This window comes from Salmo salar, chromosome 15, assembly GCF_965601325.2.
Source record: "Salmo salar chromosome 15, fSalSal1, whole genome shotgun sequence".
NCBI lineage: Eukaryota > Metazoa > Chordata > Actinopteri > Salmoniformes > Salmonidae > Salmo > Salmo salar.
Window position 1 is genome coordinate 110,009,629 of NC_138305.1, and position 144,179 is coordinate 110,153,807.

General features: G+C 43.6%; 1 protein-coding gene across 1 annotated transcript; it reads right to left on the reverse strand.

The window, feature by feature from the left end:
- Positions 1-58,530: 58,530 nt before the first annotated feature.
- On the reverse strand, positions 58,531-118,299 carry LOC106572940 (nociceptin receptor). Its single transcript, XM_014147532.3, has 4 exons — positions 117,839-118,299; positions 116,789-117,026; positions 79,909-80,264; positions 58,531-63,122 (listed from the first exon to the last, which is right to left on the reverse strand). Exons 2-4 carry the CDS (start codon positions 117,016-117,018, stop codon positions 62,596-62,598), a joined length of 1,113 nt encoding a protein of 370 aa, XP_014003007.1. The 5' UTR covers positions 117,019-117,026; positions 117,839-118,299; the 3' UTR covers positions 58,531-62,595.
- Positions 118,300-144,179: the final 25,880 nt, after the last annotated feature.

A 144,179-nucleotide genomic window follows, 5' to 3' on the forward strand; every position in this document is an offset into this window, starting at 1 on the left:
TGTGTGTGTGTGTGTGTGCGCGTGCCTCTGCTTCCTCCCTCCCCAGTCGATGCTACCGTGTTGCTGTGGCTATAATGCCCACTCCACCATTTTGTTTTCAGATATGGGTTTGGAATACAATTTTTGAAGTCATTTCAAACACTTTCTGTCCTTATTTGAATTTAACACACAAAAAAAAAAAACACAGTGTGAAGTGCAGTATAGGGGCTCTAACACTGTTGACGGTGTACACAAGGGCTCTCCAACCCTGTTCCTGGAGAGATACCCTCCTGTAGGTTTTAACTCCAACCCTGCTCCTGGAGAGATACCCTCCTGTAGGTTTTAACTCCAACCCTGTTCCTGGAGAGATACCCTCCTGTAGGTTTTAACTCCAACCCTGCTCCTGGAGAGATACCCTCCTGTAGGTTTTAACTCCAACCCTGCTCCTGGAGAGATACCCTCCTGTAGGTTTTAACTCCAACCCTGCTCCTGGTTTTAACTCCAACCCTAATCTAGCACACCTGATTCTAATAATTAGCTGGTTGATAAACTGAATCAGGTTAGTCATAACTGCGGTTAGAGTGAAAACCTACAGGAGGGTTGCTCTCCATGAACAGGGATAGAGAGCCCTGGTATAGAATCTTTAGTGTATCTGATATGGTAGACTGTACTGACCCTAGAACAGAGATAGAGAGCCCTGGTATAGTCTATAGTGTATCTGATATGGTAGACTGTACTGACCCTAGAACAGGGATAGAGAGCCCTGGTATATTCTATAGTGTATCTGATATGGTAGACTGTACTGACCCTAGAACAGGGATAGAGAGCCCTGGTATAGTCTATAGTGTATCTGATATGGTAGACTGTACTGACCCTAGAACAGAGATAGAGAGCCCTGGTATAGTCTATAGTGTATCTGATATGTTAGACTGTACTGACCCTAGAACAGGGATAGAGAGCCCTGGTATAGTCTATAGTGTATCTGATATGTTAGACTGTACTGACCCTAGAACAGGGATAGAGAGCCCTGGTATAGTCTATAGTGTATCTGATATGTTAGACTGTACTGACCCTAGAACAGGGATAGAGAGCCCTGTTATAGTCTATAGTGTATCTGATATGTTAGACTGTACTGACCCTAGAACAGGGATAGAGAGCCCTGGTATAGTCTATAGTGTATCTGATATGTTAGACTGTACTGACCCTAGAACAGGGATAGAGAGCCCTGGTATAGTCTATAGTGTATCTGATATGTTAGACTGTACTGACCCTAGAACAGAAACAAACCAGAATCAGACCATTAAACAAATAACTGCTCAATGAATCAAATCAAATCAAATCTGTTTATTTGTCACATGCGCTGAATACAACAGGTGTAGACCTTACAGTGAAATGCTGAATACAGCAGGTGTAGACCTTACAGTGAAATGCTTACTTATAGGCTCTAACCAATAGTGCAGAAAAGGTGTTAGGTGAACAATAGGTAAGTAAAGAAATAAAAACAACAGTAAAAAGACAGTGAAAAATAACATTAGCGAAGCTATATACAGTAGAGAGGCTATATACAGTAGAGAGGCTATATACAGACACCGGTTAGTCAGGCTGATTGAGGTAGTATGTACATGTAGATATGGTTAAAGTGACTATGCATATATGATGAACAGAGAGTAGCAGTAGCGTAAAAGAGGGGTTGGCGGGTGGTGGGTGGGACACAAGGCAGATAGTCTGGGTAACCATTTGATTACCTGTTTAGGAGTCTTATGGCTTGGGAGTAAAAACTGTTGAGAAGCCTTTTTGTCCTAGACTTGGCACTCCGGTACCGCTTGCCATGCGGTAGTAGATAGAACAGTCTATGACTGGGGTGGCTGGGGTCTTTGACAATTTTAAGGGCCTTCTTCTGACACCGCCTGGTGTAGAGGTCCTGGATGGCAGGCAGCTTAGCCCCAGTGATGTACTGGGCCGTACGCACTACCCTCTGAAGTGCCTTGCGGTCAGAGGCCGAGCAATTGCCGTACCAGGCAGTGATGCAACCAGTCAGGATGCTCTTGATGTTGCAGCTGTAGAACCTTTTGAGGATCTCAGGACCCATGCCAAATCTTTTTAGTTTCCTGAGGGGGAAAAGGCTTTGTCATGCACTCTTCACGACTGTCTTGGTGTGTTTGGACCATTCTAGTTTGTTGTTGATGTGGACACCAAGGAACTTGAAGCTCTCAACCTGCTCCACTACAGCCCCGTCGATGAGAATGGGGGCGTGCTCGGTCCTCCTTTTCCTGTAGTCCACAATCATCTCCTTAGTCTTGCTCACATTGAGGGAGAGGTTGTTATTCTGGCACCACCAGGCCAGGTCTCTGACCTCCTCACTATAGGCTGTCTCGTTGTTGTCGGTGATCAGGCCTACCACTGTTGTGTCGTCTGCAAACTTAAAGATGGTGTTGGAGTCGTGCCTGGCCGTGCAGTCGTGGGTGAACAGGGAGTACAGGAGGGGACTGAGACCCCAGTTTTGAGGATCAGCGTGGCAGATGTGTTGCTACCTTCCCTCACCACCTGGCCCATCAGCAAGTCCAGGATCCAGTTGCAGAGGGAGATGTTTAGTCCCAGGATCCTTAGTTTAGTGAGTTTTGAGGGTACTATGGTGTTGAACGCTGAGCTGTAGTCAATGAATAGCATTCTCATGTAAGTGTTTCTTTTTGTCCAGGCGGGAAAAGGCAGTTTGGAATGCAATAGAGATTGCATCATCAGTGGATCTGTTTGGGCGGTATGCAAACTGGAGTGGGTCTAGGGTTTCTGGGATAATGGTGTTGATGTGAGCCATTACCAACCTTTCAAAGCACTTCATGGCTACGGACGTGAGTGCTACGGGTCTGTAGTCATTTATGCAGGTTGCCTTTGTGTTCTTGGGCACAGGGACTATGGTGGTCTGCTTAAAACATGTTGGTATCTGAACTGGATGAAATGTTGCTTACCCCAAGGATTTTATCCACCTGTTGTTTTTGTTGTTGTGATTCTGTTTGTGATTTAGATTGTTGTATGTATTTATAAAGTCAAGCACTATGTGTGGTGATGCTGTGCTGTTGAGTTTGAGATGAGACAGATTTCCCGACACAATAAAACAGAAACGCTTTACTTGACACCCAGTGTGATAACATGGTCATAACCATGTCATAATGTGTCATAACCATGTCATAACGTGTCATAACCATGTCATAACGTGTCATAACCATGTCATAATGTGTCAACCATGATGTCATAATGTGTCATAACAATTTTATAATGTGTCATAACCATGTCATAATGTGTCATAACAGCTGACATAACTTGTCATAACATGGTCATAACACTGTCTTGACCCATATATTTACAGGGTGTCAAAACCCACATTTATTCAAATTCGTTTTTTCCCTGCCAAGAACTTTCCTTTTGTTTGAAAGTTTGTTTCTTAAATCCTTTGTTGTTGTTGTAATGAATTCTTTACATGTCACGGGCGTCGTAGTGATTGGACCAAAATGCAGCGGGGATGTGAATGCTCATTTTCTTCTTTATTAAATAAATGAACACTGAACAAAAAGAACGACGAAAACAGTCCTGTCAGGCACACAGCTAAACAAGGAACAACTACCCACAAAACCCATATAAAAGCACCCCTACTAAATAGGACCTTCAATTAGAGGCAACGAGGAACAGCTGCCTCCAATTGAAGGTCAAAACAATAAACTAAACATAGAAATATAATAACTAGAAAATAGAACATAGAAATACAAAACATAGAACACTACCCAAAAACCCCGACAACACAAAACAAACACACCCCTGCCACGTCCTGACCAAACTACAACAACATGTGACATTACAGTCATGTTTTTTAAGCATATTTTCAATAACTTGTAGAAAATACACTTTATGACACTGTCAAGAAGCATTATGACCGTCGTAATCATATAAGCCAGAGAGGCCAATCACGTACATGTTCTTATAACAGTCATCAGTCTAAAAGAGGGCATCTTTTCCCGCTCCTGAAATCTGCTCCTGCATTCATCCCAGTCATCAGCAACAGACCATTGGGGTAGGGGCAGGTGTCGGCCTAATTACAATGATAATTTAATATGGTCAATAAAAATAAAATGTACTGTGTATAACATAAATATACTGTTGACAAGTAGGCTATGGTGAACTGGAATGTTTTGCCTTGTGTGGTAGGATTTTGGGGGTTTTGACACTCTTATGTAGGTGTCATAACGAGCCATAAAATAACACAATATGTCACAACAGGTGTAAATATATGGGTCATGACAGTGTTATGATCATATTATGACATGGTTATGACAAGTTATGTCAGCTATTATGACAGGTTATGACAAGTTATGTCAGCTATTATGACGTGGTTATGACAAGTTATGTCTGCTATTATGACAGGTTAAGATAAGTTATGTCTGCTATTATGACACGGTTATTTTGACATGATCATTTTAGCAGACTCTCTTATCCAGAGCGACTTACAGTGCATTCATCTTAAGATAGCTATGTTGGACATACCACATATCACAGGCATTAACACAGCTAACAGTAAAGTCAGAGCTAGTGAAGTGTTACCCAATAAATAAATGATTTAAAACCCAGCGTGAACCACAGTGCAGGGATGCTAGCTAACTCTGTCTCTCTGTTGCAGTGCAGAGGAGACAGTACACAAGACAGGACACCTCCCCTCGTCTCCGTCCACTAAGGGACCTTACAGACCGAGACTCTGTTTGCTATAATAGTGTTTAACATGTTTTTTTTAATTTTTATGACTACCTCATCTCTGTACCCCACACATACAGATAATTGTAAGTTCCCTCAGTCAAGCAGTGAATTTCATACACAGGGTTCAACCACAAAGACCAGGGAGGGTTTCCAATGCCTTGAAAAGAAGGGCACCTATTGGGTAAAAAATATAAAAAGCAGACATTGAATATCCCCTTTGAGCATGGTGAAGTTATTAATTACACTTTGGCTGGTGTATCAAAACACCCAGTCACTACAAAGATACAGGCGTTCTTCCTAACTCAGTTGTCACGGTTGTCGTCTGGAATGGAGGACCAAAACGCAGCAGGAATGTGGATGCTCATCTTGATTTCTTTATAAAATAAAGTGAACACCAAAATAATAAACAACGAAGAACTCACGAACAACGAACAGTCTTGTAAGGCTCACACACGCAAAACAAGAAACAATCTCCCACAAACACTACACCAAACAATTACCCATATATAGGACTCTCAATCAGAGGCAACGAGAAAGCACCTGCCTCCAATTGAGAGTCCAACCCCCCATTAACCTAAACATAGAAATACAACAAACCAGAAAGAACATAGAAATACCAAAACATAGAACATAGACCAAAAACCCGGAAATAATAAATCAAACACCCTACTACATAAAACACCACCCCGAACCACATAAAACAAATACCCTCTGCCACGTCCTGACCAAACTACAATAACAAATAACCTTTATACTGGTCAGGACGTGACACGTTCTTCCTAACTCAGTTGCCGGAGAGGAAGGAAACCTCTCAGGGATTTCATCATGAGGCCAATGGTGACTTTAAAACAGTTACAGAGTTCAATGGCTGTGAAAGGAGAAAACTGAGGATGGATCAACAACATTTTATTTACGCAACAAAACTGACCTAATTGACAGAGTGAAAAGAAGGAAGCCTGTACAGAATAAAAATATTCCAAAACATCCATCCTGTTTGCAACAAAGCACTGTCAATGCCACTCCGACATTGCTCGATCTAGTATTTAAATATTAAATTAGTTCAATTTTTTTACTTTTAGATTTGTGTGTATTGTTGTGAATGAATTTTAGATACTACTGCACTGTTAGATACTACTGCACTGTTGGAGCTAGGAACTCAAGCATTTCGCTACACCTGCAATAAAAATCTGATAAATATGTGTATGTGACCAAGAATATTTGATTTTAAGTAATACTGTAAAAAAATGTGGTAAAGCAATTAACTTTTTGTCCAGAATACAATGTGTTTGGAACAAATCCAATGCAACACATTAGTGAGTACCACTCTCCATATTTTCAAGCATACTGGTGGCTGCATCTTGTTATGGGTATTCTTTTAATCATTAAGGACTGGGGAGTTTTTCGGGATAAAAAAAGAAAAAGAATACAGCTAAACACAGGCAAAATCCTGGAGGAAAATCTATTTCAGTCTGCTTTCCACCAGATACTGGGAGATGAATTCACCTTTCAGCAGGACAATAACCTAAAACACAAGGTCAAATCTACACTGGAGTTGCTCACCAAGAAGTCTGAATATTCCTGAGTGGCCGAGTTACAGTTTTGACTTAAATCTATGGCAAGACTTGAAAATGGTTGTCTAGCAATGATCAACAACCAATTTGACAGAGTTTTAAGAATTTTGAAAAGAATAATGGGCAAATGTTGCACAATACAGGTGTGAAAAACTCTTAGAGACTTACCCATAAAGACTCACAGCTGTAATCACTGCTAAATATGCTTCTACAAAGTATTGATATGTCTGTAATTAATTTTCAATACATTTGCAAACATTTCTAAAAACATGTTTTCATTGTGGTGTATTGTGTGTAGGATGGGTGAGATTAATATTTTTTTAATCCATTTTGAATTCAGGCTGTAAATGTAGAAAATGTAGAAAAAGTCAAAGGGTACGGAAAACTTTCTGAAGGCACTGTATATAACCATAGAAAGGTAACAAATGTGCGTATGTTGTGAATGTTGTGAATGTTGCGTATGTTGTGAATGTTGCGTATGTTGTGAATGTTGCGAATGTTGCGTATGTTGTGAATGTTGCGAATGTTGCGAATGTTGCGAATGTTGTGAATGTTGCGAATGTTGCATATGTTGTGAATGTTGTGAATGTTGTGAATGTTGCGTATGTTGTGAATGTTGCGATATGTTGTGAATGTTGCGTATGTTGTGAATGTTGCGAATGTTGTGAATGTTGTGAATGTTGCGTATGTTGTGAATGTTGCGTATGTTGCGAATGTTGTGAATGTTGTGAATGTTGCGTATGTTGTGAATGTTGCGAATGTTGTGAATGTTGTGAATGTTGTGAATTTTGTGAATGTTGTGAATGTTGTGTATGTTGCGAATGTTGTGAATGTTGTGAATGTTGCGTATGTTGCGAATGTTGCAAATGTTGCGAATGTTGCATATGTTGTGAATGTTGTGAGTGTTGCATATGTTGTGAATGTTGTGAATGTTGTGAATGTTGTGAATGTTGCATATGTTGTGAATGTTGTGAATGTTGTGAATGTTGCGTATGTTGTGAATGTTGCGTATGTTGTGAATGTTGCGTATGTTGCGAATGTTGCGAATGTTGCGAATGTTGTGAATGTTGTGAATGTTGCGTATGTTGTGAATGTTGTGAATGTTGCGTATGTTGTGAATGTTGCGTATGTTGTGAATGTTGCAAATGTTGCGAATGTTGCGAATGTTGTGAATGTTGTGAATGTTGCGAATGTTGTGAATGTTGCGAATGTTGTGAATGTTGTGTATGTTGTGAATGTTGTGAATGTTGTGAATGTTGCATATGTTGTGAATGTTGCGTATGTTGTGAATGTTGCGAATGTTGCGAATGTTGCGAATGTTGTGAATGTTGTGAATGTTGTGAATGTTGTGAATGTTGCGAATGTTGCGAATGTTGTGAATGTTGTGAATGTTGCGTATGTTGCGAATGTTGCGTATGTTGCGAATGTTGTGAATGTTGCGAATGTTGCATATGTTGTGAATGTTGTGAATGTGGTGAATGTTGCGTATGTTGTGAATGTTGCATATGTTGTGAATGTTGTGAATGTTGTGAATGTTGCATATGTTGTGAATGTTGTGAATGTTGTGTATGTTGTGTATGTTGTGAATGTTGCGAATGTTGCGTATGTTGCGAATGTTGCGAATGTTGTGAATGTTGTGAATGTTGCGAATGTTGCGTATGTTGCGTATGTTGCGAATGTTGCGAATGTTGCGAATGTTGCGAATGTTGCGAATGTTGCGAATGTTGTGAATGTTGTGAATGTTGTGTATGTTGCGAATGTTGTGAATGTTGCGAATGTTGCCCTCAATGAAAGAAGACTGAACAAGATGAAATGGAGGTCAAATAGAGGACCAGAGATATTGGATCAATGACCAATCTTTTCTCTATAAAACATCTGCAGTAGGTAGGCCGCGAGTCTCCTGCAACTGGCTGACTGAATCTGTACGTTCCCTTTATACTTTCTGCTCGTTCTCAGGAAGTGGCTTTCGGAAGCACAAAGAAAACATCAGGGGACCTCATTGTGTAGAAACTATTCTAAAATACTACGTACAAACAGAATTTAGAATGTTCATATGCATAGAAAAAGTGTGATTTATTAAACAATCCCACGAGCGTTATAGGAGATAACCATTGATATATACCAGTTGTTCTCATCCTCAGTGCTGGTGCACGAACTAGGTTATTCGTATTCTTGAAAACTCCCCTAGTTAACCATATACGGTCAAAATCATCCCTTTAAAGCCTGTGGAAAATATATATTTTATTTTATTTATTTCACCTTTATTTAACCAGGTAGGAAAGTTGAGAACAAGTTCTCATTTACAATTGCGACCTGGCCAAGATAAAGCAAAGCAGTTCGACAACATACGACAACACAAAGTTACACATGGAATAAAACAACATACAATCAATGATGTAGTAGAAAAATAAGACTATATACAATGTGAGCAAATTATGTGAGATAAGGGAGGTAAAGGCAAAAAAAGGGCCATGGTGGCAGAGTAAATACAGTATAGCAAGTAAAACACTGGAATGGTAGATTTGTTATTTGAAGAAAGTTCAAAGTTAAAATATAAATAATATGGTGCAAAGGAGCAAAATAAATAAAATAAATAAATACAGTAGGGGAAGAGGTAGTTGTTTGGGCTAAATTATAGATGGGCTATGTACAGGTGCAGTGATCTGTGAGCTGCTCTGACATATACAACTCTGTACCATGAAATACATCACGACACCCAAAGAATCAATCAAAAAAAAATCAAGGTTTTAATTTGGCTCGCTCAGTTGTGGTTTGACCAGTAATAATAAAAACATAGCTACAAAAAGATGAACATTAGGACCATTCAATCTGCTTCAGCGATGGTAAATAAACTTCAAATGAGTAGTCAATAGTCACCAATAAAGCCGTCCATCCTCAACAGCTTCCTCCTGTAGGTGTATAGGCCAACACTGCTGTTCTGCAGAATGAACGAGTCATGCGTTCCACCTGGACACCTGGCCAACACATTTGTCCATCACACAAACTACCTATCACCTGCACATTAAGGGGCAGTTTTCCCAGACACAAATTAAGCCTAACATGCTGACCACACCGCTCACGTCGCCATCCTCGAGCGTTGCAAAATCAATGTACACATACATGCTATTCCATGAAGTTATCCACACTGCTCACGCGCAACAGCGAGCGTCTGCATTGCCAGGCGCTAAAATAGAAATTGGTTCTATTTGTGACTCTCAACACGCTTCAAGTCTGGCCTTTCCCATCTCCTCATTGGTTTATAGGAGCATATACCCACATCCCATCTCCTCATTGGTTTATAGGAGCATATACCCACATCCCATCTCCTCATTGGTTTATAGGAGCGTATACCCACATCCCATCTCCTCATTGGTTTATAGGAGCATATACCCACATCCCATCTCCTCATTGGTTTATAGGAGCGTATACCCACATCCCATCTCCTCATTGGTTTATAGGAGCATATACCCACATCCCATCTCCTCATTGGTTTATAGGAGCATATACCCACATGGGTGATTGAAAGATGAACTGAGGTCCACACTCCAGTCGGTTGTAGTAACGCACCGTAAAGTCGGTTGTAGTAACGCACCGTAAAGTTGGTTGTAGTAACGCACCGTAAAGTTGGTTGTAGTAACGCACCGTAAAGTTGGTTTTAGTAACGCACCGTAAAGTTGGTTTTAGTAACGCACCGTAAAGTTGGTTTTAGTAACGCACCGTAAAGTTGGTTGTAGTAACGCACCGTAAAGTTGGTTTTAGTAACGCACCGTAAAGTTGGTTTTAGTAACGCACCGTAAAGTTGGTTGCCAACTGTCATATAAAGTCCAAAGAAGAAAAATAAGCCTGAAGGAAAGAGGAGAGATGATCTGAGAAACTAGTTTGGTTTAACGTTGTATCTGTGGATTAATTATCGGAGTTTGGACCTTGTGCATTTCAGGTAAAATAACAACCCAATGTTTAAATGCCAGGACAAATTAACTAGCAACAGCAAGCTAACTAGCTAAATTGCCATAAATGTTTAATGTTTTTTGGACCTGTTCCCAAATTAATATAATTGGTTGAGAGTTTGTTTTGATATTTCAACCTGCGTTTCAAAATAATTCAAATCAACGTGCGTCCGTTGGTATAAACCTATACTACAAATAATTTCCAATGGAGATTCTCCACTGCACATGCTTTTTTAGTCCAGGACTAGGATTAATCTACGTTTAACTGTTTTAAAGCCTTTTCTGTTGACAGAGTTGAACTCGTTTTGGGATGGTGCTTTCATGGCGATGTGGGTGCAGTCTATTTCGCCGTTCGCATTTGGGAACCCATTGATGACAAAGAAACCCGTGTTGACATCAACCTGTCGTGCGATGGTGTACGGATGTGCACCGAGAATGGCATGTGTTTGCCTTTCTAAAGTAGGTGTCAAATTTGAGCAAAAAATGATATAAGATTGGTTTTGGGAAACGATATCTGATGAGCCAACATGTACTTTTTGCAACAACAAAAAAAGTCCCAAATCTTCCAGCAGAGCAACATCAACGTCTCATTCGATTCCCCGTCATCTCTGTCTTTTATAGGATCTCAACAATGGTTTCCCTTTCACACGTGCCTCTAATTTAACAAATTACTGTAATTTATATGGATTATTATCATTACAAATACACTAATGTGGTCAAATTATATGCCTGTCAAGATATGTTGCAGGAATTCACAATGGAAATCAAAAAATGCTGTAATTATTTCTCACATTTTCCAGATATTTTCAACATATCTTTTCCCCATTCTACGCTTGACAAGCAGTTCCCTTATTCCACCACTTGGCACTGTGTGTATGCATGGTCATGGCTGTGCATAACTTTGCACACACTCTCAAATAAAACGTTAATATTGATAAATCACACTTTGTATGGAAATTATTCCACGCATGGTTTATGCACAGATTTGTGCCTGATTGATAAACGAGGCCCAGGTCTTGTGACATGTTTCTCAGGAGGTTTGAAATAGAGGAGAAAAAAAATACAGATTTTTTTTTTTGTGATCTGAAAATGTTGGATCTTAATTTGAGCCAGTTTGCTACAGCAGGAAAATAATCATACAGCTACAAGAAATGTAAATTATTATGTGGATTATAATAAATTAAACATTTTCGTAGGCATTGATACATCTTTCATTAGGGCAAATCAATTCCGACATTTAAAGTAGAAATTACAAACTTTAGAAGCCTTTATAAACCTTGAATAAACTACAAGTTTGCATTTTCATTTCTCAGCAACAAAAGAATGATCAAATTAAGATCCTACCTCCGCAATGCTATCACCTCTAAAAGGTTTGCAAAATTACTATAACTTTTAGGATGAAGGGAATAGGCAAGAAGGGATTAGGCAGGAAATCTGAACTCTTCCAACCAGGATTTCTGGAAATTCTGTTAATGGAAATTTGCCGCGCTAAACGGTCCTAACACGCTAATCACTAAAATAATCACCATGTCTTGTTTAATGTTCCAAGGTTGTGCTTTCGCATGCATCTTTTTATCAGCTGAGGAGGAAGAGGAGGAGGAAGAGGATGAGGAGGAGGAATGGGGGAGGAGGAGGAGAAAGAGAAGGGGGTGAGAGTTAGGAGTCGGGGTGAGGTGGAGGAGAGAAGGAAGAGGAGTGGCTGAGTTAGAAGAGTGGAGGAGGAGGAGGAAGAGGAGGAGTGTAGGGAAGCAGAAGGAGGGAGAGGAGGAGTGTGGGGAAGCAGAGGGAAGCTGAAGAGGAGTGTGGAGAAGCAGAGGGAAGTAGAAGAGGAGTGTGGGGAAACAGAGGGAAGGAGAAGCGGAGTGTGGGGAAGCAAAGTGAAGCAGAGGGAGTGTGGGGAAGCAGAGGGAAGGAGAAGAGGAGTGTGGGGAAGCAGAGGGAAGGAAAGGAGGAGTGTGGGGAAGCAGAGGGAAGGACAGTAGGAGTGTGGGGAAGCAGAGGGAGGGAGAGGAGGAGTGTGGGGAAGCAGAGGGGAGGACAGTAGGAGTGTGGGGAAGCAGAGGGAAGGAGAAAAGGAGTGTGGGCGAAGCAGAGGGAAGGAGAAGAGTAGTATGAGGAAGCAGAGAGAAGAAGAGGGAGTGTGGGGAAGCAGAGGGAAGGAGAGGAAGAGTGTGGGGAAGCAGAGGGAGGGAGAGGAGGAGTGTGGGGAAGCAGAGGGAAGGAGAAGAGGAGTGTGGGGAAGCAGAGGGAAGGAGAAGAGGAGTGTGGGGAAGCAGAGGGAAGGAGAAGAGGAGTGTGGGGAAGCAGAGGGAAGGAAAGGAGGAGTGTGGGGAAGCAGAGGGAAGGACAGTAGGAGTGTGGGGAAGCAGAGGGAGGGAGAGGAGGAGTGTGGGGAAGCAGAGGGGAGGACAGTAGGAGTGTGGGGAAGCAGAGGGAAGGAGAAAAGGAGTGTGGGGAAGCAGAGGGAAGGAGAAGAGTAGTATGAGGAAGCAGAGAGAAGAAGAGGGAGTGTGGGGAAGCAGAGGGAAGGAGAGGAAGAGTGTGGGGAAGCAGAGGGAGGGAGAGGAGGAGTGTGGGGAAGCAGAAGGAAGGAGAGGAGGAGTGTAGGGAAGCAGAGGGAAGGAGAAGAGGAGTGTGGGGAAGCAGAGGGAAGGAGAAGAGGAGTGTGAGGAAGCAGAGGGAAGGAGAAGAGGAATGTGGGGAATCAGAGGGAAGGAGAAGAGGAGTGTGCGGAAACAGAGGGAAGGAGAAGAGGAGTGTGGGGAAGCAGAGGGAAGGGGAGGAGGAGTGTGTGGAAGCAGAGAGAAGAAGAGGGAGTGTGGGGAAGCAGAGAGAAGAAGAGTGAGTGAGTGTGGGGAAGCAGAAAGAAGAAGAGGGAGTGTGCGGAAGCAGAGGGATGGAGAGGAAGAGTGTGGGAAAGCAGAGGGAAGGAGAGGAGTGTGGGGAAGCAGAGGGAAGGAGAGGAGTGTGGGAAAGCAGAGGGATGGAGAAGAAGAGTGTGGGAAAGCAGAGGGAAGGAGAGGAGGATATGGAAGGAGGCTGAGGAGATGAGGAGGAAGGAGGATAAGAAGGGTGTGGAGCGGGAAGGAGGGGGTTAGGAGAGTTAGGAGCGGGAAGAAGGGGTTGGAGGGTAAGGGGAATGAGAGTTAGGGAGGGAGGGGTTGACTGATTACCAATGCTAACTGACAAGCTGTGGGTGTGGAGGACTGGACCTCTGGCATCGTGACTGAAACGCTAATCAGACCAGCCAGCCGTTGTGTGTGTCTCAGGCCTGTCTGATGGGGTTCATTTAGAGCTGTTGAATGCAAAGTTGCAGCCCTGCTAGTGACGTGTGCTCTCTGCTCTCTCACATCCCTGGCAAGGCAAAGGTAGCAAGGCTTTCATTTAATGTATGGTTTGTTGCATAGCCTGGTAACTCTTTCGTTTAATGTATGGTTTGATGCTTAGCCTGGTAACTCTTCAGTTTAATGTATGGTTTGAAATCAAAATCAAATAGAATCCCCCAAAAAAGTATTTGTCACATGCGCCGAATACAACAGGTGTAGACCTTACAGTGAAATGCTTACTTACAAGCCGTTAACCAACAATGAAGTTAAAGAAATATACTTTTATTTACTAAATAAACTAAGGTAAAAAAATTCAATAAAAAGCAACACAATAAAATAACAATAATGAGGCTATATACAGGGGCTACTGGTACTTAGTCAGTGTGCGGGGGTACAGGTTAGTCGAGGGGTGACGTGACTATGCATAGATAATAAACAGCGAGTAGCAGCAGTGGAAAAACAAAGGAGCGGGAGTTATCAATGTAAATAGTCCCGGTGGCCATTTGATTAATTGTTCAGCTGTCTTATGGCTTGGGGGTAGAAGCTGTTATTAAGGAGCCTTTTGGACCTAGACTTGGCGCTACAGTACCGCTTGACGTGTGGTAGCAGAGAGAACAGTCTATGACTTGGGTGACTGGAGTCTTTGACAATGTTTTGGTCCTTCCTCTGACACAGCGTAGTATATAGGTCCTGGATGGCAGGAAGCTTGGCCTCTGGGATGTACTGGGCCATACGCACTACCCTCTGTAGCGCCTTACGGTCAGATGCCGAGCAGATGCCATACCAGGGGGTGATGTAACCGGTCAGGATGCTCTAGATGATCTGAGGACACATGCCAATTCTTTTCAGTCTCCTGAGGGGCAAAAGGCATTGTCGTGCCCTCTTCACGACTGTCTTGGTGTGTTTGGACCATTATAGTTTGTTGGTGATGTGTACACCAAGGAACTTGAAACTCTTGACCTGCTCCACTACAGCCCTGTCGATGTGAATGGGGGAGTGTTCGGCCCTCCTTTTCCAGTAGTTCACGATAATCTCCTTTGTCTTGCTCATGTTGAGGGAGAGGTTTTTGTCCTGGCACCACACTGCCAGGTCCCTGACCTCTTCCCTATAGGCTGTCTCATCATTGTCGGTGATCAGGCCTACCACTGTTTTGTCATCAGCAAACTTAATGATGGTGTTTGAGCCATGCTTGGCCATGCAGTCGTATGTGAACAGGGAGTACAGGAGGGCACTTAGCACGCACCCCTGAGGGGCCCCATGTTTTTATTTTAATTTTATTAACCTTTATTTAACTAGGCAAGTCAGTTAAGAACAAATTCTTATTTAAAATGATGGCCAAACCCGGACGACGTTGGGCCAATTGTGCGCCGGCAGTGTTGAGGATCAGCGTGGCAGATGTGTTGTTGCCTACATTTACCACATGGGGGGCGGCTCATCAGGAAGTCCAGGATCTAGTTTCAGAGGGAGGTGTTTAGTCCCAGGGTCTTCAGCTTAGTGATGAGCTTTGAGGGCACTATAGTGTTGAACGCTAAGCTATAGGCAATGAACAGAATTCTCATGTAGGTGTTCCTTTTGTCCAGGTGGGAAAGGGCAGTGTGGAGTGAGATTAAGATTGTGTTATCTGTGGATCTGTTGGGGCGGTATGTGAATTGGAGTGGGTATAGGGTTTCCGGGATGATGATGTTGATGTGAGCCATAACCAGCCTTTTAAAATACTTAATGGCTACAGGGTGGTGGTCATTTAGGCAGGTTACCTTCACTTTCTTGGGCACAGGGTCCATGACGGTTTGGAACATGTAGGTATTACAGACTCGGTCAGGGAGAGGTTGAAATTGTCAGTGAAGACACTTGCCTGTTGGTCTGTGCGTGCTCTGAGTACACCTCCTGGTAATCTGTCTGGCCCCACGGCTTTGTGAATGTTGACCTGTCTAAAGTTCTTGCTCACATTGGCTATGGAGAGCGGATCGAACAGTCGTCTGGAACAGCTGGTGCTCTCATGCATGCTTCAGTGTTGCTTACCTCGAAGCGAGCATGAAAGGCATTTAGCCCATCTGGTAGGCTCCTATCACTGGGCAGCTCGCGGCCCAGTGGCTGGGTTTCCCCAGCTCGCGGCTGGGTTTCCCTTTGTAGTCCGTAATATTTTGCAAGCCCTGCCACATCTGACGTGCGTCGGAGCCAGTGTGGTAGGATTCAAGCTTAGTCCTGTACTGATTCTTTTCCTGTTTGATTGTTCGTCTGACGGCATAGCATTTCTTATAAGCTTCCAGATTAGTGTTCCGCTCCTTTAAAGCGGCAGCTCTAGCCTGTAGCTCGGTGCAGATGTTGCCTGTAATCCATGGTTTCTGGTTGGGGTCATTGTGGGGACGACGTCTTCGATGCACTTATTGATGAAGCTTGTGACTGAGGTGGTATACTCCTCAATGCCATTGGGCGAATCCCGGAACATATTCCATTCTATTCCATTCCATATGGTGAAACTGAATCTCATGAGGACTGCCACAGGAAAGGAAGACCCAGAGTTAAGTTCATTAGAGTTAACTGCACCTCAGCTTGCAGCCAAAATTAATGCTTCTCAGAGTTCATGTAACAGACACATCTCAACATCAACTGTTCAGAGGAGACTGTGTGAATCAGGCCTTCATGGTCAAATTGCTGCAAAGAAACCCTTACTAAAGGACAATGGACATTAAACCGGTGGAAATCTGTCCTTTGGTCTGATGAGTCCAAATGTGAGATTTTTGATTCCAACCGCCCTGTTTTTGTGACTTGCGGAGTAGGTGAACGGATGATCTCCGCATGTGTGGTTCCCACCATGAAGCATGGAGGAAGAGGAGTGATGGTGTGGGGGTGCTTTGCTGGTGACACTGTCTGTGTTTTATTTTGAATTCAAGGCACACTTAACAAGCATGGCTACCACAGCATTCTGCAGCAATATACCATCGCATCTGGTTTGCGCTTTGTGGGACTATACTTTTTTCTTCAACAGGACAATGACCCAACACACCTCCAGTCTGTGTAAGGGCTATTTGAACAAGAAGGAGAGTGATGGAGTCTTGCATCTGATGACCTGGCCTCCACAATTATCCGACCTCAACCCAATTGAGTTGGTTTGGGATGAGTTGAACCTCAGAGTGAAGGAAAAGCAGCCAATAAGTGCTCAGCGTGTGTGGGAACTCCTTGAAGGCTGTTAGACAAGCATTCCAGGTGGTTGAGAGAATGTCAAGGGTGTGCAAAGCTGTCATCAAGGGAAAGGGTGGCTACTTTGAAGAATCTAAAACCTAAAATATATTTTGATTTGTTTAACACTTTTTGGGTTACTACATGATTCCATGTGTGTTATTTCATAGTTTTGATGTCTTCACTATAATTCTACAACGTAGAAAATAGTAAAAATAAAGAAAAACTCTTGAATGAGTAGGTGTGTCCAAGACACACACACACACACACACACACACACGCGCACAGACACACACAGCACATACGCACAGACACACACACACACACACTGGAACCAATTAGGAAAGGGTAATCAATGTTGTAAATATATAGTCCTATTTCTTTGCCTCAGGGGGTTTTACGATTGAGTTGTCAGCGCTTTAGACCACTATGACTGTGTTTAAACAGGCAGCCCAATTCTCATACAGTGTGTGTGTGAAGACACACACACGCACACGCCACACACACACCACACATATTTACAGGTTTCATCCCAAATAGCACCCTTTCCCCTTTGGGCCCTCATCCAAAGTAGTGCACTACATAGGGAATAGGTTACACACACACACAAACACACACACACCCAAACAACCTTCATCCTCCATGCGCGGCTCTATCGTTCAGTGGTCAGTACTCTGAAAACTAAGCCAGTGTTACGGTTACTAAGACGACGGTTACTAGGACGACGGTTACTAGGACGACGGTTACTAAGACGTCGGTTACTAAGACGTCGGTGACTAAGAAGTCGGTTGCTAAGACTGTCACTGAGACACATGAGTCCATCAAGATGAACACGGAAGACCTTGTGGATTGACACACATGGGTTGCATCCTAAATGGAACACTATTCGTTACATAGTGCACTACTTTTGCAGTGTTTCCCAGCCAATAGTAGTGGTTTATAAAGTAAATTGTTCATTATATAATGAGATGTTTTTTACATGATGAGGGTCACTCTGAAATTACAAAAACACAACAGTAATCTACGACGACGACCCCAGGTACATTACAGAGTCAGTCTGTATGGTCAGTTGGTGTCTTCGTGTGACTGATTGGCTGTGTGTATTGTCATTTTGCACGTTGTAGTGGTTTGGTCAGAGCCTGGAGACTCCTTCAATAGTCGAGTGAACTCAAGTCTTTTGGCCTCGTCTCTTGGGACCTCGTCTCTTGGGACCTCGTCTCTTGTGACCTCGTCTCTTGTGACCTCGTCTCTTGTGGCCTCCAGGCTGGGAACGGTCATAGGGTATTCAGATGATACGGTAGCATCTTCTACGAAGGCCTTCCATGTCTTTAATTAGGATGCCATTTGGGGAGCAGATATTGTCTCAGATTTCATCTGCCTTGCCTGAAATCTGAAAACCAATTGTCAACAGATGAAAATATGAAAGAAACCAATGTCATCCGCTACTTTGTCCTTAAATACCCAGAATGCCCTATAGCTTGTCTTGTCTTGTCTTCAGCTTTACATACTACATCAGTATCTCTCCTGGTCTAACTGTTCATATTCCTTCCTGCATCAGTATCTCTACTGGTCTAACTGTTCATATTCCTTCCTGCATCAGTATCTCTACTGGTCTAACTGTTCATATTCCTTCCTGCATCAGTATCTCTACTGGTCTAACTGTTCATATTCCTTCCTGCATCAGTATCTCTCCTGGTCTAACTGTTCATATTCCTTCCTGCATCAGTATCTCTCCTGGTCTAACTTCATATTCCTTCCTGCATCAGTATCTCTACTGGTCTAACTGTTCATATTCCTTCCTGCATCAGTATCTCTCCTGGTCTAACTTCATATTCCTTCCTGCATCAGTATCTCTACTGGTCTAACTGTTCATATTCCTTCCTGCATCAGTATCTCTACTCATCTAGCTGTTCATATTCCTTCCTGCATCAGTATCTCTACTGGTCTAACTGTTCATATTCCTTCCTGCATCAGTATCTCTACTGGTCTAGCTGTTCATATTCCTTCCTGCATCAGTATCTCTCCTGGTCTAACTGTTCATATTCCTTCCTGCATCAGTATCTCTACTGGTCTAGCTGTTCATATTCCTTCCTGCATCAGTATCTCTACTGGTCTAGCTGTTCATATTCCTTCCTGCATCAGTATCTCTACTGGTCTAGCTGTTCATATTCCTTCCTGCATCAGTATCTCTCCTGGTCTAACTTCATATTCCTTCCTGCATCAGTATCTCTACTGGTCTAGCTGTTCATATTCCTTCCTGCATCAGTATCTCTCCTGGTCTAACTTCATATTCCTTCCTGCATCAGTATCTCTACTGGTCTAACTTCATATTCCTTCCTGCATCAGTATCTCTCCTGGTCTAACTTCATATTCCTTCCTGCATCAGTATCTCTACTGGTCTAGCTGTTCATATTCCTTCCTGCATCAGTATCTCTCCTGGTCTAACTTCATATTCCTTCCTGCATCAGTATCTCTACTGGTCTAGCTGTTCATATTCCTTCCTGCATCAGTATCTCTACTGGTCTAACTTCATATTCCTTCCTGCATCAGTATCTCTACTGGTCTAACTTCATATTCCTTCCTGCATCAGTATCTCTACTGGTCTAGCTGTTCATATTCCTTCCTGCATCAGTATCTCTACTGGTCTAACTTCATATTCCTTCCTGCATCAGTATCTCTACTGGTCTAGCTGTTCATATTCCTTCCTGCATCAGTATCTCTACTGGTCTAACTGTTCATATTCCTTCCTGCATCAGTATCTCTACTCATCTAGCTGTTCATATTCCTTCCTGCATCAGTATCTCTACTGGTCTAACTGTTCATATTCCTTCCTGCATCAGTATCTCTACTGGTCTAACTTCATATTCCTTCCTGCATCAGTATCTCTCCTGGTCTAACTTCATATTCCTTCCTGCATCAGTATCTCTACTGGTCTAGCTGTTCATATTCCTTCCTGCATCAGTATCTCTCCTGGTCTAACTTCATATTCCTTCCTGCATCAGTATCTCTACTGGTCTAGCTGTTCATATTCCTTCCTGCATCAGTATCTCTCCTGGTCTAACTTCATATTCCTTCCTGCATCAGTATCTCTACTGGTCTAGCTGTTCATATTCCTTCCTGCATCAGTATCTCTCCTGGTCTAACTTCATATTCCTTCCTGCATCAGTATCTCTACTGGTCTAACTTCATATTCCTTCCTGCATCAGTATCTCTCCTGGTCTAACTTCATATTCCTTCCTGCATCAGTATCTCTACTGGTCTAGCTGTTCATATTCCTTCCTGCATCAGTATCTCTCCTGGTCTAACTTCATATTCCTTCCTGCATCAGTATCTCTACTGGTCTAGCTGTTCATATTCCTTCCTGCATCAGTATCTCTACTGGTCTAACTTCATATTCCTTCCTGCATCAGTATCTCTACTGGTCTAACTTCATATTCCTTCCTGCATCAGTATCTCTACTGGTCTAGCTGTTCATATTCCTTCCTGCATCAGTATCTCTACTGGTCTAGCTGTTCATATTCCTTCCTGCATCAGTATCTCTCCTGGTCTAACTGTTCATATTCCTTCCTGCATCAGTATCTCTACTGGTCTAACTTCATATTCCTTCCTGCATCAGTATCTCTACTGGTCTAACTTCATATTCCTTCCTGCATCAGTATCTCTACTGGTCTAGCTGTTCATATTCCTTCCTGCATCAGTATCTCTCCTGGTCTAACTTCATATTCCTTCCTGCATCAGTATCTCTACTGGTCTAACTGTTCATATTCCTTCCTGCATCAGTATCTCTACTGGTCTAGCTGTTCATATTCCTTCCTGCATCAGTATCTCTACTGGTCTAGCTGTTCATATTCCTTCCTGCATCAGTATCTCTACTGGTCTAACTGTTCATATTCCTTCCTGCATCAGTATCTCTACTGGTCTAACTTCATATTCCTTCCTGCATCAGTATCTCTCCTGGTCTAGCTGTTCATATTCCTTCCTGCATCAGTATCTCTACTGGTCTAACTGTTCATATTCCTTCCTGCATCAGTATCTCTACTGGTCTAACTGTTCATATTCCTTCCTGCATCAGTATCTCTACTGGTCTAACTTCATATTCCTTCCTGCATCAGTATCTCTACTGGTCTAGCTGTTCATATTCCTTCCTGCATCAGTATCTCTACTGGTCTAACTGTTCATATTCCTTCCTGCATCAGTATCTCTACTGGTCTAGCTGTTCATATTCCTTCCTGCATCAGTATCTCTACTGGTCTAGCTGTTCATATTCCTTCCTGCATCAGTATCTCTACTGGTCTAACTTCATATTCCTTCCTGCATCAGTATCTCTACTGGTCTAGCTGTTCATATTCCTTCCTGCATCAGTATCTCTACTGGTCTAACTGTTCATATTCCTTCCTGCATCAGTATCTCTACTGGTCTAACTGTTCATATTCCTTCCTGCATCAGTATCTCTACTGGTCTAACTGTTCATATTCCTTCCTGCATCAGTATCTCTACTGGTCTAACTGTTCATATTCCTTCCTGCATCAGTATCTCTACTGGTCTAGCTGTTCATATTCCTTCCTGCATCAGTATCTCTACTGGTCTAACTTCATATTCCTTCCTGCATCAGTATCTCTACTGGTCTAGCTGTTCATATTCCTTCCTGCATCAGTATCTCTACTGGTCTAACTTCATATTCCTTCCTGCATCAGTATCTCTACTGGTCTAACTTCATATTCCTTCCTGCATCAGTATCTCTACTGGTCTAACTTCATATTCCTTCCTGCATCAGTATCTCTACTGGTCTAGCTGTTCATATTCCTTCCTGCATCAGTATCTCTACTGGTCTAACTTCATATTCCTTCCTGCATCAGTATCTCTACTGGTCTAGCTGTTCATATTCCTTCCTGCATCAGTATCTCTCCTGGTCTAGCTGTTCATATTCCTTCCTGCATCAGTATCTCTACTGGTCTAACTTCATATTCCTTCCTGCATCAGTATCTCTACTCATCTAGCTGTTCATATTCCTTCCTGCATCAGTATCTCTCCTGGTCTAACTTCATATTCCTTCCTGCATAAGTATCTCTCCTGGTCTAGCTGTTCATATTCCTTCCTGCATCAGTATCTCTCCTGGTCTAGCTGTTCATATTCCTTCCTGCATCAGTATCTCTACTCATCTAGCTGTTCATATTCCTTCCTGCATCAGTATCTCTACTGGTCTAGCTGTTCATATTCCTTCCTGCATCAGTATCTCTACTGGTCTAACTGTTCATATTCCTTCCTGCATCAGTATCTCTACTGGTCTAACTGTTCATATTCCTTCCTGCATCAGTATCTCTACTGGTCTAACTGTTCATATTCCTTCCTGCATCAGTATCTCTCCTGGTCTAACTGTTCATATTCCTTCCTGCATCAGTATCTCTACTGGTCTAACTGTTCATATTCCTTCCTGCATCAGTATCTCTACTGGTCTAGCTGTTCATATTCCTTCCTGCATCAGTATCTCTACTGGTCTAGCTGTTCATATTCCTTCCTGCATCAGTATCTCTACTGGTCTAGCTGTTCATATTCCTTCCTGCATCAGTATCTCTACTGGTCTAGCTGTTCATATTCCTTCCTGCATCAGTATCTCTCCTGGTCTAACTGTTCATATTCCTTCCTGCATCAGTATCTCTACTGGTCTAACTTCATATTCCTTCCTGCATCAGTATCTCTACTGGTCTAGCTGTTCATATTCCTTCCTGCATCAGTATCTCTACTGGTCTAGCTGTTCATATTCCTTCCTGCATCAGTATCTCTACTGGTCTAACTTCATATTCCTTCCTGCATCAGTATCTCTACTGGTCTAACTTCATATTCCTTCCTGCATCAGTATCTCTCCTGGTCTAACTTCATATTCCTTCCTGCATCAGTATCTCTACTGGTCTAACTTCATATTCCTTCCTGCATCAGTATCTCTACTGGTCTAGCTGTTCATATTCCTTCCTGCATCAGTATCTCTCCTGGTCTAACTTCATATTCCTTCCTGCATCAGTATCTCTACTGGTCTAGCTGTTCATATTCCTTCCTGCATCAGTATCTCTCCTGGTCTAACTTCATATTCCTTCCTGCATCAGTATCTCTACTGGTCTAACTTCATATTCCTTCCTGCATCAGTATCTCTCCTGGTCTAACTTCATATTCCTTCCTGCATCAGTATCTCTACTGGTCTAGCTGTTCATATTCCTTCCTGCATCAGTATCTCTCCTGGTCTAACTTCATATTCCTTCCTGCATCAGTATCTCTACTGGTCTAGCTGTTCATATTCCTTCCTGCATCAGTATCTCTACTGGTCTAACTTCATATTCCTTCCTGCATCAGTATCTCTACTGGTCTAACTTCATATTCCTTCCTGCATCAGTATCTCTACTGGTCTAGCTTCATATTCCTTCCTGCATCAGTATCTCTCCTGGTCTAACTTCATATTCCTTCCTGCATCAGTATCTCTCCTGGTCTAACTGTTCATATTCCTTCCTGCATCAGTATCTCTCCTGGTCTAGCTGTTCATATTCCTTCCTGCATCAGTATCTCTACTGGTCTAACTGTTCATATTCCTTCCTGCATCAGTATCTCTACTGGTCTAACTTCATATTCCTTCCTGCATCAGTATCTCTACTGGTCTAACTTCATATTCCTTCCTGCATCAGTATCTCTACTGGTCTAGCTGTTCATATTCCTTCCTGCATCAGTATCTCTCCTGGTCTAGCTGTTCATATTCCTTCCTGCATCAGTATCTCTACTGGTCTAACTGTTCATATTCCTTCCTGCATCAGTATCTCTACTGGTCTAGCTGTTCATATTCCTTCCTGCATCAGTATCTCTACTGGTCTAGCTGTTCATATTCCTTCCTGCATCAGTATCTCTACTGGTCTAACTGTTCATATTCCTTCCTGCATCAGTATCTCTACTGGTCTAACTTCATATTCCTTCCTGCATCAGTATCTCTACTGGTCTAGCTGTTCATATTCCTTCCTGCATCAGTATCTCTCCTGGTCTAACTGTTCATATTCCTTCCTGCATCAGTATCTCTACTGGTCTAACTTCATATTCCTTCCTGCATCAGTATCTCTACTGGTCTAACTTCATATTCCTTCCTGCATCAGTATCTCTACTCGTCTAGCTGTTCATATTCCTTCCTGCATCAGTATCTCTACTGGTCTAACTGTTCATATTCCTTCCTGCATCAGTATCTCTACTGGTCTAGCTGTTCATATTCCTTCCTGCATCAGTATCTCTACTGGTCTAGCTGTTCATATTCCTTCCTGCATCAGTATCTCTCCTGGTCTAACTGTTCATATTCCTTCCTGCATCAGTATCTCTCCTGGTCTAACTGTTCATATTCCTTCCTGCATCAGTATCTCTACTGGTCTAGCTGTTCATATTCCTTCCTGCATCAGTATCTCTACTGGTCTAGCTGTTCATATTCCTTCCTGCATCCTTCCTAAACAGATGTCATTGTCTTCCTAAACAGATGTCATTGTCTCTGACAGCCTACCAGGGAATAGTGGGTTAGAATAGAGCAACAGATTTTTACCTTGTCAGCTCAGGGGCTCGATCCAGCAACCTTTTGGTTACTGGCCCAATGCTCTAACCGCTAGAATACCTGCCACCGGAATGGAAAATGTTCCAAAAGATGACCATATTCCATTCCTCCACCATGGCTTATGGGCTGCTGTGCCTGGGTGTTTGTGTTAAAATGTTTAAAAAGTGTGTCTTTCAATTTATCTTCTTAAAATATGATATTAAACCTAACCTTAACCCTAACAGTAACCACACTGCTAAACTGAATGCCTAACGTTAAACTTAAATTAAGACCAAAAAGCTCATTTTTTGTTTTCATAAATATTTACGACATGGATAATTTCGACTTTGTCGCTTGCTCATACTGTTTAGTGGCAGCCCAAGGATCAGGGAACGATAGATTGGCTATGGATGAAATGTTCTGACATAATGAAGCTTCACACTTGGTACTTGACCTCTGACCTATGACCCTATTTGACTTAAGATACAAACAGAACCTAAATACATGTAAGAAGATGACAAGATATGGGCAGATCTAGCTATCTGTCCTCACGTCCGTTTGTCTGTCTTACCGTCTGTCCGTTATTGGTTCCCTGTCCTGACCAATAGGATGAAGAAAAATATAAAGAATAAATATACATGAGGGGCGAAGTTAGTTACATTTATATTCTCCTTTAGAAGCTACTTATATAGGTCCAGAACCTTCTGTATTGTGAGAGATGATTGCTGTACTAACCAATGAATAACGCATGTAACTAACCTCTGTGTTGTCATGGAGGCACAACAAATGAGCCCAACAAAACGCTGACGCAAAGACAACAAAGTGTAAGACGGTGTGAGGCAGAAAAGGACCAGGCGGTGTGATGCAGAAAAGGACCAGGCGGTGTGAGGCAGAAAAGGACCAGGCGGTGTGATGCAGAAAAGGACCAGGCGGTGTGATGCAGAAAAGGACCAGGCGGTGTGATGCAGAAAAGGACCAGGCGGTGTGATGCAGAAAAGGACCAGGCGGTGTGATGCAGAAAAGGACCAGGCGGTGTGATGCAGAAAAGGACCAGACGGTGTGAGGCAGAAAAGGACCAGGCGGTGTGATGCAGAAAAGGACCAGACGGTGTGAGGCAGAAAAGGACCAGGCGGTGTGAGGAAGAAAAAGCCCGACGGTGTGAGGCAGAAAAGGACCAGGCGGTGTGAGGAAGAAAAAGCCCGACGGTGTGAGGCAGAAAAGGACCAGGCGGTGTGATGCAGAAAAGGACCAGGCGGTGTGAGGAAGAAAAGGACCCGACGGTGTGAGGCAGAAAAGGACCAGGCGGTGTGAGGCAGAAAAGGACCAGGCGGTGTGAGGCAGAAAAGGACCAGGCGGTGTGAGGCAGAAAAGGACCAGACGGTGTGAGGCAGAAAAGGGCCAGGCGGTGTGATGCAGAAAAGGACCAGACAGTGTGAGGCAGAAAAGGACCAGGCGGTGTGATGCAGAAAAGGACCAGACGGTGTGAGGCAGAAAAGGACCAGGCGGTGTGAGGCAGAAAAGGACCAGGCGGTGTGAGGCAGAAAAGGTCCAGGCGGTGTGAGGCAGAAAATGACTAGATTGTTAATCAACCTTTATGCTTTTTTAGTTGAGTTAATCATCATTTTAATCTATGTATGTTAAGTAATGCATGTGGAGCTGCTTTATACAGTACCAGTCAAAAGCTTGGACACACATACTCATTCAAGGGTTTTTCTTTATTTTTCTCCAGCCATGTGGGCTGCCTGGGCTTCATGGTAGTAGTCATAGGCAGAAGAGGAGGCAGTCTTTCCATAGCCTCCATGAAGGCTGAGGCTGGGAGATGAAGACTTGGGGGACAAGAGTTTAGCTGAGGGAGCAGAGAAACATAGATATATAATCTTGTCCTGTTGTGTGTCTGTATGTATGTACAGTAACAGTCAAAAGTTTGGACACACCTACTCATTCAAGGGTTTTTCTTTATTTGACTATTTTCTACATTGTAGAATAATAGTGAAGACATCAAAACTATGAAATAACACACATGGAATCATGTAGTAAGCAAAAAAGTGTTAAACAAAATAGATTTTAGATTTTAGAATCTTCAAAGTAGTCACCCTTTGCTTTGATGACAGCTTTGCACACTCTTGGCATTCTCTCAACCAGCTTCAACTGGAATACTTCTCCAACAGTCTTGAAGGACTTCCCACATATGATGAGCACTTGTTGGCTGCTTTTCCTTCACTCTGCAGTCCAACTTATCCCAAACCATCTCAATTGGGTTGAGGTCAGATAATTGTGGAGGCCAGGTCATCAGATGCAAGACTCCATCACTCTCCTTCAAATAGCCCTTACACAGACTGGAGGTGTGTTGGGTCATTGTCCTGTTGTAAATCAACTGACAGTCCCATTAAGCGCAAACCAGATGCGATGGTGTATTGCTGCAGAATGCTGTGGTAGCCATGCTGGTTAAGTGTGCCTTGAATTCTAAATAAATCACTGACAGTGTCACCAGCAAAGCACCCCCACACCATCACACCTCCTCCTCCATGCTTCACGATGGAAACGACACATGCATAGATCATCCGTTCACCTACTCTGCATCTCACAAAGAAATAGTTATATACAATTAAAAACATTACATTTCACATGACATTAAGTGATAATGCCTGAGAAGCCGGCGTTTAGAGGATATATTGGCACAGGTATTTTCAAACCTTGCCAAGTTATCCTCCAAACACTGGCTTCTCAGGCATTATCACATAAGTAGAGTGGTGGCCTGAGGGCACACAGTTAATGTGTGGTGAATTCTGTTGTGAAATTTAATGTTTTTTTAATTGTATATTACTGCCTTAATTTTGCTAGACTCCAGGAAGGGTAGCTGCTGCCTTGGCAGCAGCTAATGGGGATACATAATAAATACAAACTATAAACTCTATGGTACTATCCAGGAAACATAAATCCTAATTGAAGCATTTATTCAGTATGGATTAATCGTAGCATGGGTTTTGATAGACAACTGTTTTTTTTTTGACAAATAGATACAGTACCAGTCAAAAGATTGGGCACACCAACAACGAGTTACCAACATATTCAAATAATGATTGACATATTTTCCTTAACTTTATTTTGAGTAATTTATTTGTTCTATTTCATCCATTCCACAAGATATAGTCCCGTCACAAATCTAGGGTTGCTCGAGGCGTGACCCAGTCGTTTTTGTTCTGTATCTATGGATGTGACCCAGTCGTTTCTGTTCTGTATCTATGGATGTGACCCAGTCGTTTCTGTTCTGTATCTATGGATGTGACCCAGTCGTTTTTGTTCTGTATCTATGGATGTGACCCAGTCATTTGTTGTAAATGTTCCATTGCCTTACTGGCTGGCAACGTTCTTTCCCCTAGCCAACTACGGCCAGTAGCTGCATTTGCATTTGTTTAAGCTTTTTTCTATTGACATTTATTTGGATACATGAGGCGCAACTTTGCCTGGCATTGAAAATGTTCTCGCTCGTCAGGACACTGTCGTTCAGAGGAGCTAGCCAACAACACAACTATAGTAACACAGTCACTTAAAACTGAAGCTGGAAAGACTGCAAATTAGCTGCGTTTTGTTTTACATTTTTTCATAATTTTTTGTTGTTGTTGTATATATCCACAAAAATGACGCCAGCTGAATCATTATTTAGACTGGCTGAGAAACGCTGTCTGCCACTGTCTGTCTCGTCCCGACTCCCGACACGTTCTTAGGTAGCGGAATGACTTTTAATTCCCTCCAGGCCTGAGGGCACACACTTTCTAGTAGGCTTAGATTGAAGATATGGCAAATAGGAGTGGCAATATCATCCGCTATCATCCTCAGTAATTTTCCATCCAAGTTGTCAGACCCAGGATAGACAACAATAATTATTACTCCTCTTCCACACTCACTTTACGAAATAAAAAAATTCCAATACTTGTCGTTCATAATTTTGTCAGTTCCAGGATAGTACCACTGAGTAGAAATCACTGCATGCAGACATATTCTTCCCCTGGCTGCAGTCAACACATCCGTATCATTGAATACGTCCCTTCCTGACGTATGGTATTTCCTGTTCTGAGAACCTGGAGGTGTAGATGGCCATTTAAATTAATGCTTCCTTCACAGATGTGACTAATTTCAGGAAACTAGGCATGTCACAGGAGTAAAAAAATAAATAAAAAATAAAATAAGGTAATCAAAATGCATATTTTGGGGGCAGGGGGTGGAGGGGGCAGAAATGCCTTCTGGAACATGTGAACTTTCATGTTACTTAATTATTCAAACAGTTGATGTCCAAGGGTCTCTCTGTGTTCCACAGTTTACATTCCAATCTCGAACACTACAGAGCATATGGACAGCGGATTTTATGACCGACCATAAAACAGTTGACTTCCTGCTCCCCCCCCCCCCCGGCATGCAGCTTGATCCTTCAGATCGTCACAGGAAAGTTATAACATTACTCATTGTGTATTTATTCCTCATGTTATTATTATTAATTCTATATTTTTCTCTCCTCATTGTTGTGAAGGGCCTGTCAGTAAGCATTTCACTGTTAGTCTACACCTAGTTTTTAAGAAGCAAGTGACAATATATATATATATATATATTTATTTATTTAGATCTGGTAGGTTCATATAGAAAGTCTTGCCTTCTTACATATTTTTTTAAATCTCTATAGCTACTGTATTTACACATTTCCATCCATGGCTATACAGTGAACAGCTATTTTACGAGTATACCAAAACATTAGGAACACCTTCCTAATATTGAGTTGCGCCCCCTTTTGCCCTCAGAACAGCCTCAGTTTGTTGGGGAATGGACTTTACAATGTGTTGAAAGCGTTCCACAGGGATCATGTTGACTCCAAAGCTTCCCACAGTTGCGTCAAGTTGGCTGGATGACCTTTGGGTGGTGGACCATTCTTGATTTAAACGGGAAACTGTTGAGCGACATAAACCCAGCAGCGTAGCAGTTCATGACACACTCAAACCGGTGTGTCTGGATCCTACTACCATACCCCGTTCAAAGGCATTTAAAATGACATCCACCCACTCACCCACACAGAATGACATCCACCCACTCACCCACACAGAATGACATCCACCCACTCACCCACACAGAATCACATCCACCCGACCACCCGCTCACCCACACAGAATGACATCCACCCACTCACCCACACAGAATGACATCCACCCACTCACCCACACAGAATGACATCCACCCGACCACCCGCTCACCCACACAGAATGACATCCACCCACTCACCCACACAGAATGACATCCACCCGCACACCCACACAGAATGACATCCACCCGCTCACCCACACAGAATGACATCCACCCGCTCACCCACACAGAATGACATCCACCCGCTCACCCACACAGAATGACATCCACCCGACCACCCACACAGAATGACATCCACCCACTCACCCACACAGAATGACATCCACCCACTCACCCACACAGAATGACATCCACCCGCTCACCCACACAGAATGACATCCACCCGCTCACCCACACAGAATGACATCCACCCGCTCACCCACACAGAATGACATCCACCCGACCACCCACACAGAATGACATCCACCCACTCACCCACACAGAATGACATCCACCCACTCACCCACACAGAATGACATCCAACCACTCACCCACAAAGAATGACATCCACCCGCTCACCCACACAGAATGATATCCACCCACTCACCCACACAGAATGACATCCACCCACTCACCCACACAGAATGACATCCACCCGCTCACCCACACAGAATGACATCCACCCGCTCACCCACACAGAATGACTGACAGACAAACAGATCAAAACAGAACATAAACAACACACACTGATTTAAAGGCCTGATTGGAAGGTTCACCCACTAGGAGACTGATTTAAAGGCCTGATTGGAAGGTTCACCCACTAGGAGACTGATTTAAAGGCCTGATTGGAAGGTTCACCCACTAGGAGACTGATTTAAAGGCCTGATTGGAAGGTTCACCCACTAGGAGACTGATTTAAAGGCCTGATTGGAAGGTTCACCCACTAGGAGACTGATTTAAAGGCCTGATTGGAAGGTTCACCCACTAGGAGACTGATTTAAAGGCCTGATTGGAAGGTTCACCCACTAGGAGACTGATTTAAAGGCCTGATTGGAAGGTTCACACACTAGGAGACTGATTTAGATTCCTGATTGGAAGGTTCACCCACTAGGAGACTGATTTAAAGGCCTGATTGGAAGGTTCACCCACTAGGAGATTGATTTAAAGGCCTGATTGGAAGGTTCACCCACTAGGAGACTGATTTAAAGGCCTGATTGGAAGGTTCACCCACTAGGAGACTGATTTAAAGGCCTGATTGGAAGGTTCACCCACTAGGAGACTGATTTAGATTCCTGATTGGAAGGTTCACCCACTAGGAGACTGATTTAAAGGCCTGATTGGAAGGTTCACCCACTAGGAGACTGATTTAAAGGCCTGATTGGAAGGTTCACCCACTAGGAGACTGATTTAAAGGCCTGATTGGAAGGTTCACCCACTAGGAGACTGATTTAGATTCCTGATTGGAAGGTTCACCCACTAGGAGACTGATTTAAAGGCCTGATTGGAAGGTTCACCCACTAGGAGACTGATTTAAAGGCCTGATTGGAAGGTTCACACACTAGGAGACTGATTTAGATTCCTGATTGGAAGGTTCACCCACTAGGAGACTGATTTAAAGGCCTGATTGGAAGGTTCACCCACTAGGAGATTGATTTAAAGGCCTGATTGGAAGGTTCACCCACTAGGAGACTGATTTAAAGGCCTGATTGGAAGGTTCACCCACTAGGAGACTGATTTAAAGGCCTGATTGGAAGGTTCACCCACTAGGAGACTGATTTAGATTCCTGATTGGAAGGTTCACCCACTAGGAGACTGATTTAAAGGCCTGATTGGAAGGTTCACCCACTAGGAGACTGATTTAAAGGCCTGATTGGAAGGTTCACCCACTAGGAGACTGATTTAAAGGCCTGATTGGAAGGTTCACCCACTAGGAGACTGATTTAGATTCCTGATTGGAAGGTTCACCCACTAGGAGACTGATTTAAAGGCCTGATTGGAAGGTTCACCCACTAGGAGACTGATTTAAAGGCCTGATTGGAAGGTTCACCCACTAGGAGACTGATTTAAAGGCCTGATTGGAAGGTTCACCCACTAGGAGACTGATTTAAAGGCCTGATTGGAAGGTTCACCCACTAGGAGACTGATTTAAAGGCCTGATTGGAAGGTTCAACCACTAGAAAATGCAATCACTATGTTTTTGTATTTATCTTTTCTTTGAAATCCCTGCCAGCAATGCATAGTCTTCAGAGCCTCACAGAAATCACAAGGACTAATGCAGAAGATCTGTCAGAGAGATAGCACATGGAAAGGTCTGTCAGAAAGATAAAACACAGGAAGGTGTTTCAGAGAGATAAAACATGTTCCCATCCATCATATCTCAGACTCCAGCACTGTTCAATTTCATTGCCATGATCTAAGGCATCACATCATCTAAGGCAGGGGTGGGGAAACTTTCTGCCATCAAGGGCCATTTGGATATTTATTCATTAATTCAGGGGCCATCTTATTAAAATTGTCAATTTTCTGCTTTATTCATGTTTTAATGTGACATTAATCACTGACAGTGGTTTTATAGTTTAAATATGACATGTATGATGTTTCTTGTGTCCTTGAGTATTTAGAAAAGTGCTAGTCCTATTTAAATAAATATTACTAAATAATGTCGTTGTTGTTATTATGATTACTTGTTCAAACTCACCTCTAATGCGATGGCTGCAATTGCTCATCTTTGACGAGGCGTTTGATGTCAGTTGGCAGTGAAGTTAACGCTACTCGCAGCAGGCTTTCCAGATTTTTTCCAGGTTTGTGTCAGTCAGTCTTTGAGCGGAATCGAGTCTTTTTTTTGCAAGAGTCAGTTTGGAAAAGAATTGCTCACAGCAGTAGGTCGTCCTTCAAATATAAATAATAAAAAATAAAGTACATGTCTTCTCAGAACAGGAAAATGCTCATCTTTAACGTACATTTTGTAGAACTCAAGGAGAGGGAGGTTGTTGTACCTGGCTTTAAAAAGCTTGTCATTGCTCAATGACTTCGTGTTGTAGGCCATCTGGCACATCCGCTTGTTCGACGTTAAACGGGAGTTTCAAATATGTTCAACACCAGTTGTTTACTTTTCAAATCCTTATAACCTCTCACAAGATGACTTCGCGAGCTTTCCACACTCACTGGCATATTCCGACGTAATCTCAGGCTCTTGTCATTGCAGAGTAGGAAAATGCACTGGTCATCAAAGTTAACCATTTTCACTGTAGTGTCCAAAACATCTTTCAAGTTGTCAGGCATTTGCTTGGCAGCAAGAGCATCTCCCCTTTCTAGTTGGACTTTAATTTAGCTCCGAATGATTTCACGTTTGACAGCAGATCGCTTAGAAGCTGGTTCGGCCCTTGGAGCTTGACGTTCAAGTCAGACAGATACTTGGTTATGTCCACCATGAAGGCCAAATCACACATCCACTTGTCATCATTCAGTTCTGCGACAGGTTTCCCCTTCATCTCCATGAATTGTTTTACTTCATCCTTCAGTCCGTAAAACCGCGCGAGCATGTTTCCACGGCTCAAGCATCGCACCTCACAGTGGTAAACCAGATCACCATACTCCGATTCAAGATCACTCAATAGCTCCTTAAACTGGCGGTTGTTCAGCCCTTTGCTTTTGATAAAATTGATGGTCGACACTACAGTTGTATTACGTTGTAAAGATTTTTTTTGTAATTATTTTTGTGGAAAAACAACATCTAGAAGTTTTTTTATAACAAAAAAAAGGTATTTATGAATTGGCTCGGGGGCCAGATCAAACAGTCTCGTAGGCTGTATATGGCCCAGAGGCCGGACGACCTCCACCCCTGGTCTAAGGCATCGCATCACCTAAGGCAGTGGTTCCCAAACTTTTTATAGTCCCAAACCCCTTTAAACATTCAACCTCCAGCCGCGTACCCCCTCTAGCACCAGGGTCAGCGCACTCTCAAATGTTGTTTTTTACCATAATTTGTAAGCCTGCCACACACACACAATACCATACATTTATTAACCATGAGAATGAGTGTGAGTTTTTGTCACAACCCGGCTCGTGGGAAGTGACAAAGAGCTCTTATAGGACCAGGGCACAAATAATAATATAATAATAATCAATAATTGATTTAACCATCTTACATATAAAACCTTATTTGTTCATTGAAATTGACAGGAACTCACCACAGGTTAATGAGAAGGGTGTGCTTGAAAGGATGCACATAACTCTGCAATGTTGGGTTGTATTGGAGAAAGTCTCAATCTTAAATCATTTTCCACACAGTCTGTGCCTGTATTTAGTTTTCATGCTAGTGAGGGCCGAGAATCCACTCTCACATTGGTACGTGGTTGCAAAGGGCATCAGTGTCTTAACAGCGCCATTTGCCAAGGCATGATACTCTGAGGGTAGCCCAATCCAATCCAGAAATCTGTCAGTGGCTTCTGATTAAATAACATTTTCACAGAACCACTTGTTGCAATTTCGATGAGACACTCTTGTTCAGATATCGGTAAGTGGACTGGAGGCAGGGCATGAAAGGGATAACGAATCCAGTTGTTTGTGTCATCTGTTTCAGGGAAGTACCTGTGTAATTGCACACCCAACTCACTCAGGTGCTTCGCTATATCACATTTGACATTGCCCATAAGCTTGAGTTCATTTGCACAATAAAAAATCATTGAAAGACCTGTGTGTTGTCCTTGTTATTGCAGACAGAGAAGAGCTCCAACTTCTTAACCATAGCCTCAATTTTGAATATAGTTTCGGAGAGTCCCTGTAATCCTAGATTCAGATCACCCAGACAGGCCAGTCGTGTGAGAAACTCGTCATCATGCAAGCAGTCAGACAAGTGAAAATTATGGTCAGTAAAGAAAACTTTAAGTTCGTCTCTCAATTTAAAAAAACTTGTCAATACTTTGCCCATTGACAACCAGCGCACTTCTGTATGTTGTAAAAGCGTTACATGGTCTCCGCCCATATCATTGCATAGTGCAGAAAATATACGAGTTCAGGGGCCTTGCTTTAACAAAGTTAACAATTTTCACTGTAGTGTCCAAAACATCATTCAAGGTGTCAGGCATTCCCTTGGCAGTAAGAGCCTCTTGGTGGATGCTGCAGTGCACCCAAGTGTTGTCGGGAGCAACTGCTTGCACGCGCGTTACCACTCCACTATGTCTCCCTGTCATGGCTTTAGCTCCATCAGTACAGATACCAACATGAGCAGCAGCTACGTTTGGCTACATACGGTACCGTTAGTGGAATACGAGAGAGTAAGAGAGAGTAACGTTTAATGTGATTGGACGTTAATTATTTGACTAGGCTACCTGTTTTTGACATTGTGTTGTTATTTCGCTAACTAACACTTCATTTTATTTTTTGGCAGTGAAACGAGGCTACTCAGGCGAGAGAAAAAAACCTTCACGCCAAATGTACAGCCCCATTAGAAAATATAAATGGACAGTTTGAAAATGTGAAGATTCCCCAGTTTGAGAATACGTGATCTAAAGGCATGGCATCACCTATGGCATCACCTATGGCTGGACCATCTGAAGCTACCAAGGTCAAGTTGTTATTTATTTCTTTCTTCTCCCTCTTTCTTTTTTCTCCTGAATGACTGTCATATGAAGGAGAAAATACTATCTCAGAGAAGAACGAGGAGAGCTAAGGAAAGGGCATTCATCCGCTGTACTGTATATTACAAAAAGCGTTACAGGGCCAGCACATCTCACCCCCCCCAGCGGGAAGGATGGATGAAAACCACGTCATACATACAGAGAGGGATGGGGAGGGAGAGGAGAAAAGTGTGCGAGAGAGAGTGAGACTGAGAGAAAGAGAGAGAGACAAATAAACTCTTTCAAGTCCCTATGATATGAATTCGAGTCTGAAGTTCCAAACACAATCTGTTGGTCGGATTGGAAGTTTGGATTAGAACTCTCTGTCATGGACATACCTCATTTCGAAGAGATCTTTTCACAAAAATCGACTGTCCAGACCGAAGCTACAAACGCAGTAAAAATTCTCACAAATAGCCACAATATTCTTTATTAAGAGGAACTCGAGTAGCAGAACATTTGAGCTGCCGGTACTCAGCTCCGGAGAGCTCCTGCTCAAATCAAAGACTGGATAGTTAGTATAATTAAGCATCGCATCGGCTGTAGTTTGCTACTGTATGCAATACTCAAACTTAATGTCAGTGTCACGTTCTGACCTGTAAAGTTGTTATTTGTTAGTGTTTAGTTTGGTCAGGACGTGGCAGGGGGTATTTGTTTTATGTGGTTCAGGGTGGTTGTGTGTATGTGTCCATGTAGAGAGGGGTATTTGATTTATTAGTCGAGGGGTTTTGGTTATTGTTCTATGTTAGTTTATTTCTATGTTCTTTCTAGTCATTTGTATTTCTATGTTTAGTTAATTGGTGTTGGGGCCTTCAGTTGGAGGCAGCTGTCTATCGTTGCCTCTGATTGAAGGTCCTATAATTAGGGGTGTGTTTGTATTCTGTTTTGTGCTTGGCACGTGACAGAACTGTTAGTGTCGGTTCTGTTAATTGTATTTATTTTGTTTCTCCTTCTTATATATTAAAAAGAGAAGATGAGTATACACTTCCCTGTTGAGTCTTGGTCCTCCACACACGACACTCGTTACAGTCAGACTTGAAGTCAGTTGGGTGAAAGCAAAATGTATCCTCTCTTCATAATATACACCCAGAGACCTCCTTGACAGTACGTGTCAAGATGTGGACTACATCTGAAGAGAAATTATAAAAACCCGACGGATGATTCTGTCAAGTGTATAAAACTTCAGAACAAATTACACAGCGTTTTGTCTGATATACCTTTGAGTAATAGGTTGTCTATCAGTTTCAGGTGACAAATGATTTTCAACCCTCCAGCACCGTCACCTTCTGAAGAAAATGACACTGAGCATTTTTCTAAGATATTGTATTGAGACTGGAGAACACATTGGGAGAAATCTTTGACCATTCCACCATACAGAATAGACTATGCTTTATGGACTGCCCTTTTCAATTCAAACCACAGGTTTTCAGTTGGGGTTCAAGTCTGGACACTGACATGAACATTGGCAAAATATAGATTTTTTTTCGTGGTCAATTAACTATTTCTTTGTGGATTTTGATTAGTGCTTGGGGTTATGTGATAAGTGATCCTGGCAGTGGCAACCCAGTTTTGGGTTAGAATGTCCTGGTGTGTCAAGGCTCAGGAGATGCAGACTGCTTCAAAGTAACAACATTTTATTACAGGGGGGGGGGGGAACGCTGGTAGGCTTGATGAAACAAAACGAACTGGCATTAGACAAACAGAGAACACAGGTTTAAATACACAGGGGATAATGGGGAAGGTGGGCGACACCTGGAGGGGGGTGGAGACAAGCACAAAGACACAGATCAGGGGTGTGACATGGTACTTGCTAAAGTTCATGATGCCGTTGACCTTACTAACCAGGGCCCCACGCAGGACCAGTGGAAGCAAAATAGCCTCATAACATCAAAGATCCACCTTCACATTTGACCCGTAGGTATGAGGTCCTTTTTTTAGTGTACGCTTCTGTTTTTCTGCTAATGTGCGTAGCCAGAGAGCTCTATTTTCATATCATCTAACCATCGCACCACCATTGGAACAGGAGGAACAGGCCCAGGCCAGATGACATGAAAATAGACATAACCCACAGGGACCCTAGAAAGGCAGCGCAGGCAGCACTCTCTGCAGAGCTGGTTGATGAGCCCTCTGGTCTCACTCACACAGAACTACCCTACGTCTTGATCTCTTTTCTCGCCTCTCTCTCTCTCTCTCTCCAGATGAAATCCTGCGATTAGTGACGTACGGATGCCCAACAACCTGCCCGCTCGACCCCATCCCCTCCTCCCTTCTCCAGACCATCTCTGGAGACCTTCTCTCACTTCCCTCCTCAACTCATCCCTGACAACTGGCTACATCCCCCTCTGACTTTAAGATGGCCAGAGTCGCTCCACTCCTCAAGAAACCAACACTCTGACGTGTAAAACTACAGACACTCTCGTTATCTCTCTCACAACGATTTTCTTGACCCTAACCAGTCAGGCTTCAAGGCGGTTCACTCAACTGAGACCACTATCCTTTGTGTCACAGAGGCTCTCCGCTCTGTCAAAGCTGACTCTCTCTCCTCTGTTCTCATCCTCATAGATCTATCCGCTGCCTCGACACTGTGCACCATCAGATCCTCCTCTCCACCCTCTCAGGGCTGGGTGTCTCAGGCTCTGCCTCTTCTCCACCCTCTCAGGGCTGGGCGTCTCAGGCTCTGCACATTCTTGGATTGCATCCTACCTGGCAGGCCACTCCTACCAGGTGAGATGGAGAGGATCTGTGTCTGCACCACGTACTCTCATTACTGGTGTCCCCCAGGGTTCAGTTCTAGGCCCTCCTCTTTACATCAAGTCACTCTGCTCCGTCATATCCTCACATGGTCTCTCCTATCATTGCTATGAGTAGGACACTCAACTACTTTTCTCCTTCCCCCCTTCTGACAACCAGGTGATGACATACATCTCTGCATGCCTTGCAGATATCTCAGCTTGGATGTCACGCCCACCACCTCAAGCTAAACCTCGACGAAATGGAGCAGCTCTTCCTCCCGTGGAAGGTCCGCCTGCTCCAAAAACTCTCCATCGTGGTTGACAACTCCTCGGTGTCCCACTCCCAGAGTGCAAACATTAAGCTAGTGACTCCCTCCTGCAGGGTCATGTCCTACGACATCCATAGAGTGCGACCATTCATCACACAGGAAGTGGCACAGGTCCTAACACAGGTCCTAATCCAGGCACTTGTCATCTCCCGTCTGGACTACTGCACACGTGGCATCGGGCCAATGACCAGTTCCTGGAGTCCCAGAGGCTGCTGATGAGGGACATGCAGAGGATCGAGAACGTGCTCTCCTCCGAGCAGCTCCGTCAGGTGGAGGAGATCAAGAAGAGGGACCAGGAGGAGGATGATAATGAAAGGATCATCCAGACTAAGGAGCAAAACGAGGAGGACGGGACAGAAACCGAACCTTTAGAAGACTCATTTATTGGGTTCAGTATTGAACTGAGTTCCCCGCTTATGTCATCAAACCCCTTCAATTTATCCAGAATGCAGCAGCCCGCCTGGTGTTCAACCTTCCCAGGTTCTCCCTCCGCACCATCCACTGGCTTCCAGTCGAAAGATCGCATTATCTTCAAGACTCTGGTGCTTGCCTACAGAGCAGCAAAGGGGGAACTGGCCCTCCTTACCTTCAGGCAATGGTCAAACCCTATATCCCAACCGGAGCACTCTGTCCCCCCCCCCCTCTGGTCTCCTGGCCCTCCCACCCCTACGGGAGGGCAGCCCCCCCTCAGCTCAGTCAAAGCTCTCCTCTATTCTAGGCACCTCAATGGTGGATCAAGCTTTCCCCTACAGTTAGGACGGTTAGGATGGTTTTGACGGTTAGGACGGTTATGACAGTTATGACGGTTAGGACGGTTAGGACGGTCATGACGGTCAGGACGGTTAGGACAGTTAGGACGGTTAGGACGGTCATGACGGTCAGGACGGTTAGGACGTTAGGACGTTAGGACGGTTAGGACCGTTATGACAGTTAGGACCGTTAGGACGGTTAGGACGGTTAGGACGGTCATGACGGTAAGGACGGTTAGGACGGTTAGGACGGTTAGGACGGTTATGACGGTTAGGACCGTTAGGACGGTTAGGACGGTTAGGACAGTTAGGACAAATCAAATCACATCACATTTTATTTGTCACATTCACAGCAGATGTTAATGTGAGTGTAGCGAAATGCTTGTGCTTCTAGTTCCGACCGTGCAGTAATATCTAACAAGTAGTCTAACAATTTCACAACAACTACCTTATACACACAAGTTTAAAGGAATTAATAAGAATATGTACATATAAATATATGGATGAGCGATGGCCGAACGGCATAGGCAAGATGCAGTAGATGGTATAGAGTACAGTATATACATATGAGATGAGTAATGTAGGGTATGTAAACATTATATAAAGTGGCATTGTATAAAGTGACTAGTGATACATTTATTACATACATTTTTTCATTAGTAAAGTGGCTAGAGATGAGTCAGTATGTTGGCAGCAGCCACTCAATGTTAGTGATAGCAATTAGGATGCTTAGGATGGTTAGGGCCGTTAGGACCGTTAGGACAGAAAATGTCTGAAACCCTACGTAAGAGTATCTTAAGGAGGTAGGGAGGGAGGGGGTGGGGGGTTGAGGTGGGGGGGTGGAGGTAGGGAGGGGGTGGTGGTATGGAGGGACGGAGGGAGGGGGTGGGGGGGAGAGAGGGGGGGGTTGGGGAGGGAGGAGGGGGGTGGAGGTAGGGAGGGAGGGGTGGAGGTAGGGAGGGAGGGAGGAGGGGAGGAGGGGTGGAAGTAGGGAGGAAGTAGGGGGTGGAGGTAGGGAGGGAGGAGGGGTGGAGGTAGGGAGGGAGGGGGTGGAGGTAGGGAGGGAGGGAGGAGGGGGTGGAGGTAGGGAGGGAGGAGGGGTGGAAGTAGGGAGGAAGTAGGGGGTGGAGGTAGGGAGGGAGGAGGGGTGGAGGTAGGGAGGGAGGGGGTGGAGGTAGAGAGGGAGGAGGGGGGGAGGTAGGGAGGGAGGAGAGGGTGGAGGTAGAGAGGGAGGATGGGTGGAGGTAGGGAGGGAGGAGGGGGTGGAGGTAGGGAGGGAGGAGGGGTGGAGGTAGGGAGGGAGGGGGTGGAGGTAGGGAGGGAGGAGGGGGTGGAGGTAGAGAGGGAGGAGGGGTGGAGGTAGGGAGGGAGGAGGGGGTGGAGGTAGAGAGGGAGGAGGGGTGGAGGTAGGGAGGGAGGAGGGGGGGAGGTAGGGAGGGAGGAGGGGGTGGAGGTAGGGAGGGAGGAGGGGGTGGAGGTAGAGAGGGAGGAGGGGTGGAGGTAGGGAGGGAGGAGGGGGTGGAGGTAGAGAGGGAGGAGGGGGTGGAGGTAGAGAGGGAGGATGGGTGGAGGTGCTATGAGATCTCTGCAGGACTAACAGGTATGTTATTTCTGCTCTCTTGTTCTACATTTAAAAAGAACACCTTGTTCAGGGACTTCGTCCCACTTCTCTTCGTCAGAGAAGGTACAGATTCATTTATTTTAATTTCTTCACAGTCTGTCTTCCACTGTGACAGCTCATGCTAGCTAATAGCTGGAGGTAGGGGCGTATATGGGGGGCATGTGGATGCTGAGAGTGAAGGAGGGGGAATGGAGGGATGAAGGGCTTGTCTGGAGTTCTGTGAGCGTTGAGCAGATCAACTGAGAGAGAGAGAGAGAGAGGAGTAGAGGGAGGAGGGAGGAGGGAGAGGAGGAGAGAGAGGAGTAGAGGGAGGAGGGAGGAGGGAGAGGAGGAGAGAGAGGAGTAGAGGGAGGAGGGAGAGGAGGAGAAGAGAGGGAGGAGGGAGTGGGAGGAGAGAGAGGGAGGAGGGAGAGGAGGAGAGAGAGGGAGGAGGGAGTGGGAGGAGAGAGAGGGGGGAGGGAGTGGGAGGAGAGAGAGGGAGGAGGGAGAGAGAGGAGTAGAGGGAGGAGGGAGTGGAGGAGAGAGAGGGAGGAGGGAGAGGAGGAGAGAGAGGGAGGAGGGAGTGGGAGGAGAGAGAGGGAGGGGGGAGTGGGAGGAGAGAGAGGGAGGAGGGAGAGAGAGGAGTAGAGGGAGGAGGGAGTGGAGGAGAGAGAGAGAGGAGGGAAAGAGAGGAGCAGAGGGAGGAGGGAGAGGAGGAGAGAGAGGGAGGAGGGAGTGGGAGGAGAGAGAGGGAGGAGGGAGTGGGAGGAGAGAGAGGGAGGAGGGAGAGGAGGAGAGAGAGGGAGGAGGGAGTGGGAGGAGAGAGAGGGAGGAGGGAGGAGGGAGTGGGAGGAGAGAGAGGGAGGAGGGAGAGAGAGGAGTAGAGGGAGGAGGGAGTGGAGGAGAGAGAGAGAGGAGGGAAAGAGAGGAGTAGAGGGAGGAGGGAGAGGAGGAGAGAGAGGGAGGAGGGAGAGAGAGGAGTAGAGGGAGGAGGGAGTGGAGGAGAGAGAGAGAGGAGGGAAAGAGAGGAGTAGAGGGAGGAGGGAGTGGGAGGAGAGAGAGAGAGGAGGGAAAGAGAGGAGTAGAGGGAGGAGGGAGTGGGAGGAGAGAGAGGGAGGAGGGAGAGGAGGAGAAGGGAGGAGGGAGAGGGAGGAGGGGAAGGGAGGAGGGGGAGAGAGAGAGAGAGAGAGATGAGGGAGAGAGAGGAGGGGAAGAGAGAGAGAGGAGGGAGAGAGTGGCGGGAGAGAGAGAAGAAGAGAGAGAGAAAGAGGAGGGATTTGGGTAAGAGAGAGAAAGAGGAGGGAGAGAGAGCAGGGGAAGAGAGAGAGAGAGAGAGAGAGAGAGAGAGAGAGAGAGAGAGAGAGAGAGAGAGAGAGAGAGAGAGAGAGAGAAAGAGAGAGAGAGAGAGAGAGAGAGAATGGTCTACCAACCAAAGGACATCCAGCCAACTTGACACAACTGTGGGAAACATTGGAGTCAACATGGGCCAGCATCCCTGTGGAATGCTTTCAACACCTTGTAGAGTCGATGCCTTGACGAATTGAGGCTGTTCTGAGGGGATTGCAAGTCAATATTAGGAAGGTGTTCTTAATGTTTGGTAAACTCATAGTATATTTTGTATCTCGACATCTGCTACAGTGTTAGTTAAGAACAAAAGGCATGTGTATGTATGTGTGAAAACAGGCGGAATGGATTCCATAAGAAACATTACTATGGCAACCCAACAACGGGAAATATCAAATACTCACGCGAAAATGCAACAGGCGGCCCATCCCCTGCATGAAACATTACTATGGCAACCTGCAACAGGCGGCCCATCACCCAACTGTGAAACGCTACTATGGCAACCCATCACCCTGCTGTGAAACGTTACTATGGCAACCTGCAACAGGTGGCCCATCACCCTGCTGTGAAGCGCTACTATGGCAACCTGCAACAGGCGGCCCATCACCCCACTGTGAAACGCTACTATGGCAACCCATCACCCTGCTGTGAAACGTTACTATGGCAACCTGCAACAGGCGACCACTTCGCCAGATGATGACACGACCCGTCAAGTTAGCCAGGTGTATCTGGGGGGTGAATACGGCCATCTATTGTATTTCATGAACACGTGTACAATGTCTAGACAATAGTGACCCATCCACTTGCCCAGATGTGGCTGGGGTGTGATTATTGCATTTCCATTCACATGACCCATCAATTTAGACAAGTGTATCAGATAAGCGTCATCTAATAATTATGAATTATTTATAAAATATTTTCATCTGGACACTTTCTGTTTTTGACATTGTTACTATGCAAGTAACTATTTCACTGTACCGTTTACGCCGACCAGAGACAGTAATGTGAAGAACAACATGAAAGGCACCCAAGTCAGTTTAGGATATAGGCCAAGGATAAATTGTATTTTTACCTGGAGTTTTTCCTCATTGTAGGCTACTACTTTTACCAGTTCTAGTCTTGAAAGCTTTGGTTGTTTATGAACTACTCTCTCTGTTTAGCACATGGCCTCTTGTGAATCCTTAAAGATATGGATGGGGCTAAAGCTTAAGAGGGTGTGAATGATGCTGAATGGGTGGAGACAACGAAGAGCTCTCCAGTAGGTGTACCAAAACATTCAAGTGCCATTTTCTCAAAAGTGAGGTTACAACTTTATCAACTTTCAAAGCAGAATTACTTTCCCATTGTTCCTTCAACTGCATAATATACCGTTTTCTAGCTCTGAGTCTCTACAAAATGTTGTTACATAAGACCGAATCACAAATGTGATTTTCCTTTTTTTTGTATGATATTTTCACACTATGAGGTCGAAATAACACTTTTAAATTATGAACATTATCATAATTTTGTGTAAGAGCTGCCAGAAAAAAAATGCTTGGAATTTCAGCCTGTTCAAGTGGGATGGAACTTTTGGCCCACATCATGACATCACAATGTGATCTGATTACAATAGACCAATGACTTTTCATCTGGGTAAGGGGATGGGCTCTAGATCATAACATCAGCCAATCAGGGCTATGTATGTAAATATCTTCAAATTTGTTTTCTAATACCCACACGATCAGACTGAGCATTTTAAGGGCCAAAAGAGGCTCAGGGAAATAAATGATTTAAAAATATAGTTATTTCCGTTAAATAACATACAGTGATTTATTAGACCTACTGTAATTATAGATAAAATATTTAAAGACTGCATTGGGGCTTTAAACTGTTTTGAATATAAAAGCGGAGAAATGAAATGACTTTTTTTTTTCATTGAAGAGTGTGTTGTCACCATATCAATTTCAGAGACTAATGTGGCACTGCTTTGAAGCATACGTTTCCTTTGATATAATGTGATAGAATCTGAAAATAATGACTAAAACTCACAGACCAAACTAAGCTTCAGTTGGGTAAATACACTGCATCTGACCCCTAACCCCTAACCCCTAACCCTACCCCTAACCCTAACCCTAACCCTTAACCCCTAACCCTAACCCCTAACCCTAACCCTAACCCCTAACCCTAACCCCTAACCCCTAACTCTAACCCTAACCCTAACCCTTAACCCCTAACCCTAACCCCTAACCCTACCCCTACCCCTAACCCCTAACCCTAACCCTAACCCAGTTAGATTTTAGTTACCCTAACCCTGTTACATTTTAGTTACCCTAACCCTAACCCTGTTACATTTTAGTTACCCTAACCCTGTTAGATTTTAGTTACCCTAACCCTAACCCTGTTACATTTTAGTTACCCTAGCCCTAACCCTGTTACATTTTAGTTACCCTAGCCCTAACCCTAACCCTAACCCTATACGTTCCTATTATCTGATCTATATACAGTAGCTAAGGCTGCACAATTCAACTCTATCTCAAGCTAACGAGGAGATACCGAACGAAACGCTGCTTGTGAATAATGTAAAGTCTACCCTAGCCAGAGGAGGCTGGTGGGAGGCGCTGTAAGAGGACTGTCTCAATGTAATAGCTGAAATGGAATTAATCAAACACATCATTTAATTGAAACCAACTCATGTTTGACTCTGTTCCATTAATTCCATTCCAGCCATTACGACGAGCCCGTCCTCCTAAAGCTCATCCCACCAGCCTCCTCTGCACCCAGCAGGCGTTCAATCGCCTGGCTATTCTGGGGCATTAATACTACGGTATCGAGCAGAGACATGTATACTGTATACAACCTGTATATTGTATATATACATATATATGTATATATGTATATTGTATATATGTGGCTCTGGGACCATATTCATGAAGTAGAATGCTGATCTAGAATCAGATGCCCCCCCCCCATCCATTCATTATAATCTAAAAGGACAAACTGTTCCTAGCTCAGCTCTCCTACTCTCAGGAGATTTATGAATATTATAGACTCAACGATAGTCACGTCTATATTAGAGGGGGGGGGGGGGGGGTTTGAATTATTTGCATTATCTCACAGGCAGTTTTGAAAAAAACGACCAAGAAATTCCAGAAAAGTTGTCAGCAGTGACAGTCGAATCACTGAGAACGGAGTAATTATGACCGCTTGAATGACTTTGTGGAAGGTTGGCAGAAGGAAGGGATATCTGTGTTGATCCTCCTCAGTCTCCTCATGCAGTGAAGATGGTCTTGGAGTAGGCCAAGCTTCAGCTAATGTCACGTTGCAGTGATACGATCGCGCTGTATTATATATATATGTCATTCTCGTCACACAGCTTAGTGGTACACTGTCACCGTGATCACCTGATCGGGTCAACATACAGCTTAGTGGTACACTGTCACCGTGATCACCTGATCGGGTCAACATACAGCTCAGTAGTACACTGTCACCATCTGAAAAAGACATATACACTACATTGCCAAATGTACAGTATGTGGACACCCCCTTCATATGAGTGGATACGGCTATTAGAGCCTCACCCGTTACTGACAGGTGAGTATAATCGAGCACACAGCCATCCAATCTCCACAGGTAAACATTGGCAGTAGAATAGCCTGTAATGAAGGGCATCAGTGAATTTCAACATGGCAACAACATATTTATGCCATGCTAGAGCTACCACCCGGGTCAACTGTAAGTGCTGTTATTGTGGAAGTGGAAACGTCTAGGAGCAACAACTGCCAAATGCTGAAGCTCGCGGCGCTTAACAATTGTCTGTCCTCAGTTGCAACACTCACTACCGAGTTTCAAACTGCCTCTGGAAGTGAAGGGAAAGTCTTAACAGTACAGCGTACAATGACATTCTAGATGATTCTGTGCTTCCAACTTTGTGGTAACAGTTTGGGGAAGGTCCTTTCCTGTTTCAGCATGACAGTGCACCCGTGCACAAAGCGAGGTCCATACAGAAATGATTTGTCGAGATTGGTGTGGAAGAACTTGACTGGCCTACACAGGTGCCCTGACCTCAACTCATCGAACACCTTTGGGACGATTTGGAACGCCGACTGTGAGCCAGGCCTAATCGCCCAACATCAGTGCCCGTCCTCACTAATGCTCTTGTGGCTGAATGGAAACAAGTCCCCCGCAGCAATATCCCAGCAAAGGGGGGACCAACTCCGTATTAATGCCCATGACTTTGGAATGAGATGTTCGATGAGAAGGAGTCCACATACTTTTGGTTATGTAGTGTAAATACAGGTATGATTTTATTGATAAGGAATCAGTAGAAGTACAGGTATAGCAGCAAGGAATGAGGTAAGGTAACCTCGTAGTTAGGGCGTTGGGCTTGTAACCGCAAGGTTGCTAGATCAAATCCCCGAGCTGACAAGAATCCGTCGTTATGCCCCTGAACAAGGCAGTTAACCCCACTGTTCCTAGGCCGTCATTGTAAATAAGAATTTGTTCTCAACTGACTTGCCTAGTTAAATAAAAACATACTAAATATAAAATAAATAAATCCATAAATAAATAAAATAATAAAAATACGGCAACAGAATTGTCTAAAAACAGAATAACGAGCTGAACGGAGGATAAGTTCAACAGGCATTAGACACGGGAACGATTGTTCGTGTGCGTTTGCGTCACAGTTTGATATTTTGTGTCTTTGTGTGTGTCTCACAGTGTCTGTCACCAGAACGAAGCCCTCTCTGTTGCTGTTTCCTCTGTCCCAGTTCTGATCGCTTTGTCTGTGAATGCACACACACACACACACACACACACACACACACACACACACACACACACACACACACACACACACACACACACACACACACACACACACACACTTTAATACTCAAGGCTAAAATGCTTTGAACAACATTTGTACTCCTCACTTCCCATTCGTTTTTCTCACAGAGAGAGAGACAGAGAGAGAGAGAGAGACAGACAGAGAGAGAGAGACAGACAGAGAGAGAGAGAGAGAGAGGAGAGACAGACAGAGAGAGAGACAGACAGAGAAGAGAGACAGACAGAGAAGAGACAAGCAGTGCCTTTGGAATAATAATGTTTTTTTTCCCTCAGCAATCTACACACAATACCCCATAATGACAAAGCAAAAACAGGTTGTTGAATATTTGTAAAATAATAAATAAATAAAAAATACCTTATTTACATAAGTATTCAGACCCTTTTGCTATGAGATTTGAAATTGATCTCAGGTGCATCCTGTTTCCATTGATTATTCTTGAGATGTTTCTACAACTTGATTGGAGTCCACCTGTGGTAAATTTAATTGATTGGACATGATTTGGAAAGGCAAACACCTGTCTATATAAGATCCTACAGTTGACAGTGCATGTCAGAGCAATAACCAAGCCATGAGTTTGAAGGTATTTTCCGTAGTGCTCTGAGACAGGATTGTGTCGAAGCATAGATCTGTGGAAAAAAACTTCTGCAGCATTGAAGGTCCCCAAGAACACAGTGGCCTCCAACATTCTTAAATGGAAGAAGTTTGGAACAACCAAGACTCTTCCTAGAGCTGGCCGCCCGGCCAAACTGAGCAATCGAGGGAGAAGTTCCTTGGTTAGGGAGGTGACCAATAACCCAAAGGTCACTCTGACAGAGCTACAGAGTTCCTCTTTGGAGATGGGAGAACCTTCCAAAAGGACAACCATCTCTGCAGCACTCCACCAATCAGGCCTTTATGGTAGAGTGGCCAGACAGAAACCACTCCTCAGTAAAAAGCACATGACAGCCCTCTTGGAGTTTTCCAAAAGGCACTTAAAGTATCTCAGACCATAACAAACAAGATTCTCTCATCTGATGAAAAGAAGATTGAACTCTTTAGCTTGAACGCCAAGCGTCACGTCTGGAGGAAACCTGGCATCATTCCTACAGTGAAGCATGGTGGTGGCAGCATCATGCTGAATGGATGTTTGTCAGCGGCAGGGACTGGGAGACTAGTCAGGATCGAGGGAAAGATGAACGGAGCAAAGTACAGAGAAATCCTTGATGAAAACTTGCTCCAGCACCCTCAGAACCTCAGACTGGGCCGAAGGTTCACCTTCCAACAGAACAACAACCCTAATCACACACCCAAGACAATACAGGAGTGGCTTGGCTGTGTCATTGAATGTCATTGAGTGGCCCTGCCAGAGCCCGGAGTTGAACCCGATCCAACATCTCTGGAGAGACCTGAAAATAGCTGTGCAGCGACACTCCCCATCCAACCTGACAAAGCTTGAGAGGATCTGCAGAGAAGAATGGGAGAAACTCCCCAAATACAGGTGTACCAAGGTTGTAGCATCATACCCAAGAAGACTTGAGGATGTAATCGCTGCCAAAGGTGCTTCTACAAGGTACTGAGTAAAGAGTCTGAATACTTACGTAAATGTAATATTTCATTTTTTCATTTTTTAATACGTTTGCACAAATATCTAAAAACATGTTTTTGCTTTGTCATTATGAGGTATTGTGTGTAGATTGATGAGGGGGGGAAAAAACAATTGAATCCATTTTTTCGAATAAGGCTGTAAACATAACAATATGTGGAAAAAGTCAAGGGGACTGAATATTTTCCCCAATGCACTTTAACTGTAAATCAACCACACACTAACACTATCCACAAACAATTAACAAACCAATCAGTAGGAAACTATGATTCATCATAACGAGATGGAAAAGCGAGTACTGAACGACTTCATCAACACAGCATCACTGAGATAGAGTTGTACTGGTAGCGTGAGGTCATAATGAGGTCACGAAGACAGACGGAGACTTGCTCTCCTCCACTTGCCGTGACTCCACCTCTTTCTTCCCTTTTTTTGTTGAAATGTTATTTCCTGTTGCCCGCTCCTGAATGAGAGGTTTCATTAGACTCCAGTGAACAACAACGGCAGGTCGGTGCAGTATATCACCCTCCAGGACTGTCCGTTACGCATCGCCACCGCCGTGTGTATTCCACCAGCGTAGGTTGTCCTGATGACGATGATCAGTGAAGTGGAGCTCATTACAGTATAAACAGCCTTTACGCTACGGAGAGAGAAAGAGAGAGGGAGAGGAGGGGGAGAGAGAGAGAGAAAGAGAGAAAGGGGAGGGAGGGAGCGAGGGAATGGGAGAACATGACAGAGATGATCAGTGAGAGATAAAGACAGTAACACCCTGCTAGTAACAGACAGAGATGATCAGTGAGAGATAAAGACAGCAACACCCTCCTAGTAACAGACAGAGATGATCAGTGAGAGATAAAGACAGCAACACCCTCCTAGTAACAGACAGAGATGATCAGTGAGAGATAAAGACAGCAACACCCTCCTAGTAACAGACAGAGATGATCAGTGAGAGATAAAGACAGCAACACCCTCCTAGTAACAGACAGAGATGATCAGTGAGAGATAAAGACAGCAACACCCTCCTAGTAACAGACAGAGATGATCAGTGAGAGATAAAGACAGCAACACCCTCCTAGTAACAGACAGAGATGATAAGTGAGAGATAAAGACAGCAACACCCTCCTAGTAACAGACAGAGATGATAAGTGAGAGATAAAGACAGCAACACCCTCCTAGTAACAGACAGAGATGATCAGTGAGAGATAAAGACAGCAACACCCTCCTAGTAACAGACAGAGATGATCAGTGAGAGATAAAGACAGCAACACCCTCCTAGTAACAGACAGAGATGATCAGTGAGAGATAAAGACAGCAACACCCTCCTAGTAACAGACAGAGATGATCAGTGAGAGATAAAGACATTAACAGAGGGATGTCTTTATCCTCCCTGTAGAGGGGAAGAGGGATGTCTTTATCCTCCCTGTAGAGGGGAAGAGGGATGTCTTTATCCTCCCTGTAGAGGGGAAGAGGGATGTCTTTATCCTCCCTGTAGAGGGGAAGAGGGATGTCTTTATCCTCCCTGTAGAGGGGAAGAGGGATGTCTTTATCCTCCCTGTAGAGGGGAAGAGGGATGTCTTTATCCTCCCTGTAGAGGGGAAGAGGGATGTCTTTATCCTCCCTGTAGAGGGGAAGAGGGATGTCTTTATCCTCCCTGTAGAGGGGAAGAGGGATGTCTTTATCCTCCCTGTAGAGGGGAAGAGGGATGTCTTTATCCTCCCTGTAGAGGGGAAGAGGGATGTCTTTATCCTCCCTGTAGAGGGGAAGAGGGATGTCTTTATCCTCCCTGTAGAGGGGAAGAGGGATGTCTTTATCCTCCCTGTAGAGGGGAAGAGGGATGTCTTTATCCTCCCTGTAGAGGGGAAGAGGGATGTCTTTATCCTCCCTGTAGAGGGGAAGAGGGATGTCTTTATACTCCCTGTAGAGGGAAAGAAAGAGAAAGGGGGAGAGATGCTAGAGTGTGTGTCCGTGTGAATGTATACATGTGTATGAACACCTCACACCAATACAGTTTTGACAAAATGTACAGTATGTCTGTGATTCCTCTTGTAACCCACCTGGAAGAGTATATTGCCTCTCTCATTCCTGTCACCTCTCCCTCTTAGATCACGGCACTGTTCTCATCTCTTACCATCATCGTTCTCCAGGTGAGAAAAGATGGAAGTCCAAAAAAAGTTCACTCCAGTTTTCCAAAAATCACCTGGATGATCATCAAGACTCTTGGGAAGAATGTTCTATGGACAGACGAGTCAAAAGTATAACTTTTTGAACGACACGGGTCCCTGGCAAAAACCCAACACTGCATTCCACAGTAAGAACCTTAAGCATGGTGGTGGTAGTGTGGTGGTAGTGTGGTGGTTTGGGGATGTTTTACTGCCTCGGGACCTGGACGACTTGCCTTAATAGAAGGAACCATGGAAGTCTGCTCTGTATCAGAGAATTCTACAGGAGAATATCAGGCCATCGGTCTGTGAGCTGAAGCTGAAACACAGCTGGGTCATGTAGCAAGACAACGATCCAAAACACACGATCATGTCAACATGGAAATGGCGAAAAAGTAACACATTTTTACGTTTTGGAATGGCCCAGTCAAAGTCCAGACCTAATTCTAATTGAGATGTTGTGGCAGGACATGAAAGGAGCAGCTCATGATTGAAAAGCCACAAATGTCTCTGAGTTAAAGCAGTTCTGTATGGAAGAGTGGGCCAACTTCCTCCACAGTGACGTGAGAGACTGATCAACAACTACAGGAAGTGTTTGGTTGCGGTCATTGCAGCTAAAGGTGGAACAACCAGTTATTGATTGTAATGGGGGTAATTACTCTTTCACACAAGGGGCATCGGGTGTTGCATTACTTGTTTATGAAATAAGTCTGTAATAGCTGCATTATTTGTTCACTCAGGTTCCCTTTACCTAATATTAGGTTTTAGTTGAGGAAACATTAAGTATAAAAAAAAATATGCAAAAGTTGAGAAAATTAGAAAAGGGGGCAAATACTTTTTCACGTCACTTTAGATTGTCACACCCTGAACGTAGAGATCCTTATTTATTCTCTATGTTTGGTTAGGTCAGGGTGTGACTCGGGTGGGAAAATCTATGTTTTCTGTTTCTTTGTTTTTGGGCCGAGTGTGATTCCCAATCAGAGGCAGCTGTCTATCGTTGTCTCTGATTGGGAATCATACTTAGGTAGCCTGTTTTCTTCCTGTGTTTGTGGGAGGTTGTTTCCTGTTTAGCCTCTGTTGCCTGACAGAACTGTACGTTTTCATTTTTCGCCTTTTGTGATTTTGTTTGAGTGTGTTGTGATAATAAAGAATCATGAGCACTTTCCACGCTGCACTTTGGTCCACTTCTCCATCTTACGACGACCGTTACATAGATATCATAAGTTGAAAGGTCTTTCCTGCCCTACCGGCTACCGATGTCATTCTTCTGTGATCTGCTCCATGCGACAACCAGTTGAGAGCTGTGCTCTCCCGCTGCCTGCAGATGACATTCCACTGAAACTAGGCCATGTGTGCGGCACACATGTGAATATATTTCAGGTGTTTTGTTCTTGATTTCATAATCGATAAGTTGTATACCTCCGCTAGACTACTTTGATACGCAACAGAAGGGATTAAGAAGTGAGTATAGGCAACGCCCACTGAAAATAACGTGGGTATAGCTGCATATAGCCTCCACTGCACATCTGGCCCTTTGTGTTGTACTAAAAATGCTCTCTCCTCCATGAGTGTGCTGGTATAACACTTGCTGTCCTTTCAGCATTACAAGCCTGTCATCCACTGAAGGTCTATAGGTTCACCACTGTACTAACCTGCTCCCACACACCTGCACCACGACCTATAGCCCCGCCCTTCCACCACTGTACTAACCTGTCATCCACTGAAGGTCTATAGGTTCACCACTGAAGGCCTATAGGTTCACCACTCTACTAACCTGTCACACACTGAAGACCTATAGGTTCACCACTGTACTAACCTGTCATCCACTGAAGGTCTATAGGTTCACCACTGTACTAACCTGTCACACACTGAAGACCTATAGGTTCACCACTGTACTAACCTGTCATCCACTGAAGGTCTATAGGTTCACCACTGTACTAACCTGTCACACACTGAAGGCCTATAGGTTCACCACATGTACTAACCTGTCACACACTGAAGGTCTATAGGTTCACCACTGAAGGCCTATAGGTTCACCACTGTACTAACCTGTCATCCACTGAAGGTCGATCGGTTCACCACGCTACTGAACCTGTCACACACTGCAGACCTATAGGTTCACCACTGTACTAACCTGTCATCCACTGAATGTCTATAGGTTCACCACTGTACTAACCTGGGCATCCACTGAAGGCCCACAGGTTCACCACTGGACGTAACCTGTCACACACTGCAGGTCTCTAGGCTCACCACTGAAGGCCTACAGGGTCACCAGGCTGTACTAACCTGTCACACACTGAAGGTCTATAGGTTCACCACTGAAGGCCTATAGGTTCACACCTGCACTAACCTGTATATGCTAAACTCAGCAAAAAAAGAAGCGTCCCTTTTTCAGGTCCCTGTCTTTCAAAGATAATTCGTAAAAATCCAAATAACTTTACAGATCTTCATTGTAAAGCATTTAAACACTGTTTCCCATTAACCATAAACAATTAATGAACATGCACCTGTGGAACGGTCGTTAAGACACTAACAGCTTACAGACGGTAGACAATTAAGGTCACAGTTATGAAAACTTAGGACACTAAAGAGGCCTTTCTACTGACTCTGAAAAACACCAAAATAAAGATGCCCAGGGTCCCTGCTCATTTGCGTGAACGTGCCTTAGGCATGCTGCAAGGAGGCATGAGTACTGCAGATGTGGCCAGGGCAATAAATTGCAATGTCTGTACTGTGAGACGCCTAAGACTGCACTACAGGGAGACAGGACGGACAGATGATCGTCCTCACAGTGGCAGACCACATGTAACAACACCTGCACAGGATCAGTACATCCGAACATCACACCTGCGGGACAGGTACAGGATGGCAACAACAACTGCCCAAGTTACACCAGGAACGCACAATCCCTCCATCAGTGCTCAGACTGTCCGCAATAGGCTGAGAGAGGCTGGACTGAGGGCTTGTAGTGTAGGCCTGTTGTAAGGCAGGTCCTCACCAGACATCATTGGCAACAACGTCGCCTATGGGCACAAACCCACCGTTGCTGGACCAGACAGGACTGGCAAGAAGTGCTCTTCACTGACGAGTCAGGGTTTTGTCTCACCAGGGGTGATGGTCGGATTCACGTTCATCGTCGAAGGAATGAGCATTACACCGAGGCCTGTACTCTGGAGCGGGATCGATTTGGAGGTGGAGGGTCCGTCATGGTCTGGGGCGGTGTGTCACAGCATCATCGGACTGAGCTTGTTGTCATTGCAGGCAATCTCAACGCTGTGCGTTACAGGGAAGACTTCCTCCTCCCTCATGTGGTACCCTTCCTGCAGGCTCATCCTGACATGACCCTCCAGCATGACAATGCCACCAGCCATACTGCTCGTTCTGTGTGTGATTTCCTGCAAGACAGGAATGTCAGTGTTCTGCCATGGCCAGCGAAGAGCCAGGATCTCAATCCCATTGAACACGTCTGGGACCTGTTAGATCAGAGGGTGAGGGCTAGGGCCATTCCCCCCAGAAATGTCCGGGAACTTGCAGGTAACTTGGTGGAAGAGTGGGGTAACATCCCACAGCAAGAACTGGCAAATCTGGTGCAGTCCACAAGGAGGAGATGCACTGCAGTACTTAATGCAGCTGGTTGCCACACCCAGGTTTCAATAGGCCATAAGATATGAATGTTTCAAAATCCACTGTAAACTGCTGAGGGGAGAACTGCTCATAATAATGGCTGGAACGGAGCAAATTAAACGGCATCAAACACCTGCTAACCACGTGTTTGATGTATTTGATACCATTCCACTGATTCCGCTCCAGTCATTACCACAAGCCCGTCCTCCCCAATTAAGGTGCCACCAACCTCCTGTGGAGTTGTGTATATATATATATATATTTGTCTTTGCGAAACGCTTTTATGAGCTGACTGAATGGAAGCTGATAATTCTGAGTTATTTTACTCTTCTGGTCTAGGCTGGTCTCAGGAAGAAATGACAAGTCCTCTCTGTCCGAGACCAATTCAAGACCGAGACACTCAATATGTGGTCTCGAGACCATACCACAACACTGTATTCTGTATAGCAAAATGTAATGTGTCACCCAATTAGTAATGCAAATATTTTAAAAACATGCCTTATTACTAGGCTATTTAAAATCAAATACAAATTCACTAATTGTAAGCCGACTATCACGGATCCTTCCGGAACTTTCATTACGCACACCTGGTCCTTATTCCCACTGATTAGGAATTGTATAAGTGTGCCATTTGGTTCACCAGGGTCTTGTCGATTTATTGTCACAACGTCTGTTGGTTCGAGTACCTGTGCTATGTTGTTTTGGCCTTGTGGATTGTGCAGATGATTACGGGTCTCGTCCCGTGTGTTAATCATTGTGTGCGATTGTGTTATTTATTCGAGGTATTCCTCGCCCTTTTGTTTTGGGTTTTCTACCCTGTGTTTTGTATACATGTGTGTCTGGTCTTCGTCCCCCGTGCCTTTACACGACACGCTGTAATTTGGGAAATGGAGAATAGGCTAGACCGATTATGTACCAAAGACATCTTTAAATAAGTTTTGTTTTATGTTTTTCTGCAGTAGGCTATGTTTTGTAAAACCCCACTTTCATAATTTTAATTCTGTGGGGGTTTTTTTCGGGCTTGAGCTCATAAGACCATGCATATGCGTAAGCTCTAATATGCCTTTGCGTAAGCTCAAATATGCGTAAGCTCTAATATGCATATGAGTAAGCTCTAATATGCATATGCTTAAGCTCTAATATGCATAAGCTCTAATATGCATATACGTAAGCTCTAATATGCATATGTGTAAGCTCTAATAAGTATATGCTTAAGCTCTCATATGCATATGGATAAGCTCTAATATACATATGCATAAGTTCTAATATGCATATGCGTGTTTTTAATGAATGATCTTAGAAAGCACCATCCATTTCGTTGTTTTAGGCTTTGAAACAATGTCCAGAACAGCCATGTTTTACACTGTTTCAACTTGCTGTTGAACTTCTTTCTTCAAATTAATCATCACAGCGAGTTTAGTTTTAAATGTACTATATGCTACTGTTTCGATTATTTTTTTAAATGTGTTTTTTTTTTTACGATTGCAATTGCATTAGAGGGACAGTAGAGCCCTGAGTACCAGGTCATTAGGACCTGATGGTCATTAGCAAGTTGGGTACTACCAAAGCATGTCCAGAGTGCATAAAAGGAGATCACCGTGACTCAAAGGTCACATGGAATTTGACTCATGACTGCCAGTGTGGCTGTAATATGATCACCACAACAGCCCTAGTTACAGCCTGAATTCAAAATGGATTAAATAAATAAAAAATACCCCTCTACTCACAATTCCCCATAATGACAAAGTGAAAACATGTTTTTAGAAATGTTTGCAAACGTATTGTAATTAAATAGAGAAATAACTCATTTACATACGTATTCACACCCCCGAGTCAGTACTTTGTAGAAGCACCTTTGGCGGTGCTTACAGCTGTGAGTCTTTCTGGGTAAGTCTCTAAGAGCTTTCCACATCTGGATTTTACAATATTTGCCCATTGTTATTTTTTTTAATCTTCATGCTCTGTCAAGTTGGTTGTTGATCATTGCTAGACAGCCATTTTCAAGTCTTGCCATAGATTTTCAAGCCGATTTAAGTCAGAACTGTGAGTAGGCCACTCAGGAACATTCCATGTTGTCTTGGTAAGCAACTCCAGTGTAGATTTTCCCTTGTGTTTTAGGTTGTTGTCCTGCTGAAAGGTCAATTAATCTCCCAGTATCTGGTGGAAAGCAGACTGAACTAGTGCTTATAGCTGTATTTCATTTCTTTTTATCATAAAAAACTCCCTTTTTCTTGCAGATGACAAGCATACCCCTAACCTGATACAGCCACCACCATGCTTGAATACTTATTGACTGAAGATTTTTCAGCTTTACATTTTTAATTCATTTCTAAAATGTTCTACAAACAAAATTCCACTTTGACGTTATGGGGTATTGTGTTTAGATCAGTGACACAACTCAATTGAGTCCATTTTAAATTCAAGCTGTAACACAATACAATGTGGAAAACGTTCACGGGTGTCACGTCCTGACCAGTAAAAGGGGTTATTTGTCATTGTAGTTTGGTCAGGGCGTGGCAGGGGGTGTTTGTTTTGTGTGTTTCAGTGTTTTTGGTTTAGGTTCTATGTTTTCTATTTCTATGTTTAAATCTAGTTTTCTATTTCTATGTTGGTTTTGGTAGGACCTCCAATTAGAGCCAGCTGGTTGTCGTTGCCTCTAATTGGAGGCCATATTTAGTTGGGGTTTGTTTCACTTGTGTTTTGTGGGTGGTTGTTTTCCTGTATAGCCTGTGTTGCCTTACGGAACTGCTTCGTCGTTTTGTTTATTTTGTTTAAGTGTTCACGTTACTTCAAATAAAGAAGATGAGCACTTTACCCGCTGCGCCTTGGTCCAATCCTTACGACGCCTATGACAACGGGCTGTGAATACTTTCTGAAGGCACTTTATCAAGATTAAGACCACTGAACAGATTCCCAGATTGCATGACTGTTTTACAGGGAAAGAACTAGTTTACATTACCAAGTACATTAATGGGGTATAAACCTACTCTAAGAGCGTGTTAGTCTGTTCCAGAGGTTTGAATCCTAATCAACCCATCCAATGTGAGAACATCTGTTGTTGAAGTACAGTAGCTCAATAAAGCTACCTTACTCTAGCAGTAGATCAATAAAGCTACAGTACTCTCTAGCAGTAGATCAATAAAGCTACCTTACTCGTAGCAGTAGATCAATAAAGCTACCTTACTCTAGCAGTAGATCAATAAAGCTACAGTACTCTAGCAGTAGCTCAATAAAGCTACCTTACTCTAGCAGTAGATCAATAAAGCTACCTTACTCTAGCAGTAGATCAATAAAGCTACAGTACTCTCTAGCAGTAGATCAATAAAGCTACCTTACTCTAGCAGTAGATCAATAAAGCTACCTTACTCTAGCAGTAGATCAATAAAGCTACCTTACTCTAGCAGTAGATCAATAAAGCTACAGTACTCTCTAGCAGTAGATCAATAAAGCTACCTTACTCTAGCAGTAGATCAATAAAGCTACCTTACTCTAGCAGTAGATCAATAAAGCTACCTTACTCTAGCAGTAGATCAATAAAGCTACCTTACTCTAGCAGTAGCTCAATACAGCTACCTTACTCTAGCAGTAGCTCAATAAAGCTACCTTACTCTAGCAGTAGATCAATAAAGCTACCTTACTCTAGCAGTAGATCAATAAAGCTACCTTACTCTAGCAGTAGCTCAATACAGCTACCTTACTCTAGCAGTAGCTCAATAAAGCTACCTTACTCTAGCAGTAGATCAATAAAGCTACCTTACTCTAGCAGTAGATCAATAAAGCTACAGTACTCTCTAGCAGTAGATCAATAAAGCTACCTTACTCTAGCAGTAGATCAATAAAGCTACCTTACTCTAGCAGTAGATCAATAAAGCTACCTTACTCTAGCAGTAGATCAATAAAGCTACCTTACTCTAGCAGTAGATCAATAAAGCTACAGTACTCTCTAGCAGTAGATCAATAAAGCTACAGTACTCTCTAGCAGTAGATCAATAAAGCTACCTTACTCTAGCAGTAGATCAATAAAGCTACAGTACTCTCTAGCAGTAGATCAATAAAGCTACCTTACTCTAGCAGTAGCTCAATAAAGCTACCTTACTCTAGCAGTAGATCAATAAAGCTAAAGTAAGCATTTCACGGTAAGGTTCCCGACCTGTTCGTCGGGTGCGACAAATACAATTTGATTTGATTTGTCGCATGCTAGAGAGTACTCTCTAGCATGCGACAAATCAAATCAAATTGTATTTGTCGCACCCGACGAACAGGTCGGGAACCTTACCGTGAAATGCTTACTTTAAGGAAAATATTTAGTAATATATTTTATCAGGCATCATACGTATACAAATCGTGTTAGCCCATAGGTCAAATTCTATTCTGAATATCCTTTTTTTATTGTTGCTTCAGACAAAAGCTAATACTTCACTTAAAACATTGTTTTTTGTATTAATTGTATTACAGCTCTGGTGTAATACAATTTTAGATGAACTAGCCCTTTAAGTGGTTATGCTTCGGGATGATAATAAAGGTTACATTATCTGATTAGTAGAGAGAATAAAACAAAAAACAAAGGATACTTCCCATCACAACCATTTTATTCATATGCAGATAAAAATATAACATTTTTAAATTCAAGCTTCTGCAAATGTTCTTTAGCATCAACAACAAGCTGGCTAGCGTATAAACTGTATTTAGCATCAACAACAAGCTGGCTCGGATATAAACTGTCTTTAGCATCAACAACAAGCTGGCTAGCATATAAACTGTCTTTAGAATCAACAACAAGCAGGCTAGCATATAAAATGTCTTTAGCATGAACAAAAATAGGTCTAGCATATAAACTTAGTTCTTCATCAGCAAATGAACCACAAATTAATCATAATAAATAGCTACGTAAAATGCAGTTCACGAGTAAACATACTGTTACAATCTTCATTACAGCAACAACCATTTATGCAAAAACACTGTTTTGTTCTTTAATAATAATGGCAATAATTATTTTGTTAGATTTTGATTTTTGATAATATTCTGTTGACATTCAAGTGGTCTGGACATGTAAACTAATGGAAAGACGGGTTGCAAAAATTCCAGTAACTTTCCCTGAAATCCCTGGTATTCTAGAAAAACCTGGTTAGAAGATTCCCGGAATACCCAACCGGGATTCTCGAAAGACCTGGTAATTTTGGTAAAGCTACCGGAATTTTGTAACCCTTGGAAAGATTCTCCCTGTACACACAGAGTTAACAGACTCATGTAGTACATATACACCAATAACGTGATTACTAAACACATACAGAAGTTTTACAAGTGTCTTAGATGATTGGAACAATACTTTTACATACTTTTATATAGCATGTCTATATATACAGAGTAACACCACATTATATATACAGAGTAACACCACGTTATATATACAGAGTGACACCATGTTAAATATACAGAGTAACACCATGTTATATATACAGAGTAACACCATGTTATATATACAGAGTAACACCATGTCTATATATACAGAGTAACACCATGTTATATATACAGAGTAACACCATGTTATATATACAGAGTAACACCATGTTATATATACAGAGTAACACCATGTTATATATACAGAGTAACACCATGTTATATATACAGAGTAACACCATGTTATATATACAGAGTAACACCATGTTATATATACAGAGTAACACCATGTTATATATACAGAGTAACACCATGTTATATATTCAGAGTAACACCATGTTATATATACAGTGCATCCAAAAAGTATTCACACCCCTTGACTTTGTCCACATGTCATTGTTTTACAAAGAGGGATTAAAATTGATTGAATTGAATTTGTTTTGTTGTCAATTAACTACACAAAACACTCTGGAAGAAGAATTCTAACATTTGTTAAAAACAAATCATGAAAAATAAAACACTAATCTATCTTGATTAGATAAGTATTCAACCCACTAAGTCAATACATGTTAGAATCACCTTTAGCAGCGATTACAGCTGTGACTCTTTCTGAGTAAGTCTCTAAGCGCTTTCCACATCTGGATTGTGCAACATTTGCCCATTATTCTTTCAATATTCTTCACGCTCTGTGAAATTGGTTGTTGATGATCGCTAAACAACCATTTTCAGGTGTTTTTCAAGCCGATTTAAGTCAAAAATGTAACTCGGCCACTCGGGAATATTCACTGTCTTCTTGGTAAGTAACTCCATTGTAGATTTGGCCTTGTGTTTTAGGTTATTGTCCTGCTGAAAGGTGAATTAATCTCCCAGTATCTGTTGAAAAGCAGACTGAACCAGGTTTTCCTCTAGGATTTTGCCTGTGCTTAACTCCAACCCATTTATTTTTTACCCTGAAAAACTCCCCAGTCCTTAACGATTACAAGCATACCCATAACATGGTGCAGCCAACACTACGCTTGAAAATATGGAGAGTGTTACTCAGTAATGTCATCTATTGGACTTGTCCCAAATATAACATTTTGTATTAAGGACAAAAAGTGATTTGCTTTGCCACATCTTTTGCTGTATTACTTTATTGCCTTGTTGCAAACAGGATGCATGTTTTGGAATATTTTATTCTGTACAGGCTTCCTTTTCTTCACTCTGTCAATTAAGTTAGTGTTGTGCAGTAACTACAATGTTGTTTATCCATCCTTAGTTTTCTCCTATCACAGCCACTAAACTCTGTAACTGTTTTAAAGTCACCATTGGCCTCATGGTGAAATCCCTGAGTGGTTTCCTTCCTTTCCAGCAACTGAGTTAGAAAGTACGCCCGTATCTTTGTAGTGACTGGGTGTTTTGATACACCATCCAAAGTGTAATTAATAACTTTACCATGCTCAAAGGAATATTCTATTTCTACCAATAGGTGCCCTTCTTCGCAAAGCTTTGGAAAACCTCCCTGGTCTTTGTGGTTGAATCTGTGTTTGAAATGCACTGCTTCGACTGAGGGACCTTACAGATCATTGTATGTGTTGGGTACAAAGATGAGGTAGTCCTTAAAAAAATCTTGTTAAACACTATTACTGCACACAGAGTGAGTCCATGCAATTTATTATGTTCCTTTTTAAGCACATTACAAAAGGGTTGAATACTTATTGATGTTTCAGCTTTTCATTTTTAATACCGTTTTTTTTTTCATTCAAAAAACATAATTCCACTTTGACACTATGGGGTATTGTGTGTGTAGGCCAGTGACAAAACAATCTCAATTTAATTTTAAATTCAGGCTGTAACACAACAAAATGTGGAAAAAGTAAAGGGGTGTGACTACTTCCTGAAGGCACTGTATATAGAGGAAAACCATGTTATGTATCCAGGGTAACACCATGTTATGTATCCACGGTAACACCATGTTATGTATCCAGGGTAACACCATGGTATGTATCCAGGGTAACACCATGTTATGTATCCAGGGTAACACCATGTTATGTATCCACGGTAACACCATGTTATGTATCCAGGGTAACACCATGTTATGTATCCAGGGTAACACCATGTTATGTATCCAGGGTAACACCATGTTATGTATCCAGGGTAACACCATGTTATGTATCCAGAGTAATTATTATAATTTTTTTATTTAACCTTTATTTAACTAGGCTAGTCAGTTAAGAACAAATTCTTATTTACAATGACGGCCTACACCGTCCAAACCCAGACGACGCTGGGCCAATTGTGCGCCGCTCTATGGGACTCCCAATCACGTCCAGATGTGATGCAGCCTGGATTCAAACAAATTATAGACAAAATATATTTGCTTCATTTTTACAGGACGACAAGCAGAAATATTCATACACGGAACATCAGGCGGCATCATCATCTGCCATTATTTCATCGTAACAATGAATAATAAAGGCTTCAACAAGCAAGTGTCTGTTGTGATGTGTTGCCCCGTTCCTACACAACACCTGCAAGGTGATACAAAACAAACAAGGAAACTTACAGTACAGCACCATCAAGGACTGACACACTTTATCCAGGATAGTGGATAGTATTTATACAGACTTTGTTTGGTATTTAAGGCCATGGAATCAGACAAATTGTTTCTCTCTCGAACAAAATAAAACAGAAATAAACTAATAACATCCACTTAAAGTAATTACCTACAGCGTAGAAACAGACAAAAAAGCATCTATACAACATAATGAAAAACAATGACAACGACAACATAATTAATCATCCAATCAACAGACTCAGAGTTGAGATAAGTGTGAGCAAAAACTGTTGACATTCGCGGAAATTGTCCTTGACGCACACAGACCTAAACTCTGAACTTAATCGACCTGAAAATGATTAAACCAACTAAATAAAGACAACATGACATCCATGTAAATAACATCCATGTTCACTAAAGACACAGAGAAGCCCCTTAGTCCCTAGTAGAAGGTCCGTTAGACTGCTGTTCGGCCTCCAAACAGCTCCGGCCTAGATCCGGCCCCAACCAGGCCATTCGGACAGTGCCCCTGCCCCTGCCTTGGGCCCCCTCCAGTCCTCTTCCTTGGTCTGTCCTCGTTCGGCCCCAGCCCAGGGGGCCGACAAGCTGCTAGAGGGTAGTGATCTGGGTGAGCTCCATGTTGGAGTTCCCTGTCCCTTGGTGGTGGTTGTTCTGGGGTTCCTGGCAGACCAGGGGCAGCTCCACGCCTAGTCATGCGGGGTTTGTATTCCCATCCGCCGTCTTGCAATTGTAGGCCACCTCGCGGGCGATGCTCCTCATCCGACCCGACTGCTGCCGGCTGTCCAGGCGGAACGGACCCGGGTGGCAGAACTCCCTGAAGCACCTCTTGAAGTTCTCGTCCAGGAAGGCGTAGAGGACTGGGTTAAGACTGCTGTTGACGTAGCCCAGTGCGATACAGAAGTGCATCAGGGCCATGGTGAGGAGGCTACTCAGGTTGAAACCCAATGACTGGGCCAGAGCCATGATCTGGACGGGGGTCCAACAGACCACGAAGGCTGCCACGACTACCAGGACCATGCGAGTTATGCGGCGCAGGTTGCGGTCCTTCTCCTTGGAGCCGGACAGGATGCGGACGCTGCGAAGGCGCTTCACCATCAGGCTGTAGCAGACACTGATGATGGCCACCGGGATGAGGAAGGAAAAGAGGAAAACGCAGGTGCCGAACACTGGGTCCCAGTAGCTACGAGGGTCTGGGAGGACTACGATACACTCTACACCTAGGAGGAGGACAGGGCATACGTTAGGGGTTAGAACACGAGGGTTAGGACATAGGGTAGGGGTTAGGACACAAGGGTTAAGGGTTAGGACATAGGGTAGCAGTTAGGACACGAAGGTTAAGGGTAAGGACATAGGTTAGGGGTTAGGACACAAGGGTTAAGGGTTAGGACATAGGTTAGGGTTACTGTATGGGTTGGGTTTAGGACACGAGGGTTAGGGGTTAGGGGTTAGGATACGAGGGTTAAGGGTTAGGACATAGGTTAGAGTTACTGTATGGGTTGGGTTTAGGACACGAGGGTTAGGGGTTAGGATATGAGGGTTAAGGGTTAGGACATAGGTTAGGGTTACTGAAGGGGTTGGGGTTAGGACACCACACCTACAGGGACAGGACACAGAAGAAGACCATTGCCCAATATCTACAAATGTCCAACAGAAATCTATGTCCTGCTCCCAACCCCACATCCTGTACACACACCTAGGACCAAGGGTTTAGCACATAGGACCAAGGGTTTAGCACATAGGACCAAGGGTTTAGCACGTAGAACCAAGGGTTTAGCACATAGGACCAAGGGTTTAGCACATAGAACCAAGGGTTTAGCACATAGGACCAAGGGTTTAGCACATAGGACCAAGGGTTTAGCACATAGGACCAAGGGTTTAGTACATAGGACCAAGGGTTTAGCACATAGGACCAAGGGTTTAGCACAGTAGGAGGATTGAGCAGAGAGAAAAATCAATCAAATCACTGCTAGGAATCCCGTCTCTTTCCATCACTCAAAAACACACTGCACTGGGCGAAAGGGGTCAATATCAGGGGTTACCTTTATCTATATATTTCCAGATAGCTGACATTTTATTAAATATAAGGAGTAGATATTCTCCAGATACTCATGTCCTAAATAAATTTCACATGCGGAGCTAGGATATTCTTTGTAATGGGACCTCTGAAATCTCCCTGCTACTGTATGACTCCAAGATGATATCTGGGGTTAGACACGTTCAAGGCACACACATGATGCGCATGCCGCAGACCATTATTCCTCATCCACCAAACTTTACAGTTGGCACTATGCATTTGGGCTGGCAAAGTTCTCCTGGCATCTGCCAAACCCAGATTCATCCATCAGACTGCCAGATGGTGAAGCGTGATTTATCACTCCAGAGAATATGTTTCCACTGTTCCAGAGTCCAATGGCGGTGAGCTTTATACCACTCCAGCCGACGCTTGGCATTGCGCATGGTGATCTTAGGCTTGTTTGTGGCTGCACGGCCGCGGAAACCCATTTCATGAAGCTCCCGACAAACAGTTCTTGTGCTGATGTTGCTTCCAGAGGACAGACAATTTTTACGTGCTAACCGCTTCAGCACTCACCGGTCCCGTTCTGTGAGCTTGTTGTGGCCTACCACTTCGCGGCTGAGCCGTTGTTGCTCCTAGACGTTTCCACTTCACAATAACAGCACTTACAGTTGACCGGGGGGGCAGCTCTAGCAAGGCAGAAACTGACTTGTTGGAAAGGTGGCATCCTATGAACGTCAATGATCTCTTCAGTAAGGCCATTCTACTGCCATAGTTTTTTTGCTATGGAGATTGCATGACTGTGTACTAAATGTTATACACCTGTCAGAAACGGGTGTGGCTGAAATAGCCGAATCGAAAGATTTGAAGGGGTTTCCACATACTTTTGTAATAGTATATTTGTCTAATATTCTAACCCCGGAAAGGGTCAACATGCTGACGTATCTAAGTATTTCTACTAAAGTATGAAGGAATACACATCTTTTCAGAATCGTATCAAAATCTGTAATCATTACCTGATCATGTATGTATTGATATTTCTCAATAAATGTCTAATTTCAATCGATATCCTTACATGATATGTAATATTCATCCTCGTATGTCTGATTAAAAAAAAAATGGGCTAAATCCGACTCATTAAATGTCCAGATCCCAAATAATTTTACTTGTTCAGGACAATTTGGTTTGAATGTAGTGTCATGACGTTGGCCTGTGGGTAAGGTTTATGACCCCCCCATAAATACCTTTCTCCCTTCCCCTCTCTTTCTGACCCTACTGAAGGACTGCTGAATAGCCTGTGTTAAATATAGAGATTCTGGGAACATCAAACAAATGGGGAAAGGAACCATATTTTGGTAATAAAACCAGTTGGAAATATACTTTGGAACGTAATGAGTATGGATGTCAGTTCGGTTGTCATCTGAGACATTATGACTGATGACAGGACGACATAAACTGTACCTGGGAAAGTATACACCCTCTAGTTATCAGAGTCACATGGAATTGTTATGCAATTGAAATGTTTGATATTGAAATTGTTTGTTAGGAGATTAAATGTAATTTTAGCTTCCAAATGAGAGAATTGGGTTTTCATAAGGAAAGTGCCCTGCTTGATCAGTGGCCCACCCCTGTGAAGAGACAGGGGTTATAAACGATGAAACACATCCTTCCCCCTCTCCACTATATAAGCCTTTGACAAAAAGATAACCGTTGTTCCAGTTCGTGACGTCTGCAGCCTCTACGTTAGAAGGACACACGTCAAGTACAGAACTAAGCCAACCTCGGTGTGAGCTTTGGTGGCGAATGGTATGAACTTTGAGCTTATTCACTACAGAAGTGATACTTCCTAGCCGTTGAGTTAGCAGCGGCCGCTGTAGACGTGGGCTAGGAAAGGACGGACGATGGATCCAGTCTAACAAACAGACGAAGATACCACCACGTATCCAATTTACCACCAGAGACATTCTTCCGAGGACAGGAAGATCTGTTGGCCAACCCGGCCAGCATCTACGACCAATATACCGAAGCGCAGCTCAGAGTAAATATTTATTGCATTTTCCTTTTCCAAATGGGCGGTAATTTAGTAATGCATAAGATAATGTATTTACAATAGCATAGCTGCTGTTTCTTTGTTCCTAAGTCTTCCCGCTCTTTCATTCAAGCCCAACCCCCTTTCCTTTGTGTAACCAGCCATCATACAGGTTCCGTCCACCAGGGACGGTTTCTGTATGACATCATTTGTATTCTGTGTATTTGTAATTCTGTGTGATTAGTTTAGGTATTTAGTAAATAAATAATTAAACCGAATTTTGTATTGTTGATTCAACTTGTTAGCCAGGGTTCGTGAAGATAACCAAGAATTTATAACTTTCATTATGAGACTGAAAATAAGATGATTAAGATGACGGCTATCGATGTAAAAGATTACTAAGTATTTTAAGAGTTTATTCGGAAGATAACGGCTCTATAAACGTTCTTCCGTGGTGCCCCGACTTTCTAGTTAATTACATTTACATGATTAGCTTAATCAGGTAATATTAATTACAGAGAAAGGATTTTATAGAAGATCATGAAATATCACTTAATCTGGCATAGCCAAAGACACAACAGTAGTTAGTGGAGAGGAGGGGAGTTCCCTGACAAGTGGGCGGCTGACTATATGGCTCCCAAGACAGACAGTCCCTTCTCACGACAGTTAGACTTTACTCGTCACGCATAATAAGGAAAATGAACAAGAATCAGCTGGAGCTCGTGTACAACGTCGTCACTAAGTTACGACAGCCACAAAGTCATAATTATGGCTAAACTGCAAGGAGAGTGATGGAGTGCTGCATCAGATGACCTGGTGTCACGCTTGTCGTCGGTTAAAGAGGACCAAAACGCAGCAGGTATGTGAATGCTCATCTCGACGTTTTAATGAATACAAAATGAACACCAAAATAACAAACAGAAATAACGATCGACTGACAGTCTGCAAGGCACAAGGCTAACACAGAACATAAACCAAAAACCCGGAAATACTAAATCAAACACCCTATTTTCCAAAACACCACCCCGAACCACATAAAACAAATACCCTCTGCCACGTCCTGACCAAACTACAATACCAATTGACCTTATACTGGCCAGGACGTGACACCTGGCCTCCATAATCACCCGACCTCAACCCAATTGAGACGGGTTGGAACGCAGAGGGAAGAAAAAGCAGTCAACAAGTGCTCAGCATATATGTGGGAGTTACGTCAAGGCTGTTGGAAAAGCATTCCTCATTTTATCTGTCCACGGTCAACAACAGAAGAGTACCTATTTGGGAGTCATTATATCTTCTGTTGTTGACCGTAGACAGATAGAATGACTCTCAAATAGACACTCTCTTCTGTTGTTGATGCCTTTTCACTCACAAAATAAACAAATCAACATATAAATTATATAACACAATCCAAAATACACTCAAAACTCAACACCTTGAGGTTGAAGAGCTGTCTACAAGCTTTTAACTCTGTTTTTTTCCACCCTCAGGGTATAATCACTTTGACTGTGACATTTGCTTTGACTTTTCTGACAGCCTGCCTTTTCAAACTGCCTCTAAATCCAAGCAGCTGAGAACTCATGACAGCCCTTTAGCTCTGTAATACAAAACACAATTCAGTTCAGGGGATTTTTTTTTTTTTTTACGAACCCTGGCTGGCAGCCTGAAGGGAGCCTGAATCAAATCAACTTCAAAAGACGATTTCTAAGTGAATATTTTTTTTTTAAAGAACCACTTGTCATTGGTGTGAAGTCTCTCTCTCTCTCTCTCTCTCGCTCTCTTTCGCTCTCTCTCGCTCTCTCTCTCGCTCTCTCTCTCTCTCGCTCTCTCTCTCTCTCGCTCTCTCTCTCTCCTCTCTCTCTCTCTCTCGTGATTATGAAGACGCTCACAAATCCAGTTCAAAGCTTCTATCTAGGGTGCATCCCAAATGGAACCCTATTCTCTATAATGTGCACTACTTTAGTGCCATTGGCAAAGGTAGTGCACTGAATAGGGTTTCATTTGGGACACAACCGCTCGTCTACAGTACATTACATTAACCATGTCTTCCCACTCCGTAGTTCTGAGAGCTCATCCGAACCTGAATGTCTTCTTACCCTTTAGGATTATTATTAACACGCTAGCGTTGTCCCAAAATGGCACCCTATTCCCTATTTAGTGCACTACTTTTGACCAGAGCCCTATGTCAAAAGTAGTGCACTACATAAGGAATAGGGTGACAGCTGGATCACTGGGACGTCCTGTTCCTGCAGTACAGTAGGAAACAACAGTACAATCCTACACCTCACTAACCTCAATGGTCACACCTCAGACTCCACTGCAGTTACAAAAGGAATCCCCCAGGGCTCTCTGCAGGGTCCCTTACTGTTCATCATCCAGCCTTGCCTTGCTGCAGTACAGTACAAAGCCTGTCTGTTTGTCCCTAAAAAAAACTCCTTACTTGCTACAGTAGCTAGCTAGCTAGATGAGGACGAGATCATTTTCACACTGCGATCAATGCTCCCTTGTTGTTTGTCTGTGACAAAGGTGAAAGTTGATTGCGGATGTAACCAGCGTCACTGTGCTGCTAACAGTATTCTTTTCCTTCACTGTCCCTGTCCGTACCTCGGCTTGAACTAGTGTCCCGCTGCTCGCTAAAAAGGATCCCAGTGGCAAGATAAATCCACTTCAATTTCAATCCGTGACATGGAGTCTCTCCTTGTTATTTGCTAAACTCAACATATGCACTACCAGTCAAAAGTTTTAGTACACCTACTCGTTCAAGGGTTTTTCTTTATTTGTACTATTTTCTACATTGTAGAATAATAGTGAATACATCAAAACTATGAAATAACACACATGGAATCATGTAGTAACCAAAATAGTGTTAAACAAATCAAAATACACTGCTCAAAAAAATAAAGGGAACACTAAAATAACACATCCTAGATCTGAATGAATGAAATAATCTTATTAAATACTTTTTTCTTTACATAGTTGAATGTGCTGACAACAAAATCACACAAAAATAATCAATGGAAATCCAATTTATCAACCCATGGAGGTCTGGATTTGGAGTCACACTCATAATTAAAGTGGAAAACCACACTACAGGCTGATCCAACTTTGATGTAATGTCCTTAAAACAAGTCAAAATGAGGCTCAGTAGTGTGTGTGGCCTCCACGTGCCTGTATGACCTCCCTACAACGCCTGGGCATGCTCCTGATGAGGTGGCGGATGGTCTCCTGAGGGATCTCCTTCCAGACCTGGACTAAAGCATCCGCCAACTCCTGGACAGTCTGTGGTGCAACGTGGCATTGGTGGATGGAGCGAGACATGATGTCCCAGATGTGCTCAATTGGATTCAGGTCTGGGGAATGGGCGGGCCAGTCCATAGCATCAATGCCTTCCTCTTGCAGGAGCTGCTGACACACTCCAGCCACATGAGGTCTAGCATTGTCTTGCATTAGGAGGAACCCAGGGCCAACCGCACCAGCATATGGTCTCACAAGGAGTCTGAGGATCTCATCTCGGTACCTAATGGCAGTCAGGCTACCTCTGGCGAGCACATGGAGGGCTGTGCGGCCCCCCAAAGAAATGCCACCCCACACCATGACTGACCCACCGCCAAACCGGTCATGCTGGAGGATGTTGCAGGCAGTGGAACGTTCTCCACGTCGTCTCCAGACTCTGTCACGTCTGTCACATGTGCTCAGTGTGAACCTGCTTTCATCTGTGAAGAGCACAGGGCGCCAGTGGCGAATTTGCCAATCTTGGTGTTCTCTGGCAAATGCCAAACGTTCTGCACGATGTTGGGCTGTAAGCACAACCCCCACCTGTGGACGTCAGGCTCTCATACCACCGTCATGGAGTCTGTTTCTGACCGTTTGAGCAGACACATGCACATTTGTGAGGTCATTTGCAGGGCTCTGGCAGTGCTCCTCCTGCTCCTCCTTGCACAAAGGCGGAGGTAGCGGTCCTGCTGCTGGGTTGTTGCCCTCCTACGGCCTCCTCCACGTCTCCTGATGTACTGGGCTGTCTCCTGGTAGCGCCTCCATGCTCTGGACACTACGCTGACAGACACAGCAAACCTTCTTGCCACAGCTCGCATTGATGTGCCATCCTGGATGAGCTGCACTACCTGAGCCACTTGTGTGGGTTGTAGACTCCGTCTCATGCTACCACTAGAGTGAAAGCACCCCGCCAGCATTCAAAAGTGACCAAAACATCAGCCAGGAAGCATAGGAACTGAGAAGTGGTCTGTGCTCACCACCTGCAGAACCACTCCTGTATTGGGGGTGTCTTGCTAGTTGCCTATAATTTCCACCTGTTGTCTATTCCATTTGCACAACAGCATGTGGAATTTATTGTCAATCAGTGTTGCTTCCTAAGTGGACAGTTTGATTTCACAGAAGTGTGATTGACTTGGAGTTACATTGTGTTTTTTAAGTGTTCCCTTTATTTTTTTGAGCAGTGTATATTTTATATTTGAGAAATTATTCAATGCAGCCACCATTTGCCTTGATGACAGCTTTGCACACTCTTGGCATTCTCTCTAAGTCTAGTTATTAGTCTAGGTCGAGAATAGTATATTTCCAATTTAAGGAAAATTGCACATCTTTATGAAAAGGTAAACAATGAAAATCACTTTGTAACAGAAACAATTACCATTCATATATCATTCAACAGTAAAGTGAGAAAGTCAGCATAAAGACTACAGGTTAGGACAGTACCTAGAGTATAAAGACTACAGGTCAGGACAGTACCTTCAGTATAAAGACTACAGGTCAAGACAGTACCTTCAGTATAAAGACTACAGGTTAGGACAGTACCTACAGCATAAAGACTACAGGTTAGGACAGTACCTACAGCATAAAGACTACAGGTTAGGACAGTACCTACAGCATAAAGACTACAGGTTGGGACAGTACCTACAGCATAAAGACTACAGGTTAGGACAGTACCTACAGTATAAACACTACAGGTCAGGACAGTACCTACAGTATAAAGACTACAGGTTAGGACAGTACCTACAGCATAAAGACTACAGGTTGGGACAGTACCTACAGCATAAAGACTACAGGTTAGGACAGTACCTACAGTATAAACACTACAGGTCAGGACAGTACCTACAGCATAAAGACTACAGGTTAGGACAGTACCTACAGTATAAACACTACAGGTCAGGACAGTACCTACAGTATAAAGACTACAGGTTAGGACAGTACCTTCAGCATAAAGACTACAGGTTAGGACAGTACCTACAGCATAAAGACTACAGGTTAGGACAGTACCTAGAGTATAAAGACTACAGGTCAGGACAGTACCTACAGCATAAAGACTACAGGTTAGGACAGTACCTACAGTATAAAGACTACAGGTCAGGACAGTACCTACAGCATAAAGACTACAGGTTAGGACAGTACCTACAGCATAAAGACTACAGGTTAGGACAGTACCTACAGCATAAAGACTACAGGTTAGGACAGTACCTACAGCATAAAGACTACAGGTCAGGACAGTACCTACAGTATAAAGACTACAGGTTAGGACAGTACCTACAGTATAAAGACTACAGGTTAGGACAGTATCTACAGCATAAAGACTACAGGTCAGGACAGTACCTACAGCATAAAGACTACATGTTAGGACAGTACCTACAGCATAAAGACTACAGGTCAGGACAGTACCTAAAGTATAAAGACTACAGGTCAGGACAGTACCTACAGTATAAAGACTACAGGTTAGGACAGTACCAACAGCATAAAGACTACAGGTCAGGACAGTACCTACAGTATAAAGACTACAGGTTAGGACAGTATCTACAGTATAAAGACTACAGGTTAGGACAGTACCTACAGCATAAAGACTACAGGTTAGGACAGTACCTACAGCATAAAGACTACAGGTTAGGACAGTACCTACAGCATAAAGACTACAGGTTAGGACAGTACCTACAGCATAAAGACTACAGGTTAGGACAGTATCTACAGTATAAAGACTACAGGTTAGGACAGTACCTACAGCATAAAGACTACAAGTTAGAACAGTACCTACAGCATAAAGACTACAGGTCAGGACAGTACCTACAGCATAAAGACTACAGGTCAGGACAGTATCTACAGTATAAAGACTACAGGTTAGGACAGTACCTACAGCATAAAGACTACAGGTCAGGACAGTACCTACAGTATAAAGACTACAGGTTAGGACAGTACCTACAGTATAAAGACTACAGGTTAGGACAGTACCTACAGTATAAAGACTACAGGTTAGGACAGTACCTACAGTATAAAGACTACAGGTTAGGACAGTACCTACAGCATAAAGACTACAGGTCAGGACAGTACCTACAGCATAAAGACTACAGGTTAGGACAGTACCTACAGTATAAAATCCATATGTTGAGACTAGAAACTCCTTTGTGGCTGGAGGATGAGCGGTGCTTGATATACCTTCCTTTTCTCTCATCCTTCCTCCTAATTGTTTATTCTCTTCTTTTCTCCCACCCCTCCTCTCCCACCCCCTCCTCTCCTCTCCTCCTCTCCCACCCCCTCCTCCCCTCTCCTCCTCTCCCACCCCCTCCTCCCCTCTCCTCCTCTCCCACCCCTCCTCTCCTCCTCTCTCCCACCCCCTCCTCCCTTCTCCTCCTCTCCTCTCTCCCATCCCCTCCTCTCCTCCTCTCTCCCACCCCTCCACTCCTCTCCTCCTCTCCTCTCTCCCATCCCCTCCTCTCCTCCTCTCTCCCACCCCCTCCACTCCTCCTCACTCCCACCCCACCTCCCCTCCTCACTCCCACCCCCTCCTCTCCTCCTCTCTCCCACCCCCTCCTCTCCTCCTCTCTCCCACCCCCTCCTCCCCTCTCCTCCTCTCCCAACCCTCCTCTCCTCTCTCCCAACCCCTCCTCCCCTCTCCTCCTCTCCCACCCCTCTCCTCTCTCCCATCCCCTCCTCTCCTCCTCTCTCCCACCCTCTCCTCCTCACTCCCACCCCCCCTCCCCTCCTCACTCCCACCCCCTCCTCTCCTCCTCTTTCCCACCCCCTCTTCTCCTCCCCTCTCCCACCCCGTCCTCCCCTCCTCTTTCCCACCACCTCCTCCCCTCCTCTCCTCTCCTCCCCTCTCCCACCCCCTCCTCTCCCACAGTGGGTATGCACTCCGTTCATTCAGTCGTAAACAACCACATAAGAACCATTTCTTCTCTTTCTTTCTTTCTTTCTCTCTTTCTTTGTTTGTTTCTCTCTCTCTCTCTCTCTCTAGACGTTGTGTTTGTGTGAATCACTGAGGAGTGTGTGTGTGTGAATCACTGTGTGTGAGTGGGTGTGTTATATGATCAACATTACATATCAATGACGTGGTCTCTTACCTAATAGAGTGAGCATACTATTTTAACGGGCTTCCATTCATTCATTTGTAATGATAATACAGGTTTCTATTAAATTGCTTGTACTTAATTTCAGAAGTCTAAACATTGTATTGAGGTAAATTATCCCCTATGTTTAACACCCTTCATTTATCTCCATTGTCCAGCCCTTATATTTAGCCTCATAATGAAGTGTTTAACCATGTTCTGTTCAGGACAACCAGGGTTACAAGTAGGACACAAAACTATTTGAAATAAACAGTTGAATGCATGAGTTTCAATGACAAATGTTAATTAAAACACTATGTCCTGGGATTTACTATGGTCTTCTATGTAGAAGAACCCCTTACAGTATTATAGACACTATGACCTGGGATTTACTATGATCTATGTAGAAGAACCCCTTACAGTATTATAGACACTATAACCTGGGATTTACTATGGTCTATGTAGAAGAACCCCTTACAGTATTATAGACACTATGACCTGGGATTTCCTATGATCTATGCAGAATAACTTCTTATCTTCTAACACAGCGTTTCCCAAACTTGGTCCTCGGCACCTCAAGGGGTGCACATTTTGGTTTTTTGGCCCTAACACTACACAGCTGATTCAAATGATCAAAGCTTGATGGGTTAGTTGATTATTTGAATCAGCTGTGTAGTGCTAGGGGCCCCCCAGAAAAACAAAACATGCCCCCCTTGGGGGGGGGGGGGGGGGGGGGGGGTCCCTCAGGAACCCTGGTCTAACGACTCTTGTGTGTCTTGTGATGATGTCACAGAGCAAGACGTATACTGTACGTGTTTGGGAGTCTTTTGGGTCATAATAATAGTTTGTAGCTAAAACCATTCGGACTCACAGACTAGAGCTCAAACACACAATGTTTAAAAGAGTCCAAAACGCTATGTTGAGACTCTTTGCCATTAATCAGATACACTGCTTTCGGAAAGCATACAGACCCGTTGACTTTTTCCACATTTTACATTACAGACTTATTCTATAATTGATCATCCCTCAGAAATCTACACACAATACCCAATAATGACAAAGCAAATACAGAAATACATTATTTACATAAGCATACGGAGCTCAGGTTCATTCTGTTTCCATTGATTATCCTTGAGATGTTTCTACAACTTGATTGGAGTCCACCTGTGGTAAATTTAATTGATTGGACATGATTTGGAAAGGCACACACCTGTTGAAATAAGGTCCCACAGTTGAAAGTGCATGTCAGAGCAAAAACCAAGCCATGAGGTTGAAGGAATTGTCTGTAGAGCTACGAGACAGGATTGTGTCGAGGCACAGATCTGGGGAAGGGTACCAAAACATTTCTGCAGCATTGAAGGTCCCCAAGAACACAGTGGTCTCCATCGTTCTTAAATGGAAGAAGTTTGATGTAACGCGGGTCGTATAAAGGGGACCAAGGCACAGCGTGTAGAGTGCTCATTTCTTTAATGAAGACACTTAAACAAAACAACAAAACGACAGCCAACAGTTCCGTCAGGTCCACTTGACAAAACGGAAAACAACTACCCACAAAAACCCAGGAAGAAAAAACCCATACTTAAATATGATCTCCAATTAGAGGCAACGAGGACCAGCTGCCTCCAATTGGAGATCAACCCAAAAAACAACAACATAGAAATAGAAAACCTAGAACACAAACATAGAAATCGAAAACATAGAAAAATCCAAAACACCCCCTGTCACGCCCTGACCTAGTCTTCTATAGAAAATTACATCTTACTATGGTCAGGACGTGACAGTACCCCCCCCCCAAAGGTGCAGACTCCGAATGCAACAAACCAACCAAAAAAAAACACAAAACAAAAGGGAGGGTAGGGAGGGTGATAATTGACTAGGGCGGCTCAAATGCAGTCCACATAACCTTAACCTCCAGCATAGGAGGCAGCTCCGGTTCGGGCCGTACTCCCCGCTCCACCCCGCTGATCCTTCTGCTTTATTACCACCTGACCGTGGATCGTCGTCGAAGGAACCGGACTGTAGATCATTGCTGGAGGTTCTGGGCTGCAGGCCGCCGCTGGAGGCTCCGGACTGGGGAGCGTCGCTGGAGGCTCCGGACTGAGGAGTGTCGTTGGAGGCTCCGGACGGAGAAGCGTCGCTGGAGGCTCCGGACTGAGGAGCGTCGACGGAGGCTCTGGACTGAGAAGCGTCGCTAGAGGCTTTGGCTGAGGAGCGTCGCTGGAGGTTCCGGACTGAGGAGCGTTGCTGGAGGCTCCGGACTGGGAGGCGTCATAATAGGTTCCGGACTAGTGACCGTTGCTGCTGGCTCCATGCCATGGATCATCTCTACAGGTTCCGCGCCCTGGATCATCACTGGACGCTTCTTACCATGGATTATCTCTACAGGTGCCGGGTCATGGATTATTCCTACAGGCTTCATGCCATGGTTTATCCCTACAGGCTCCGGACCATTTATAATCCCTCCAGGCTTTTTGCCAAGGATTATCTCTACAGGCTCCGGGCCATGGATCATCACTAGAGGCTTAGTGCCATGGATCCTCACTAGTGGCTTAGTGCCATGGATCATCACTAGTGGCTTAGTGCCATGGATCATCTCTACAGGTGTCGGACCATCGATTATCACCGGAGGCTTTGTACGTGGAGCTGGAACCGGTCTCACAAGACTGGGGAGACGCACTGAGGACCGAGTGCTCAAAACAGGCACTGGCCGTACTGGGCTATGGATGCGAACTGGAGGGAGAGTGCGAAGAACAGGCACAGGACGTACTGGATGATGAAGGCGCACTGGAGAGAGAGTGCGAGAGGCAGGCACATGCTCACCACACAAAGCACGGGGAGTTGACTCAGGCCTCATCCCTGGCCCAGCCAAACTACCCGTGTGCCCCCCCAAACATTTTTTGGGGGGCTGCCTCTCGTTCTTCCCAGCTAGGCTCCGGTATCTCTCGATTACCTGGCCCCAGGTCCAATCTCTCCTCTCCGTCCACTCACTATGTAACCAGGTGTCCATTTCAGCCCGGGCACGCCGCTTGATCCAATCATGGTGGGTAGTTCTGTAACGTGGGTCGTATAAAGGGGACCAAGCGTGTAGAGTGCTCATTTCTTTAATGAAGACACTTAAACAAAACAACAAAACGACAGCCAACAGTTCCGTCAGGTCCACTTGACAAAACGGAAAACTACCCACAAAAACCCAGGAAGAAAAAACCCCTACTTAAATATGATCTCCAATCAGAGGCAACGAGGACCAGCTGCCTCCAATTGGAGATCAACCCAAAAAACAACAACATAGAAATAGAAAACATAGAACATAGAAATAGAAAACATAGAAAACCCCAAAACACCCCCTGTCACGCCCTGACCTACTCTACTATAGAAAATGACATCTTACTAGGGTCAGGACATGACATTTAAAACCACCAAGATTCTTCCTAGAGTTGGCCGGCCGGCCAAACTGAGCAATCTGTGAAAGGCCTTGGTCAGGGAGGTGACCAAGAACCCAATGGTCACTCTGACAGAGCTCCAGACTTCCTCTGTGGAGATGGGAGAACCTTCTAGAAGGACAACCATCTCTGCAGCACTCCACCAATCAGGCCTTAATGGTAGAGTGGCCAGACGGAAGACACTCCTTAGTAAAATGCATGTGACAGAGCACTCAGGACCTCAGACTGGGGCGACTGTTCACCTTCCAACAGGACAACGACCCTAAGCACACAGCCAAGACAATGCAGGAGTGGCTTCAGGACAAGAATGTCCTTGAGTGGCCCAGCCAGAGCCTGGACTTGAACAAGATCTAACATCTCTGGAGAGACCTGAAAATAGCAGTGAAGCTATGCTTCCTCAAACTGGTACCTCTAACAGTCGGATGTTTAATTCATTGTCTTAAAATATACTTGTGAATCATTAATGAGTTCTCTATGAGCCGTGCTGGGACTGGCTCTACAGACTATAGAGAGATCACATTCAGCCCTAGATACTGCCTCTCTCTGTGCCTCTCTCCCTCTCTCTCTCTCTCCTCTCTCCCTACGGCCTCTCTCTCTCTCTCTCTCTCTCTCTCTCCTCTCTCGCTACTGCCTCTCCCTCTCTCTCTCCTCTCTCTGTGCCTCTCTCCCTCTCTCTCTCCTCTCTCTGTGCCTCTCTCCCTCTCCTCTCTCGCTACTGCCTCTCCCTCTCTCTCTCCTCTCTCGCTACTGCCTCTCTCTCTCTCCTCTCTCACTACTGCCTCTCCCTCTCTCTCTCTCTCCTCTCTCTGTGCCTCTCTCTCTCTCTCTCTCTCTCTCTCTCTCTTCTGTGCCTCTCTCCCTCTCTCTCTGTGCCTCTCTCCCTCTCTCTCTCCTCTCTCACTACTCCCTCCCTCCCTCCCCTTTGCTTTCTTCTCATTCTCTGCCTTTCTCCTGTCCGCTCCTCCTTTGTCCATGAGGAACCTAACTTCCCAACTCTTCTAGCGTACAGAGCACCAGTGCTATTATGTCTATATTAAAACACAGAATCTGTTAAATATACTGTGAATACTACATGAAAGTGCAGTTATGAATGAATGAATCATGGTGAATAAGTGTCGCTGTACGAGGTATTGAACATACTATCAGTAACGTGCTATTTTGTATTCCCAGCTTCTAATTTAGTTACATCCGTTCCTCACCTGGTTGTCCTGAAAATAAAAGGCTAAAAACAACTAAGGAACGGACATGAAGATAAATGAAAGTAGTGAAGAACAACAACAACAAACAAAAACACAGATATTATCTAAAAGGGGTCCTCGGGGCCTGATGAGGTTAAACATTATGAGACAGACGTTGGGTTTCTACTGGAGCTCCAGGTCTGTTTCAGACGCACGGAGTGACAAACTGTTAACGGCATGTCCTTTAGTGGCTTTTTGAAGTGGAGGAGAACAGATGGCGATTCTCTTCGTGTGTCTTGGTGTTGTTGCACTGAACTAGACAGTAAACAGTCTCTACTTCCACTGACCTAATGGGAAGGACTTTATCACAGTCTGTAGCTGTTGTGACCTTTTCACTGTTACTGCTATGTTCACTATCGCCACACACAAATACACACTAAAATACACACACACACACACACACACACACACACACACACACACACACACACACACACACACACACACACACACACACACACACACACACACACACACTTTGATTGTTCAAAGGCATTACTTTGGTCAGTGTGGCCTTGTCCCTCTTTAAAGCCTCTCCTCCTGTGTGTGTGTGTGTGTGTGTGTGTGTGTGTGTGTGTGTGTGTGTGTGTGTGTGTGTGTGTGTGTGTGTGTGTGTGTGTGTGTGTGTGTGTGTTTGTTTGATACTTCCAGGATAGGCCTGAGGTGAAGCTGTGATTGGATGCCCCTGGTCATATCACACACATTGCATGACACTCCCCCTAGAAACTAGACCACCCGACACTCCCCCTAGTAACCAGACCACATGAAACTGCCCCTAGTAACCAGACCACATGACACTCCCCCTAGTAACCAGACCACATGACACTCCCCTTGGTAACCAGACCACATGAGACTCCCCCTAGTAACCAGACCACATGACAGTCCCCCTAGTAACCAGAACACATGACACTCCCCCTAGTAACCAGACCACATGACAGTCCCCCTAGTAACCAGAACACATGACACTCCCCTTAGTAACCAGACCACATGACACTGCCCTTAGTAACCAGACCACATGATACTCCCCCTAGTAACCAGAACACATGACACTCCCCTTAGTAACCAGACCACATGACACTGCCCTTAGTAACCATACCAAATGACTCTGCCTCTAGTAACCAGACCACATGACACTCCCCCTAGCTGACCCAGGAGGAACCAGACCACATGATACTCCCTCTAGCTGACCCAGGAGTAACCAGACCACATGATGCTCCCTCTAGCTGACCCAGGAGGAACCAGACCACATGATACTCCCTCTAGCTGACCCAGGAGGAACCAGACCACATGATACTCCCTCTAGCTGACCCAGGAGGAACCAGACCACATGATACTCCCTCTAGCTGACCCAGGAGGAACCAGACCACATGATGCTCCCTCTAGCTGACCCAGGAGGAACCAGACCAACAGGCTGCAGTATAATGATGTACAGTAGATGATCTACTCAGAGATGAAGGGAGAGAGGGAGGGAGGTAGGGAGAGCAAGATGAGAGAGGAAGAGAGAGGGAGGGCAGGAGGGCAGGCGGAAGGGAGGGTGGGAAGGAGGGAGGTAGGGAGAGTAAGATGAGAGAGGGAGGGAGAGAGAGAGAGATGAGAATATCTGAATAGATTAATTTAGAGGTCAATCTGACAGTAGAACAGATAAATCAGACTTAATAATGAACCAAACTAAATCCACTTTCTGTTGTTTCACCGACAGACAGACAGACAGACAGACAGACAGACAGACAGACAGACAGACAGACAGACAGACAGACAGACAGACAGACAGACAGACAGACAGACAGACAGACAGACAGACAGACAGACAGACAGACAGACAGACAGACAGACAGACAGACAGACAGACAGACAGACAGACAGACAGACAGACAGACAGACAGACAGACAGACAGACAGACAGACAGACAGACAGACAGAACATAGACGGACGGACAGACCCAATATAACCTACTGTTATGTTCAACCTCCACATCTCCCAACACCATGGCCGGTACCCCTATCGCCGACGCCAGGACCCACACACAGATGTTGACCACCTTGGCCTTGTGGGGCGTCCTCATGTCCAGGGCCTTGACCGGATGGCACACGGCCACGTAGCGATCCATGCTCATCACGGTCAGAGTGAAGGTGCTGGTGAACATGTTGTAATAGTCGATGGAGACCACGGCCTTGCAGAGGGCGTTACCGAACGGCCAGAAGCCCAGGAACAAGTCTGTTCCCTGGAAGGGTAAGGTAGCGAGAACCAAGGAGTCAGCCAGGGCCAGGTTAAATATGTAGATGTTGGTGGCTGTCTTCATCTTAGTGTACCTGGAGAAGAGGAAAGAAGGGAAGAGAGGGGAAGAGAGGGGAGGAGAAGAGAGGGGAGGATAGGGGAAGAGAGGAGAAGAGAGGGGAGAGGAGGGGAAGAGAGGGGAGGATAAGAGAGGGGAGAAGAGAGGGGAGAAGAGGGGAAGAGAGGAGAGGGGAAGAGAGGAGATGTGAGGGGAGGAGGGGGGAGGGAGGAGAGGGGAGGAGACGGGAGGAGATGAGAGGGGAAGAGAGGAGAAGAGAGGGGAGGAGAGGGGAAGAGAGGAGAGGGCAGGAGAGGAGAAGAGAGGAGAGGGGAGGAGAGGGGAAGAGAGGGGAAGAGAGGGGAAGAGAGGAGAAGAGAGGAGAAGAGAAGAGAGGAGAGAGAAGAGAAGAGAGGAGAGGAGAAGAGAGGAGAGGAGTGGAGAGGAGAGGAGAAGAAGAGAAGAGAGGGGAGGGGAGGAGAAAACGAGGGGAGGAGAAGAGAGGATAAGAGAGGGGAGGAGAGGAGAGGGGAAGAGAGGGGAAGAGAGGGGAGGAGAGGAGAGGGGAGGAGAAGAGAGGGGAGGAGAAGAGAGGGAGGAGAGGGGAAGAGAGGGAGGAGAGGGGAAGAGAGGTCAAGAGAGGGGAAGAGAGGTGAAGAGAAGAGAGGAGAGGAGAAGAGAGGGGAGGAGAGGAGACGGGGAGGAGAGGGTGGGAGGAGAGGGGGATGGAGATAGGAGGAGAGGGGGGAGAGAGAGGAGGGGAGAGGGTGGGAGGGGGAGAGGTATGCATAAGGGTGATTGATTGTGATCACATTGAGATAGTTTTCCTTTTAAAAGAGTGTGAAAAATCATTTGATTTGTTCAAATGGAACATGTAAAGTCAGTTTGTTCTCTGCTGCTGCTGTGGTCTGCTGGTCCAAGTCAGTCCAAGCCTCAAACCGTCTTGTTGACAATCTTTGATTCAGTTCATCTCAGTTCCTACAATGTGATAAAAACCTCACACACAGCTGACTCCTGCTTTCAATTCAAAATGGAACAGAGTTACAAGGTTTACTTCTGACAGCAACCATAAGAAGCTATGGGAACATGCTGTGGGTATATAATTATAACAAGACTTCCTGTTACATAAGAAGTGGTGGATCTATTTTAAACCCTGTGTTACCAAGCAGGCCAAAATCCCCTGATCAACTAACCGATAGATAGATATATAGCTATATAGATATATAGAGAGGATGAAAGCCTTTACAAAAGGTGTCGGACTAAATATTCAGACACTGGAAGTAGGTCTTTGGTCTCACTGAGCTGCATAGTCAACACTGACAGATCAGTGGTTCTAAACTCTGGTCCAGAAAACCAGAAACCTGCAGTGGCTTCCAATCTATAACGTGAAAATATCCCCCCCTTCCCCTCTCCTCCCCCTCTCTCATCTCCTCTCCTCTATTTTCCTCTCCTCTATTTTCCTTGCTTCTCCTCTCCTCGACCTATCTTCCGTTCTCCTCTCCTCTCATCCCCTCCTCCCATCTCTTCTCCTCCCCTCTCTTCTCCTCTCCTTGACCTCTCCTCTCCTTTCTTTTCCTCTCTTCTCCTCTCCTCCCCTCTCTTCTCCTCTTCTCCCATCTCTTCTACTCTCCTCTCTTTTCCTCCCCTCTCTTCTCCTCTCCTCCCCTCTCTTCTCCTCCCTCCCTCTCACTCCCCCTTTCCTCACCCTCTCTCCTCCCCCTCTCCCTGTCTCCTCCCTCTCCCTGTCTCCTCCCTCTCCCTCCCCCTTACCTCCCCCTCCCTACCTCTCCCCCTTTCCTCTCTACCTCTCCCCCTTTCCTCCCTCTGTCTTTCTCCTGCCACCACTCTGTCGTCTCTCTCCCCCTCTCCTCCCTCCCTCCTCTCCACCACTTCTACACATTTTGAAGATTTGCAGAGAGTCTCTTCTACAAAGAGAATATTTAATGTCTGTTCTGCATCCCCTTTTTATTTGGGACTATCTATATGAGTCTCGTCTCTACACAGCCTGACTACGTACACACTGCACACACTGGGCAAAAAGGGTCACAATCAGGGGATATCTTTATCTATATATTTCCAGATAGCTGACATTTTATTAAATATAAGGAGTAGACATTCTCCAGATACTCATGTCCTTAATTAATTTCATATGCGGAGCTAGGATATTCTCTGTAAATGGGACAGTTTCTACATGCATCCAATCCAGACCTCAGAAATCCCCCTACTACTGTATTGCTCAACCCTAATTGATGTGTTCTTTGTCCCCTGGAGCAGCATGGGAAATGATCCAGGAATAAGGACAATGCCCAAGGACTAGTCAGCCCTTCCCTCTCTGAGGGGCCAAAAATGTATCTCTCTGTTACAGTATCCAGAGGACTGACTATTGTAATAGAATAAGGTCCTAGTATCCGTGTCTGGTATTGATCTGAAATTTGTTCACTGAGGATATAATGCTGATGATATCTATATTGATGTCAGTGACGGTCAGTTACGTCTATGATGAGAGAAGACAAAAAAAAATTCATCTCATGAACACGGCCTTGTTTCTATTGCAGCATATTGGATGACTGTCCTTCAAATTCCATTTCACCCAGTTCAATGTAAACAGCGTTCTGTTTAGGCTACTACATGATGCTCAAATGTTGTCCCTATACGCATCATGAGGTTGCTACAACCTAGCCAATGAATGAAAGTTTATTACGTAGGTGCACACAGGTTTGAGAGTAAAATTAGAGATGACAGAAAGTGACACATGGACAGACAATGACACATTCAATAGTGCCTTGCACACTCTTGTCTGCAACTAGCTGATATAGGGTGTAAGCATTGGTCCAACAGTTGCAAACAAGAGTTTCTATTGGACAAAATTCAGTTTTTTTTGTTTTTATCACCGTTTCATTTGCTTCCGTTTAAGAAACGTTTTTTTTTTTCAACAGAATTGCCTGGAATGAATACACCCCTGATCATGCATGAACACAGTTCACTTTCATAGCAGCCACGTTGTATTCATTCTATCTTCTATGTACTCTCCTCCTCTCACCTTTTCCCTTCGTTTGTGGACTTCAATGAACAACACATCAGCTGTATGTGACCAGGCGGAACAACCTGTCCAAACCATGTCATAATCGCTACACACAGCCTACATCGTTGTCACCATATTTTCTAAGTAAGTGAAACTGGTAAGTAAAAAAAAAAAGAGATCTCTCTCTCTCTCTTGCTTCTCCTTCCTTTTTGAAGAAATTAATTTGTTGAAAACTATTCAACTACCGGTACTGTCTTTCTCTCTCTTTGAGTCAACAACTCATCACATTTTCTGCACTGAAGTGCTAGCAAGCTGTAGCTTATGCTTTCAGTACTAGATTCATTCTCTTATCCTTTGATTGGGTGGATAACATTTCAGTTCATGCTGCAAGAGCTCTGATAGGTTGGAGGACGTCCTCCGGAAGTTGTCGTAATTACTGTGGAAGTCTGTGGAAGGGGGTGAGAACCAACCGAGCGTCCTAGGTTTTGTATTGATGTGCTTTGGAAATAGCGACATGGAAAAAAATATGACAATGTTTGACTTTCCGTACCTTGTAGCCTACTACTGAATATGGTGTAAATGTACACTCAGATACGTCACCTTCGTGTGAAGAAGCACCATCCGCACCTGAACAGGTAAAATAATTTGGGAGCTGGACATTAACAGAAAATAAAAGTTGCACACCCTTAGACCTCAAACCTGCCCTGTTTGTTATATGTTTGTTATGGAAGATGGGCGAAAATGGGTCATCAGCGTTGATCCCTCACAGTCCTGTGATCCACTCCAAACTATCAATGCATAAATCATGAATCAAAAATGGTGTCGATATTGCAAGAAAATCTTGTAATTTCACATAACCATACCACAAGTTAGATACTCTACCTTTTTCATTCATGACGAGGAAACTAACTGGAACAAAGCCAAGTTGCTAGTTAGCAGCTAGCTAGCACATTAACCAGTAATGCAAATAAAATACGCCTTGTTATTTTAAAATGTTAGCTGTCATCTTGAGTGGAGTAGTTTTTTATCTGAACAGCTTCTCAATTCCTTGTTTCTCCAGTTGTCAGTTCAACCACACACTGTTTATACACTCATTTCTAGTGGTGGGGAGTCGACTCCAAAATAATCGATTCCTCAACTTCTTGGCCGCCAACTCCCGGTGTCGACTCGCATTTCTGTGTGTCAAGCTTAGATTCCGTTAGGAATCGGACTCCTCGACTCCTAAGATTCAGTCTTTTTTTGCAACAGAGGAAACAATTTGCCGTAGTCTACATCGAGAACACAAACTCTCCCATCTTTCACAGCGAAGAAAGAGTGAGTTAGCGAGGGAGAGAGAGAGAGATGTGTGGTTTCAGTAGTGACTAGGGGTATTACTGTGAATAAGTATTGAGGGTGACAAGGGGAAACCATGATGAGTCTATTAAAAGTATTTATCCTAATGAAGAGCTTTTTCATTGACTCATACATGATACTTGTTTAAAAAATACATTGATTTATATTGGATTCTCTACTGAACCACCTCTCAGTCTGTCTCTCTCTCTCTCCCTCTTTCTCATTCATTCTCGCTGTGAAATCAAATGTTCAGCAACCAGGTAGAGCAAAGACATCAAACAGTCAGGAGGAAGAGAGAGAGAAGAGAGAAGAGAGAGGAGAGAGAAGAGAGAAGGAAGAGAGGAAAGAGAAGAGGAGGGAGAGGGACGAAAGAGAGAAGAGGAGGAAGAAAGAGGAGAGAAGAGATATGGAAGAGAGGAGGAAAAGAGAGAAGAGAGGAGAGAGATGGAAAAGAGGAGGAAGAGAGATGGAGAGAAAGGTGAAAAGAGAAGGAGAGACAGTGGAGACAGTGGAGTAGCAGTGGGCACAGTGGAGACAGTGGAGACAGTAGAGACAGTGGAGTAGCAGTGGGGACAGTGGAGACAATGGAGACAGTGGAGACAGCAGAGTAGCGGTGGCGACAGTAGAGAGAGTGGAGTAGACGTGGAGACAGTGGAGCTAGTGGAGATAGTAGAGGCAGTGGAGTCAATGGAAACAGTGGAGACAGTAGAGTAGCAGTGGAGACAGTAGAGACAGTGGAGACAGTGGAGTAGCAGTGGAGTGGAGTAGCAGTGGAGAGAGTGGAGGGGTGGAGACATTGGAGACAGTGGAGAAGCAGTGGAGACAGTAGAGACAGTGGAGTAGCAGTGGGGACAGCAGAGAGGCGGTTGTGACAGTAAAGATAGTAGAGTAGCAGTGGAGTAGCAGTGGAGAAGCAGTGGAGACAGTGGAGAGAGTGGAGACAGTGGAGACAGTAGAGGCAGTGGAGCAGCAGTAGAAACAGTGGAGACAGTAGAGGGGGTGGAGACTGTGGAGTATCAGTGGAGTAGCAGTGGAGAGTGTGGAGACAGTGGAGTAGCAGTGGATAAAGTGGAGGGGGTGGAGTCAATGGAAACAGTAGAGAGAGTAGAGTAGCAGTGGAGACAGTAGAGAAAGTTGAGTAGAAGTGGAGACAGTCGAGACAGTGGAGTAGCAGTGGAGAAAGTGGAGAGAGTGGAGACAGTCGAGTAGCAGTGGAAACAGCAGAGATAGTGGAGACAGTCGAGTAGCAGTGGAGACAGCAGAGATAGTGGAGTAGCAGTGGAGTAGCAGTAGAGACAGTGGAGACAGTGGAGAATGTGGTGACTGTGGAGGGGGTGGAGACAGTGGTGACAGTGGAGTAGCAGTGGAGTAGCAGTGGAGACATTGAATACAGTGGAGTCAATGGAGACAGTACAGACAGTGGAGACAGTGGAGTAGCAGTGGAGACAATGGAGGGGGTGGAGACAGTGGAGAGGGTGGAGTAGCAGTGGAGACAATGGAGGGGGTGGAGACAGTGGAGAGAGTGGAGTAGCAGTGGAGACAGTGAAGGGGTGGAGGCAGTGGAGTAGCAGTGGAGACAATGGAGACAGTGGAGTAGCAGTGGAGATAGTGGAGGGGGTGGAGGCAGTGGAGACAGTGGAGTAGCAGCGGATACAGTTGAGACAGTGGAGTAGCAGTGGAGACAGTGAGGCAGTGGAGACAGTGGCAACAGTGGAGACAGTGGAGTAGCAGTGGAGATAGTGGAGGGGGTGGAGGCAGTGGAGACAGTGGAGTAGCAGCGGATACAGTTGAGACAGTGGAGTAGCAGTGGAGACTGAGGCAGTGGAGACAGTGGCAACAGTGGAGACAGTGGAGTAGCATTGGAGACAGTGGAGTAGCAGTGGAGTAGCAGTGGAGACAGTGGAGTAGCATTGGAGTAGCAGTGGAGACAGTGGAGTAGCATTGGAGACAGTGGAGGCGGTAGAGACAGTAGAGACATTGGAGTAGCATTGGAGTAGCAGTGGAGACAGTGGAGTAGCATTGGAGACAGTGGAGGCGCTAGAGACAGTAGAGACAGTGGAGTAGCAGTGGAGACAGTGTAGACAGCAGAGACATTGGAGTAGCAGTGAGTGACTGCAGTGGTTGGCTTTCACCCAGCTCTCTGTGTCTCCATGGAGGCCAGCCCTGGTGCGTGTGTGTGTGTGTTTGTGTGGTAGCTGCAGCATTATGATGTAGTTGGAGATATTATCAGACAACTTTTTGCATGATAGTCTCAGTTTAGATCTTTCTACTGTTGCCTCCAGACAGACATACCGTCCACAGGTCCAAATCTCCAAGCTTCATCCTTCTCATTCGTCTCCATACATGTCAAGTTTAAATGCATTCCTGGTCATTTTGTTAACTTGTTAACTGGTAGACAGATTCCTTGGATGCATCCCAAAAGGCTCCCTATTGACTATATATAGCCCTGCTTTTGACCAGACCCATAGACCTTCTCTCTGTGGTAACTATGTAGAGCAGTCACCCTAGCTGAGAGGACATCTACAGTGCCTTCTCTCTGTGGTAACTATGTAGAGCAGTCACCCTAGCTGAGAGGACATCTACAGTGCCTTCTCTCTGTGGTAACTATGTAGAGCAGTCACCCTAGCTGAGAGGACATCTACAGTGCCTTCTCTCTGTGGTAACTATGTAGAGCAGTCACCCTAGCTGAGAGGACATCTACAGTGCCTTCTCTCTGTGGTAACTATGTAGAGCAGTCACCCTAGCTGAGAGGACATCTACAGTGCCTTCTCTCTGTGGTAACTATGTAGAGCAGTCACCCTAGCTGAGAGGACATCTACAATGCCTTGCAAAAGTATTCAGCCCACTTGGCGTTTTTCCTATTTTGTTGCATTACAACCTGTAATTTAAATTGATTTTATTTTTATTTCATGTAATGGAAATACGCAAAACAGTCAAAATTGGTGAAGTGAAATGAAAAAAATAACTTGTTTCAAAAAATGATTTAAAAAAAAATCAACTGAAAATAGGTGCGTGCATATGTATTTACCCCCTTTGCTATGAAGCCCCTAAATAAGATCTGGTGCAACCAATTACCTTCTAAAGTCACATAAATAGTTAAATAAAGTCCAAATGTGTGCAATCTAAGTGTCACAAGATCTGTCACATGATCTCACTATATATATATATATATATATATATATTATATATATATATATATATATATATATATACACACACACCTGTTCTGAAAGGCATCAGAGTTTGCAACACCATTAAGCAAGGGGCAACACCAAAGCAAGTGGCACCATGAAGACCAAGGTCTCCAAACAGGCAAGGTCTTCAAACAGGTCAGGGACAAAGTTGTGGAGAAGTACAGATCAGGGTTGGGTTATAAAAAAATAGCTGAAACTTTTAACATCCCACGGAGCACCATAAAATCCATTATTAATTCTGAGGGCTAGGACCCTTTTTTCTCAATTTCCATCTGAATGATGTGCCCAAAGTAAACTGCCTGTAGCTCAGGCAGAAAAAATGTTGAAGTTCGTAGAAATGTTAAAAATAATGTAAGAGAATATAACACAATAGATACGGTAGGAGAAAATCCAAAGAAAAACCAACCTGAATTTCTTTTCCTCTTAGAATGGCAAGTATAAGGTCATATTGAAAATTAGCTCCTATTAGCTGCAATTCCTATGGCTTCCACAGGGTGTCAGCAGTCTACGTTCAAGGTTTCAGTCTTGTAACTTCAAAAACGAATAAGAAAAATCAGTTTTAGCACAGGGACCCAGTCTTGGAAATTCAGACAGGACGCACTGGCTAAAATTGGTTTCCTATTGAACATACTTCTTTCCGTAAGACATATTATAGTTTGATTACATTTTAGGGTATCTGAGGAGTAAATAGAAACGTATTTTGACTTGTTGAAACAAAGGTTAGGGGTAGATTTTCGGATTCCTTTCTCTGCATGTTGAACGAGTGGATTACTCAAATCGATGGCACCAACTAAACAGACTTTTTGGAATATAAAGAAGGATTTTATCTAACAAAACAACACTACATGTTATAGCTGGGAGCCTTTGGATGACAAATCAGAGGACGATTTTTAAAAAGTAAGTGAATATTTAATCTCTATTTGTGAATTTCTGAAAACTGTGCCGGTGGAAAAATATTTTGATGTGGGGCGCCATTCTCAAACAATCGCATGGCATGTTTTCGCTGTAATAGCTATGGGAAATCGGACAGAACAGTTAGATTAACAGGAATTTAAGCTTTATTATTTAAAAATTATTTATTTGAATTGCGCTCCCTCCAGTTTCACCGGAAGTTGCCCCGCTAGCGGGATGGCTAGCCCTAAAAAATGGAAAGAATTTGGCACCACAACAAACCTGCCAAGAGAGGTCCACCTACCAAAACTCACGGACCAGGCAAGGAAGGCAATAATCAGAGAGGCAGCAAAGACACCAAAGATAACCCTGAAGGAGCTGCAAAGCTCCACAGTGGAGATTAGAGTATCTGACCATAGGACCACTTTAAGCCGTACACTCCAGAGCTGGGCTTTACGGAAGAGTGGCCATAAAAAAGCCAAGCTGAGCTTTTTGGCCATCAAGGAAAACGCTATGTCTGGCCCAAACACAACACCTCTCATCACCCTGAGAACATCATCCCCACAGTGAAGCATGGTGGTGGCAGCATCATGCTGTGGGGATGTTTTTCATAGACAGGGACTGGGAAACTGGTCAGAATTGAAGAAATGATGGATGGCGCTAAATACAGGGAAATTCTTGAGGGAAACCTGTTTCAGTCTTCCAGAGATTTGAGACTGGGACAGAGGTTCACCTTCCAGCAGGACAATGACCCTAAGCGTACTGCTAAAGCAACACTCGAGTGGTTAAAGGGGAAACATTTAAATGTATTCGAATGGCCTAGTCAAAGTCCAGACCTCAATCCAATTGAGTCTTCTTCAAAGTGGTAGGCATGTTGTGTAAATCAAATGATACAAACCCACAAAAATCCATTTGAAAAACAAAATAGGAACAATGCCAAAGGCGTGAATACTTTCACAAGCAAAAGTATAGTGATCTATTGTGATTTAATGATAATCTCCTGATGTAGAGTGATTTACAGCATCTCGTATAATTGCTGTATTTTCAGCCTTGCCTGAAGCCATGAAACTCCATTAAAATGGTGATTTACAGCATCTCATATAATTGCTGTATTTTTTTTTGCCTTGCCTGAAGCCATGAAACCCTATTAAATAGTGATTCACAGCATCTCGTACAATTGCTGTATTTTTCAGCCTTTCCTGAAGCCATGAAATTCCATTAAATAGTGATTTAGAGTATCTCGTATAATTGCTGTAGTTTTCAGCCTTGCCTGAAGCAATGAAACTCCATTAAATTGTGATTTACAGCATCTCGTATAATTGCTGTAGTTTTCAGCCTTGCCTGAAGCCATGAAACTCCATTAAATTGTGATTTACAGTATCTTGTATAATTGCTGTAGTTTTCAGCCTTGCCTGAAGCAATGGAACTCCATTAAATTGTGATTTACATCATCTAATGTAATTGCTGTATTCTTCAGCCTTGCCTGAAGCCATGAAACTCCATTAAATTGTGATTTACAGCATCTAATGTAATTGCTGTATTCTTCAGCCTTGCCTGAAGCCATGACACTCCATTAAATAGGAGGAAGAAAGGTTCAACTGATTCTCTTTCATCTGTCCATACGATAATGTGTTAACAGACGCGTGCACATACACACGTACGCACGCACGTACGCACGCACGATCTCATGTACACACACAGACACACACACACACAGTCCCATAAGGTAGTGCTTCAAATACTAACAGTCAGATTTAATCATTCAGACAATGAGCATGGATACCGCAGTAGGACTGCCATGGGCAATTCACAGCAAAAGACTTCATATTTCATCTAAGAAATACACACATGCGCGCGCACGCACGCACGCACGCACGCACGTACGCACACAAACACACAGTGTCCTGCCAGCCGAGGAAGGGGTACCAACATCGACAGCAACAGACATCAATACACCAAGAGATGTGTGACAGCGTCTAGCTAGTGCTCCGCTGTCATTAAACATCCAATCCATTATACTGAGAACCAAACCAAACTATCCATCAGCCATTTTTTTTTTGTAAAAGACTATATTTCCTAATTAAGATGAACAAGTTGAGTTTGCTGAAGTGAACGCTGTATTTCGAAGCAGGCAGGCAGGCATTGCTTAGAGAACACTGCAATGCATGATAGTGTTTTTTTTTTAAGATAATGATTCAGAGAGAGAGAGAGAGAGAGAAAGTAAAGCTCCTTCATAAAGAAACATCTGCTCCTGGATGGGCTCTCTCAGTCTCACTTCAACACAGCGCCTACTTAGATCCACAACAGAGAGGGAGAAAAGCTGAATAAAGGCTTTAAAAAAAATAATTAAAATGTTTTTTTTGGGGGGGGAATGAAAGTTGTCTCCCAAATGACAACCTATTTTCTATGTAGTGGAACAGGGTGTCATTTAGGTCGCAGAAACAACATCTCTTCAGCTTTTAGCTCCGTGTCATCAATAGGGGAAGAAAGGAACAATGCAGCGATGATTTACCTTCCTCATTCTTCGTCCTTGTCGAATGAGTCATTTGGCAATTCAGAGGAGAATAGAGGAAAGGGAACACAGTGTCAGTAAACGACAGTTCACCGACGTGGCAATTCAATCTCATTTTAGTTTGTCAGAGATTGTAGACAGCCATAGTCTTCTTTCTCTCTCCATAGATAATAGTTCCTGCCTGTTGCACTTAACTAGCTATTCTCTGTGTCATTCAATGCCAAAACCCCAAATAGCCAATATCCTTATGCAGTCTCCATTGATTCTATAAATTGAGGAGAGTTATGAAACAGCAAGTGTTTACAAGGTTGTCTCGTTCCTTGGCAACCACTGACATCTTCAGTGTCATGTAACGTGAGCCCACACAGAGGTTGGATAACGAACGAGTCAGGCTACATATACTACAGGCCTGCAGCTCAGCATCCATGTTGGATCCCAGTGACAGGTTTACCCATACTACAGGCCTGCAGCTCAGCATCCATGTTGGATCCCAGTGACAGGTTTACATATACTACAGGCCTGCAGCTCAGCATCCATGTTGGATCCCAGTGACTGGTTTACCCATACTACAGGCCTGCAGCTCAGCATCCATGTTGGATCCCAGTGACAGGTTTACATATACTACAGGCCTAATACTGTTGAAGTGTTGCGGTTGCAGGTTCACCTGCCTCATCTGAAGCCTCTTCTTTTTTGTTGCGCTGTTATAGGCCGCCAAGTGCTAACAGTCAGTATCTGGATAAAATTGATGTGAAATGATTGATAATATGTGTGTGATGGTTACAGAGAGGTCTATTTTCTGGGTGACCTGAATATAGACTGGTTTTCATCGAGCTGTATGCTCAAGAGGAAGCTGTGCTTGTAATCTGGTTCAGGTTATTAATCAACCTACTAAAGTGTTTACAAATAGCACAGTACAGGTGTGACTGTAACCAACTCTGTATGGCTGCGGCCAACTCGTGGCTGGGCCACCTGGCTGGGACCAACTCTGTATGACTGGGACCAACTCTGTATGACTGGGACCAACTCTGTATGACTGGGACCAACTCTGTATGGCTGGGACCAACTCTGTATGGCTGGGACCAACTCTGTATGACTGGGGCCAACTCTGTATGACTGGGGCCAACTCTGTATGACTGGGGCCAACTCTGTATGACTGGGGCCAACTCTGTATGGCTGTAACCAACTCTGTATGGCTGTAACCAACTCTGTATGGCTGTAACCAAAAAAGGCACGGGGATGAAGCCCACACAAACACGTATACGAAACACAGGGTTGAAACCCAAACAAATGAGTGAGGAGTACCTCGAATAAATACACCGGGACGAGACCCGTAAAACACAATGATTCTACACAAGACGAGACCTGTAATCATCTGCGCAATACAAGCGGCACGAAAGCCAAAACCACATAGCACAGGTACTCACACGAACCAACAGACATTGGAACAATGATCGACAGGACAATGGTGAACCAAATGGCACACTTATACAATTACTAATCACTGGGAATAGGGGCCAGGTGTGCGTAATGAAAGTTCCGGAGGGATCCGTGACTTGCTAGTGAAATCACTGCAACTCTAAACAAAAGAGTCCCAAACATATTAAAAACTAAAATCATTTTATTCGCTACAAATCACTCCCTAAGTAGTAGATCTGAGCTGAATCTGATAATGATAAATCTCTCATTCAAGAAGGCATTCAATTTGATTTTTTGATTTTTTTTAAGAAGCTACTTTGAAGTAGGAACTGGTGTCAAAACACCTTAGATCCTAAAACCGGTCACAGATGTTCTGATGATGAAGAGAGAAAAGGAGAACCTTTGGCAAACAGGACAATACAGGAACATAGACAGTTTGGTCCCGGATTTACTGTTAGATCAACAACAAAAACAATACTTTTCAAGAAAGACACACTGTAGGAGAGATGTGGTGTTAAGTTAAGTCAAAGGGGTAAGTTGAGTCACCCTTGTTTCTAGGAAACCATTCACAAATAATTTGACCAAAATATTTAGGAAGAGGTTATCATTTCATGGAGTCTGTGAAGGAAGGAACCACATGGAGTCTGTGAAGGAAGAAACCTTGTTTTAAAGTAGATCATTTTAAGATCGCTGGGGTCTCTATAAGAGTCAATATGAGGTCCTAAACCTAGTATGGAAGTGCATCTTTGTAGCTGGTTGGGCAAATATTGTCCAAATGTTTGTCTTGGGGTAAGTTGAGCCAATGGCCATGGGGTAAAAGTTGAGCCAATGGTTGAGCCAACGGCCACGGGGTAAAAGTTGAGCCAATGTTTGAGCCAATGGCCACGGGGTAAAAGTTGAGCCAATGTTTGAGCCAATGGCCATGGGGTAAAAGTTGAGCCAATGTTTGAGCCAATGGCTATGGGGTAAAAGTTAAGCCAATGTTTGAGCCAATGGCCATGGGGTAAAAGTTGAGCCAATGGCTGAGCCAATGGCCACGGGGTAAAGGTTGAGCCAATGTTTGAGCCAATGGCCACGGGGTAAAAGTTGAGCCAATGGCTGAGCCAATGGCCACGGGGTAAAAGTTGAGCCAATGGCTGAGCCAATGGCCACGGGGTAAAAGTTGAGCCAATGGCTGAGCCAATGGCCACGGGGTAAAAGTTGAGCCAATGTTTGAGCCAATGGCCATGGGGTAAAAGTTAAGCCAATGTTTGAGCCAATGGCCATGGGGTAAAAGTTGAGCCAATGGTTGAGCCAATGGCAAGTTGAATCAATTGAAATGTTTTCTTCCCACGGCCTAATGCATAGCATTATCACTTGGATATGAGGTAATAACAGGGCCTGTGTTAAAAGTGTTTGTTAGGTGTAAGCCTGGCAGATGAGGTGTATGCCTCCAGACCCCAGGAGCAGCCATCTCAGCTTCACCACACACATTGGGATACATTTCAACTGTTTATCTGACATGGTACAGGTGTCTTTTTTTTTTAAAGCCCATAACCATGTCTGTGAGGTGTATACTCTGGTTTCAAAGTAGATTTGTTTAAGACTAACAAGAATCCCTATGTGTGACCCACTGCAGTAAAAGGCAGAGATTGCATTTGATTGCTGATTTTCTTGTCTTGGCTGAATGCAGAGAGAGCATTATCATCAAGCAAACCAAGCTCTCTCTTCTCCCCTCTCTCTCTCTATTTCTCTCTCTCTATTTCTCTCTCTCTATTTCTCTCTCTCTGCTCCTCTCTCCTTCACACTCTCTCTCTCTCATTCACCTCTCTCTCTCTCTTTCTCTCTCTCTCTGCTCCTCTCTCCTTCACACTCTCCCTCTCTCATTCACCTCTCTGTCTCACTCTTTTTCTCTCTCATTTACCTCTCTCTCCTCTCTCTCTATGCACCTTCCTTCATTCTCTCTCTCTTTCCCTCCATCTCTCTCTCTCTCTCTCTTTCCACCTTCCCCCATCCTCCAGTCCCCAGCCCCTATGATAAACAACAGCTACTGATCAGTTGGTTTCTTCCCTCCCTCTCAACCTCCCTACCTCCCTCTCTCCCTCCCTCTCAACCTCCCTCCCTCCCTCCCCTTCCAGACTGTTCCCTTGAGAGCCAAGAGGCAGATATCTCGAGGGTTAAACGATGGTGATGGCTGGTGGCTTGTAAAAGAGTGGGATATAAAACTAGCAGCATATTGCGGCTGAGGCCTTGTGTGCCTGGTGAAATTACCCCAAGATTAAATAAATATCTGGCTCCATAAAGGGACATCTGAGGCCTCTTTTCCGTTCAACGGCCCTGACGATGGTGAAGACGGGAGTCAACCGGTTAATTAACACCTCACAGCCAGCCAGGAGGTTAACCAAGGGTAATACATCATTATAACCCCTATATAAAGCTACATAGACTTTTTATAAAGCCTCGTTATGTTCGACGGTGACAATGGTGACGATGGTGATGACTCTGTATTTTCACCCACAGAGGCCAATCCACCATTCATTCTGATCTTAACTCCAACCCTCCGATGTCCCAGGTATAATACCATTTTGCTATTTCCTTTTGCAATGCACCCCTCCATTTTACTGTGATGTCTTACGAGGGTCCTGAATGTCACCTAAAAATGCCCTAAAAATAAAACATTTACTCAATAGTATAATGATATTTTCCATTGACTAATCGTGGTTTTTCAGATCCCTTATCAATACAGTTTGCAGGTCCTCCTGAACCCTGATAATATGACATAACAACCATTCCTGGATCTGACTCCAAAAGCGATCCATCGATACCAAAAGATATGATCCATCGATACCAAAAGATATGATCTATTGATTCTGTTTCCTCGTGACAGAGTGACTGTTCTGTGCCCCGTATATCCTCTATGGGCTAGGTGGGACGCTTGCGTCCCACCTACTCAACAGCCAGTGTAATCCCGTGGCGCGTTATTCAAATTCCTCAAAAAAGGAAAAACTTCAATTTTTCAAACATATGACTATTTTACACCATTTTAAAGACAAGACTCTCGTTAATCTAACCACACTGTCCGATTTCAAAAAGGCTTTACAACGAAAGCAAAACATTAGATTATGTCAGCAGAGTACCCAGCCAGAAATAATCAGACACCCATTTTTCAAGCTAGCATATAATGCCACATAAACCCAAACCACAGCTAAATTTAGCACTAACCTTTGATGATCTTCATCAGATGACAACCCTAGGACATTATGTTATACAATACATGCATGTTTTGTTCAATCAAGTTCATATTTATATCAAAAACCAGCTTTTTACATTAGTATGTGACTAGCATGTGACTAGCATTCCCACCGAACACTGCTGGTGAATTTACTAAATTACTCACGATAAACGTTCACAAAAAGCAGAACAATTATTTTAAGAATTATAGATACAGAACTCCTCTATGCACTCGATATGTCCGATTTTAAAATAGCTTTTCGGTGAAAGCACATTTTTCTCAGTAGATTCTCAGTAGATAGCCCGGCATCACAGGGCTAGCTATTTAGACACCCAGCAAGTTTAGCACTCACCAAAGTCAGATTTACTATAAGAAAAATGTTATTACCTTTGGTGTTCTTCGTCAGAATGCACTCCCAGGACTTCTACTTCAATAACAAATGTTGGTTTGGTTCAAAATAATAAATTGTTATATCCAAATAGCGGCGTTTTGTTCGTGCGTTCAAGACACTATCCGAAAGGGTAAATAAGGGTGACGAGCATGGCGCAATTCGTGACAAAAAAATTCTAAATATTCCATTACCGTACTTCAAAGCATGTCAACCGCTGTTTAAAATCAATTTTTATGCCATTTTTCTCATAAAAAAGCGATAATATTCCGACCGGGAATCTGCGTTTAGGTAAACAGACGAAAGAAAATAAAGCACGGGGTCGACTCGTGCACGCGCCTAAGCCCATAGTACTCTGATCGGCCACTTGCCAAACGCCATAAAGTGTTTCAGCCAGAGGCTGCCTCGATATCGTTCAGCTTTTTCCCGGGCTCTGAGAGCCTATGGGAGCCATAGGAAGTGTCACGTTATAGCAAAGATCCTCAGTCTTCAATAAAAAGAGCCAAGATGAAACACAACTTGTCAGACAGGCCACTTCCTGCATGGAATCTTCTCAGGTTTTGGCCTGCCATATGAGTTGTTATACTCACAGACACCATTCAAATGGTTTTAGAAAGTTTAGGGTGTTTTCTATCCAAAGCCAATAATTATATGCATATTCTAGTTACTGGGCAGGAGTAGTAACCAGATTAAATCGGGTAAGTTTTTTTTATCCGGCCGTGTCAATACTGCCCCCTAGCCCTAACAGGATATTGAGCATTCTTTTCTAGCAAGTATTTTCTATAATAGCTTAAACTTATGTGTAAATTGTGTCAAATATCAGTTACCAAAGTTTTGTTCCCAATTGACTTTCATTTTATGTAGCATGGCCCTCAAACATTTAGATGTTATATGGCGTTGCCCTCAAACATTTTGATTTTATATGGCATTTTTTTCTTTACCTTTATTTAACTCGGCAAGTCAGTTAAGAATAAATTCTTATTTTCAATGACAGCCTAGGAACAGTGGGTTAACTGCCTTGTTCAGGGGTAGAACAACAGATTTGTACCTTGTCAGCTCGGGGATTTGAACTTGCAACCTTTCGGTTACTAGCCCAATGCTCTAACCACTAGGCTACCCTGCTGCCCCAATTGTCCTCAAACGTTTTGATGTTATATGGCGTTGCCCTCAAACGTTTTGATTTTATATGGCGTTGCCCTCAAACGTTTTGATTTTATATGGCATTGCCCTCAAACATTTTCACTTTAAGTGAAACTGATACATTTTTAAATATATATACGAATCATTTTAAGCCATTCATGTTTTTTAATGGGTGGCAGACAGACTAATTCGTCCATTTCTTCTTTAACCCTTTACACCCGTGGCAATTGGCTAAATATAAATAGGGCTAAATTGAAATGTTTCTTGCAGACGGTAACAATTGAAAGGTAACAGTTTGGAGGTAATGGTGAAATGATCAGACCAAAGGTGAGGACACAAAAGTTCACGTGACATAAGACTGAATCCAAACATTACACTGATGATTTTATGTTCCTTTTACATTTACTGTACTTTTTGCTGCATTTGTTGACAATGAAATCTGAAAATGCAAAAAAAGGAAAGAATTTCTGCACAAACTTTCAGAAACCCTCTCAGGGAAGCTTATCTGCATGCTCGTCATCCTCACCAGGGTCTTGATCTGACTTCAGTGTGGTCTTCACAGAGTAATCCTGTTTCAACTATACCGGGCAGATGGCAGACAGTATGTATGGCATCATGTGGGCGAGCGGTTTGCTGATGTCAACGTTGTGAACAGAGTGCCCCATGGTGGTGATGGGGTTATGGAATGGGCAGGAATAAGCTACGGACAACGAACACAATTGCTTTTCGTTGATGGCAACATGAATGAACAGAGATACAGTGATGAGATCTTGAGGCCCATTGTCGTGCCATTCATCTTCCGCCATCACCTCATGTTTCAACATGATAATACACGGCCCCGTGTCACAAGGATCTGTACACGATTACTGAAAGCTGAAAATGTCCCAGTTCTTCCATGGCCTGCATACTCACCAGACATGTCACCCATTGAGCATGTTTGGTATGCTCTGTATCGACGTGCACATCAGCATGTTCCAGTTCCCACCAATATCCAGCAACTTCCCACAGCCATTGAAGAGGAGTGGGACAACATTCCACAGGCCAATCAACATCCTAATCAACTCTATGCGAAGGAGATGTGTCACGCTGCATGAAGCAAATGGGGATCACACCAGATACTGACTGGTATTCTGATCATCGTCCCTACTTTTTTATTTTAAGGCATCTGTAACCAACTATTCTAAATCGCAACAAGAAGTTGAGACCACGAGGACCGCCACTTATCAAGGCCCAAATCTACTATTTTCAACCCGTGTATGAGTATGAGTGTAAAAGGCAAAGTAATAGCCTCTCCCAGATCCACTATGAGTCGTTTACAATGTCCTTCATAAATATTATACCCTTCTTGTAGTTTGTTTTCCAAGAAAATGTATTTTATTCTAAAATCATTACGTTGGAGTTTAGCCAAATTATTTGCTGGAATATTTGATCTGTCTTTACTGGAGGATGATATTTAAACTGTGGCCAACTCTGTATGACTCTAACCAACTCTGTATGACTCTAACCAACTCTGTATGACTCTAACCAACTCTGTATGACTCTAACCAACTCTGTACGACTGTGGCCAACTCTGTACGACTGTGGCCAACTCTGTACGACTGTGGCCAACTCTGTACGACTGTGGCCAACTCTGTACGACTGTGGCCAACTCTGTACGACTGTGGCCAACTCTGTACGACTGTGGCCAACTCTGTACGACTGTGGCCAACTCTGTACGACTGTGGCCAACTCTCTACGACTGTGGCCAACTCTGTACGACTGTGGCCAACTCTGTACGACTGTGGCCAACTCTGTACGACTGTGGCCAACTCTGTACGACTGTAGCCAACTCTGTACGGCTGTAACCATCTCTGTATGGCTGTAACCATCTCTGTATGGCTGCAACCAACTCTGTACGGCTGCAACCAACTCTGTATGAGCCCCCCCCCCCCCACCCACCTAGTTTTACGAGCAAACATTTTAAACATGTAAAACATGTGTGGAATTTTCATTGTTGGACATAAAAGACTGTAAAAACACCAGGAAATCAGCTCCAAGTGATTTTAATTTAAGAAATCTGTTCCTAAGTATTCCCACACATAATATAGACAAGTGATCATATCATCTCAGCAAAAAAAAGAAACGTCCTCTCACTGTCAACTGCGTTTTATTTTCAGCAAACTTAACATGTTTAAATGTTTGTATGAACATAACAAGATTCAACAACTGAGACATAAACTGAACAAGTTCCACAGACATGTGACTAACCAAAATGGAACTGGATGGAATGGAAATGGAAATGTACCGATCCTTTGCAGGTGTTGTTACACGTGGTCTGCCACTGCGAGGACGATCCGCTCTCCGTCCTGTCTCCCTGTAGCGCTGTCTTAGGCGTCTCATAGTACAGACATTGCAATTTATTGCCCTGGCCACATCTGCAGTCCTCATGCCTCCTTGCAGCATTCCTAAGGCACGTTCACGCAGATGAGCAGGGACCCTGAGCATCTTTATTTTGGTGTTTTCAGAGTCAGTAGAAAGGCCTCTTTAGTGTCCTAAGTTTTCATAACTGTGACCTTAATTGTCTACCGTCTGTAAGCTGTTAGTGTCTTAACGACCGTTCCACAGGTGCATTTTCATTAATTGTTTATGGTTCATTGAACAAGCCTGGGAAACAGTGTTTAAAAACCCTTTACAATGATCTGTGAAATTATTTGGATTTTTACAAATTATCTTTGATAGACAAATGTAAGCAACGTTTGAAATTATTATGTTTTAGTCCAATATTATATCTGTCACAAAATAAGTCGTACTCTTCGGCGAAAATGTCAGACAGGAGAGAGAAGAACCAAGGCGCAGCGGAAGTGTGGACACTCATTCTTTTAATTGGTAAATGAAAAAAAAGCATCCACAGGGAAAACAAAAACAATGAACTGTACTCACGATTTACAACAGTTTTGCAGGCTATCTAAAACGCAGTGCAAAAACAATTCCCCACAACCCCAAAGACAAACACACACACCTATATAGGACTTCCAATCAAAGGCAACTATACACACCTGCCTTCAATTGGAAGTCCCAATCATCAACCCAACATTTAACAAACACAAACCCCCTGCCACATCCCGACCAAGACTAAGCAAAACGCCCTCTGCTGGTCAGGACGTGACAATATCTGTTTGGGCTTCTTGCAGTCTATCAATTATTCGTATTCATGTTCCGGCCCCTGAACATCCGCTCCAGAAGAAATCGGCCCGCGGATTAATCTAGTTGATGATCCCTGTCCTATAAGGTAACAGACATTGGTGTTAAGGGTTAAAGACACCTTCACAGCCACTAAATAAAGCCTACATAAACGTCTCAAAAGCCTATATTAGGTGCCTCATCAAGCATACATAAATGTCTCAGAATTTCGTTTTTTTACCTTTATTTAACTAGGCAAGTCAGTTAAGAACAAATTCTTATTTTACATTGACGGCCTACCGCTGCCAAACCCGGACTATGCTGGGCAAATTGTGCTCCGCCCTATGGGACTCCCAATCGCTGCCGGTTGTGATACAGCCCGGGATCGAACCAGGGTGTCTGTAGTGACTCCTCTAGCACTGAGATGCAGTGCCTTAGAACCGCTGACCCACTCTGGAGCCCATTGATGTAATATATTCCTTATTTTCCCCAATGTGAAATTTAACTCTTACAAATTCATATGGCTGCTTACACATAAAATCCATAAAATACTTGAGCCAAATACACAGACTTCACAAAAGAAGGGTTGGCTGAGAGGACACAGAGATCTGGTTTCTAGAAACGATGATGGCGTCCAAAATAGCAACACGTGGAGAGATAAGAGGATCAGATATCAGTGAATTAATGATTTGTAAAAGAAACATTATCCTGTATATTTTCAGCGTACTAATGGATAAGATGGACAGGGGGGTTGGAATATTGGTTCATTGGGCATGACACACCTGATCCTTCTAATGAGTTTTTCCTAGCCTCTGTGCTTCTGCCTCTGTGCCTCTGTGCTTCTGCCTCTGTGCTTCTGCCTCTGTGCTTCTGCCTCTGTGCTTCTGCCTCTGTGCTTCTGCCTCTGCATTGCTCTTTGTGGTTTTAGGCAGGGTATCTGTAAAGCACTTTATGAAGGGCTTTATAAAATACATTTCATTGATTTTAAATTAATTGAACCTGGTAGGTTTGGTGTTTTGCTCCCCCTGGCTCACTGTGGGGGGCTCTGATGCCTTAACCTAATGAGGTTTTACCAAGCATTTATGTAGGCTTTATGAAGAATCTATGTAGGCTTTATGAAGCATTTATTTAGGCTTTATGAAGCATCTATGTAGAGTTGAAATATAATGTACGTAGGCTTTAAGAAGCATTTATGTAAGCTGTATGAAGCTTTTATGTAGGCTTTATGAAGCATCTATGTAGGCCTAATGAGGCATCTATGTAGGCTTTATCTATGGGGCTCCCGAGTGGGGCAGTGATCTAAGTACTAGAGGCCTCTAGCACTGCATCTCAGTGCACGAGGTGTCAGTACAGACACCCTGGTTCGAATCCAGGCTGTATCACAACCAGCCTTGATTGGGAGTCCCATAGGGCAGTGCACAATTGGCCCTGCGTTGTCCTGGTTTGGCCAATGTAGGCCGTCATTGTAAATAAGAATTGGTTCTTAACTGACTTGCCTAGTTAAATAAAGGTTAAATTAAAAATTATATATATATAATAAGGGACATATCTGGTAAACTGAAAGCCACCCTGTTCTCTCTCTCTCTCTCTCTCTCTCTCTCCTTCATTCCCCCTCTTCTCATCAAACCTGCCCCCTGTCCCAAACTCAGCCTCCCAACAGACTTGCATAGAATTCATTAACAAGAGTGAAAATTCTACAGCACATCGCTAGAGTCATGTCTAAAACTAATCATGACTCAATGTTATCAAGTTCGGAGGTTGCGGGCGGAGTTAGAATGTTAAGTGTAACAAGTATTACAATGTAAACTTACTTTTAATCCGTCTGTCTGCAAAATTCAAGACATGACATATGTGGTGGTGTAATGAGATACCCAACGGGCTGGACGATTCATATTTGAAGACATTGAAGGCATATATGGGTGAATCAGTTTTCTACGGTAACTGTAACTAACAGTTTTCTATGGTAACTGAACTAACAGTTTTCTATGGTAACTGAACTAACAGTTTTCTATGGTAACTGTAACTAACAGTTTTCTATGGTAACTATAACTAACAGTTTTCTATGGTAACAGTAACAAACAGTTTTCTATGGTAACTGTAACTAACAGTTTTCTATGGTAACAGTAACTAACCGTTTTCTATGGTAACTGAACTAACATTGTATATTTATTATTGATTGATCATATTACCTTATTCCTATATCTACTTTAATACAAGTCAAACATAGACTGGGCCAACCCTTGTATGCGGTTTATTATTGTGCACAGCAGTACTACACATCACATCACGTTAATAGGCTTTTTACTGCATTTCAAAAGTGATATTGAAATTTTCTTGGTTGTCAACGCAACCAAATATGAACATTTGAAGGAGATGTATATTTTGTGCCACTGACTTTTAGTCTGACTTTATTTCCAGTTTGTTTACAAATGAATAATTAATATGTGGGATTCATGTCTCTATCTCCACCAATAAGCAAAGTTAAAGAATAGGACTAAATCAAATCAAACTTTATTTAAAGTACATTCGGTTTCTTTAACTTAGATTTTAGTTTAAGATGGAGACGTGATTCCAACATAGCAACGATTATTTTGCAGACTGGAATTAAATCCAGACTAAGTCACTATCCAAGCACAAGATACACTATGTATACAAAAGTATGAGGACATCCCTTCAAATTAGTGGATTCGGCTATTTCAGCCACACCCGCTGCTGACAGGTATATAAAATCGAGCACACAGCCATGCAATCTCCATAGTCAAACATTGGCAGCAGAATGGCCTTACTGAAGAGCTCAGTGAATTTCAACGTGGCACCATCATAGGATGCCAACTTTACAAATAGTCAGTTCCTCAAATTTCTGCCCTGCTAGAGCTGCCCCGGTCAACTGTAAGTGCTGTTATAGTGAAGTGGAAACGTCTAGGAGCAACAACGGCTCAGCCGTGAAGTGGTAGGTCACAACAAGCTCACAGAACGAGACCGCCGAGTGCTGAAGCTAAAAATCACGGGTCTTCGGGTTGCAACACTCCCTACTGAGTTTCAAACTGCCGCTGGAATCAACGACAGCACAATAACTGTTCATCAGGAGCTTCATGAAATGGGTTTCCATGGACTAGCAGCTGCACACAATCCTAAGATCACCATGTGCAATGCCAAGCGTCGGCTGGAGTGGTGTAAAGCTTGCGGCCATTGGACTCTGGAGCAGTAAAAACGCGTGCACTGGAGTGATGAATCACCATCTGGCAGTTCGACGGACTGGTTTGGGCTTGAAGGCTGACGTGCCTTTTACGGAGGAGTGGCTTCCGTCTAGCCACTCTACCATAAAGGCCTGATTGGTGGAGTGCTGCTAAGATGGTTGGCCTTCTGGAAGGTTCTCCCATCTCCACAGAGGAACACTGGAGCTTTGTCAGAGTGACCATTGGGTTCTTGGTCACCTCCCTGTCCAAGGCCCTTCCCACCCGATTGCTCAGTTTGGCTGGACAGCCAGGTCTAGGAAGAGTCTTGGTAGTTCAAAACTTCTTCCATTTAAAAATGATGGAGGCCACTGCATTCTTGGGGACCTTCAATGCTGCAGACATGTTTTGGTACCCTTCCCCAGATCTGTGGCTCAACACAATCCTGTCTCGGAGCTCTACGGACAATTCCTTCGACCTTATGGCTTGGTTTTTGCTCTGACGTGCACTGTCAACTGTGGGACCTTAAATAGACGTGTTGCTTTTCCAAATCATGTCCAATCAATTGAATTTACCACAGGTGGACTCTAATCAAGTTGTAGAAACATCTCAAGGACGATCAATGGTAACAGGATGCACCTGAGCTCAATTTCGAGTCTCATAGCAAAGGGTCTTGGTATTTGGTATTTTAAAAGGGTCTGAATACTTATGTAAATAAGGTATTTCTGTTTTTTATTTTTAATACATTTGCAAACATTTCAAAAAAACTATTTTCACTTTGTCATTATCGGGTACTATGATGTCATTATGGGGTATTGTGTGTAGATAGATTTTTTTTATTTTATTTTATTTCACCTTTATTTAACCAGGTAGGCAAGTTGAGAACAAGTTCTCATTTACAACTGCGACTTGGCCAAGATAAAGCAAAGCAGTCCGACACATATAACAACACAGAGTTACACATGGAGTAAAACAAACATACAGTCAACAATACAGTAGAAACATAAGTCTATATACAATGTGAGCAAATGAGGTGAGATAAGGGAGGTAAAGGCAATAAATAGGCCATGGTGGCAAAGTAAATACAATATAGCAATTAAACACTGGAATGGTAGACTTGACAGTAGATGAGTGTGCAAAGTAGAAATACTGGGGTGCAAAGGAGCAAAATAAATAAATAAATAAATACAATAGGGGAAGAGGTAGTTGTTTGGGCTATTTATAGATGGGCTGTGTACAGGTGCAGTGATCTGTGAGCTGCTCTGACAGCTGGTGCTTAAAGCTAGTGAGGGAGATAAGTGTTTCCAGTTTCAGAGATTTTTGTAGTTCGTTCCAGTCATTGGCAGCAGATAACTGGAAGGAGAGGAAAAGGACTGTTTTTAATCCATTTTAGAATAAAGCTGTAACGTAACAAAATGTGTAAAAAGTCAAGAGGTCTGAATACTTTCCGATTCCACTGTATGCCATTTGGCAGACATGCTATTTTATCCAAGCTACGGTACAGTCACTGCATACATAAAACAAGCAAAGAAAACAGCTTACTCTGAGTCTGCAGTAAGCCAGGTTTACAGTATTGAAAAGAGCGTACTCTGCAGACTGTGACAGGGAACACTTCCTATAACCTCTCAGCTTTCATCACTCTGATTCCTCCCACTTTCTCACACCTCACTTCCACGTTCCAAATAGTAAACAAAAGTGCCAGTGTTACCGAGGTAACAGTGTTTTTAATCGAGAACCTCTGTAAAGGGATAAATACATGGACAACCCTGGTTTGTGCATCATACCGTGTGTGCTGGATCTTCTAAAACATTTGTTGTGTCAAGTCATTGAAAAGCTACACTCCCACTCCTTGACATTCATAGCAGCTTGAGAGGAAATATGAGAATATTTGGTGACATTTTATTTGGAAACTCCAGATGCTCTACAGATGGTCACAAACTATCTGTTGATAAGCAACTGCTTGCTGGGGTTGTGGTTAGGGTAAAACTAAGGGTTAAGGTTAGTTGAGATGTTACTGATAGTCTCTAGGAATATACAAATAAAGTGTTACTGAAGATTTCAGATAAGATCATCGCATTGGATGCTCTCTCTCTCCCTCAATTCAATTCAAGGGGCTTAATCTGGAAAGGGAAATACATAGTCAGTTGAACAACTTCAACCGAAATATGTCTTAACCCAATCCCTCTGAATCAGGTGCGGGGAGCTGCCTTAATCGACATCCACAGCACAGTGGGTTAATTGCCTGGTTCAGGGGTAGAACAATATATTTTTACATTGTCAGCTCTGGGATTTGATCCAGCCACGTTTCAGTTACTGGCTCAATGCTCTAACCACTAGGCTACCGACCATACATGGGAAACGTATGTTAACATTGCCAAACCAAGTTAAATAGATGATAAACAAAGTTTGATAAACAATAAAAATGAACACTTAACATTACACTCACAAAAGTTCCAAAAAGAATAGAGACATTTCAAAAGTCATTTTATGTCTCTATACAATGTTTTAACAATATGCAAATAGTTGGTGTTTGTTTGACACTGGTTGGTTCTCTCGTGGCAACAGGTCACAAATCTTGCTGCTGTGATGTCACACTGTGGTATTTCACCCAGTAGATATGGAAGTTTATCAACATTGGATTTGTTTTCAAATTCTTTGTGGGTCTGTGTAATCTGAGGGAAATATGTGTCTCTAATATGGTCATACATTTAGCAGGAAGTTAAAGTGCAGCTCAGTTTCCACCTCATTTTGTGGGCAGTGTGCACATAGCCTGTCTTCTCTTGAGAGCCAGGTCTGCCTACGGCGGCCTTTCTTAATACCAAGGCTATGCTCACTGAGTCTGTACATAGTCAAAGGTTTCCTTAAGTTTGGGTCAGTCACAGTAGTTAGATATTCTGCCACTGTGTACTCTCTGTTTAGGACCAAATGGTATTATAGTTTGCTCTGTTTTTTTTGTTAATTCTTTCCAATGTGTCAAGTAATTATCTTTTTGTTTTCTCATGATTTGGTTGGGTCTAATTGTGTTGCTGTCCTGGGGCTCTGTGGGGTCTGTTTGTGTTTGTAAGCAGAACCCAAGGACCAGTTTGCTTAGGGGACTCTTCTCCAGGTTCATCTCTCTGTAGGTGATGGCTTTGTTATGGAAGGTTTGGGAATCGCTTTTAGGTAGTTGTAGAATTTATTGGCTCTTTTCTGGATTTTTTTCATAATTCGTGGGTATCGGCCTAATTCTGCTCTGCATGCATTCATTTGATGTTTTACGTTGTACACAGAGGATATTTTTGCAGAATTCTGCATGCAGAGTCTCAATTTTGTGTTTGTCCCATTTTGTGAATTCTTGGTTGGTGAGCGGAACCCAGACCTCACAACCATAAAGGGCAATGGGTTCTATAACTGATTCAAGTACTTTTTGCCAGATCCTAATTGGTATGTTGAATTCCTTTTGATGGCATAGAAGGCCGTTCTTGCCTTGTCTCTCAGATCATTCAAAGCTTTGTGGAAGTTACCTGTGGTGCTGATGTTTAGGATGAGTTATGTATAGTTTTTTTGTGCGTTCTAGGGTAACAGTGTCTAGATGGAATTTGTATTTGTGGTCCTGGAAACGACCTTTTTTGTAAGACCATTATTTTAGACTTACTGAGGTCTGCAGACTGCTCTAGTGCCATCGCCAATTCATTGATATATATATGTGTATATGAGAGATGGAGGAGAGATAGAGAGAGCGAGATGGAGGTAGAGGTGGAGGAGAGACATAGAGCTGGAGGAAAATGGAAACAAAGATTGCACTGCAGATGTGAAATACGAGTGTCTTGCTGTTTTCTCCTTCAAACCCCATCTACTCTCCTGTCTCCTGACAGGGTGGTTTTCCACAAGTACCCTACATCACTGTCAATTCCCAGCATGCAACACTACAGCTCACTATATAATGCACTACTTTTGACCAGGGCCCATCTTAGTGGACTATACAGTGAGGGAAAAAAGTATTTGAGCCCCTGCTGATTTTGTACATTTGCCCACTGACAAAGAAATGATCAGTCTAAAGTTTTAATGGTAGGTTTATTTGAACAGTGAGAGACAGAATAACAACCCAAAAATCCAGAAAAACGCATGTCAAAAATAAGTATTTCACCCCCTCTCAATCAGAAAGATTTCTGGCTCCCAGGTGTCTTTTATACAGGTAACGAGCTGAGATTAGGAGCACACTCTTAAAGGGAGTGCTCCTAATCTCAGCTTGTTACCTGTATAAAAGACACCTGTTCACAGAAGCAATCAATCAATCAGATTCCAAACTCCACCATGGCCAAGACCAAAGAGTTCTCCAAGGATGTCAGGGACAAGATTGTAGACCTACACAAGGCTGGAATGGGCTACAAGACCATCGCCAAGCAGCTTGGTGAGAAGGTGACAACAGTTGGTGTGATTATTCGCAAATGGAAGAAACAAAAGAACTGTCAATCTCCCTCGGCCTGGGGCTCCATGCAAGATCTCACCTCGTGGAGTTGCAATGATCATGAGGAACGGTGAGGAATCAGCCCAGAACTACACGAGATGATCTTGTCAATGATCTCAAGGCAGCTGGGACCATAGTCACCAAGAAAACAATTGGTAACACACTACGCCGTGAAGGACTGAAATCCTGCAGCGCCTGCAAGGTCCCCCTGCTCAAGAAAGCACATATACATGCCCGTCTGAAGTTTGCCAATGAACATCTGAATGATTCAGAGGACAACTAGGTGAAAGTGTTGTGGTCAGATGAGACCAAATGGAGCTCTTTGGCATCAACTCAACTCGTCGTGTTTGGAGGAGGAGGAATGCTGCCTATGACCCCAAGAACACCATCCCCACCGTCAAACATGGAGGTGGAAACATTATGCTTTGGGGGTGTTTTTCTGCTAAGGGGACAGGACAACTTCACCGCATCAAAGGGACGATGGACGGGGCCATGTACCATCAAATCTTGGGTGAGAACCTCCTTCCCTCAGCCAGAGCATTGAAAATGGGTCGTGGATGGGTATTCCAGCATGACAATGACCCAAAACACATGGCCAAGGCAACAAAGGAGTGGCTCAAGAAGAAGCACATTAAGGTCCTGGAGTGGCCTAGCCAGTCTCCAGACCTTAATCCCATAGAAAATCTGTGGAGGGAGCTGAAGGTTCGAGTTGCCAAACGTCAGCCTCGAAACCTTAATGACTTGGAGAAGATCTGCAAAGAGGAGTGGGACAAAATCCCTCCTGAGATGTGTGCAAACCTGGTGGCCAACTACAAGAAACGTCTCACCTCTGATTGCCAACAAGGGTTTTGCCACCAAGTACTAAGTCATGTTTTGCAGAGGGGTCAAATACTTATTTCCCTCATTAAAATGCAAATCAATTTATAACATTTTTGACATGCGTTTTTCTGGATTTTTTTGTTATTCTGTCTCTCACTGTTCAAATAAACCTACCATTCAAATTATACACTGATCATTTCTTTGTCAGTGGGGCAAACGTACAAAATCAGCAGGGGATCAAATACTTTTTTCCCTCACTGTATAGAGAATAGGGTTCTATTTGGGAGTCCGCTGCAGGCTGCTGACTTCCATGTAATCTATTGCAACATGGTCTCCTGCAGGGAGAGATGGAGCACATTCCAAATTTAAACAGGTGATTTTCTGGTCTTGTTTCGTATTCATTAGTCGGTTTCCGCCGCAAAACGTTTTGCACAGAAAACTTTTTTTTTTTTTTTACTGGACAAATTCAGGTCGGTCCCTTCCTGTTTCGTTCCGTTTGCTTCTGTTTGTTTCTATTTGGTTCCTAGTGAATATACCCCTGGTCTCGTCAACTAATGGTTGCATGCTATATCATCGACTGGACTGTCAACAATCTGGCATCAGATTGCTATATAATATGACGTGGTTAGCTGATATGTATCCACAAAGCATCTCAGAAAAGGTCACAGGACTCCTGTTTTTAAGACAACAACAAACGCACCTCAGCTCAGACTAGGCATTAGGATGATAAGACACTGCTCAGACTAGGCGTTAGGGTGATAAGACACTGCTCAGACTAGGCGTTAGGATGATAAGACACTGCTCAGACTAGGCGTTAGGATGATAAGACACTGCTCAGACTAGGCGTTAGGATGATAAGACACTGCTCAGACTAGGCGTTAGGGTGATAAGACACTGCTCAGACTAGGCGTTAGGGTGATAAGACACTGCTCAGACTAGGCGTTAGGATGATAAGACACTGCTCAGACTAGGCGTTAGGATGATAAGACACTGCTCAGACTAGGCGTTAGGATGATAAGACACTGCTCAGACTAAGGGTTAGGATGATAAGACACTGCTCAGACTAGGCGTTAGGATGATAAGACACTGCTCAGACTAGGCGTTAGGATGATAAGACACTGCTCAGACTAGGCGTTAGGGTGATAAGACACTGCTCAGACTAGGCGTTAGGGTGATAAGACACTGCTCAGACTAGGCGTTAGGGTGATAAGACACTGCTCAGACTAGGCGTTAGGATGATAAGATACTGCTCAGACTAGGCGTTAGGATGATAAGACACTGCTCAGACTAGGCGTTAGGATGATAAGACACTGCTCAGACTAGGCGCTAGGGTGATAAGACACTGCTCAGACTAGGCGTTAGGGTGATAAGACACTGCTCAGACTAGGCGTTAGGGTGATAAGACACTGTTCAGACAAACTCTGTAAAATCAAAATCATAAGACTTTATCTCAGCTGGTAATCATGACAGTTTGAGGTACCACAATGGAAAGATAGTGATTACGCTCATTGACATTTGTGTTGAATAAAATCGAATTGTATTGGTTGCGTACACATATTTAGCAGATGTTATTGCAGATGTAGCAAAATGCTTGTGATCCTAGCTCCAACAGTGCAGTACATTCGGAAAGTATTCAGACCCCTTGACTTTTTCATTTTTTACATTTTTTACATTTTAGTCATTTAAACAGACGCTCTTATCCAGAGCGACTTACAGTAGTGAATGCATACATTTCATACATTTTTTTTTTCTTCCTCGTACTGGCCCCCCGTGGGGGCCCCTCCATTTTAGCAAATAAAAAACAGAAATACCTTACTTACATAACTATTCAGACACTTTGCAATGAGAAAGAAATTGAGCTCAGGTGCATCCTATTTCCATTGATCATCCTTGAGATGTTTCTAAAACTTGATTGGAGTCCATCTGTGGTATATTCAATTGATTAGACATGATTTGGAAAGGCACACACCTGTCGATATAAAGGTCCCACAGTTGACAGTGCATGTCAGAGAAAAAACCAAGCCGTGAGGTCGAAGGAATTCTCTTTAGAGCTCCGAGACAGGATTGTGTCGAAGAACAATTCTGGTGATGGGTACCAAAACATTTCTGCAGCATTGAAGGTCTCCAAGAACACAGTGGCCTCCATCATTCTTAAATAGAAGAAGTTTTGAACCACCAAGACTCTTCCTAGAGCTGGCCACCCGGCCAAACTGAGCAATCAGGAGAGGTTGACCTTGGACAGGGAGGTGACCAAGAACCTGATGGTCACTCTGACAGAGCTCCAGAGTTCCTCTGTGGAGATGGGAGAACCTTCCATAAGGACAACCATCTTTGCAGCACTCCACCAATCAGGCCTTTATGGTACAGTGGCCAGACGGAAGCCACTCCTCTGTAAAAGGCACATGACAGCCCGTTTGGAGTTTGGCAAAAGTCACCTAAAGGACTCTCAGACCATGAGAAACAAGATTCTCTGGTATGATAAACCAAGATAGAACTCTTTGGCCTGAATGCCAAGTGTCATATCTGGAGCAAACCTGGCACCATCCCTACGGTGAAGCATGGTGGTGGCAGCATCATGCTGTGAGGATGTTTTTCAGCGGAAGGGACTGGGAGACTAGTCAGGATTGAGGAAAAGATGAACGGAGCAAAGTACAGAGAGATCCTTTAGTAGTGGTTTCTTTGCAGCAATTAGACCACGAAGGCCTAATTTATACAGTCTCCTTTGAACAGTTGATGTTGAGATGTGTGTTACTTGAACTCAATTATTTGAGCTGCAATTTCTGTGGCTGGTAACTCTAATGAACTTATCCTCTGCAGCAGAGGTAACTCTGGGTCTTCCTTTCCTGTGGCGGTCCTCATTAGAGCCAGTTTCATCATAGCCCTTGATGGTTTTTGCGACTGCACTTGAAGAAACTTTCAAAGTTCTTGACATTTTCCAGATTGACTGATCTTCATGTTTTAAAGTAATGATGGACTGCCGTTTCTCTTTGCTTATTTGAGCTGTTCTTGCCATAATTTGGACTTCGTGTTTTACCAAATAGGGCTATCTTCTGTATACCTCCCCTACCTTGTCACAACACAACTAATTGGCTCAAACGCATGAATAAGGAAAGAAATTCCACAAATGAACTTTTAACAAGGCACACCTGTTAATTGAAATGCATTCCAGGTGACTACCTCATGAAGCTGGTTGAGAGAATGTCAAGAGTGTGCAAAGCTGTCATCAAGGCAAAGGGCGGCTACTTTGAAGAATCTCAAATATAAAATATAGTTTGATTCGTTTAACACTTTTTTGGATACTACATGATTCCATATGTGTTATTTCATAGTTTTGATGTCTTCACTATTATTTCACAGTACAATATAGAAAATAATTTTAAAAAACAAAGAAAAACCATGGAATGAGTAAGTGTATCCAAACTCTTGACTGGTACTGTACGTAAGTCAGCCTGGAACGTGGCCTCTGGTAACAAAGCGATGCACCTACCTACGTTTAAAAAAAAAAAGCGTACAGTAAGGTATCCTACAGAAATGCAAAGTATGCTCCCTCTCTGGCCTCTAGGTCATCAGGTTGCGTCCCAAATGGCACCCTGGTCCCTATGTAGTGCACTACTTTTGACCAGGACCCCTATGGGCTTACATAAGGAGTAATGCACCATTTGGGAAGAACACAGGTGTAATACCGTGTGGAGAGCAGGCCAGACACAGGTGGTTAATTCTCTAGATATTGGACATGAATCTGTAGCCTCATAGTAGCACCATTATATTCCACAGAAATCCTTTTTTCTATGATAAAGTGGGTGAAATATGTGGCAATTTTTCTCTACCCTTTCCTGTCTAGGGTTGCTGAATTTGTCATAACAATTCTACTGGCGATATGTAAAGAGTGGATGACGGTTGGTTGGAAATACGTGGCCCTGTCTGGAATTGGATCCTTTCTCCTGCCTAAAGAAGATACGAATAAAGAAGTGTTGTACTGCTTGCTAATTGTACAGTTACCCAGTTAGCTAAATACTCATTCCAATAACTCCATGAGAAGCATCGTGCCGTTTTTGGAAGTTAACTTGAATAACAAAGGCAAAAGGTTGTGGTAAAGTTACAGAGACAAGAGTACAGAATGTCCTTCAAAATAACTGTATTAAATGTAGGAAATAAAGTTACTAAAATGCAATACGTATGCTTGATATTGCTGAGCTAGTTGTCCCTATGGATAACAGCACAGAAGCTGATGCTAAGTAGCTAAAAGCTAACTAAATGTTTTGATATTCACAGAAACATCAAAAACAATGGTGGATAAACATTAATATTGTGTTAATTTAAAAAAATGTACTTATAGACATTACATCTTACAAATCTTCTACAGAAGGATGTTGATAGATTGTAACTACTCTGTCACACTTTCACATCGTACAAATTAGTTAAATTTCACATGACACAAACAGGTCAATTCTGCACTTCCTCATTTAAACTGCCACTAGGTGGTGCTAAAACAACTAACAGGGGTTTCTATAGAAACTAAGGTTCAAAAAGATATGTATGTTTAAGGTAAGAGGTGTTAGGTAGCCTGAACAGTGTTGCAAAATGTGACGAGGAACTTTTAAGTAATCGGTTTTCATTGTTGTATTTCCCATGTTCATATCATAAAAGAACACACTGAGCAGTGGCATGTATTCATGGGTGCCAAGGGAAGCCAAGCGTCGTCCATCCCCCCAAAAAGAAAAATAGATTTCCTTCAATTTGCAAGAGGCTGAATGTATCTCGCCAGAGAAAGCATCCAAGAGGCTGAGGCTGAATGCAAGAGGCTGAATGTATCTCGCCAGAGAAAGCATGCAAGAGGCTGAGGCTGAATGCAAGAGGCTGAATGTATCTCACCAGAGAAAGCATCCAAGAGGCTGAGGCTGAATGCAAGAGGCTGAATGTATCTCGCCAGAGAAAGCATCCAAGAGGCTGAGGCTGAATGCAAGAGGCTGAATGTATCTCGCCAGAGAAAGCATGCAAGAGGCTGAGGCTGAATGCAAGAGGCTGAATGTTTCTCACCAGAGAAAGCATCCAAGAGGCTGAGGCTGAATGCAAGAGGCTGAATGTATCTCGCCAGAGAAAGCATGCAAGAGGCTGAGGCTGAATGCAAGAGGCTGAATGTATCTCACCAGAGAAAGCATCCAAGAGGCTGAGGCTGAATGCAAGAGGCTGAATGTATCTCGCCAGAGAAAGTATCCAAGCGAACGAAACATCGCCCCTCAGTCTCAGTATGTGTAGCGTATCTATCTGATGCTGTCTGGTCAACAAGAGTGACATTGTTGCAGCCTGTAGCATTGAATAATAATAATAATAATAATAGCCAATCAGCGTGTCTGCATCAACTGTGTGAGCTCAACTGTGAATGGTCCTGGCCCACCAAAAACAAAGTGTCAAGGGAAGCCAGTTTGGATTTGGCTTCACACCCATCACATCAGAAGCCAAACGTCATTGACAGAAAACAACTTGAATGGTTGCATCTCGATGTGTTGTTGTCCTCCAGTGTGTAGCTAGCTAAAATTATCCCTTTCCTAAATTAGCCATAGATGTAAATAGGGATTTGGACTTGTGGTTTTACTTAATTCTCCATACTGGCCAATGATTATAGCGAGCAAGCATTTTACCCAGGTAACCTTGGACAACAAAAACTAGAAGTGTGCACTGTATGACAGAGTCATAGATCATTTAGGCAACATGAAAGAGGAGGATGGCATTGGCGTTTCTCTGCAAGTAGGGTGAGTCATGTTTTCTACTTGTGTGCGCACACACACACACACACACACACACACACACACACACACACACAGAAATCAGTATCATGGACAGCCACATCACAGAGGTGGCAGGTAGCCTAGTGGTTAGAGCGTTGGGCCAGTAACCGAAAGATTGCTAAATCGGATCCCCGAGCTGACAAGGTAAAAAAAATCTATCGTTATGCCCCTGAACAAGGCAGTTAACCCACTGTTCCTAGGTCATCATTGTAAATAAGAATTTGTTCTTAACTGACTTGTCTGGTTAAAAAGATATGTAGCTTAGATTGATTGGACTAAATAGTTTTTGGTATATTTTAGTTGTCACTGTATTAGACTAAGCAGAGGTGATTTGATGATGTTGAAATGGTGTTGGAATAATGGTGGCAGCTCCTGTTTACTTTGCGACTTGCGGTAAACTCTCTGTGGTTTTAAATCAGCAGTTGTTTAGTCCTCGGAAAATGTCGGAAACATGAACTTGTTTGACCATACAGTAGGTCATGTAACTGTTTGTTACATTCAACATGTTATGTGGACTTCGCCAGACAGATGTCGCCAGACAGATGTTGCTCTCCAGTTTTGTGATAAAACAACGGTGTGGTTGAATTTATTCCAACACTGTGTTTTCTTATTGTCTCGGCCTTTAGGCCTCTAGATCACGGTGGCAAGGCATATGAATTAACAGGTTTTAAAGAGCAAACAGCACAATTATCAACACATAGGTGGTAAAATGGCTTGTTTTTGGGGGGCTGTTTGGCTTCCCTGGTGACACTAAAGTGTTTCGGGCCCTCATATTGCCGCACAAAAGTATTTTAATCCACATATTGCCACAGACCCTAAAACAGAGACAAGTGCTTTTATTTATTTACCTAGGCAAATCAGTTAAGAACAAATTCTTATTTTCAATGACGGCCTAGGACGACAGATTTTTACCTTCTCAGCTCGGGGATTGGAAGCCTCCCTGCCGCCCCTACACTCTAACCACTAGGCTCCCTGCCGCCCCTACACTCTAACCACTAGGCTCCCTGCCGCCTCTACACTCTAACCACTAGGCTCCCTGCCGCCCCTACACTCTAACCACTAGGCTACCTGCCGCCCCTACACTCTAACCACTAGGCTACCTGCCGCCACTACACTCTAACAACTAGGCTACCTGCCTCCCCTACACACTAACCACTAGGCTACCTGCCTCCCCTCCACTCTAACCACTAGGCTACCTGCCTCCCCTACACTCTAACCACTAGGAAACCTGCCTCCCCTACACTCTAACCACGAGGATACCCTGCCGCCCCTACACTCTAACCACTAGGCTACCTGCCGCCCCTACACTCTAACCACTAGGCTACCTGCCGCCCCTACACTCACCACTAGGCTACCTGCCGCCCCTACACTCTAACCACTAGGCTACCTGCCTCCCCTACACTCTAACCACTAGGCTACCTGCCGCCCCTCCACTCTAACCACTAGGCTACCTGCCGCCCCTCCACTCTAACCACTAGGCTACCTGCCGCCCCTACACTCTAACCACTAGGCTACCTGCCGCCCCTACACTCTAACCACTAGGCTACCTGCCGCCCCTCCACTCTAACCACTAGGCTACCTGCCGCCCCTACACTCTAACCACCAGGCTACCTGCCGCCCCTACACTCTAACCACTAGGCTACCTGCCGCCCCTACACCCTGTACCTGTATAGATATTGATTTCTAACTCAGGAATTGAAATTAGCGCTCTCTCTCTCTCACAGACAGACAAACACACAAACACACACAAAAACACAAACAATTATACAAATGTTTTTTCTTGAAAAATGACTACTCCTGATTGAATTATTTGGTTTGTCTGAGTGAGACCCAACTGTTTATTCCAACAATAAATGTTGAGCGAAGGCAAGCGCTGGCTAGATGGAGGCAACAACTTGTTGGTTTAAAGCATCACCAGAAACCAGCGGTCACTCTGACGGAATAACAGCACACACACACACACACACACACACACACATTTTGTTCCATTATTACAGTGTCACCGATAAACACAGGTGAGGACTACCAATCCTACCAGGTAGAGAGAGAGGAGGCCACCGTGAGCCCTTACCTGATGATGACGTACATGACCAGACAGTTACCCACAAGCCCCACCACGCAGACCATCATGTAGACTGCAACGATGGTGATCTTGACACCGGCAGGCAGGAAGGCGTCTGTCTCGTTGTACCCGCCGCTGAAGTTGTTCTGGAAGAGCAGAGAGTCGTTGTAGAAGTGGAGGGCTCTCAGGTCCAGGTCCAGGTCTGATCCACTGACCAACGAGTCGTTTAGGAACTCCATGACAAATGCTGCCATGACAAGAGACAGCATAGTAAGAGTCAGACACGTGAGAAAAGACAGGTGTGTGACGTGCCACCTGATGAGCGATGAAAGGAATAAGGAGAGGAATGGGGAGGGGAATGAGAGGAGAAATGAGGAGAGGAATGAGTAGAGGCATGAGGAAAGGAATGAGGAGAGGCATGTGGAGAGGAATGAGGAGAGGCATGTGGAGAGGCATGAGGAGAGGAATGAGGAGAGGCATGAGGAGAGGCATGAGGAATGAGGAGAGGAATGAGGAAAGGGGAGAGGAATGAGGAAAGGAATGAGGAGAGGAATGAGGAGAGGCCCACACACTAGAGTATTGCTGCTCTCCAGTGCTATATTCCTGCACCCAAACATATCATTTCAACTTTACAGATGTCTTCATCAGGTGGAGAGACATCACAGACAGAAGTGTGCATTGTGTGTATTATATTCAGTGCAGACAGGTCTGCTCTGTATGTCTGTGGATAGAGACAAACACACAGACAGGCACACATACCGCTGTTCACAAGCCAACACTCCGTAATATTTGTGTCATACTGATGCGATGCGCGAACATGGGTTGCCTGGTGTTAGTAAATCAGTTGGTTTTAACCCGCAACAGTTCCAATGTCCAAACTATGTGTGTGATCATAGCAGAGGAATAGGATACATACAGCTACATTAACATCACCATACATATTTTTATTTTTACACAGACTGAACTGCGGAATGTGACGAAACCCATGAATAGGCTACATTTATAAGCAGGTAAGCATTCTCACACGGTACAGTCTCATGTAGCATACAAACACCTTACGGTTATTCACGATGCTATTACAACGGTCTGTTATGAGTCCTCCTAGCGCAGTCCCCTCTTGTGCATTCCCAAACGGTTCCGATAACTTGTTTATTTTTGTTGATTTTTGGGGGGTTGTTGCCTGTTAGGTATCTCAGTCTCTGGCTGTCCTGTTTCCCATAGTTGCCAGCGGTACAGATTTCCGTTAGTGTAGGTCTAGGACGAGAGAAAACATTTCCCGCCCCTTAATAACAACAGACGAACTATAAAGGGGAGAGGAGTGGTTGGTTCCTCCGGTTTTCTTTTTCGTTTTAGCTTATTTTTTTTCCCTCAGGCGAGGAGATATAGTTATCGGTGTCTTCACCCTGTTTTTATCTTCCTCTCTCTTCTCTTCTTCCCTCCATTTACCTTCCTTCCTCTTGCGTCCTCTATCAGATTCGCGCACCGTAGTCTACGAGCCCTGTGTGTTTTCTGGAGATATTGCGGCTGTTTTATTGTTTGTAGTCTACGGACATGATGTGTCTGGCTAACCTCTGTCTGTCACGGGAAACATGTAAATAAATGCTTCTGTTAGCAAGAGTCCAAAAGTGATTTACAGATAATATCAAATATATTGGAGTATATATACAATGGACTGCAATGGTGCAGAATGTTCAGTTTTTTTGTTCCCTTTTAAAACTGGTTTAATGGCTAAGGATACCAAAGGTGAGATACAGTTAACAAGAACCATTGCCTCTAACCAATTTCATTGGTATTTTCAACAATTTAGTCAAGGCCGTTTTTTTTATTTATTTTGAAGTTACTATTTTCCTCTGGTGTATTCAGTTGTAAGTGAAACATACATGTTTGAGGGCCGGCCTTAGGCATGAGCTGCATAAAACCACCGCAGACAAAAAAAAAAACTCAGCCAGGGTCTTAAACTTACTGTTTAAAGTAACAATAGTAGAATACAGAAGGTGTAATTTCTAAATTTAGTTGTGCATCTGCAGTTTTTTATTATGTTAGTCACTGACAGTCACTCAATTAACCATGTCAGCTAACATATTTTAGATCAGTAAATTAGTCTAGCTAGCTATATAAACTCGTAGTAGGTCATGGTCGATTTACCGACCAGGTAGACAGCCCCCCCCCCCCCCCCAAAGGCTAGGGCTGGCCAGGTCTATGCAGGTATAGACCATGGATAACCGTATAAAGTTTATAGTTGAAGATCCCTGTGGGGAAAATAAAATTATTCTATTCTATTTTAGTCCATTCTATTCTATTCTATGAGACCATCCTCAGTCCTCTCGCGTTATTTCCGGCACTTCACGGGGTATACATGGGGTGCTTAACCTTTTACATTATAATGTATTAAAGAGAGGTTAGATTAATGTTTACAGGTTTTGTTGTTGTTTATGTATATTTCATTTATTAACGTATTGTTTATATCACATGTTCTCGTGTTTGTATCACCTAAACAAAGTTGATTGCAGACCAGGCACGTTTCTGTACGTTTCAGAACTATTTTAGGCTACTCTTCTTTCCAACGTTTATGCTATATGCCTAAAGCCTGCCTGTGAGGTTTAGTTTAGTTTTGTTGGTTTGGAGTTGTGTTTGTTTGAAAAGTGAGCTATTCCGATCAGTTTTACGTTGATGCGATTTTATCGATAAAACAGAGTGTTCTAGTTTCAAACCGACGACGGATGGAGCGAGTGACCGCCGCGCAGCCTTACCGTTGTCCATGGTGCTGATTCTCAAAACAGCCGCCGTCTGCGTGTGTCTGTGGTCTGTCTGCTCTGCACTGTGCGTCACCAGAAAAGCAACGATAACTACCTCTTGACACAAAGGACACTTAAATCAGTATATTATTTACAGAGGTAGCCTAACTAATCAGTGCCGTGACATTTTATATTTCATTATGTCAGTGATATAGGCTTTGGCTACACACCGTCAGGATAAACGCAGGTAAATATCTTTGTTCGGCTAGGTCAAAGCACAATGGTCCAGTGAAATCAGTCACTGTCCAGAATGAAATGCAAGATAATAGCCTTGGGGACGTTATCAATGTAATGCCAATTAGTGGATTGATCCAGAACAGAATGTGTGCACGCCAAATAGTACCATATACCCTTCAAAAGTAGTGCACTCTATAGATAATACCATATTCCCTTCAAAAGTAGTGCACTGAATAGATAATATGGTGTCATTTAATTGGGACACGTAGTCATTTAATTGCTCATAGTCTAAGAGGTGTGATAGCTTTAATTAAATAAATACAAAATGCATTAATTCAGAGGAGATAGAATCCACAAGGTTTCATCGCTGTCATTGGACAGAACAGGTCATTTAACGTTACCTCTCCTCTGCAACAAGTTAAGCTAAAATATATTTTACAACTTTTAGATTTTGATAATAAACCAAAACATAAAATGCACAAAAATAGACAACTGAACATTTACATACAGTAACATACTTTTCCCACAAACGTTAAAGACATCACGCTTGCTCAGACCACAATGTTCCCCCCTTATCCATACCCAGTGTCGTCTCTAATGCCTGTAAAACTCTGCTCCATATGATTTTACATTTGTGTAATGTTGTTTCTGTCTGTAGCTAGATTGTTTTCAATATTTAAATAGTAAATCATTTGATTCTTACATTCTGATAATGTTGGAGTATGATTTGACTTCCAGTATTTAAGCATATATATGAGGAAAAGAGTATCGTCCAACCCATTGGGTGTTTCACTGCACCCCCCCCCCCCCCATATGCCATGTCTTGAAATATGCATAAAGACAGATTAAAAGTAAAGTTACATTGTAAAACTTATTATAGCCAGCTTTCGAACTCTACCCATGAAGTTTGGACTTTATACCAGTCCCAGAAGGCATGAATTATTGACTCATTGTTCGTTGACTCTGCCTTTGCGCTGTATAATTTGTGAAGTTTGCCTCTTGTATAATAGTTTCTATACATTAGTTTGTACTGGATTAAGTTTACATTTTTGTTACCTGCAATTCCGTTCGATATGTTTCAACACTCCCTCCTCCGTCTTCTTCCCAATTCAGTTCTTTTTAAGTCTTGGTTCAAATAGTTTTTTGTTTTTCAGTTTGATAGGCTCTCTGTAAGGTTTTATATATTTTACCTGTCATGAGTATCCATTACTGAGACAAATAGGATTCCCTCAACATTGCTCTGATGTCCAAAAGCTTTTAGGTCGAAATTTCGTGATACAAAACGTTTAAGTGTAACGGCCGTCGTAGGAAGTGGACCAAAATGCAGCGGGTACGTGAATGCTCATCTTTATTTTATGACGCACACTATACAAAAACAACAAAACGAAAAAAACTAACGGCAGCTAGACAGTCTTGCAGGCTAAACATAACAATGCAAAAACAACCTCCCACAATTCCCATAACAAACACACCCCTATACATAGGACCTTCAATCAGAGGCAACGAGGAACAGCTGCCTCCGATTGAAGGCCCAATCCCAATAAACTAAACATAGAAATAGCTAGACTAGACTGAACATAGAAATACACTATCATAGGCCATAGACCAAAACCCCGGAAACTCTAAACACCCCTCTACATAAACACACACCCTGAACCACATAAAACAAATACCCCCCTGCCACGTCCTGACCAAACTACAATAACAAATTACCCCTGTACTGAGCAGAATGTGACAGTACCCCCCCCCCCCCCAAAGGTGTAGACCCCGGATGCACCTCACACAAAACACAAAAATACCCCCCCCAAAAAATGTGTAAAAAAAATTATCACAACTAAAGGAAGGGAAGGGAGGGTGGCCACCGTCACCGGCGGTTCTTGTGCTACACCCCCCCCCAACCCACCTACTGTGGACGTGGCTCAGGCCTTATTCCCACACCTAACCTGTCCACCCCCGCTGAATGCCTCTGGCTGAAGCGCATCGCTGTAGACCTCGGGCTGAAGGACGATTCTGGGAGCTCCGGACTGTAGGCCGTCTCACTCGGTTCCGGACTGTAGGCCGTCTCTAGACAGGGTACTGTCGCCGGAAGCTCTGGACGGGGTACTGTCGCCGGAAGCTCTGGACGGGGTACTGTCGCCGGAAGCTCTGGACGGGGTACTGTCGCCGGAAGCTCTGGACGGGGTACTGTCGCCGGAAGCTCTGGACGGGGTACTGTCGCCGGAAGCTCTGGACGGGGTACTGTCGCCGGAAGCTCTGGACGGGGTACTGTCGCCGGAAGCTCTGGACGGGGTACTGTCGCCGGAAGCTCTGGACGGGGTACTGTCGCCGGAAGCTCTGGACGGGGTACTGCGCACTGAAAGCCTGATGCGTGGGGCTGGTACTGGAGGTACCAGACTGGAGACACGCACCTCAGAGCTAGTGCGAGGAGCAGGAACAGGACGAGTTGGACTGGGCTGACGCACTGGAAGCCTGGTGCGTGGTGCTGGCTTAGGATGTGCCAGACTGGAAACACGCACCTCAGGGCTAGTGCGAGGAGCGGGAACAGGATACACTGGGCCGTGAAGGCACACTGGCGGACTCGAGCACAGTACTGGCACCACCCTTACTGGCTGGATGTCCGCTTCCCCCTGGCAAATGCGGGGCGCTGGCACCTCACACACCGACTTTTGAATGCTCTGCCTCGACGCCGTGCGCATCACTCCATAGCACGGGACCTGACCAGTAATAGGCTGTCTCCGATAGGCACGGGGAGTTGGCCTGGGGCTCAACCCTGGCCCAGCCAAACTACCCGTGTGCCCCCCCAAAAAACATTTCTTGGTGCTGCCTCTCAGGCTTAAATGCCAACCGGTTGTATAGAGCCTCATACCGGCGCCGCTCCGCCTTGGCTGCCTCTATCTCCTCCGGTGGGTCCAGCCCTCCGCCACGGTCCAGCCCCATCCAGGATCTCCTCCCATGTCCAAGTTTCCGTATAGTCCATATAATTCCTTTGTAGCTCCTTCCCCCGCTGCTTGGTCCTGTTGCTGGGAGGTTCTGTAACGGCCGTCATAGGAAGTGGACCAAAATGCAGCGGGTACGTGAATGCTCATCTTTATTTTATGATGCACACTATACAAATGACCCCTTTACTGGTCAGAACGTGACATTAAGATGCATATATTAGAAAATGTCTACATTGGTCAGTCCAAAATTGCTTTCTACTTCTGTCAATGAAATAATTGTATTTCCTATTAATGCGTCTTCTACGATTTCTATGCTTTTAGTTTTCGAATTGATCAGTGAATTCTGAAAAGCTATCCAAGGATTGTTCAACAGGGGTGTGATATTGGTTCTTGTAGAATCCGTTTCATTTTTATTCCTGTTGCTATGGTGTTCTAAACTATGAAGTCGTTCATGCTCTTAGCGTCATCCTTTTGAAAACAGACACTTGAAAAGATTCTGGGAGGATCCTGCACATCTTCAATATGTATCCATTGTTCCTCTTTAGTTCATTTAACTGTATGTCGCAAGTAAAGACCTTGGGTGGTGAGTTGATACAATTCCAAAATGCTGGAAGGTTAAAACTAGGGGCGCAACTTTAGTTTTAGAAGTGGAGGTGACATTATTATTATTAGTAGGTATTGTTTTTATCCAGTCGGATAAACACTCCAAACAGCCAACCCGACCGCTCGGAGGCGTCTGCATGGTCCTAAAGCACACCATTGCCGCATTTTGTATTACATTCCAATGATAAAATGGGGGGGGGGGGGGGGGGGGACGGGGACGGACAAAAATGCAATTTTGGAATGAATAAATTGGAAATTTGGAATGAATACATTTAGGGGACATGTAAAACTTTCCTATTTATTCTAGGAGTTTTATTTGCCCACATGAAGTGTGTAATGACTGAGCATATATTTTTATAGAATGTCTTTGATTCTATTCAAGTAAAGGCCAATAAAATCCAATTTATTACATGGAATGTAATATGGGCTTCAAGATAGGTCAAAAAAAGCATACGGTTGTTGAACATTTAAAGAGATGTTTTATATTTTTGCTTTAGGATATTGGTATTACCGAAAATAAATATGAAAACTTTGGGAGCCATGCCATTCTAAAGAGGTTTATTCTACCTGTATGATTTATGGGGAGAATGTTCCATTTAATTAGATCTGCTTTCATATTGTTGAGTAATGGGATTCTATATTTGTTGTTTAATGTCACTTATTAAGCATCCTAAGTATTTAATATGTTGTGTGCCACACCCTGATCTGATTCACCTGTCTTGTGCTTGTCTCCACCCCCCACCAGGTGTCTCCTATTTTCTTCATTATCCCCTGTGTATTTATACCTGCGTTTTCTGTTTGTCTGTTGCTAGTTTGCCTTGTCAGATCTTGCCAGCGTATTTCCCGTTTCTCTAGTTCTTGTTTTCTAGTCTTCCCGGGTTCCAATATTTCTGCCTGCCCTGTCCCTGATTGACTCTGCCTTGGATTACAAAACTCTGCCTGCCCCTTTGCCTGCCCCTTTGCCTGCCCCTTTGCCTGCCCCTTTGCCTTCTGAGAACCGAATGTATCCACCTGTGTCTGCATCTGGGTCATATCCTGAGTCGTGATAGTGTGGTCCACGTAAGGCCATGAGTTATTTTTTTTATTTATAATTTTTATATTTACATTTTTGCATGTTCATTTTGCATGTCGAGATTTTAGAGTATTTTTAACACAAGGGGGCTATGAGTGGTTAATATTAGTCAGGTATATCAGAAGATCTTCTGCAAATAAATGTAGTTTATATTCACATTTACAAAAAAAATTCTGCAAGCAAGCGGTTCAATTGCCAGTGCTAACAGGATGGGTGATTTAATCAAATAATATATATATTTATATAATATTTTTATGGAATGTATTATTTCAGCTGGAACTTTAATGCTTCCAATATTTTGAATAGAAATGTCCTCTCAAGATGGTAGAAAGCCTTGTCGGCATCAACAGCCATTGCGGATAAATCTACATCTTGTTTTTTAGTGTATTGTAATATCCTGAAATATGTTCTTGTATTTGTTTGTAAGTGTCTATTTTTAATAAAACAGTGTTTAATTAATTAATTAAATTAATTTTAAAAAACATAAAGCAAATGCTGGCATTTTAGTGCTTTCAAGCTCCTACTCCTCCCCTAATGTACCAACAGTCTGGGGGTTATATCATTGTAGATACATTGGAGAAAAACTGCCGCTGTAACGGCCGTCGAAGGGAGTAGACCAAGGCGCAGCGGGTTGAGTGCTCATTTTTAACTTTTATTGAACACGAAAACAAAACAGGAAATGAACGACAGCTGAACAGTTCCGTCAGGTACAAAACACTAGACTGAAAACAACCACCTGTCACGGCTGTCGAGGACCAGTGGAGATGTGGAATCAGGAGCAGGAGACAGAGGGCCGGAGCAACTGTGTTTTAATAATAATAGTAACACGCAATAGCCGTAGGGCACCAGGCGCGTGGCGAAGTCTGCCAGGGGAAAACACCTTCCCAAAAACAAGCGCACTGGAAAAAAAAGCGCAGCCCGGCAATAAAATAGACAATAACAGTTTACAATCGCAACTGTCCTGAGTGGACAATAAACAATCCCGCACGAGAACCCCAACTGAAAATACACACTAAATAACCCCCCACTAATGACAAACACAAAACAGGTGCGAGATAGATAGACAAAACCAAAAGACACAGAAACAACGATCGGTGGCAGCTAATAGGCCGGCGACGACGACCGCCGAGCGCCGCCCGACCGAGGAGGGGCGCCACCTTCGTTAGATACTGTGACACCACCCACAAACACAAGCTGAAAAACCTCTACTAAATAGGACCTCCAATCAGAGGCAACAACAAACAGCTGCCTCCAATTGAAGGTCAAACAAAACCCCTAAATATAGAAATAGAAAAACTAGACACGGACATAGAAATATACTAACATAGAACATATACCAAAACCCCCGAAACACATAAAACAAACACCCCCTGCCACGCCCTGACCAAACTATAATAACAAACAACCTATTTTACTGGTCAGGACATGACAGCCACTTTAATACTGTGGTCAGTTCGTAATCCTTGTGAATTAAATTAAAGTTGTGGCTGGTGTCATGACGTTGGCCTCTTTTGGTACAGGGAGGACAGTTGACCCCCTCCCTTTTGCACCACCACCCAACCTACCCTGTGTGTAAAGGGTTGTAAAAACTCTAAAATTCCAGGAGAGTCTCTGGCCACATGGCCCATAGAGAGACAAAGGAAATTCTTCCAACTCATAGAATTGGAGAACCGAGCGACATGTGTGTGCTGGAGAGGGTATGGAAGATTGGTGAAGAATCCAGCTACGAACTGATCCGCTTGGTACAATTTTGTGATACTCAGAAGAGACAATATAGCCATATTACCATAAAACTGTTTATATAATAGACTCAGCTTAAGACTTGCATCATATGGGTGTATGGAATGTATTAATAAGGATAAAGCTTTTGTAAGACATTGAGATGCTATTGTACTGATGTAATGTGATAGAATTGTATTTCTGTAACCAAGTCTAGCTCAGTCATGGGCACGCCCCCAGGGACCCATACAGGACCAGGCGTCATTTGACAAGCCTGTTCGATGGGCACTATAAAACACCCCTTGATTTACATTTCCCCAGACCAGGCCTACACTCCGTGGACAATAGGTTTTACCATCCAATTCCTCTACTGAAAGTGAACCATACCACGTGGTTAACTTTTAGACTATTGATACCGACAGAATAAGAACAAGTCTTTGATATTAATTATTATTCTGCAGCTAAGTAAATTATATCATTGAACGTGAAGACCAACGAAACAACCATTCGATGACGACATTAATGAATGTTGCTTTGAAAGATCCATTCTAACCGAGAGAGAGACTCTCCATCAGAACTACTCTCCAACAAGAATCAGAACGACACACTGAGCGTAAATATATATTGATTGCAATTGTTCCCGAATGAGTGAGCCTTCAATTGTTAATATTAATGAACTCTGTGTGCCACAGCTGACCTTTTATGATCCATTGTTCAACAGGCCGACCTGCCTGTTTAGCCCACAAGGGCACATTCCTCTACCAATCCTTTGTGACGATAATTACTGTTTGTATGTTTTCTGTTAATTACTTAGTGTAGTAAATAAATGATTTTAAGACAATTGATGTATGGATGATTTTAGTAAAGACTGGGTTCGTGCAGATACAACAATTTACGACGTTTGGAATGAGACTGGACTCGAGGTAAAATACACCATTTAAACCAGAAGATAATCGGCCTATACTATAATAGGATATAATATTATAGTACAGGAAAGTTATATTAGGAAAATTATAGCTTTGTAATCTGAATATTCTCCTTGGTGCCCCGATCTCCTAGTTAATTACAATTAAACGATTAATCAGTTTTAATCGCGTGATAATAATTACAGGGAGCTAATTGATAAACATATCTTCAGTTTAATGGTACCCCAAAGACACGACACTGGTGGAGCTCTACCTGGGGAGAGTGGGGTCCACCGAGAGACTGAAGTGAGATGAGTGGAGGCCCCACACATACTTCAGGGAAGAGTCTGATCCCTGCCAGCTCCCCTGTCCCGGCCCCCCTCGGAGACAGCCCATCTCCACTCTCACCAATAACCACCACTGGATCATAACTATAATGGCAAACAAGGAATAATAGTGATTTGACATCCTGTCCAGAACTCTTATTCATTTTACAGCAGGTTTACAAGTCACAAAAAAATGAATAAAATAACATTGGAGTATATAGATAAATCCTTCCCTTGTTCTCAACCCAAGCTTTTCCTCAGCCCAAGCTTGTCCCTCTCCACCTCCCCTTCCCAGTCCCCCCCCCCCCCCTTTACCCCCTCCCCCCAAAGTCAAGCCTGTCCCACCCTCCTATCCTTGCTCACTCTTGCCCACCCAAGCCAAGATTGTCCCAACCTCCTGTATTTTCTCACCCTTCCTTCTTCTCAGACACATTTACACCCATCCATCAACTTACTCGTCCGTTCTCATTCATTCACGCTGAACATATACCCTTTGCATCCACACACCCATTCTTTCACGCCCTGCTACACATATTTATATTCACCATCACACACACACACACACACACAACACACACACACACACACACACACACACACACACACACACACAACACACACACACACACACACACACACACACACACACACACACACACACACACACACACACACACACCACACACACAACAGTTATTGACATACATGCTATATTTCCCCCTTTGTATTGTCTTTTTTAGTGTCCATGTAGCACTATTGGCATCCACCTACGTCTATCCTTACTTCCTAGAGAAGGACCGTTACTTGGAGAAAGTAGAGTATAGACTGTATATTGGGGAAAGATTATTCTCTCTATTTCCGATAAGCTGGTCTTTCGTAGACATCACTTTATGTAGCCTAGTGTCATTTTCTCTTTTCACTCTTCTTCTCCTCAGGGCAGGGGGCTCTCCTTCAACTGGAAAGCTTTCTTGCAGTTTGTTTAGGGCTTCATCGTTGCTTGTTTAGGGCTTCATCGGTGCTTGGTTAGGGCTTCATCGGTGCTTGTTTAGGGCTTCATCGGTGCTTGTTTAGGGCTTCATCGGTGCTTGTTTAGGGCTTCATCGGTGCTTGTTTAGGGCTTCATCGGTGCTTGTTTAGGGCTTCATCGGTGCTTGGTTAGGGCTTCATCGGTGCTTGGTTAGGGCTTCATCGTTGCTTGTTTAGGGCTTCATCGGTGCTTGTTTAGGGCTTCATCGGTGCTTGTTTAAGGCTTCATCGTTGCTTGTTTAGGGCTTCATCGGTGCTTGGTTAGGGCTTCATCGGTGCTTGGTTAGGGCTTCATCGGTGCTTGGTTAGGGCTTCATCGGTGCTTGGTTAGGGCTTCATCGGTGCTTGGTTAGGGCTTCATCGGTGCTTGTTTAGGGCTTCATCGGTGCTTGTTTAGGGCTTCATCGGTGCTTGTTTATGGCTTCATCGGTGCTTGGTTAGGGCTTCATCGGTGCTTGGTTAGGGCTTCATCGTTGCTTGGTTAGGGCTTCATCGGTGCTTGTTTAGAGCTTCATCGTTGCTTGTTTAAGGCTTCATCGTTGCTTGTTTAGGGCTTCATCGGTGCTTGGTTAGGGCTTCATCGGTGCTTGGTTAGGGCTTCATCGGTGCTTGGTTAGGGCTTCATCGGTGCTTGGTTAGGGCTTCATCGGTGCTTGGTTAGGGCTTCATCGGTGCTTGTTTAGGGCTTCATCGGTGCTTGTTTAGGGCTTCATCGGTGCTTGTTTAGGGCTTCATCGGTGCTTGTTTAGGGCTTCATTGGTGCTTGGTTAGGGCTTCATCGGTGCTTGGTTAGGGCTTCATCGGTGCTTGGTTAGGGCTTCATCGGTGCTTGGTTAGAGCTTCATCGGTGCTTGTTTAGGGCTTCATCGGTGCTTGTTTAGGGCTTCATCGGTGCTTGTTTAGGGCTTCATCGGTGCTTGTTTAGGGCTTCATCGGTGCTTGTTTAGGGCTTCATCGGTGCTTGTTTAGGGCTTCATCGGTGCTTGTTTAGGGCTTCATTGGTGCTTGGTTAGGGCTTCATTGGTGCTTGGTTAGGGCTTCATCGGTGCTTGGTTAGGGCTTCATCGGTGTTTGGTTAGGGCTTCATCGGTGCTTGGTTAGGGCTTCATCGGTGCTTGGTTAGGGCTTCATCGGTGCTTGTGAATTCCATCCTTTGCGTTCCCTTCCATACCCACAGCACTGCCAGTATGCGGAACTGAGATTTCATTCCTTGTTCCTCCGGTGACCGTCTGATCGGAATGTATTCCTTGCATCTCTTTCTCAGCCTAGCAGACAGGTCCTGGACGAATCAAATGGACTGACCGTGGATTTTGATCTCCTTTCCCCCACTGTGCCTTCAGAATGTTGACTTTGGTCTGATAGTTCCACATGCTTGAACATTATCATGTGTGATTTATTTAGCGTTGTTCTGTTTCACACCAATCCTATGGCATCGTCCCAGATCCTCTGGCGATATACCCACGGCAAGTTCCTCTGATATTAGTTTGACCACGTAGCTGTAAAAGGTCTCATTTTATTCTCCCTCATCTTTAAAGGACAATATTTCTTTGTTGCTTAGTTTCATTCTGTTTTCATGCTTGTCCAATTCATCTTCTTTCCAAAAGACTAACTTTGACGTTTTGTTCGTTCATTCGAACGCCTTGTTTGTGCACATCTGACATGATAGCCTCTACTTTCTCTTAGAGCTAAGCCGCGCCGCTTTACCAACTGATTGGTTCTCTGTTGTGCAGAATTTGTTGTCTTGGTTTCTAAATATAACCATCATTTTGTCAATACAAAACGGAGCTACTCACACCCCATGCATGCTATCGCTACACGCATGTGCCTCTAGATTTTACTTTGATCTGACTTAAGCTAACATTGAAGATGACTAGCCTATAACTGATAATGCAGATGAATAGCCTATAACTGATAATGCAGATGAATAGCCTATAACTGATCATGCAGACGGCTAGGCTGTGACTGATAATGCAGACGGCTAGGCTGTGACTGATAATTGAGATGCCTAGTTACGACTGATAATGCAGACGACTAGGCTATGTTTGATAATGAAGATTGACTAGGATATGACTAATAATGGAGATTGACTAGTCAATGTCTGATAATGCGGCGGTAAATCATATAAAGGCTTTAGGCCTTATTCCATAATGCCTCTTGTTGATTCATGTCTGAACTCAAATCCTTTATGAAATATGGCCTCTGTGGTAATAAGCTAAACAGCTCCACTTGTTGTGTATTTCAATTTCGAGACTAATCAACTGAAAGTACATTGGATGCAGAGAGAAAAGGACAGAAATGGAGAAGGTTTGAATTGACAACAGTTTGTTTTCAGCAGCACCAGAGAGATGGACAGCTCTCCCACCATATGCCAGTATTGGTGGTATTCATTATTGCACGTAACAAAAATGTTTTGCAACGGAAAACGGAAGCGAGCGTCACTTACTGGACAAGTTCAGGGGGTCCCTTCCTGTTGCAGTCCGTTTTCCTTCGTTGGGTACCTAATGAACAAGACCCTGATTGCCTCTCTGATAGGCTCCAGCCATGTGCTCTAATTCCGCAAACGCCACGTTCCACTTATCCTGATGAGAACCAGAACCACTTTGACAGGGGGTCATCGTTCCCTAGCACCTCAGTATTTCAATTCTGACAGCCTGGGAGACACACACAATGTGCATTGGACAACAGTGCCATCAATAGTTATAGGAATACAATGACAGCTGGAATTAGAATGCCAACCATTGTACTGAAATGTCGTACCTCAAGGTAATGTGGTAGCTAGCATCAAAATGACCCAGACTAGATGAGCCAGGCTAGATGAGCCAGGCTAATTGACCCAGACTAGATGAGCCAGGCTAATTGACCCAGACTAGATGAGCCAGGCTAATTGAACCAGGCTAGATGACCTAGGCTAATTGAACCAGGCTAGATGACCTAGGCTAATTGAACCAGGCTAATTGAACCAGGCTAATTGAGCCAGGCTAGATGACCCAGGGCTAGATGACCCAGGGCTAGATGACCCAGGGCTAGATGACCCAGGCTAATTGAACCAGGCTAGATGACCTAGGCTAATTGAGCCAGGCTAGAGGACCCGGGATAAATGATCCACACTCTTAGAAAAAAAGGTGCTATCTAGAACCAAAAAGGGTTCTCGTATCGGAACATACGCAGAACCCTGTTGGAACATTTTTCTCTAAGAATGCAGGCTAGATGACCCAGGCTAGATGACCCAGGCTAAAGGACCTAGGCTACGTGACCCAGGCTAGATGAGCCAGGCCAGATGACCCAGGCTAGATGACCCAGGCTACGTGACCCAGGCCAGATGACCCAGGAATATCCATTGTGGTGTGTAACGCAGCCTAATTGTATTTACACCATCCCAGCAGCTATCTTAGAAATATAACATTGCTCTGTGCTTCTATAGGCTATTGATAATTGGATTGAGATCACACTATAAACAGCCTACAGGTGAACTTGATATTGCGCGCACAGCGTAAAATCAGCGATGAGGGGTGGCATTGGGCACACATTGATATATAGCTTGACAAGCAACTCATTCTAAAACACTGAGAAATGGACAAAAAGCATGACCCTCCCCCATTTTCCTACGGGTAACCAAACGATTCAGTAAATGTCGATCCGTCCCTTGTCTTTACAGTGACTCACGCTGAATACCAAGGTGTCTTTTCCAGGTGTCCCAAGGTGTCTTTTTGCATACAAATCAATACACATCAATATACTCTATACACATCAATATACTATACACATCAATATACTATACACATCAATATACTCTATACACATCAATATACTCTATACACATCAATATACTCTATACACATCAATATACTCTATACACATCAACATACTCTATACACATCAACATACTCTATACACATCAATATACTCTATACACATCAATATACACGATACACATCAATATATACTGTACACATGGATACACATCAATATACACTATATACATCAATATACACTATACACATCAACATACTCTATACACATCAACATACTCTATACACATCAATATACACTATATACATCAATATACACTATATACATCAATATACACTATACACATCAATATACTCTATACACATCAATATACTCTATACACATCAATATACTCTATACACATCAATATACACTATACACATCAATATACACTATACACACCAATATACTCTATACACATCAATATACTCTATACACATCAATATACACTATACACATCAATATATACTATACACATCAATATACACTATACACATCAATATATACTGTACACATGGATACAGATCAATATACACTATACACATCAATATACTCTATACACATCAATATACACTATACACATGAATATACATCAATATACACGATACACAGCACTATACACATCAATATACACTATATACATCAATATACACTATACACATCAACATACTCGAAACACATCAACATACTCAAACACATCAATCCTCCAGGCCGGCTCGGTCCTCCCCTCCTGCTCCGTGGCTCGACGACTCACTGCGAGCTCACAGAACAGGGCTCCGGGCAGCCGAGCGGAAATGGAGGAAAACTCGCCTCCCTGCGGACCTGGCATCCTTTCACTCCCTCCTCTCTACATTTTCCTCTTCTGTCTCTGCTGCTAAAGCCACTTTCTACCACTCTAAACTCCAAGCATCTGCCTCTAACCCTAGGAAGCTCTTTGCTACCTTCTCCTCCCTCCTGAATCCTCCTCCCCCTCCCCCCCCTCCTCCCTCTCTGCGGATGACTTCGTCAACCATTTTGAAAAGAAGGTTGACGACATCCGATCCTCGTTTGCTAAGTCAAACGACACTGCTGGTCCTGCTCACACTGCCCTACCCTGTGCTTTGACCTCTTTCTCCCCTCTCTCTCCAGATGAAATCTCGCGTCTTGTGACGGCCGGCCGCCCAACAACCTGCCCACTTGACCCTATCCCCTCCTCTCTTCTCCAGACCATTTCCGGAGACCTTCTCCCCTACCTCACCTCGCTCATCAACGCATCCTTGACCGCTGGCTACGTCCCTTCCGTCTTCAAGAGAGCGAGAGTTGCACCCCTTCTGAAAAAACCTACACTCGATCCCTCCGATGTCAACAACTACAGACCAGTATCCCTTCTTTCCTTTCTCTCCAAAACTCTTGAACGCGCCGTCCTTGGCCAGCTCTCTTGCTATCTCTCTCAGAATGACCTTCTTGATCCTAATCAGTCAGGTTTCAAGACTGGGCATTCAACTGAGACTGCTCTTCTCTGTGTCACGGAGGCTCTCCGCACTGCTAAAGCTAACTCTCTCTCCTCTGCTCTCATCCTTCTAGACCTATCTGCTGCCTTTGATACCGTGAACCATCAGATCCTCCTCTCCACCCTCTCCGAGCTGGGCATCTCCGGCGCCGCCCACGCTTGGATTGCGTCCTACCTGACAGGTCGCTCCTACCAGGTGGCGTGGCGAGAATCTGTCTCCGCACCACGTGCTCTCACCACTGGTGTCCCCCAGGGCTCTGTTCTTGGCCCACTCCTATTCTCGCTATACACCAAGTCACTTGGCTCTGTCATATCCTCACATGGTCTCTCATATCATTGCTATGCAGATGACACACAATTAATCTTCTCCTTTCCCCCTTCTGACAACCAGGTGGCGAATCGCATCTCTGCATGTCTGGCAGACATATCAGTGTGGATGACGGATCACCACCTCAAGCTGAACCTCGGCAAGACGGAGCTGCTCTTCCTCCCGGGGAAGGACTGCCCGTTCCATGATCTCGCCATCACGGTTGACAACTCCCTTGTGTCCTCCTCCCAGAGTGCTAAGAGCCTTGGCGTGACCCTGGACAACACCCTGTCGTTCTCCACCAACATCAAGGCGGTGACCCGATCCTGTAGGTTCATGCTCTACAACATTCGCAGAGTACGACCCTGCCTCACACAGGAAGCGGCGCAGGTCCTAATCCAGGCACTTGTCATCTCCCGTCTGGATTATTGCAACTCGCTGTTGGCTGGGCTCCCTGCCTGTGCCATTAAACCCCTACAACTCATCCAGAACGCCGCAGCCCGTCTGGTGTTCAACCTTCCCAAGTTCTCTCACGTCACCCCGCTCCTCCGCTCTCTCCACTGGCTTCCAGTCGAAGCTCGAATCCGCTACAATACCATGGTGCTGGATAAGAGCGTCTGCTAAATGACTTAAATGTAAATGTAAATGTAAATCAATATACACTATATACATCAATATACACTATATACATCAATATACACTATACACATCAATATACACTATACACATCAATATACTCTATACACATCAATATACTCTATACATATCAATATACTCCATACACATCAATATACACTATACACATCAATATATACTATACACATCAATATACACTATACACATCAATATATACTGTACACATGGATACAGATCAATATACACTATACACATCAATATACTCTATACACATCAATATACACTATACACATGAATATACATCAATATACACGATACACAGCACTATACACATCAATATACACTATACACATCAATATACACTATACACATCAATATACACTATACACATCAATATACACTATACACATCAATATACACTATACACGAATATACACTATACACATCAGTATACATCACTATACACATCAATATACACATCAATATACACTATACACATCAATATACACTATACACATCAATATACACGATACACATCAATATACACTATACACATCAATATACACTATACACATCAATATACACTATACACATCAATATACACTATACACATCAAAATACATCAATATGCACTATACACATCAATATACATCAATATACACTATACACATCAACATACACGATACACATCAATAAATATTATACACAGCAATATACACTATACACATAAATATACACATCAAAATACACATCAATATACATCAATATACACTAAACACATCAATATACACTATACACATCAATATGTGAGAGGTGAGACTCTCACAAACGTAAATGTTTTGCGCTAGGACGTCCACAGCCCTCACAAGACTCGTCTGAAGATCATCCGGTACCAGTTGGCTCGTCTGAAGGTACCCCGGTACCAGTCCACTCATCTGAAGGTCATCCGATACCAGTTGACTCTTCTGAAGGTCACCCGGTACCAGCTGTCTTGTCTGAAGGTCACCCCGGTACCAGCTGTCTTGTCTGAAGGTACCCCGGTACCAGCTGTCTTGTCTGAAGGTACCCCGGTAGAAGTTGGCTCATCTGAAGGTCACCCCGGTAGAAGTTGGCTCATCTGAAGGTCACCCCGGTAGAAGTTGGCTCATCTGAAGGTCACCCGGTACCAGTTGACTCGTCTGAAGGTCACCCGGTACCAGTTGACTCGTCTGAAGGTCACCCGGTACCAGTTGGCTCGTCTGAAGGTCACCCGGTACCAGTTGACTCGTCTGAAGGTGGTGTTTGGAAGAATTTCAAAATGTGACGTTTGAGAAGCAAGGATGAATGTTTAATTCAGACATGGTACTGTGAGAGCTTGTTAGGCTGGGTTTCTGTACAGCACTTTGAGATCAGCTGATGTAAGAAGGGCTATATAAATACATTTGATTTGATTTGTTGTAAAATGGAACATAATAACCCTTTTTTTTGCACTTTTCTCTCTATGCATATTCTGACCTTGAACTCATGCATAAGTTCAAGGTCATAATGCCACCACTTTAATGCACGAGGAACCGTACTGGTTCAAAGTGGAAAAAAGTGTCTACTTAAAATTTTCCTGTACAAATAACACCATTCTCCATAAACTGTAATTTACAGCTTGATAAGAGCTAATGATAGGAGCTAGGTAAATTGGTAATATGTTTTGATAAGGGAATTGTACAATCAAATGACAATTGTTTTAGAGCTACTTGACCTTATGATCGCTGGAGACAAATGTGAAACCAATCATAGGGCAGCAAACTGAAGCAGATCAACATGTGAACTTTTTCACAGTGACGTTTATTAAAATAAACGTCTACACAACAGAACCACTCCACAAATTTCTTGTTAACAAACTATAGTTTTGGCAAGACGGTTAGGATATCTACTTTGTGCATGACACAAGTAATTTTTGCAACAATTGTTTACAAACAGATTATTTCACTTATAATTCACTGTATCACAATTCCAGAGGGTCAGAAGTTTACACGCACTAAGTTGACTGTGCCTTTAAACCTGACCCCGACAAGTCTGAAGGTATCACGTTCATCTGTACAAATAGTAGTACGCAAGTATAAACACCATGGGACCACGCAGCCGTCATACCGCTCAGGAAGGAAACGCGTTCTGTCTCCTAGAGATTAACGTACTTTGGAGCGAAAAGTGCAAATCAATCCCAGAACAACAGCAAAGAATCTTGTGAAGATGCTGGAGGAAACAGGCACAAAAGTATCTATAACCACAGTAAAACGACTCCTATATCGACATAACCTGAAAGGCCGCTCAGCAAGGAAGAAGCCACTGCTCCAAAACCACCATAAAAAAGCCAGATCACGGTTTACAACTGCACATGGGGACACAGATCGTACTTTTGGAGAAATGTCCTCTGGTTTGATGAACCAAAATTTGAACTGTTTGGCCATAATGACCATCGATGTGTTTGAAGGAAAAACGGGGACGCTTGCAAGCTGAAGAACACCATCCCAACCGTGAAGCATGGGGGTGGCAGCATCATGTTGTGGGGGTGCTTTGCTGCAGGAGGGACTGGTGCACTTCACAAAATAGATGGCATCATGAGGAAAGAAAATGATGTGGATATATTGAAGCAACATCTCAAAACATCAGTCAGGAAGTTAAAGCTTGGTCGCAAATGGGTCTTCCAAATAGACAATGACCCCAAGCATACTTCCAAAGTTGTGGCCAAATGGCTTAAGGACAACAAAGTCAAGGTATTGGAGTGGTCATCACAAAGCCCTGACCTCAATCCTATAGAACATTTGTGGGCAGAACTGAAAAAGCGTGTGCAAGCAAGGAGGCCTACAAACCTGATTCAGTTACACCAGCTCTGTCAGGAGGAATGGGACAAAATTCACCCAATTTATTGTGAGAAGCTTGTGGAAGGCTACCCGAAACGTTTTACCCAAGTTAAACCATTTAAAGGCCATGAAACCAAATACTAATTGAGTGTATGTAAACTTCTGACCCACTGGGAATGTGATGAAATAAATAAAAGCTGAAATAAATAATTCTCTCTACTATTATTCTGACATTATTCTGACATTGCAGGCAGTTTTTTAATGATTCTAAAATACTTTCCTAAACCTAAATAATCTACAAGATCAGAGTATTTAAATCTATCAATTGGTGCTGAAATGGAGACGAGTATGCATATACACTACCTTTCAAAAGTTTGGGATCACTTAGAAATGTCCTTGTTTTTGAAAGAAAAGCAAATTTTTTGTCTATTAAAATAACATCAAATTGATCAGAAATACAGTGAAGACAATGTTAATGTTGTAAATGACTATTGTAACAGGAAACGGCAGATTTTTTATGGAATATCTACATAGGCGTACAGAGGCCCATTATCAGCAACCGTCACTCCTGTGTTCCAATGACACGTTGTGTTAGCTAATCCAAGTTTACCATTTTAAAAGGCTAATTGATCATTAGAAAAACCTTTTGCAATTATGTTAGCACAGCTGAAAACTGTTGTTATGATTAAAGAAGCAAAAACACTGGCCTTTTTTAGACTAGTTGAGTATCTGGAGCGTCAGCATTTGTGGGTTCGATTACAGGCTCAAAATGGCCAGAAACAAAGAACTTTCTTCTGGATCTTGTCAGTCTATTCTTGTTCTGAGAAATGAAGGCTATTCCATGCGAAGAATTGCCAATAAACTGAAGATCTCATTCAACGTACTACTCTCTTCTCAGAACTGCCTCTAACCAGAATAGAAAGAGGAGTGGGAGGCCCCGGTGCACAACTGAGCAAGAGGACAAGTATATTAGAGTGTCTTGTTTTAGAAACAGATGTCTCACAAGACCTCAAACTGGCAGCTTTATTAAATAGTACCCGCAAAACACAAGTCTCAACGTCAACAGTGAAGAGGCGACTCCAGGATGCTGGCCTTCTAGGCAGAGTTACAAAGAAAAAGCCATATCTCAGACTGGCCAATAAAAAGAAAATATTAAGATGGGCAAAAGAACACAGACACTGGACAGAGAAACTCTGCCTAGAAGGCCAGCATCCTGGAGTCACTTCTTCACTGTTGACGTTCAGACTGGTGTTTTGTGGGTACTTTTGTGTATATATAGTGTATATAGGTAGCACAGGTGACCAGGAAGTATTAGCACAGATGAGTAGAGGGTATACAGTTTTTACTGTATCACAGATACAGCTTATAGAATGCATTTCTCTGCACCTGTTGTATAGGAATATGTGTATCAGAGCTATTTATATACTCAATAAATGGGAACTTCATTCGAAAAGAGTAACATTTGGTTAGCTGATTCTTGTGGAAATGTTATGGAGGGCTCTCTCCTGGCTTTTCATAGGGAGTCGCCACTCCATTTATGCCTTAAGAATAAATGTAATGAAAATCCTATCAAAATGAAATCTCCATGAGAAAATATTTTGGCCAGCCAGTGGGAGGGTTTTCAGCGGCTGAATTAAATTTATTCAGATCACACAAGGTAGCCACACCTGCAGAGCGCGTTACGTAACTGAATAATGTAAGCCTGTATACCAAATACTGAGAAGTGCGTAAGAAAGGCGTGCATATGAAGGCATCAATTCAGCCGCTAAAGTTATACTGTTAGAAATAAAAAGGAATACACTTTTTGGCATAAATGCAAAAGCCTTATGTTTGGGGCAAATCCAACACAACACATCACTGAGTAACTGCTTCCTTATTTTCAAGCATGGTGGTGACGGCAAATAGAGTTTATCAGAATAACAAGAAACAGGAAGAAACAGAATGGAGCGAAGCACAGGCCAAATCCTAGAGGAAAACCTGGTGCAGTCTGTTTTCCACCAGAGGAATTAAGCTTTCAGCAGTACAATAAGACAGTTAATGTTCTGGAGTGGCTAAGTTACAGTTTTGACTTAAATATGTTTGAAATCTATGGCAAGATTTGCAAATTACTGTCTAGCCATGATCCCCAAAATCTTAACAGAACTTGAAGAATTTTGAAAAGAATAATGGGCAAATATTGCACAATCCAGGTGTGCAAAACTCAGCTGTCATCAATGTCAAAGGTGTTTCTGTTGACTCAGGGAGCTGAATACTTACGCAACGACTATATTCGTCACACCCTGATCTGTTTCACTTGTCTTTGTGATTGTCTCCACCCCCCCCCCCCCCCCCCTCCAGGTGTCGCCTATCTTCCGCATGTAAGTTATGGTCTCCAGAAGGATAGAAGAACATAACTTGTGTGTGTGTGTTGTGTGTGTAGACTTAGAGGATCCTTCTCCTCCTCAGGGCTCGGGGTAAATTAAGTTCACCCAGAGTAATTCAGTCTCCCAGGTGTTGTTGAAACTTGTTAAACACACACACACACGGTGGTGTCTTGTCAGTGTGTGTGTGTCATGTCTTGTTTACTTCAGAGGTGTTGAGAGGTGAGCTGCTGCTGGGGTCGTTCTCGCTCTAATGAAGCCCGGTCTGTTTGGACTCTGAGGCTGTGATTATGTGTGTGTTTGTAAGTGTTCAGCCCCTTTGTTTAGGCCTAAATTAGTTGAGGAGTAAAATTTGGCTTAACAAATCACACACTAAGTTACATGGACTCACTCTGTGTGACATAAGAGGGTTGACATGATTTTTGAATGACTACCCCCTTCCTCTGTCCCCCATACATACAATATCTGTAAGGTCCCTCAGTCAAGTATTGAATTTCAAGCACAGATTCAACTGCAAAGACCAGGGAGCGTGTCCGAAGCCTCATTAAGAATGGCAGTGATTGGCAGTGGTGGAAAAAGTACCCAATTTTCATACTTGAGTAAAAGTAAAGATATGTCAATAGAAAATGACTCATGTAAAATACTTCTTGAGTAAAAGTCTAAAAGTATTTGGTTTTATATCTACTTAAGTATGAAAAGTAAATGTAAATGCTAAAATATTTATAAGAAACAAAAGTAAAAGTATAAATAATTTCAAATTCCTTATATTAATCGAACATGATTGCACCACTTTCTTGTTTTTAAAATATACAGATAGCCAGGGGCACAGTCCAAAACTCAGAAATCATTTACAAACGAAGGATGTGTGTTTAGTGAGTTCACCAGGGATGTTCTCAAATCAAATCAAATCATTGGTCACATACACATGGTTAGCAAATGTTATTGCGAGTGTAGCAAAATGCTTGTGCTTCTAGTTCCGACAGTGCACTAATATCTAACAGGTAATCTAACAATTCCACAAAAACTACCTTATACACACAAATCTAAGTAAAGGACTGGAATAAGAATATATAAATATAAATATATGAATGATCAATGTCAGAGCGGCTTAGGCATTAGTAAAAATGGATAGTATATACATACAGTATATACTACAGTACGAGATGAGTAATGCGAGATATGTAAACATTATTAAAGTGTCATTATTAAAGTGACTAGTGTTCCATTTGTTAGTGGTCAATGATTTCAAGTCTGTTTGTAGGCAGCAGACTCTCTGGCTGTTTATCAGTCTGTTGGTCTTGAGATAGAAGCTGTTTTTCAGTCTCTCGGCCCCAGTTTTGATGCACCTGTACTGACCTCGCCTTCTGGATGGTAGCGGGGTGAACAGGCAGTGTCTCTGGTGGTTGTTGTCCTTGATGATCTTTTTGGCCTTCCTGTGACATCGGGTGCTGTAGGGGTCCTGGAGGGCAGGTAGTTTGCCCCCGGTGATGCGTTGTGCAGACCGCACTACCCTCTGGAGAGCCCTGCGGTTGAGGGCGGTGCAGGTGCCGTATCACGCGGTGATACAGTCTGATAGGATGCTCTCAATTGTGTATCTGTAAAAATTTGGTATCGGCTTGAGGGGGGTATATACACAGCTGTGACAATAACCAAAGAGAGTTCTCTTGGGAGATAATATGATCGACATTTGATTGTGAGGAATTCTAGGTCAGGTGAAAAAAATTGACTTGAGTTCCTGTATGTTGTTGCAATTACACCATGAGTCGTTAATAATGAAACATACACCTTCTTCTTCCTGGAGAGATGTTTATTTCTGTCAGCGCGATGCACAGAAAAACCCGTTGGCTGTACCGTTTCCGACAGCATATCCCAAGAGAGCCTTGTTTCCGTGGATGTTCTCTTGATAACTGCATGAATCGGACCATTTTCCAGTCCTGCTAAGCATTTGAAATGTAACGAGTACTTTTGGGTGTCAGAAGAAATGCAAAAAGTACATTATTTTTAGGGGGGGAGGGGAATGAAATGAAGTAAAAGTAAAAGTTGTCATGAATATAAATTGAAAAGTAAAGTACAGATACCCCCCCAAAAATGACTGACTTAAAATGTACTTGAAAGTACACTGCTCAAAAAAATTAAGGGAACACTTAAACAACACAATGTAACTCCAAGTCAATCACACTTCTGTGAAATCAAACTGTCCACTTAGGAAGCAACACTGATTGACAATACATTTCACATGCTGTTGTGCAAATGGAATAGACAACAGGTGGAAATAATAGGCAATTAGCAAGACACCCCCAATAAAGGAGTGGTTCTGCAGGTGGGGACCACAGACCACTTCTCAGTTCCTATGCTTCCTGGCTGATGTTTTGGTCACTTTTGAATGCTGGCGGTGCTTTCACTCTAGTGGTAGCATGAGACGGAGTCTACAACCCACACAATTGGCTCAGGTAGTGCAGCTCATCCAGGATGGCATATCAATGCGAGCTGTGGATAGAAGGTTTGCTGTGTCTGTCAGCGTAGTGTCCAGAGCATGGAGGTGCTACCAAGAGACAGGCCAGTACATCAGGAGACGTGGAGGAGGCCGTAGGAGGGCAACAAACCAGCAGCAGGACCGCTACCTCCGCCTTTGTGCAAGGAGGAGCAGGAGAAGCACTGCCAGAGCCTGCAAAATGACCTCCAGCAGGCCACAAATGTGCATGTGTCTGCTCAAACGGTCAGAAACAGACTCCATGAGGGTGGTATGAGGGCCCGACGTCCACAGGTGGGGGTTGTGCTTACAGCCCAACACCGTGCAGGACGTTTGGCATTTGCCAGGGAACACCAAGATTGGCAAATTCGCCACTGGCGCCCTGTGCTCTTTACAGATGAAAGCAGGTTCACACTGAGCACATGTGACAGATGTGACAGAGTCTGGAGACGCCGTGGAGAACGTTCTGCTGCTGCAACATCCTCCAGCATGACCGGTTTGGCGGTGGGTCAGTCATGGTGTGGGGTGGCATTTCTTTGGGGGGCCGCACAGCCCTCCATGTGCTCGCCAGAGGTAGCCTGACTGCCATTAGGTACCAAGATGAGATCCTCAGACCCCTTGTGAGACCATATGCTGGTGCGGTTGGCCCTGGGTTCCTCCTAATGCAAGACAATGCTCGACCTCATGTGGCTGGAGTGTGTCAGCAGTTCCTGCAAGAGAAAGGCATTGATGCTATGGACTGGCCCGCCCGTTCCCCTGAATCCAATTGAGCACATCTGGGACATCATGTCTCGCTCCATACACCAACGCCACGTTGCACCACACACTGTCCAGGAGTTGGTGGACGCTTTAGTCCAGGTCTGGGAGGAGATCCCTCAGGAGACCATCCGCCACCTCATCAGGAGCATTCCCAGGCGTTGTAGGGAGGTCATACAGGCACGTGGAGGCCACACACACTACTGAGCCTCATTTTGACTTGTTTTAAGGACATTACATCAAAGTTGGATCAGCCTGTAGTGTGGTTTTCCACTTTAATTTTGAGTGTGACTCCAAATCCAGACCTCCATGGGTTGATAAATTGGATTTCCATTGATTATTTTTGTGTGATTTTGTTGTCAGCACATTCAACTATGTAAAGAAAAAAGTATTTAATAAGATTATTTCTTTCATTCAGATCTAGGATGTGTTGTTTAAGTGTTCCCTTTATTTTTTTGAGCAGTATATTTTTACTTTACACCACTGGTGATTGGTAGATGGGTAACAATAACAAATCAGACATAGAATATCTCTTTAAGCATGGTGAAGTTCATACTTATGCTGTGGAATATGATGTGGATGTTAAACCACCCAGGCACATCAAAGTCTTCCTCAGTTCAGAAAGACAACTTCGATAACATTGATGTGTCTGGGTGTGGGCACTTCTCGGATGCGTACTCTGCTTGTACACATGTCGAAAGTATTCATCGATGAAAGCTTCAACGTAAAATATTCACAGAAATATAACGCAACCCTGTAAAAAAAAAAATGACGCAAAATGTCCTTAAATCAGCCATTATCTGGGTTGAAGCGAGAGAAAACATTCACATCACATATGTTTCCTACTACAATATTTTATCTTGATATGTCAATAAATACATTGTGTTAGTTTTGGCATGTTTACCTGCTTAGATCGAAACCAAATAGTAAGTTAATAGGGCTGTGAAGAATTGGTAACTAGCTAACCACAAATTAATTTACCTTTAGTCATACACCTTGAATAACATTAGTTGTATGTTGTTTTTGAACATTATGATTCACACATAGCTAGCTGATAATTATGAAGTTAAATGTTAGTTGTAGTTATATTAGCCTGTCTGGCAGCAGATTGAGTGAATGGGTGGTATAGTAACGTTACAGGGCATAGTTGAGGTGAGGTGACTGTAGCCCGAATAGCGGGAATGGATCAGGCACAAA

What these genes read in the sequence shown, in the direction of transcription:
- LOC106572940 (XM_014147532.3), bottom strand. Translation starts at nt 117,018, where the DNA reads ATGGAGTTCCTAAACGACTCGTTGGTCAGTGGATCAGACCTGGACCTG. An exon ending in GTCATGTACGTCATCATCAG is followed by an intron (nt 80,265 to 116,788) that starts GTAAGGGCTCAC and finishes CCTCTTCTCCAG; the next exon opens with GTACACTAAGATGAAGACAG. An exon ending in TGTGGAGGTTGAACATAACA is followed by an intron (nt 63,123 to 79,908) that starts GTAGGTTATATT and finishes TCCTCCTCCTAG; the next exon opens with GTGTAGAGTGTATCGTAGTC.